At 33.5% G+C, this 121,623-nt stretch overlaps 10 protein-coding genes across 14 annotated transcripts; 6 read left to right on the forward strand and 4 right to left on the reverse strand.

Moving 5' to 3' along the window:
• The first annotated feature begins 14,282 nt into the window (after positions 1–14,282).
• On the forward strand, positions 14,283–16,790 carry LOC135836192 (uncharacterized). Of its 3 annotated transcripts, none has more exons than XM_065350855.1 (8): positions 14,283–14,638; positions 14,748–14,850; positions 14,959–15,083; positions 15,159–15,336; positions 15,411–15,504; positions 15,598–15,806; positions 15,896–15,986; positions 16,064–16,790. In XM_065350855.1, exons 1-8 carry the CDS (start codon positions 14,582–14,584, stop codon positions 16,200–16,202), a joined length of 996 nt encoding a protein of 331 aa, XP_065206927.1. In that variant the 5' UTR covers positions 14,283–14,581; the 3' UTR covers positions 16,203–16,790. The 3 variants fall into 3 exon arrangements, with proteins under 3 accessions (XP_065206927.1, XP_065206928.1, XP_065206925.1); XM_065350856.1 differs by having other exon boundaries at positions 15,679–15,806; XM_065350853.1 differs by having other exon boundaries at positions 15,411–15,806.
• A 626-nt stretch (positions 16,791–17,416) lies between these two features.
• On the reverse strand, positions 17,417–19,789 carry LOC135836188 (zinc finger protein 765-like). Its single transcript, XM_065350850.1, has 6 exons — positions 19,329–19,789; positions 19,098–19,255; positions 18,794–19,030; positions 18,604–18,699; positions 18,331–18,540; positions 17,417–18,253 (listed from the first exon to the last, which is right to left on the reverse strand). The coding sequence occupies exons 1-6, from the start codon at positions 19,561–19,563 to the stop codon at positions 17,717–17,719; spliced, it is 1,473 nt and encodes a 490-aa protein (XP_065206922.1). The 5' UTR covers positions 19,564–19,789; the 3' UTR covers positions 17,417–17,716.
• A 149-nt stretch (positions 19,790–19,938) lies between these two features.
• On the forward strand, positions 19,939–22,411 carry LOC135836190 (uncharacterized). Its single transcript, XM_065350851.1, has 3 exons — positions 19,939–20,188; positions 20,276–21,073; positions 21,153–22,411. Exons 1-3 carry the CDS (start codon positions 20,082–20,084, stop codon positions 21,718–21,720), a joined length of 1,473 nt encoding a protein of 490 aa, XP_065206923.1. The 5' UTR covers positions 19,939–20,081; the 3' UTR covers positions 21,721–22,411.
• Positions 22,252–23,220, reverse strand: RpS11 (ribosomal protein S11). The gene is made up of 4 exons (XM_065350857.1): positions 23,062–23,220; positions 22,810–22,926; positions 22,487–22,692; positions 22,252–22,409 (listed from the first exon to the last, which is right to left on the reverse strand). The coding sequence occupies exons 1-4, from the start codon at positions 23,071–23,073 to the stop codon at positions 22,286–22,288; spliced, it is 459 nt and encodes a 152-aa protein (XP_065206929.1). The 5' UTR covers positions 23,074–23,220; the 3' UTR covers positions 22,252–22,285.
• A 2,176-nt stretch (positions 23,221–25,396) lies between these two features.
• LOC135836191 (acid phosphatase type 7) lies at positions 25,397–28,942 on the forward strand. Its single transcript, XM_065350852.1, has 10 exons — positions 25,397–25,587; positions 25,681–25,788; positions 26,038–26,232; positions 26,305–26,513; positions 26,588–26,685; positions 26,775–26,952; positions 27,829–27,971; positions 28,049–28,220; positions 28,306–28,443; positions 28,520–28,942. Exons 1-10 carry the CDS (start codon positions 25,581–25,583, stop codon positions 28,583–28,585), a joined length of 1,314 nt encoding a protein of 437 aa, XP_065206924.1. The 5' UTR covers positions 25,397–25,580; the 3' UTR covers positions 28,586–28,942.
• Positions 28,943–31,849: 2,907 nt separating this feature from the next.
• On the reverse strand, positions 31,850–55,091 carry LOC135836194 (uncharacterized). Of its 2 annotated transcripts, none has more exons than XM_065350859.1 (13): positions 54,852–55,091; positions 53,415–53,606; positions 53,176–53,301; positions 52,931–53,098; positions 44,826–45,117; positions 39,474–41,796; positions 36,746–36,988; positions 36,573–36,654; positions 36,319–36,484; positions 35,973–36,240; positions 35,647–35,873; positions 35,344–35,564; positions 31,850–32,978 (listed from the first exon to the last, which is right to left on the reverse strand). In XM_065350859.1, the coding sequence occupies exons 2-13, from the start codon at positions 53,601–53,603 to the stop codon at positions 32,166–32,168; spliced, it is 5,118 nt and encodes a 1,705-aa protein (XP_065206931.1). In that variant the 5' UTR covers positions 53,604–53,606; positions 54,852–55,091; the 3' UTR covers positions 31,850–32,165. The 2 variants fall into 2 exon arrangements, with proteins under 2 accessions (XP_065206931.1, XP_065206930.1); XM_065350858.1 differs by lacking the exon at positions 54,852–55,091 and adding an exon at positions 53,891–54,512.
• Positions 55,092–55,244: 153 nt separating this feature from the next.
• Positions 55,245–57,907, forward strand: LOC135836196 (ras-related protein Rab-30-like). Its single transcript, XM_065350861.1, has 6 exons — positions 55,245–55,534; positions 55,631–55,757; positions 55,833–55,916; positions 55,984–56,167; positions 56,244–56,395; positions 56,477–57,907. Exons 2-6 carry the CDS (start codon positions 55,671–55,673, stop codon positions 56,573–56,575), a joined length of 606 nt encoding a protein of 201 aa, XP_065206933.1. The 5' UTR covers positions 55,245–55,534; positions 55,631–55,670; the 3' UTR covers positions 56,576–57,907.
• A 3,192-nt stretch (positions 57,908–61,099) lies between these two features.
• Positions 61,100–69,932, forward strand: LOC135836197 (uncharacterized). Of its 2 annotated transcripts, none has more exons than XM_065350863.1 (3): positions 61,100–61,505; positions 69,150–69,252; positions 69,370–69,932. In XM_065350863.1, the coding sequence occupies exons 1-3, from the start codon at positions 61,501–61,503 to the stop codon at positions 69,580–69,582; spliced, it is 321 nt and encodes a 106-aa protein (XP_065206935.1). In that variant the 5' UTR covers positions 61,100–61,500; the 3' UTR covers positions 69,583–69,932. The 2 variants fall into 2 exon arrangements, with proteins under 2 accessions (XP_065206935.1, XP_065206934.1); XM_065350862.1 differs by lacking the exon at positions 61,100–61,505 and adding an exon at positions 68,167–68,269.
• LOC135836195 (uncharacterized) lies at positions 61,996–65,856 on the reverse strand. Its single transcript, XM_065350860.1, has 2 exons — positions 65,443–65,856; positions 61,996–65,268 (listed from the first exon to the last, which is right to left on the reverse strand). The coding sequence occupies exons 1-2, from the start codon at positions 65,562–65,564 to the stop codon at positions 64,314–64,316; spliced, it is 1,077 nt and encodes a 358-aa protein (XP_065206932.1). The 5' UTR covers positions 65,565–65,856; the 3' UTR covers positions 61,996–64,313.
• Positions 69,933–75,460: 5,528 nt separating the features above from the next.
• Positions 75,461–108,861, forward strand: LOC135836203 (serine protease nudel-like). Its single transcript, XM_065350877.1, has 15 exons — positions 75,461–76,077; positions 96,692–96,851; positions 96,976–97,091; positions 97,177–97,301; positions 97,458–97,576; positions 99,600–101,072; positions 101,309–101,509; positions 105,156–105,323; positions 105,415–105,547; positions 105,690–105,803; positions 105,921–106,037; positions 106,221–106,379; positions 106,471–106,757; positions 106,909–107,078; positions 107,181–108,861. The coding sequence occupies exons 1-15, from the start codon at positions 75,985–75,987 to the stop codon at positions 107,445–107,447; spliced, it is 3,702 nt and encodes a 1,233-aa protein (XP_065206949.1). The 5' UTR covers positions 75,461–75,984; the 3' UTR covers positions 107,448–108,861.
• Positions 108,862–121,623: the final 12,762 nt, after the last annotated feature.

Here is a 121,623-nt window from a genome sequence, read left to right on the forward strand (position 1 = left end):
TCTCAATTATTTCAGGTGTGAAAGTGCATTTTTTGATTTTTGGTGAATTTTTGAAAATCAAATTTGGCTTAAAAATATGAAAAAAATCAACGTTTTAACAAATTCACTAGAAACCTAGAACTTGGAATATAGTTAGGTACCCTATTTTCAATATGTGACGCGGCATACGAAAAGGTTACCCCGACCAAAAAATGGATTTTTTTTCATTTGCTATTTTTATGTAAAATTGACAGTAGAACACTTTAAACGCATTTTTATCGAAAACTATTTTTTTGATTTTTTTGCTTGGGGTAACCTTTTCGTATGCCGCGTCACATATGCCAAATCTAGTGGAAACAATTTCGAACTGTTTTGAAGAGTTCTACTGAGTCCAACGAGATTTTTGAAGCATGAAGTTTCCGCAAAATTTCACTAATAAAATAAAATTGGAAAGTCGAATTTAAATTTCGCATCTTTATTTCAATGCTTAGTCGACTGAAGGTGGTTTCAAGTAGTTTTGGAGCCTTAAGCGACTTTTTGAAAATACATGGAGACTCCGCCTGATTTTTGAAATTTGAAATTTCTATTCAATATTACTAAACGGAGTAGGGAAGCGAAAATTTACTCAGCACTTTAATTTTAACACATCTGCGCTTGTAGTGACGCACTGCATCACCACCAAAGTAATTGTAATTTTTTCAAAGTCTGTGTACACCTAGTTCGGAATCATATTTTTGTCTAGCGATTTTATAATAATTGAAAATTTTAAAAATTCACCTTTCCTCTGTCATTTGACGTGAAAGCTGAAATTCAGTTTACACCTTATTTCTGACATCTCGAGTCCATTACTTATCAATCATTTTGAAGCCTCCAGCAATTTTTTTAGAAATTCCAGTTTTCCATGAAATGCTACGAGTATAAAATCTTTCTCAATCAACTTTAGCAAGCATCTTCTGATTGGTGCTTGTTATTAACGCGCTTGACCAATCACACGTCAAAATAATGGTTCTGAACTAGAACACACCAATTCTATCTGGAAAAAATGACATGTACCGACTTACGTATTCCATCAAGCGGGTCACTAATAAGTACGAATCTCGGCATACTTACGCACCTAAGGTCTTAATTTGAACAGATTTCATGGTCTTTTTTTGGAAAACTGAAATTTCTAAAAAGTTGCTGGAGGGTACAAAACGACTTGAAACCACCTGCAGTCGACAGTATGTATGAGAATATACTGATTAAATTTCGTCTTTTCAACTTCATTTAGTTACATTTTTTCAAGAGCGCAGATCGATTCATGTTTCTCAAATAATGAGATCCTGAAAATTTCAGCTCAAAATTTAGCTTCAACTAGTGCCCCGAGGCCCCAGTTTTTCTTATGGGAATTATAATCGAAAACACAGTAAACGTTTTTTTTTTCTTTATCAGCATTTAATTATAATTTGAAAGAACCGTGTTTTACTTCAAAATCCCAAAATATATGAGTGTTTGTGTAACTTGCTTGCTTCATTAAAATGAGTTTTCGACCCGGAAGAGTTATTAGGGGGGCTGGGATATCCCAAATTAATGCCAAAATGGGGGCAAAAATAAATTATGAATGAATTTTGGTCTTGCCTTTTCTGATCATTAAAGTGGATCAACATCCCTCTAGGGTGAACATCGCAAAGTAATTGTGACTCTGTGAGCCCTATGAGGGGTTCGTTCAGTTTTCAAAAAAAATGCTGTAAACTCGGATTTAACATCTTTGCGAGCGTTATGAATTTAGGCACGTATTATCAGAAGATTTTAGTGTCGGTTCAAATCCAAAATTTCTCCGGTGATTATTTTTGAAGAAATGAAGAAGTCAAAATACGCCGGAGGCCTCTGATTAGTTTGAAACCATCAACAATTGACTGTGGACGTCAAAAACAGGGTGCAAACCAAATGTAAGCTTTTTTTGTTCAATGTTCACACGTTCGCTAACGACGATTTTTGCTTCTTTATTTTTCAAAAACAATGAAAATTTTAAATTCAAAAATTTTTGATAATAGATTCCTACCTAAATTGATCTTAAGAGTCTCAAAGATGTAAAATCCGAGTTTACATAAATGTATTAGTACTTAGGAGCTGAATTTAATTTTCACTCTATACTCAAGTACCTACTTACAGGATTTCTTTGAAAACTGGAGAAACCCAAAATCCGTTGGAGGCTTCAGTTGGCTCGAAAGGTGGAAAATAGGGTATAAACCAAATTTCAGCTGCCCAAATTAATTTGTTAAAATTTGATTTTTTTCTAATTTTGGACCAAATTTGAATTTTTAAAAATTTGCCAAAAATCGTAAAATGAATTTCGGCGCTGAAATTTTGGTTGGTAGTATGTTTTGGGGTCCTCTTTCAATTCTCTTTTGTTCAGTTGAAAAACATTTGTGCCGGTTAAGATACCTACTTCCATTGTCAGAGTTTTTTTGTCATGTTGAAATTCTCAAGAAACAATTCGCATTCTCTTCGAGTTGCATTAATTTTGTGTGAAATTGGAGGAGGACCTCCAGTACAAAACTGGCTGAGCTAATATGGAATCATCTGGGGAACACATTATGAAAATTTTCCCAGACAGCCACGTTGTATGTTACCTTTTCTGATCCCTAATTTTTTTTTCAACATTTTTCTGAATGCCAGAGTTATAGGTATGAGTTGAAAAAAAGTCATATTTGATGAATATTTCTCGTCTACTTTTACTGCATGTTTTGCGATTTTTGGATGAAGTCTGGTCTAAACTCCATAACCAACATTTTAGCCACCCAAATTAATTTTTTGATTTTTGGTGAATTAGGTACACTAGGCTACTTTTTGACTTTTTTTTGTTTGGGTTGGAAATGAGCTTACTCGATAGTTTATACCCTAAAACAAAAAACGGGGTTGATTTTTTAAATTTTAGTTGGTTTTGTGGTCAGCAGAGACTGTCAAAGTTGCGAAAATGGCAGTTTTTGTCCTACTTTACGAGACTTTTTTTGAAAAATGTGTGCCTATTTTTATTTAGTAAAATTATGGAAAATAGTACTGAAATTTGATATCACCTCTCTGGGGTCAAATTTCATTCCTAGCCATTCTGGAGCCTCTGATGCAATTTTTTTTCTCCGTAATTTTAAAATTTCCTCAGAATACTGTGGTCTAAACTTCAGGATCTGATGTATTTTTATTGATATTGATGCACTTAAATACGTAAATCTATGTAGAATTAACCTGTTTTCCTCGATTAAGTCATTTACCTCGTCATACCTAACTTTGAATTTTTAAATTTTTTTTAGGAAGAAAAATGTATTTTTCATTGACCACCACCAGTTCAGGGATGAGAACATACAAAAATCACTTCTTTCAAATGATGGCTTACACCTATCTCCACTGGGAGTACCCATCCTACAAGGAAATATTGAAACAGCCATTAAAATTGGTAATAGTAATAAGAGTAAAAATAATTCTAAAATAGTTTCTAATGAGAGTTCTTCCAAAGAGAGAGCTACCAATACGAAGAATTATTCTCCATTGGTTTCGAATGAGAAATGTCAAGAGCCAACATCTCATAAAACTGTTACTGCTCATAAAAATAAATCAATTTATCCGAGAAAATGTGAAAATGTCAGTTGTGGTCTGATTTTAAAAAATAAAGAATCGTTCTATTATCATAAAAAACACTGCAAGCATCGCTCAGACCATAAAAATACGTCTCACATTCTTCCTAAAGTACCTAATTTCGAAGCTCCTCAAAATTTACAAGAGCAAGTATCTCGTAAAACTGCAACAGTACTTCATAAAAATGCAATTTATCCACGAAAATGTAAAAATTTTGGCTGTAATCAAATTTCGAAGAATAAACAATTATTTTATTACCACAAGAAGCACTGCATGCATACTAAAAAATCTGAAAAGCAAGCATCTCTTAAAAATGCAACTGGGCATAATATGAGTAGGAAGTCAATTTATCCGCGAGAATGTAAAAGTTGTCATAAATTTTTAAAAAACAAAAGTACATACTTTAAACATTTAAAATTGAAAAATTGCAGTAAAGTTGATCGTAATGATACTTGCAGTTATGATCAAGAGAAATTGACATCAATTTTTAATGAACATAACTATGCATATCGTGAAAAGAACAAATATTTCTCTCATACTTGTGTAAAGTGCAATATGACCTATATGAATAAAAAATCATATCTTAGGCATAGGAGATCTTGTCATATTTACTCAAAAAAACATAAAATCAAATGTGCTGACTTAAAATGTACCTCAAAATTTTATCGTTTCTCAGATATGATTCTGCATTTGAGTAGGTACCATTTGCGTACTATAAAAACTCAAACTTTTAATTTCAACTCCCCAGAAGAATTTCAAATTTGGAAAGATGAAAATCAGTTGGACAATTATATGTATTCTATAAATGCAGGCTCGAAAAAGTGTAAATCAGTATCATATTGTAACCAACATGACGATACAAAAAGTAAAAATCATCATTAGATAAATTCATTTATAAAGAAAACATGAAAAGTACATGAAACAAATAGACATTATATAAATTTCGCGAATTCGCGTACATAAAAAAATTATAAGAAAAAGTACATTGACAAACCAACGAATTGAAAAGGAATGGAAAAAAAAGACAAACTTTTAGCGAGTACATAAACAAAAATCAAAAAACCGAGCGCGGCCAAATATTATTGAGAAAATTCGCGAATGCCTCGAAAAATTGGAAAATTTATCGGATAAGTTTGGAATCACAATTTTGGCCGTTGCATATGCCCCCTGGCTAATTCAAATTTCTCAAAGCAAGCTTGGAGAAAATTGAATTGACCATAGATGAAAATAACAAAATTGTGAAATAATAATAAACAATCAAAAATTACCTAAATTAATTTTATCGCGTTGTAAATTAAACAAAACAATAAATTAAAAAAAAAAACAAAAAATATATAGGACAATAATTAAGTATGAGGAAAAAGAGACAAAAATTGGGAGACATCATGGAAAAATAAAAAAATAGGAGAAGAGAGTGACACCAACGTGAGACTTGCGTAGGTGGAAAACAACAAGCCTGCACCATGGTCTGTCACCTTCTCTGGAATGTAAGGCTTGGACAAAAGTCCCTCACCCCATTCCAGAGAGTAGGAAAGGAAAACAAAGGAAAACAAAAAGATAAGTAGGAAAAAATAGGAAGAAAAACTGGAAAGTTGGAAAATTGGATCACAAAGATGTGCATAGAAATGCCACTAAATCAGAAAAAATTTATCATTTTCATTTCGAGAATAAAAATTAATTGATCAGAAAAATCAATATCTTCGAGCAGTTTGAGCGAATAAATTTACAGAGGAAAGCGAACCATAAAGATCTAAAAAACGTTTTTTCCTTTTGCGTTTCAGGGAAATCAAAATAAATTTCAAAATCAATTGATCATCGAACATTTTATTATATCCACAAAAATTATGATCCTGCAAAGGTTTTACAAAAGATACAGACTTGCCCCCTGCATGAGAAAATGCAGTAAAATAAGAGAGATAGGTTTTATCAAAAATCATTTTTAAATAACGTTTTGTTATACTGATGATTATAAATTTTGTATCAAAATTATTGACAAGTTTGAAAAAAGGATTTATAAGTTTGATTTCAACTTCAAGATCTTCAGACACGTTGGATTTGTGAGAGTTCTCACTTATAGTTACATCTAAAACTAGTTTATCATGAACTTTTGGAATTTGTGATCCTAAATTTATCAAGTTTGAAGTTTGTGGTCTAGTAACACTATTTGAAGACGACTCAAACATGATTGGCTCAAAAAATATTTCATTTTCTAGTTTTAACAAATCAAACTCAGAAAAACTTGAACTGAAAACATAGTTTTCTGAATCACAACAAACTTGAGATAAAATTGGGGGTTCAGATACCTCAACTATGTTAATATTTTCAATCTCCGAAAAATTCTCAACTGAATGAGCCTTTTCAGATATTTTGATCTCACGAGTTTCAAACTTTGGTGAAAAATCAGGACAAAAATTATTTGAGTTTTCTGCTTTGGGAAAATCATCAATGATTTTAAATTCCATTTTCAAAGAATTATGAGTGAAATCACATGCGTGATTTTTGTCTGAGTTCAAAATTTCAAGTTGGAAATTATTTGTATTTTCATTCACAAGTTCCAAAGATTTGCTCGAAACTTTTGCCTCACAAAAATCATCCATAAAAGACATATCGATAATTACGTGATCTGGTTTTTTGTGAAAATTAGAAAATCTCGTACCTACATGGCTTAAATCAAGATAATTTCCATAAGTTTGTTCGTAAACTTGAGAAACAGGTACAATTTTTGGTTCAATAAAATCATTAATTTCCTTATTTTCAGAAAGACATCTTTTTGTATCACTGAAATTGAGATAATTTCCATAACTCTGTTCATAAATTTGAATTGAGCTTGTAGAATCATAATTATTGGTTGCATTATTCGAAGACAAATTAACATTACCTTTAAATGTTTCTATAAAATTTGACACAGGTATTTGAGGTAATTGATGAGGAAAAGGCTGACAAAAACCTTTTTCATTGTTTTGGGCTAACAAACCAGAGTAATAAAACCTTTTCAAGAAATTTAACTGATTTGCATTTTGGATATTGTTACCTTCTGATAAATCTAGATGATTATGAAGTCTTATCAGAGTTTTAGTTAATGTAAGGAGACAATTGAACAATTTTGGATTATTTGAAAATTCCTCCATTTCTTACCTTGATCAATCAATTTTTAAAAAAAAAATAGCATAAGATAGGTAATTAATTACAAAATATTGTGGGTTTTAAATATGCGAAAATAAATTGGTGATTTATCGAATAAATCATCACGAATACATAAAAATTACAAAAACGCATTTTTTTTTCAAAACATAAATACCATGTATACTTGAATACCAAATGAAAACAATGATGTGATGACCTGAGTGGTGATGAGCTGAATGAAATAAACGAAAACAGCGAAGTATTATTACCAATCAATTGACACAAGTTGCTGGCAGTTCAGGTTGAGAAAAAACGACATCGATAATTGCAGAAAATTGAACGAATTTGGCAAATTATGCAGACTCATTTGACAGAAATCGGAGGTAGTGACGTAATATCAAGGTCGACGCATTCGGCATATTCAAACTCCGCGGAGAAAACGTACCTAGTTGTAGATAGTAGTCGTAGATACGTACAGACGATACAGATGTTTATATTTTGGTATAAAATTTCAACCAAATCACTTCTTGGATCAAACATTTTTTTTAAACAGTTAAAAACAAAATAATATGTAAAACGAAATTACAAACCGTTTCGTTTCTATCCCGGACGGGCCCCCATTTATGTAACCAACATGACGATATGAAAAGTAAAAATCGTCATTAAACAAAATCATTTATAAAGAAAACATGAAAAGTACATGAAACAAATAGATATTATATGAATTTCGCGAATTCGCGTACATAAAAAAATTATTAGAAAAAGTACATTGACAAACCAGACGAATTGAAAAGGAATGGAAAAAAAAGACAAACTTTTAGCGAGTACATAAACAAAAATCAAAAAACCGAGCGCGGCCAAATATTATTGAGAAAATTCGCGAATGCCTCGAAAAATTGGAAAATTTATCGGATAAGTTTGGAATCACAATTTTGGCCGTTGCAATATTTCTATTATGTGTGCCAGTATGACCGTGCTCGTTCTTACAAAACCCGATTTTTGCGCCCAAAATTGAAAAAAATTCCAAAAAAGTACTGTCCGAGCAGATTATTGGTGAAAATAAATGAAAGTGGCCACCATAAAGTGAAATATATAATGGAGCACTCACATCGTTTGGATTTTTCTGATGTAAAAAATCATAGATTTCCAAAAACAATCACCAAAGACATAAAAAAGGCTTTATCTTTGGGTATTTCATCTGATAAAATATTAAAGCACTACCAAGAAGGTCAGGGTATTGCAGAGGCATATGAAGGCAAAGAAAAACATACTCATTTCCTATCTCAACGTAGAATTAGAGATTTAAATTATGAGGTAAATAAATCGACATTATTGCATCCTAAAGACGAAAAATCTGTACTTTTGTGGGTTAAAAATAATAAGGAACACATTTTAGTATACAAACCCCAAGGACTGTCAACTGAAATTGGCAATAATTTGTTGGATAAATTGTCCAATAGTAATGAATTGTTTGCATTGGGCATCCAAAGAAAGCGTCAGTTAGATAGATTCAAAGAAGGAGCATCTCGTATGGTTTATGTTGATGACACTTTTGATACAAATAGGTATGGATTTTATTTATACAACTTCATTGTGGCTGATGAATATGGGAAGGGTTATCCTGTAGCACATTTCCTTACAAATTTTAAGGACCAAAAAACATTGACGGCCTTATTTTCTAATTTTGAAGCGGAGTTGGTGCCTTTTGTAAAATCTGTAATGACAGATGATGATCGTGCTCTTTCAAACTCATTATTAGAAATTTTCAACCAAGCAAAGCACTACTTGTGTAAGTGGCATATTGTTAGAGCATGGGAAAACAATTTAAAGACCAAAATCAAAGATTCTGAACTGAGAAATGAAATTTCTGATTTTCTTAATGAAATTTTAAATGTTAGAAATATCACAGATTTCCGAGAATTAGAAACTGCATTCATTTACAAGTATAAAAAAAACGAAGAGTCTGCTGAATTTGTGAATTACTATGAAACAAATTACAAAGACAGATCAGAAGAATGGGCTCTCTGTTTTCGTAAAAAGTGGTATTATACATCTGATACAAACATGTATGTTGAATCATATCATAATCGTTTGAAAACATTCACTTTTAAAAGACGTCCAAATCAAAGACTTGATATACTTTTAGAAAAGCTTTTGGGAATTGAAATAACACTATTTCTTGAACGTGAAGGCAAAATTAGAATGAAAGAGCCCAATATCTATGAGATCGGACATTTGATGCAGAAAAAACATGAACTTGGCATGAAAATTAAAGACGAAGATGTAAAAAAAATTGGTACAAGTTGGGAAATTCAATCACAAACGGAGAAGTCTATTACTTACACAATTGTGCAATATCGTGCTCACTGCCTGAATCGTGATCATTGTTTCGCACAATGCTCAGAACAGCCTTGTAATCACCTTTGTGCTCATATGTTTTCTTGTAGTTGCCCAGACCCTTTCCCCCTCTGCAAACATATCCATAAAGTGCATTTTCTCTGTTTAAGTCCTCATAAAAGTTTGGCAAAATTTTCTTCAGAATCTAATACAGATGCAAAATCGTCTCAAAGCAGTGTTAAATTATTCAGTCCAATTTCTAAAGGAAACAAGGCAGTTTCTTTATATGATCGCATTAAGCAACATTACACAAGTATGGCTGATTTATTCCAAGATGACCAAAATGTTGACATGAATGACTCCTGTCTAAAACTACTTTATCAAAATATGAAACAAGCGAGCGAAATTTATTCTTCAATCAAATCGCCGCTTAACATTAGTGCTAGTGTGTCTTTACCTGTAAAACATATTTCACCAAACACCAAAATTACACCTCAAGCGCAGCTATATAGGACCAATAAGCGTCGAAAAACGAAACGTGATACTTCGTCAAGAAAAAAAATCAACTTTTCTTTACAGAACAGTCACCCTTCTCCATATGCTTCATTCACAGTTCCCCTGGAGGATGGGGTAACCCTACGCGATCTTCAAAAAACAGAAATTACAATAGGACAATATGAAAAATCTATAACAGAAAAAAATGATAGATATCCAATTTCTACATTATATTTCAAGTCTTTAGATTATTATATCCCTGCAAAGGATTTCCAACTTATTCACAAATTTGTGCCAACTTTCACTAGAGGTTGGCTGTATGATTTTGTAATTGATGCGTATTTGTACATATTAACTACTAATAATGAGGAACTGTTTGCAATAGAAACAATGGCAGTCCAAATGATTAATCGCGAACCCACTTCTTTGGAAAATGTTAGATTTTTGATGCTTGGTACTGAGGACAATTTAAAATTTTTAGGAGCACAGACCTTCTTTATTCCTCTCAATCTCAATCAAGCCCGCAACCACTGGTTTTTAATGGTCATTGAAATGAAAAATAAAAAAGTTTACATATACAATTCCAACCACCAAAGCACATTTGCACAACATCCACACCAAAATTCCTTAATAAAATTTGCATGTACTATCGTAAATTTTCATGGAAGTTGTGTGGATGCAGGTTGGAAAATAATAATCCCAAAGCATGCGATGCAACAAGATGCTCATAGTTGTGGGGTATTTGTATGTTGGTTCGTAAAACAAATAATAGAAAATGAGTCTGTGGAAGGACCATTTGATGCACATAATTTCCGAAAAGAAATTTATGAAACTTTAACAGCAGATCCTATCCCATTGGATGAATGAAAGGCGAGTAGGATCTGTGATTTTTAAAAATTTTGGCTTTCTTTTTAGGGCACAGCGAGACATTGAGGGATTTGATTTAAAAAATAAGTTCATATTCGTACTCAGCGACCTCAAAAACATACCATTCAATACATCACTCGATTTTTTTCTTGGTTTTTCAAAATTTTGGCCTTCTTTTAGGGTACAGCGGGAAATTAAGGGGTTGGATTCAAAAAATAAGTTAATTTTCATATTCAGCGACATCGAAAATGTACTATTCAATGTATCGCACGTCCATGATTTGTTTTTCAAATACATGATTCAGTTTTGTGTTAGGTACTTGGAAAATCAAGCATTCCCCCCATCCCTGCGGAGGGTTGAAGACCAATCAACGATGGTTTGAATTTTTCCTTCTGAATGTAGTATGGAAGTTTCAAAAAACGAATTTTTTGGTTTAGAAAAGAGATAGAAATTGACCCAAGCAAAGCGAGGGCCACAGCTTTTAAAAATTTGATTTGGATAGATAAAAAACGTTTTTTAAAAATTTGTTCGCTTTTTTAGCTCAAAATTTTAGATTTTGAATGATGGGTTTTTAAAATTTTCTAGTTTGAAAATAAAATGCAAACAGGCCCTAGCGGAGTGAGAGTAAAGAATACCTACCTAATAGATTTTTATAAAAGTTTGATCTCAATTTGGAAAAACATAGAGTCCAAACGAAAGAGGGCAAAAAATGTCAAAACTTTGTATTTTGACAGGTAATAAACAATGTTTTTTATGATAAATTTCTTTTTTTGACAACACAACTTTAGAATTTGAATGTGAGTTGAAAATTTCGATTTTGAAATGAAATAAAATCAAACTGGCCTGAGGGAAGCGAGGCAAAAAATTGTGAAAATTCATGTTTAGAGATAGTAAGAAAAAATAGTACATTTTTAAAATTTAAACAGACTCCGGAGGCTCCGAACAACTAGCGATTGTCAGCTTACATCATAGGTCAGTCCGCCTTTGATTAGAGAAAAAGTTTACCTATTGACATTGATTTATTTCAATTTTTTGATTTTTCCCACTTGAAGGCGTCGGTTGAAGTGAACTAACATTGTTCCAGGAACGGAGGGAGATATTTTTAGGGAGGCGCGAGGGTGGTTAGGTAGATTTTGTCCAAGACAAGATATTGTCAAAAAAATCACAGCTTCATTTTTTGATTTTTTATACATTTTTCCAACATTGGCCATGGGATGGGAGCACGAAAAAATTAAATTTTAAAGCATTGATTTTATACGTAAAAAATCAATGTTTTAAAAGTACGCGTCTCTCTGCGGGGATTACACCATCCTCGATCGTGGATAGGTTCTAGCGCGTAACGCCGTAACGGTCATTCGTATTTGCGAAATAAATTAACGCCGAAGCTACTTTAAAATATAGGTATGTACATACCTACTTATGAGTTATGTTCGTAGCTGTACAGGTAACGACTTAAAATAATGTCTTATAATAGTAAGGAACAGGAGAAAGGAGGAAGGACAGTGTAGGCGATAGAAGAAGATAGAGAGGGACAAGGAGAAAAAAAGCAGGACAGTGAAAAAACTGGTTCAAGGAGAGGAGAGAAGGAAAGATGACAGGAGGTTGCAGAGATCATTATAGATCCCCGCGCCGCATGCCGCATCTTTAACGCCTGTAATATTTGTAGATAAATACCTATTACCTATCTATGTACCTATATTTATGATTGTTTCCATGTAACTGGCTCACAATTGTATGAAATGTACATATTATGTATTATATGTACATAAGTATACGAGTTTTGGTTTTCTAAATAAACTAATGACAGCGTAAAATTTTTGTTTGTGTTTTAATATTCCATAGTTATGTTTTAGAAAAATTCTGATAGCTGAACTGTTTTTGAATAGGTCAAGGTCTTCTTATAGCTTAATTTTTAATTTGAATCTCCCCAAAACATTGTATCTCACGCCTTTACATGGTATTTGAAAATTCATCATTATGCTGGGATTTGTATAGATTACCTATTCACTGTCAATGTCAACGCATCTATGTTGTATTCAAATTCCACCCCTATGCAACGAGAATCTGGCACGTCGTGTTCTTTTTTCTAATCAAATTCAAGTTCATTACAATTGTCCAACAAACAGCCTTTTGTCACAAGATACTTACCTACACATTATTTATAAGCGAAACTCCTTTCATTGAAAAAATTTGCTATTTGCTATTTTGAATTTTGAAGTTCTCCGACGAAGTTCAAATTAAAAGACATGTGAATACCTAGAATAATGCTTCAAATACAATGTTTTTATAACAATCATTCACCCGGGGGGGGGGGGGATACGTAAATGTGAAAAACATCTGGTTAACAATTTTTATTATGCACGCAAAATCACATAGGTAGGTGGTTTATACTTTATAGTCTATCAAGTTGAAGTTACAATAAATCAGGGATGGAAGAGCCGGGAGCGAGCCGGAGCCTGAGTCTGAAAGAGCCGGATTTTTTGAGGAGCTAGAGCCAGAGCCAAGAGCCAAATAAATGAAAGTGCAGAAAAACATCAAGAGCTCTCTTGCAAAAGAGCTCCTTATTTTACTCAAGAGAGCCATCATCATAAGGAGTCTTTAACCTGGAAAGAGCCAGAGCCGAGTGGGAGCCCACAAAATTTTTCAGGCTCTTTGGCTCCTTAAAAGTAGAGAAAAAAGTAAAAAAATGCGCACAATTTTATTAAAAATTTCTACTTTCAACTCACATTTGTGATGAAAATGAAGAATTTCTAAGTTTGTTTCCTCATTCAGAAATGAAATGAAAATAACTGCAGTGTATTTTAATTTTTTTCATCGTTTTTCTTTTTCTTTTTCACGAATTTTGAACTCTAATTTAAAGAGCCAAGAGCCAGAGCTGGAGCTGGAGTGGGAGCCGAGAAATTGGAAAAGGGAGCCGAGAGTCAAAGAGCGGAGTCGGAAAGAATTGAGGAGCGAGCAAGGAGCCAAAGAGCTCATGTAAAGAAAAAGAGCCAAGAGCCAAGAGCGAGCCAGAGCTGAAACTTGCGGGGAGCTGAGCCAGAGCCAAGAGCGGGAGCCCTGAATTCAAGGCTCTTCCATCCCTGCAATAAATAAATAAATAAAATTAATGAAGTAGAATACCTACCACTTTACGCCTTTATTAAGAATCGGTAGGCAACTCATAAGTACAGAGAGTGAGAAGTTATGCGTCCGAGCAGCCTACTGGTGTACCGGCACTACTCGTAGAGTGGATGAAAAAGTAATAGGGCAAAAAAAGGTTTGGTTGAAAAAGTAATAAAAGAGAAAAAGGTATCAGGGTTGGGTACATGTAAATAAAAACAGGTATAGCATAACAATGGTAGGAGATACAAGGTACAACTAACGCAACCATACGCGAGAAACGCCAACAATACACCATTCTTTTTACTTGAAACGAAAGAACGATATTTGTCCATGCGTTCGGTATCACTAATTTTTACTTAGTAGACTATCACCTCGACATTCTTGATTCTCCGACGCGCATTGATTGATCATCATCAATCACAATCATCTGTTCAAAATCAAAATAAAAAAATAAAAGTAAAAAAAAATCAGCTATTCTCCCTACTTTATAAGGCCATTCCGCTTATTAAATTTTATGTGAATAATTATTTTCAAATTTTTACACGAATGTAGAAAATTTATGCATTTAACGAATTTTGATTTGAAAATTCTATTTGATATATATTCTTTTATTTCTTTCCTTCAAAAAACATTCAGAAAATGATATCAAAAGAAAAAAAATTAAAAAAACGAAAAAAAAATTTTTGAAAAAATTTTCATATACTCCACTTACAGCCAAAAAGCTTCTGAAACTGCGCAGAATATTTTCTCATTTTTATGTCAACATCAACACAGCATCCATTTTTGAGAAAAATTTGATAATGAAGAATTTTACTATTTATAGTTTTTGTTTCTGAAATTATTCAATTTTGATGATTAATTGCATCAATTTAATTGACTAAATCCATCAATTGTGACTGTGGTAATCCACGTGAAACGTCTACGTTCAGTTATCGCTGTTTAATTTGAATATCGTATCGATAGACATGTTTGTAGTTACCGGTCTTGACTCTTGAATAGTTCTTACAATTGTTACCTTTTTCAGGATTATCATTCGTATCTTAAATAGTTTTACAACGAGTTTTAGAAAATGTCTTGCAGTGTTATGGGACGTCTCTACAGCGATAGGATTTCAAAAGGATCGGAAGTAAGTACTGTGCAAGTACAATAAGATATTTGATACGAATTTTCTACCGACGACAGTTTTCTATACTCTTGAAACTTTCAAGTAACTCTGATTATTGATATTTTTACAGGAAATCCAGCCTGTATTTGAAGGGTATCAGCTCATTGGTGATAGTCAGTTCTTAAGATTTTCTGAAAAGGTTCTGAAAGAATCTCGTAAACGAGAAAAAGGACGTAAGTATCATTGTACATATAAACTCATTACGTCTCTTCGGCCAATTCGTACCAATTTTTTGTATTAAAACGATGAAAATTATAATAATTCTTATATGATTATTCTAGTTGCATATCTGGGATTATGCGTTAGTGGACAGAAAACAAATGAGTTGTTCGATCGAATCAAAAGTAACTTTCATCCTGTTTACAGTAGAGTAATATTGATGATCGGTACGAATGACTTACTAAAAGTACGTATTAAGTAATATTTCATCGTATAAAAGTATGATATTCATTGAAATCATGTTGGATTTATTATTTTTCAGAACACGAATAGTGTGGAATTACGTTCAAGTTTCCATGAATTGATTACCCATTTGATAGGCAAGAAAGGCGTTCGTGAATTGGTAATATTAACTATTCCTCCAGTTCCTCGACTTGCATCAAGTTCTGAACACTGGAAGACATTGAAACAATATAATGAGCATATATTGACTTTCAGGGGTAAGTATTATTAGAATGCTCGAGTTGAGTTTTTGAGTGAACTTTGAAACTAACAAACTTTTATTTGATTACAGATAAAAATGGGATAAAAGTGATCGATGCGTATGCTAAATTTATTAAAAGTGATGATTTATCTTGTAGTCCTCTTTCATTATCGTCGCGTTCATCGTTAGTATCAAATTCTTCCAGTCCTTCTTTTCGAAAGTCTTATACTTTCCCTTCTTTTAGCTCTAATTTTACCTCTAATTTTGGAAAAATTAGGACAAATTTACGCATTATTGTTGGAGATGAGACAGATAGAACGATTCTTCTTAACGATTCTGATTCGGACGATGATTCCAGAGATGAAAATGACGACGACTGCGGTGATATATCAATAACTACAACTCCTTCTGGTAAAAGAAGTTCGATGGAATATCCCACTCCAAATCCTAAAAGACAGACACTAGCATCCAGATTGTGTAACATAGGTATATTAATGATAGATGGATAACAAAATTATTGTAATCATTTGTATTGAAATGCATTCTAGAGCTTTATTTTTGTTGTTCTTGTTCAGCTCAAGATGACCATAACGACGTTATGTATTACGATGATGATCCAGCACGATCAGATCTATCCGAAAAGATCAACGAACAATATTTCGAAAAGTATGCTTTTTAAGTAAATGGATTATTGTTTATACATCACAAGCCATAACACGCTCTAATGTTACTTTTATTTATAGGTATTTTGACAGCGAGTGTACTCGACAAGATTTGATACATTTGAATATCAAAGGATTAGTATTAATTGAAGATCTAATTCGGGAAAAGCTCAAGATCCCCCGGAGACGCAATTCTGAGAAAGATTGGTGTAATTTATAATTAAGTTAATATTATTCTATCGTTGTTTGTAGCAATGATTTGCTATACAATATTTAATTTTTGATCAAGACAAAAATATTTTACAATAATGTGAAGATTTAATTTTTTGTTCCCATCCTTTACTTACCTATTATATTATTTTTTCTTGTTTTGATGACATTTTTATTATTCAATAGTTTGTGATTTAGAATCGACGAATGACGATTCAATAATTTTTTTGATTTTATCAATATTATAGTATTCAGAATTTATTTCTACGTAGCTCTTATTTCTAAGTATGCAAATTCGTTCTATTTTACTGTAATTTGCATGCTATATGAACTTGAATAGATTACCATTAAATTTTACTGTGCGTTTTATTAGAGGACATAAAATAGAGTTTTCTTAGGCAATTTTTTTGAACGAATAATATGTATATTATATTTATGTTTAATTTTTATTTATTTTCACCTCGTTCGAAAACGAAATGTGAATATCTATTTTGTTGATGATCGAGACGAACAGTGTAAATTGTGTAGGTACATTTTGATATTTTATATACTTTGTACAAGATGGTATTTATTTCGAATAAATTCGTTTATGAAGATTTTCCGTAGTTCCATTTGATTTATGTTGAACTTTTCTACAAGTCTTTAAATCAGCATCCAACTTTTCAGTAAATTGAGAACAAAAAGTTATTTGTTATCTTCAGAGAATTACCGGACAGTTATCAAATTTTCATTTGAATACATTTTTCTCGAAAAATTTTGTTTGCCCAAATTGAAATTTTTTGTCTAGTTACTTTTCCCATAGAGAATGGTCCGAGAAGTCGTTACCTTGAGATTTTTTTTCTCCAGAATGTTCCTCCATTAAATGTTTGTTCTGAAGAATTTTTCGGAAAATTTGAGAATTTTCTGTGGAAAAATTCTTCTTTGCAAAGTTATTTCTCTGAAGAATTCCGTCACGTACTTCGTCGAAGCTCGCATGAACTTTCAGAAATTCACCCAAGATGTTCTTGAAACTCCCTCCTTCTTCTACGAAATTATATCTGTATGTATCAGAGTAGCTTGAATAGCACACGGATATGTAGCAAATTCAACGCATTATGATAGTGAATTGAAATTTGAAATTCGCCCCAAGCAGCATCGACTCATCGAGTACTGACAACGTCGCTTATAAAAGTTGCTCTTTGTTCTCAAGTCGTTTTAAAATTACAAGCAAGATAAAATAATCCATTTATAAGAAACAAACATTCGTTTATTTACTACGAATAACAAAATGATCATTACAAATAAAAAAGAGGAAGAATAAGAAAACTACCACGATCACATAACACATACATGATTTGTATCAACGATACCGCGCATAAAAACGGTTTGTACGTTTAAAAATTGGATGATTAAATCTTAACGGAATATACAATCACATAATAAAAGCGCAGACCACCCAAAAAAAAACACAAGACGGAAACTTGAATATTCATCAGTTCATATTCAAGTTCATAGTTCAGCGTTTCATTTGTATCAAACAATGAATTAATTATCGAACGTGACGAGATCTTCGATACTGCTCAGAAATTGTGTACTTTCAGCAGTAGCTTCGCTAGTTTCGGCGTCTACTTCGGCTATCACGTACTCAGTCACGGATTCGTTTAATTTGTCACTTTCGCTGACATCTTCCTCTTTTAAAATATGTTGCAATTCGACAGCATCGTCGTCGTGTTCAACATCATCAGTCGGATTATCGATAACGATCCGGGCCCAAAATTTGTACAACGCGCTATAGCCTAGGAAACCAGTCCATGGTATATTATTCTGTTTACAGAATCGGAATTTGGTCAAAATTTCCGGCGGTATTTTAGCTTCGATGTAGTCGACGATGCTGAAATCGGGAATACAGTCGCATTTCGGTATATACGAACTGTGCTCGTTTTCATTCAAACAATCCCAGTAGCTGACATCTTCGTCGGAGCTTTCCATATCACTTGGTTCTTGTTTGAGGTCCGCGTTGGCGTATTTACATTTATTTCTGGATTTTGACGACGTAATAGTCGATTTTAGAGGATCGACAGCCTGAAAGAGAAATCAATGAGTAAAAAAATCCAGGTTGAAGTGTTTCGTTGAAGATGACAAATGTACGAATATCTTACCGATGGAGAAAGTGGTGCTTTTTTGACGAGTTTTTGATCGGCGTGACATTTATAGAGATGTAAACGTAATTTATTCAGTTTGGCGAACGTTTGGTGGCATTCTTCACAAGTGAACTGAGTTTGGTTACTTATACAAGGGTGTTTTCTCAAGCTCGCCTTCTTGACGAAAAATTCGGAACAATTTACACATTGGTAGTTTTTACTGCGCGTCTGTAAAATTACCATCAGATTACATAAAGCTGTAAACTAACGAAGAGAATAATAACGTCGTACTTTTTCTTCCTCCGGTTCTTCTTCTTCTTCACCGTTTTTCGATTTTCTGCGCGTATATTTACGTTTTTTCACTTCAGCGAAGACGTATATATCGTCCTACGAAGTGAACATAAATGTTGATTAATTCGTAGCTCTTGAAAAATACGACTAGACGGTAGGTACCTTGGGGTATAATTTACACAATACACACCGTTCTGCGTTTCTCGCGTTTGTGAGTAGGTGAACGTTGAACTGGCTCTCGTTTAGGCCTAACACGTATATCGTGTACGGTTTTTCCGTGTATTCGTAATAAATCCTGTCTGGCGAAACGTTCGTCGCAGTGAGCACAAGCGTACGGTTTCTCTCCGGTGTGCATTAATTTATGTGTCTCGACGTACGCCTGGTTACGAAAATTTTTACCGCAAATGTCACATTTATGAGGTTTCCTCTGTGGCAAAAAATAATCAGAATTAGACTATTGACGTAGTAAGTTGAATGTAAAATGTCGAAGGTACCTTTTTATATTTCCCTTTCGGTTTGTAAGATTTCTTTTTAGTTCTGTTTGCTTGACTGATTGAAATGTGTACCATGTTCAACGAGTTGTTTTTGCCATCGTCTTCGATACAATGTATATCTTCTATACATGGTTCTGATTTCACGTTGACGAATTCATCTATAAAAATAATCAAAGAATGATGTATAAATCGTTCTACAGTATTGATCAATATGAAATATGAACGACTTACTTTCGGTGCAAATACAATAGTAAGTCAGATCACCCCATAGACCCAACGGCGGATAGAATCGATCATCGTCCAAATCAATCTCATGACTGATATCAACCTCGGAGAAATATTTCAAACCGATAGCTCTTGGGAAATATTTTCGTAATATATTTAACGATAAAGCTCCGTCGTCGTTCAAAGGCACATCTTCGTGAGCATCATCATCCTTCGCTGATACTTTGATAAATTTCTCCATCGTTACAAGTTCATATACCTGACTCGTAGAGTGGCACTGAACCTTGCCTATGTATAATACCGCACTAAAAAGCTCACGTTGAGCTCCCACAATCCGATTTTTTTCAAATTTAAACCATTTACGAGGAGTTAATAAATAAAATACGAAAATAATTGCAAAATTACAATGAATTTAAAAAAAAAATTAACAGTTGGAAAACTCAAAACGTAAACACAAACGGGACGGAAGAGGAATGTGAACGATATTCGTAAACTACCAGGTGTGGTACAGGGGCCAAGGGGTGCGAGGCTGATGACGTCAGGAATGCTCGATTCTGATTGGTCGATAGTGCACACCTGGCAAAATGGTTGTTGCTGGAAGTCAATAAAGTTGAAGTGCAGAGTAAGCGCAATTTTTTTTTTGAATCAACAGCTTTGAGTTGAGCTTTGCTTTGCCTTTGGTCCTGTTCCTGTGATGGATGAGTAATTTCACAAAATTTGAAATGTTTAACAGCAAGTTTTTCATTTCCTTTTCTAGATATGATGAGCTCCGAAGATAATGTACAGACCTTCATAGAACGTCTGGATGATCTGCTGCAGAAGTACAATGATCTTCTCAACATGAGTTTCGATAGAGAATGTCTAAGGTAAACACAATTATACTGAAATCTTTCACGATTATTTGATTAGAGTTGTACCTAATGTTATAAACACTTGTGGATATTTTCCTTTAGATCGATAAAACTGCAACAAATGAAGTATAAAGAAAAAATATCAGCTCTCGAAGCGAAGTTGAGAATTGCCAAAATGAAGTTGAAATTTGAAACAGATCTTCGAATGAAATCCGAAGAAGAACACGAAAAAATCGTGGAAACGTTGAAATCAAAATTAGCAGAGAAATCGAGAAAGAAAGACATTTTTTCAGATTGCATTTCGGATGATGATTTCTTCACTGCGACAAATTCGTTTATAATGGCAGAAAACGACTTGAACGAAAGTAACCTTTTGACGAGTAATTTTCGCAAACATCGAGCCCACCTTCAATGCTCGAGTAGTTCCGGTATTAATTCAAACGTGAATTCCTATGGAGTTTTCACCATGCCCAGTAAATCTTCTTACCGAACTACTACTAAAATAAAATCTCCGGATATTTCCTATCCTGGTATCGAAGAATTGAAAGAATGTGAGAAGTCGCCGGAACCATGTGCAGATGAAATTTTCAATTCGTTATCTAAAATTACTCCAGTGAAATACGAATCTGAGAAATTCTTCAAAAGCCGATATGAAACTTTCGCAGTATCTCCTACAAAAAACTCTAGTCCCTCGTATTTTTCTCCACGAAAAGGAAGTACTCCGTTGTCTCGAAAATCTCCGTTTTTGAATGCGTCACTCGATCGTACTCTGTACGAATCAGATAACGAACGTTGTATTTCTAAACTAGCTCCGTTGATTCCTCCTATGATTCCTATGGCTGTTATTCACGGCATTGATGAGATAGAGAAACGTGGACTCAAAGAAATTGGATTATATAGGTAACGAATGCTTCAACTGAACTGTAGTGATGAAATTGTACATTTCACACAATTTTAATACAAATTTTTTGTTTTACAGAATGGTTGGTGATGAAGAAGATATTATGACTTTGCATGAAAAATTTGATAATTCCGAAACAGACATCGATTTATCAGATATCAACGTTCACTCGATTGCAACTTTTCTGAAAAGCTTCTTCTATAACTTTCCTCTCATACCCAAGATGTTTCACGAGACATTTGCTCAAATAATCGTGGAAAAGAATAAGGACGACTTGTATTATGCGATTTCCGAGTTACCTCAAGCTAATCGAGATACTTTAGCTTATTTGATCATTCATCTGCGTCGTGTGTCATTTTCAACCTCTTGCAAAATGTCCGCTTCGAAATTATCGGTCGTCTTCGGGCCGATTGTATTCGGCTTGCATATTGACGATAAAGAAAATCAACTTTCTGACATTCCGACCAGTGTGATAGAAGAATTACTCAAGTTACCGTCGTCTTATTGGAATAGCTTCATAGTTGATCCTACGAGCTCGGAAACTCCAACTAAATTGCGAAATTCGCCTACCACCGAGCAAATTGTTCGTAAAAAAGCGAATAAATTTTTCTCTACGAATGTACGTAAGAAGAAATATTTTACGTAATTTTTACTTTTGATGTGATAAACACTTGTACGTTTAGATTATATTACCGATCTAGGTATTGTATATTAATATTTTTATCAGGAGTTTCGTTTTCGTCATGTTTTTTTTCTCATTAATTTTAGTAAAAGGCAGTATTAGTTAAGTTTTAGAAAGCAGGTTGTTTTCAAGAAATGATACAAGTATTATTTAATCAACGTTTCTATGAGATGTTCGATTTAGGTGCTGGGATCGTTCCTTTTTAATTTAGTACCGTTACTCGATGAACGGTTTTACCTTATTTCTAAGACTATCAATCTTTTCTTTGAATAATAATCAATAAAAGATTTGGATAAATATCGTATCTTCATTTTTTTCTCCTCCTTTACGTTGATTGAAACGATTCATCACTTGATTACAACTTCGATGAACTTTATTACAGTGGTAATCGTGCAGTTGCTGTTCACCTCAACAAAAGGATTATTACGATACCTGTATTCTAGGTAGAATCATTTTAGTTTTCGATAATAATATCCATAAATAATCAAAATCTACTAATTTAAGAAAAGGTTTATTAACTCATTACATATTAAAACTTCTTGAAACTTTTCTTCGATCCTTGGCCTTTAGTAACTTTCAGAACATTGAAACGAACAGTTTTGCTCAACGGTCTGCATTCTCCTATTGTTACGACGTCTCCAATTTCAACATCTCTGTGAAGTCACACATGATAATATACAAATAAAAAATTAAAGACCCATAGAACACACTCGATGTACACGATACGTACCTAAAACACGGTGATAAATGCACAGACATATTTTTATGTCTTTTCTCAAAACGATTATACTTCTTAATATAATGAAGATAGTCCCGTCTGATAACAATGGTTTTCTGCATCTTCATCTTTTGAACGACGCCGGTCAAAATTCTGCCACGGATGGATACGTTGCCGGTGAAAGGGCATTTCTTATCGATATAAGTGCCTTCGATAGCCTGATGGAACCAACGAAGATATTAATATAATCATTCGAAAAGACAAAAATGATATAAAATAATACACGATATCGACGAATGCGGATTTTAAATAATACTAAAGCAATATTGACTCACTTCTCTGGGTGTTTTGAAACCCAAGCCGACATCTTTGTAATACCTCAACTTCTTCTTTTTCGTATTAAATTTGCGGTTCAAGAATACAGTTGGTTGTTTTTGAAAAGCTCTTTCATTCTGCAAAATAAATCATAAACGCGTTAATGGAGAAATCACATGAGGAACTCATTTTCGATCCGGTATGTTGTTGATGATACAACACACTTCACACCACATCTTAGTACGTAAAAAACATAAATTGTGGTACTTTACCTGATCTGCCATGATGATGGGTATGGAATATTTTCGAAATCACTTAATTTTAAGAGATTAAACTCAATTTTCGATCAAAAGTTTGACATAATCGGGAAAGAATTCGCATCCGAAAAGAAAACGTGGATAAGAAATGATCACCACAGATCACAGAAAGTTATCAATCACAAGGTATGCCATTTTTTTCTGTGGCGTTTATTTACCTACTTGTTTCAAACCTACTTGCTTTTTTTAAATTTTTTATTTTTTTTAAAAAATAAAATTTGAAATTTTATTTTTATGTACTAGTACTACACTACTATTTTTTCAGAGAGAATTCACAATTCAATAATGTAGAATTTCGGAAAGACTAGCCCGATTGGATGATTGGGAATTGAACCAATAGTGACTTAACTTAAACAAACTCCGAAAACGCTGAAAAAATCAGTAATTTTTTTGTTGAAAATTTGAAAAATGAAAATGGATGAACCAATGAAAAATTGAAAATTGAAAATGAAAATTGAATTGATACCTATTGAAAATAATTATGAAAATTGAAAAATAATAAATCGGAGATCGCTTCCACCGCGCCGAGTTCACTCTAGTTCCAACTGGCGACGCCGCGACGCGACTTTGAGTTTTGAGCTTTTGATTTGACTCGTCGATCAGTATTCAGTTATTCACTATTCAGTAATTACATACGTATAGGTATACGAGGTCTGTCCGAAAAAAATCCGACCAACGTTCAAATCTTCCGCCACAGGAACTCAAACGCGATCAACTCAACTGAATGTTGACTACTGACATCTAATGAAGCTCCCTGCGTAGTTATATGGTCAGCGGAATCGTTGTTCGTGATCTGTGTGCAATTGTTTGCAATGATGATGTACACGTTCGTCGAATTTTGAAAAAACAGTGAAAATGACCGACAACGTTATTGCGTTCAATTTTGGATTCGAAATGAATTTTCACGAACCATAACATATCAAAATGAAGAGAAAGGTCTTCTGAAAGGAATGAATGGGCATAACTTAAATAAAGTAGTGGTATAGCCAGTTCAATGTGAGTCGAAAGCTTTCCAAGTTCATTGAGTGGAATTTTAAGGAAATTTGAATTTTCAAAAATGTTTCAAAGGCTCCAGAAGCGCTCAAAACGGCTCAAAACTATTTCCAACCAATGTGGGGGAAGAGGAGGGGTCGAAAGTAAGATGCATTCCAAATTTCAGCTTTCTACGTGAATTTGGTGGGAAACAACAACCAAATCTTTGGCACAGTGCTGACTGGCTCCTGCATCATGACAACGCTCCAGCACACTACTCGTATCTTCTACAGCAAATTTTGAAAAAACACAGCGTCTAGCAGCTTCGCCAACCTCCCTACAGTCTAGATGTAGTCCACTGCGACTTCTGACTGTACCCAAAACTTGAATTACCGCTGAAAGTAGGGGGATTTGAGGGTAATCAGCGGATAATCCAAAATGCGACGAACATAAAAATCTCTTTGCAAACAATTGCACACAGATCACGAACAACGATTCCGCTGGCCATATAACTGCGCAGGGAACTTCACAAGATGTCAGTAGTCGACATTAGGTTGGGTAGATCGCGTTCCAGTTCCTGTGGCGGGAGATTTGAACGTAGGTCGGATTTTTTCCGGACAGACCTCGTAGGTATCATTCTTTTGCAAAGTTCTGATTCTGATCTGAATTCTGGTTCATTAAATTTGAGAATGTTTTTATTTTCACCAATTTTCTTCTGAATGCAAATTAGAGTTGCATGTAGGTGGGATGCATTTTAAGATCATGCAGTCGTTGAGTAAAAATAATCAATCAATGAAGATTGAAGAGCTAGACTAGAAGTACATCACAAGTGAACGACCACAAACTGAAACTACAAAGGAAGAGGTACAAAGTACAAAGTACAACTGCAAACAAACGAACCTGGAAAAATAAAACACCATAGGTATATGTACATTGTACCTACAAAGAAAATGCATAATATAGAAAAGTCAAAGAGATAAATAAAAATAAAATAACGTTTATATTTTCATATGACTATTTTAAAATTGGTTCGTGGGATATTTAAATTCAAAAAAATGGAAAAACTATGATATGTAATTAAGTATGACCAAACTGAAGTACTTACGCTCGCTAATTTGAAACAAAATTTTCAATTTAGCGTGAATTTTACATTACACTCATAATATTTTAATAACAACTTTACACATGAAGAAACTACATACAACTAAACAGCTTTTAACGACAAGACCGACGCCGATGATACGGTGACTGCTAATTGATAGTAAACAGCTGATTGGTTACTCGCTCCTTTTGTTTTTAAACGCTGATGCTGATAACATATTTTCTGTACTCATGTATTTTGCCACTTAGATCATTAGTTAGTTCAGTTCACATAAATCACTTATTACCGCATGAACATCGTTGAAGTGTAGTTCGCAGATGTAAGCGATCAAGTATTTGTAATCCAATATTGTACTTTCGTGATTTGTACCTAGTCAAATCGGATATTACTTTATTTAAATATGTTGAGTAAGTGACGCTTTAGAACGCCTTTCTTCTGCTTCATTAACTAATGTTTTCAGACTTTTCAATTTATTTTTTTTTAAATTGTACTTTTTTAAGGTATGCTGTGGATTAAGCTGTCTCTGCTGTGTTTTATTCATTATGCCATCTGCGGCGAAGATTCTCCGTTATATGTGCAACCAGAACAGATACATCTTTCTTTTGGAGGTAAATAAGTACCTAGTCATCATTGCTATTAATTTTTTTTATTGTGTTTTATTTTTATCGCTGGTGATAATCGAAACGCGAAATCCGATTCCTTAATTACTATCCATTGTTTGACCACACGCTGAAAAAACTCAAAACATTAATCATTATGCTCTATGTATTCATATGCAAATTTCTATTCGACGAATTATTTCTACGAAAAATTTTTTTGCAAAACATTTTTACCAATTTGTACCCACATTTTTGCAGAAACTACGTCTGACATTGTTGTAACATGGAGTACGCTAAATCGCACAAGTAGTTACGTTGCGTATGGAACGAATGAAAACCAATTAAGTCCATACCCGGGAAAAATATCCGCTTTCAAAGATGGTGGTGACGAAGAAAGAGTACAATACATACACAAAGTAACATTACAAGGCTTGGATCCCAATACAACCTACTGTAAGGCAACTTTTCCACATAATTGTAACAATTTGCTCTAGAAATGACTGTTGAACGAACGCTTTTTCTCAGACTATCGTTGCGGCAGTAATTTCTCATGGTCTGCGTCATATTCTTTCAAAACGCCGCCAGAGTCAACTAACTGGTCTCCAACGTTAGCTATTTTTGGGGATATGGGAAATTTCAACGCGATTTCTTTACCTGCTTTGCAAGCCGAAGCTCAAATGGGAATGTATAATGCTATGTTACATGTTGGAGATTTTGCCTACGATATGGATACGGTATTACTCTCTTATATTTCAAATTTCAAGTTATAAATTAATGTAACGTGTATTCATCGAGGGATTTTTTTTAGGATAATGCTCGAGTTGGTGATGAGTTCATGAGACAGATTGAGCCAATTGCTGCCTATCTCCCTTATATGACTTGTCCTGGTAATCACGAACAAGCCTAGTACGTATGAAATTTCAAAATATTCACTAAAAAAGATTTCATTCTAATTACTTTTATTTTGGTTTTTAATTCTGAAATATTTTTTACAGCAATTTTAGTAACTATAAAGCTCGATTCGCTCCACCCAATGGACCCGATAATTTATTCTACAGCTTTAATCTTGGACCAGCTCATTTCATCAGCATCAACACCGAATATTATTACTTTTTGAACTACGGTTTGAAATCCGCCATATTCCAATATTATTGGTTGGAAAATGATTTGAAGGTATTATCTTCTTTTTTTTCGGTTTTATCTTACTATGTACTTCATATTAAAAATAACAGGAAAAAAAACTATAAAGAAATTGTCCTCTTCAAGTAGATCTTACGATTGAATTGTGTCAAAACTCGAGAGTCGTAGAGACGTGTGCGTTTTCTTATCTTTCGAAGTACTGCAGTAGTTAATTCATTGCGGTTATTTAAGTTGAAATAAAAAAAAAAGTAATCAACTCATCATTGTAAAAAAATAAAAAAAATGAGTTGTGCGCTTCAGACATAAACAAGTATTTTTCTACAAGGCATTCAAAATAGGACGATAATATGAAAATTTATGGATGATTCACTAAAGTAAATGTATAAAAAACAACCACACAATTTTGACGTTGGCAATTCACATTTTCGAAATTGTGACATTTGAATTTTGAGAGCCATTCCCATTATGCTTATAAAAATTTATTCTGAAGTACCTTGAACTGCCTGAAGAACATTGTAGCTTCATCTTATGTTATCTATAAATTTCATATCCATGAAAGAGCCATCAAAGTCACTCGTGATCGAACTCTAGTAAAGATTAATGACTCAAAGCATTGTTTTTTATTATTTTTTTTATTTGAACATTCCTAAAAAGATAAGAAAATGTGTCAAAGGTGAAGATGTGATCACTGGTCATTTTGTCAAAACAAAAGTCATTTTCAGCGTTTAGGATTTTTTGAAACCACCTTATCTCTGTTCCTATTTGCATTTTACACTTGTACATATATAAAATGATATGAAATGTTCGCATGTGCTATATTATTCTCTTAGACTCGTGTATTGTTTGAATATTGCTTATACACGTGTAGAAATATGTACATAACATATTTATATTTTATCATCGTTTCAGGAAGCTAACAAACCGGAAAATCGAAAAAAACATCCGTGGATTATAACTTTCGGACACAGACCTATGTATTGTTCGAATAATGATGGAGACGATTGCAGATACGAAGATGATCTAGTCCGAACTGGTTTACCTATTATTAAAAAGTACAGAATTTTGAAGTTGATAAGTAATTTTTTTACGACGATGAAATTTACAAAATTGTGCTCCTCCTTGTGTTTAGATTCGGTTTAGAGAAATTATTCTTTGATTACGGGGTTGATTTGGAAATATGGGCCCACGAACATTCGTACGAACGATTATGGCCTGTGTACGATAAGAAAGTATACAATGGAAGTTACGATAAACCATATACCAATCCTGGAGCTCCGGTTCATTTTACCACCGGATCTGCTGTAAGATTATCAATTCGTGGAAATAGAATAATAATCGTGTATGATAGATAGAACGGTGATTCATATGGCGAATCGTATTTTCTAGGGATGTGACGAATTCGTAGACCATTTCGTAGACGATCCAGCGGGTTGGTCTGCATTCCGTAGCAGCGATTACGGATACACCAGAATGAAGATTTTCAATAGTACTCATTTATGGTTCCAACAAGTATCGATGGATAAGGTATTGTTTCATTTTTTCGTCGATTGATTTTGATGAATATTAGTGTACTTTATTTTGTATTTTTTTAATGTTATAGATGGGACAACCTATTGATGAGGTTTGGCTGATAAAAGATAAACATGGACCCTATCCTAAAAAATGAACAAATGTTGACGATTTATTTACTTATTTGAATTCCAATATGTTATAACTGTATTATTGTATGTTGTTCTTGATTATTATCAATTGACGTAATCGATTCTACGTACCCTACTTGATGATATCATGAATTATACGCACGTTATTGGGTGCCATTTGAAATTACGTACTCTAGTTCTTAGATTATTTTTACTTTTAATGATTATTCATCGAACAAGAAAGTTCGAATCGCTTTTACTTTTTGATTTATATACCACCTATTCAAATTTTTAAATTATCTTCGTTGTACGAGTATGTGATATTTGTGATATTATTCGATGTTAAGTTTTATTTAAAATAATATCATGTTTCTGAAAAAGCATTTGGAGACTTTGTTTTCAGTTATTTTATTCGCATTTTTTGAGTAGGTATTGGCTTCAGTTGGTAAATGTGAAATCAGATTTCTCTTTTCTGTTCATCTCACAAAAAATAATTTCTGTGCATACAAAAAGAGCGTCAGAAAAATGTTTTGAAACGAGGTTCATATTGAAACAAATAAATTTAGCTCGTATTCTGTAATCAGGAAACATACTCAAAACTAATTATTATTAATTTTTCTTTCGCCTCCTACCCCGCTCATACAGCCCTCTTCATGCATACTACATCAACGTTTGCAACGAAACCACTTATCGTAGAACTCGTAATAATGAGTTCTACGAAATAATTTCTAGAGAGCATGTTTCCTGATAACAAATTTTTCGTAAAAACGTTGAAAATGCGATTTTGACTTTTTTTGGAATTGGTTTAATGAGAATTTGGGGCCCAAGGGTGGCGCCAAATAAAATTTTGTAAGAACCAAAATGTAGGAAAATGTTCAAGGAACAACTTTTATTTCATGATTATTTTCTCGTGGGAATAATATTCAAGGCGTTAAAAATTCAGAAGAATTGTATGATCATAATTTTCCACCAATGAACTTTGGATCTGAAGAGGTAAGAACGAGGCTACAAATTATTGTTAGGAAAAAAATTCGTTTTCATAGCACAAGACTTTGAAAATGGAAACATTTTGTTGCAAATTGCGATGGTTTTTTTGCCTATAAACCAAGTGTACATAATATTTTATCCACTCTTTTTTCCTAGTACAACTTCTTCGTGGAAAAGCTTTCTCCTCAATAATTTGTATTTACTTAAACATTTCTTTAAATTATCAAGTGAGTACAGTATTTAGTTTAAATAGGTAGGTACTAGGTAACCAAAACTTTGGCGATTAGATAAAATAAATTTTTTCAATGGCACTTTGCTCCTTCACTTACCAACGAATTTCAAATCTAAAAATTTACCTCTAAATTTAAAAAATTTAAATTCAATTCTATTCGAGTTTTTAATTTAAAAAAATTCCTCTCTCAATCGGTGAAAATTTTATTCGGTTCCTTTCACGTTGACAAATTCGTTGATCAAAATTTATTTTGTTTCAAAATTGAAGCAAAAATATGTCCCAAAATTTACTGGGAAAAAATTAAAAAACTCCATTGTTAATTTTTTTATAGCAAACTTTTTTTTGTAACCTGATTATGTTGAAATTTAATTCAATTTCGAGTAGAAATGGAAATCATTCTTGTAATTTATGTTTTCTTTTTTCGAATTTCGATTCAACATCGCTGCCAAATATGTACAATACAAATTAGCCTCGAAATAATTTGGTAAAAAAATCTATTCAAGATGGATTTAAAATTAAACTAAAAATTCGTTTCAAATTTTTTAACTGAAAAATTGAATCTTTTCCATAGAATAAAAATTGGATTTAAATTTGATTCGATTTTCAAGCAAAAATTTTCCACCCAAACTTAGAAGCCCATGTTGGCATTTCGGCTGCTGACTCGGGGCCCTCGTTGGTTCTCGCTTACGTTGGATGCGCGCGTCACCCGCATATATAAATTGCACCTACTTACTCTGCGAGAAAATAATGAAAAATTAAATTCCATTTAACTAGATAAACTTGAAATTAAATTTCTTCCATATTATTCTAAAACTTTCTACTTTATTTGCACATTGAATTGTTTATTTTGTAAAAATTCGATTTAATTAAAAATTTAAATTTGAAATAAAAATCCGCCTTAAATTTTTTTGTAAAAACTTGCAGAAAGTGAATTTTAATTTCAATTTTGAATAAAAATCTGTTTCAAAATTGACGGGAAAATATACATTTGATTTGAATTCTAAATGAAAACGTATTATCGTAAATTAATTGAGCGAAAATTCAAATAGTTTACCCCGAATCCAAACCTTGAAATTTCTCTAGAAGGTATTAGATGTGTTCTTTTTACACGGATTTTGACAAATTTTCGAGAATCTGGATTTTGGACGTTTTTTAAAATCTCTGTTTTTTGAGCAAAATGGGAAAACCTCTTAGACCAAAAGGGATTTGTTTTGGTCCAAATGGGCCCTATTTTTCAATATGAATTTTGAGTTCAAAATTTTTTTCTTTTTTAATGTCAATTTTTGAATTTATCTGTGCTGTTTTATACTCACTTTACAGGAAAACCCAAATAATAAAACCGGGATCCATTTTTTCCTGTTTTGTTTCAGCGGGGCGTAGCCAGAGCACGCTCTGGAGCAAGTGGACCCCAGCGACGAAAATATATCAACTCAAGTACCTACCTACCCACTTCTTTGAGTTCATCGTAAGTTATAACTACTTCTTAGCTCGTTCAAGTAGAAAAAAAAGAAAGAAACTGATGTTTTGAAAATTCTTTCAATGATTCAGCTAGGTACTTTATTTCAATTTTGAACCAAAGTCAAGCAGATGTGTTCATAATTTTGTATGGATGAAATTGATTAAATTTCCATTCATCTACGTACGATACCTAAAGCAGATATTTTTTATACATATTTTTTCATTTCTCAAAATCGACCAAATAATTTCCAAAAGTACGCACAATAATTCACAAGTGACCATATCACCAAGTTTTTCGAGACCATTAACGCAATATCATATCCGATTCCTTGGATTTCATCTCAATACTTAATTACTTACTCAATGTTAAATAATAATAAAATAGAAAATGAAAAAAAAAACACCATTCGATGATTGAAATTTTTTATTCGAATAAATAAAACAACCGATTTATAAGAAACGATACAATTCCTTCACAAATCAATACCACTTAAAAACGGAATAATTTTCCAATAATTTGCAGCTCAATACAAAAAGGATTATTTTTTTCATAAAAATGAAGGGGGGAAAGGTACTATATAAATAGAATTTAAAAGAAAAGTTTCCACGTGAGAACAACAGTAAAAACTTTTTTATTTTCAATTACATCATGAACAAACAAAAGTAAATGAAAATAATACATAACACTATACAAAAAAAATGGATCGAAGACTACTTACAAAATTATTTTACAGTCACAATTCGAGTCGAATAATTTAGATAAAAATCAAAAAAATCAGACAATAAATAGTTATTTCAAAAGAAAAGAAAAAGAAAGGTACATATTTACACGAGTACGTATCACAATAAAAACAATCGATTAATTACAATCGGTTATGAGAAAAAGAGAATTATAACGACACAAAAAATAAAAGAAACACATTAGTTAGTTACATAATAGTACACAAACCTGATTTTTCTGTACCTTTGGTAACAGCCGGATAGATATTCAACTTTGCATCTTGTATTCGCGATTTCACACTAACGGGGACTAGTTTTTCCTCATCACTTGTCGACGACACTATCGAATACGAGTTTTCAGCGACTGTTTCTTCGGCACCGTTATCGTGACCGTTGGTGGTGTTTTTGGGTTCCTCGGGCCGAGGAGAATGAGCTTCGGTGATGTTCTTACTGATATTGATTTTAATCTTAGTAGCGGTGTTGAGAATTTGAACGGGATTATCTAAAAGCTCGATGTTTCCATCCATATTAACAACCCCTTCGGGACCGCTTTTCGTCTGCGGCGAATCGACGACCGTTTCTATATACTCGTCGCAAGAAGAAGGTTCGCCTGCTGGATCACTGATATCTACGATTTTATCATCGTCCGTGTCTTCGATTTTAATAGGTTTAGGAACGTCTTCGGGCAGCTCTTCGACGGCGATTTCCTGTTGAGCGGCGATTATATCCTCGGTATTCAACGTTTCCAAGTTCGGTTCGTCGTAATCGTTTTCGTCGTTGATGATGATCTCTTCGATAGGCTGCTCGATTATGCGTACTTCCTCGACGTCCGAATCATCATCGTCGTCGTAATCCATCGACGATACTGGTATTGCTGATGGTTCGGTAGACGGTTCGTCGGATTTTTCAACCGGTTTCTCGTCTGTCGTCGTCGTCGTATCAGCAGCAAGAGCCGATGCCTCTGCTTCTTCGGCAAGTTTTTCTTTTTCGGCTGCTTCGAGTCTCTCTTGTTCTAGTTTTTGCTGTCGAACAAAGGGATGAAAAAATATATTAGTAATGGCAATACTAGTGGTAGATATGCGAGGTAAAAAAGAAATGAGTCATGAATTTAATAGAAAGACCACTTCAGATGTATGATGCCAATTTTAACGAGAGATGAATGTTCGGAAAATGTTTGTTATAAAATGCACCAACTAACAAGGGAAGTATCCCAACCGGCATAAAAATGTTTGAACCGGACAAAGGGCAATCGATAGACGACCTTGAAATACACCATCAGCCAAAATAAATTTCAGGTGCTGAAATTCATTTTTAAATTTTTTAGAGAATTTTTTAAAATTAAAATTTGAGCCGAAAATGATGAAAATCAAAATTTTACAAAATCGACCTAGAAAACTGAAGTTTATTGAAATATAAATTCAAAATTTCCGAAAAAAATGATTCAAATGAAAACACTTTTCCAAAATCTACCAAAATTGAAAAAAAAAAAAAAAAAAAAAACTTTAAAAATGTTACAAAAATACATAAAAAATCCGTCCAAAAATTTTGTATAAGCCAACGCAAAATACTCGCAAAAAATCCATCAAAATAGAAATACCTAATCTTCAAATTAAAAACCACAATCAAGCTCAAAATTTCATCAAAAACTTCACCAAAATCATAAATAAGTTCATTCAACATTATTAAACTGCTCAAGGAAAAAACAGTAAGTAAAATCGAGAATATTTATACTTTTTTTTTTTGAAATGACAATTTTTGTTAAAAATCACAATTGAGGTCGTTTGGAATCTCAATAAACATTTTACTCAAAAATTCACTTCAAACTGCAATATTTCAAAATTTTGAAAAATTCATAAAAAATAGGAAAAAAGAACAATTTGAAAAAACTTTAAAATTGAATGAAATTTCTGCAAATATCGTAAACATACATCAAAATTTCTTTCAAAAATGTTCAAAAATCAGCATAAAATTGCCAGAGATAAATCCATCAAAATAGAAATAATTTTCAAAAATTCATCAACTCTTCCTCTCGCCCAAATCGTAGATAAATTCGTTCAAAATTACTAAATTTTTAAAAACTTCAATTCCAAAAATCAAAGAAAAATCTACCTATTCAGAATTAAGAAACCTTAAAAATATTGTATATATTCAAGTCGTGTGAATTTTATCTAAAATTTGCTAAAACGAAGAATCTTCGAGGAAAACATCTTCAGGTGAGAGAAAATCAAATTTGCAGCTGCCTTAGTCAATTTTAATGCCTCTTTAAAACATTTTGACGTGAGGGGAAAATCGAAACTCTGCTCGGGGTGCCAAATTGTAAAAAAATGATAAAATTTGGTTTTGAGAGCACGATTAAAAAAGAAATTAAATCCAACACCCATCAATTTTACCAGTCAAGTACATTATTTCAACATCACATTTGGGTTGAAAAATGATTACAAACTTGCCTAATTAAATTTTCACATTTCCAAAAAAAGTAACCTTATTGTAATTTTGTATTTGAAAGCTGTAAAACATCCTCTCTCCACTTCTCGAAAAAATCAAATTTCAAGGTCATGCTCCACACTTCATAGTGAGTCAGTTTATGATATACCCATACAGCAATTCAACAAATTTTGAGCCCGAATCCTTCTCTGTGGGTCATGTTTTGATTTAGAGAGCGAAAGGCTATCAGATTTAGAAACAGGACTCCCGAAAACCTGGATTTTGATACCTATATTGTATTTGTCAAAATTTTTCAACTTCAGCTTTCTATAGGGTGGCTCATTTTGGTTCTGAGAGTCAAACCGGTTTCAGAAGCAGAAAATTCATTAAAATTATAGATTTTTGGGCCGAATATCTGAACAGCAGCAGGAAACCTAATAATTATTTCAACGTCATCTGGAGAAATTCGAAAATTATCGATAAGATGGATATCTTTCTGGAGCCTACAGGCTGGTTGAAAAAGGCAAAGTTCAGATTTAGCTGATCATCAGAGCTAGAGACAAAACTTTCTCATCGCTTCAAAATACGCCTAGGTTCAATATTTTGGTTTTTCTCAAAAATGTTGAAATCCGCTAAAAAAAACGTCATATTTGAAATATTCTACTGGAATTTTCTGGAAGATTAGATTTTCCAGCAGTTCGGTTTTAGAAGATGAAAATTTGCTGCAGATCTAATTTTCATTAATTTTCCTGAAATTGCGTCCGTTGTTACAAAAATACTACATTTTCACTTGAAAAAGTGATTAAATTTTCCATTTGAAAAAATTCAAAAATAAAAATTAAATAAGGCCAATGAAATTTTATTTACAAAAGGTTCGAAGCATACGTCTTCAAAACATCCAACATGTGTTGAAATAAAAATCTGACATCTAAAGTAACTCCCTTCCAAGCATACGAATCTCACCTGATGATCGCTGTAGCACATCGGATGATAAATCAATTCGTCTACTTTGATCGCGTTTCTCAATTGCCATTCGTCGCTTTCATCATTATAGAATTGTTCGAATCGATCTCTGCATAATTCGCAGGCGGCATTTTGATTCGAACCGGCCGGTATACAAGGAACATCTTCTAAAACTTCTTCGGTATATTCGGTAACTGGATGATTATCGAACCAACTGGTTCCTGAAATCATTCATCACACATACGTTTAATCATCACATTATCGTAAACCTCAAAATCAATATCATTGATAATAAATACAAACCTCTATCAGTAGTATCCTCCATTTCTTGAAACTTAATCCAATCGGTTTTGCTGTAGTACCATTTTCTGGAATGAATAGTACGCGCGCCGTCTTTACCTTTTCGGTTCAGTCTAAAATGCCAATCTAGATGCTGACTGTATTTTATCGTTTGTTCGGCCGGGAATCTCAATCCGCAAGACCCGCATTGGATTCCAGAATAGAGCATTTTTATTAAAGCAGGTTGTCTCCTGTAAAATGAATCAATCACACGATATTACAAATTTGATCTTCCATGGTAATCTATTAATTCTGAAATCACCACTTCCCAGCTTCCCCTGGACACTTACTGTTTCAGCGTTTCCGGTTTATCGAAATCTACGTGTTTAACGGTATCACTAGTCTCTTCGCTTTTATTATCTACATTCGGAACAATACCGCTGGCCACCAGTTTTTGAAACAGTTCGTCGATACTGATATTTTCCAAGATACCACCCACTCCCGAAGATGCGCTAGGAACATTATTCGTCACCTGCGGTGGCTGCTCTATAGCCGGAGGAGGTATAGCGGTTGTTAGGACGGGCGGTGGCATCGGTGGCGTAGGCAGACTATCTGAAACTATCGAATACCAATTCGTTAGCTACATATGTATTTGTGTACTTCAAAATAATTCCATCAATAAAGAAACCACCTTACCTGAAAATTGAAACTGCGGAGGTAGCGGTGGAGGCGAAGGTAATTTCGTGACGATCATTTGCGCTAGATTGAGTCCAGGCAAGATGCCTTTTGGTAGAGCCGTGAGTCTGAATTGATATACTTTTCCTAAAAACTTGAACGACTGCGAAGGACCGCCAAAATCCGTCTGAAAAATTCGTCAAATCATAATCATTAGTTTCACAATTCGAGACTTTCTAATCGACTTGAGCACGAGATACAGAAATGTAACTTACTCTAAATGCTACGTTATTAATAAATACTCGTTTCAAGCCATCGATGAACATGAGCGCTACAGGTTTCCTATCGACAAAAAAACTGAAAACAGAGCGAAAAAGCAATAAATTAGCCTCGTAACGAACGACGAATCTGACTGGAAATGAAATTTAATTATTCGATTCGAACTCACTATTGTGGTTTAGCATCCAAGTAAACTGGGTATTGGCATTGATCGTCGATAATGATTTTGATTTTTCCGGCTACTACATCCAGTCTTTTAACCGTACCAATGTTCACTGAAGGCGGAGGTCCTTCTAATCTTATAAAATTCAATTTGCCATGTAACCGAACTCTGATCGGCGATCCTCCAAAATAACAATTGTAGCCCGTGCCATCGATGTAAAGTTCACGAGTAGGTACGCCCAGCCGGAACCTGTAGAATAAATGTACAAACGTGAGTAAAACTTGAACTTGATTTTTCATTTTTCGTAATTCTTACACGAGAAAAAATTGATAAATCGAACGAACGAATGAACACCATTGAAGTGAATTGAAAAATACATAGGTAGTTGAAGGAAAAGTAGAGAAAATCCAAAGGAGAGAATGAAAGAAAATATTTTAGGTTCGAATTTAGGTTACTTTGAGCAGAAAAAATATTTTCTCCCGATTTTGTTTTCAAATTAAACAAAAAATTAATTGCGTCTGAAATTTCAATTTTTTGAGATGATGAAACAAGTTTGGGAAAATGGATCATTTTCAATTAACGATTCTTCTACACAAAATTACAAAAAAAAAAAAAATCTTGAAAAAATCGTGCAATTTCAAGGTCAAAAACACCCACACTAAAATAAATGAATAAAATCTTCAGAATTGTATGGAAAATTCTTACACAAATGAGTTATTTTAGTGAAAATCGTGAAAAATTGGGTAATGAGGAGAAGGCGAGAGGGAGCTCAAAAAATTACATCCAGTAAAAGGAGATCCACTGATACGTTATGTAGTTGTTGAAAATTTTTACTTGATATCGAAAAAAATTATTTTCAAATAACATTGCAAACTTTTTCACCCATAAATGTAATAATTAAATTTTTATCAATTTTTAAAGGCGTTTAATCCATCTTTTGAAAATGTATTAAGGATCAATGAAAAGCGAAAAAAGACGGCTAAAAATCAATTTTCTAATTCCAAACTCATTCTTACGTTCGGTTTTAAAAAAAAATCAAGGAATAAGGAGGGGGGTGTTGAAATTGAGCTCAAAGCTTTTGATTTCCTCCCTTCCGTGAGGTAAAATTTTGCCTTTCAAAAAAAGAAAAAAAATGAAAAATATGTCTTCATTATTTTTTAAACACTTGGCAAAAAAAAATAAATTTCAAAAAACACTGGAGCTGCCAAAATGGGCATTTTATAGATAAGTAGATTTTAAATCAAAATCAATTTGGCTGATTTCTACAAGTTCATTTTATTATTTTTTTTTGTGAGAGAAACGATTTCGTAAGTGAACCAAGACTAGATAAATCAAGAATCATGGGCTCGTAATTTGACATTAAAATCGATTATTTTGAAAATTAGACTTCTACTTCCCCGTTGAAAAAGGTTCTCGGTGTTTTGATGAAAATATAAAATACAAATAAATTTGGTACCTTCAGAATCTTCTGAAAGCAAGTTTGTTATTCCCCCCCCCCCCAAAAAAAAATCACTACTATTCTGTTTTTAATTTTTTTATTAATTGGTCGATTGTATGTAGATTGAGATGCTTTCTTTCGTAGAATTCTGTTAATGGATTGAAAAATTATTCGGTGAAAGATAAGGGATTAGTTTTCTCCCTTCTGGAATGAAAAAAATAAAAAATGCTCCAACCCAGAATTCCAGAAAATAGAATTAATGAATAATTTTAGTTCTTCAATTTTCTAGGCCATCTCCTTTACCGTTGAAAATGAAATCGATTTCGATGTTGAAGAAATTGAATTCAATAAAAAATTTGAGTGGTAATCTAATCTTGGAATCGAAAATGATATTATGTTTTATGAGTTCCAGTACTGCGGAATAGTTGCTTCTTGGAGAGCATTAAAATGAAAAAGATCATTTCGATCAATTAATATTTTCTAATCGCGCAAGAGCCTTCAATTTTTGAAAAATAAATTATTTGAAAAATCATAAAAATCTCCAAAAATGTCTCTAGCAAATTGTAAGCTCTTTTTTTCGTTGATCGGACCAGAAAGTATGACTTTTCTGGAGAAAAATCATTGTTTCGGAATTTAGAGATGCATACGTCAATAAACTATAGCTCATGTGCATAGTCTTGTAAGAAAATTCCGAAACAATGATTTGCTTCTAAAAAGATATCATTTCTGGTCAGAATGAAGAAAAAAAACTTGAAAATTTTGTTCAAGCTATTTTTGACAATTTTAAAAAACATTATTTTTTTCAGTTTTTGCTCGATCAGAAGATAATAATTGACCGAAATGCCGTCTTCATTTTAATATTTTACCTAAGAAGCAGCTTTTTGGTGGCAATGGAACTCGCAACACCGGATTTCGTCATTTCGACCCTCCCTCATGGACAGGTTCAAATCAGATGGAACTCACAAATGGTCTTCAGACCAGTATATATCCCTACATGAAAAGAGGAAAAGAGTTATGGAATAAAAATGATCCATTACAATGTATTACAACTTCGAATCATCATCATCATTATTCGCAGAAATATTGAAGCACATTATGAAACTAACTAACGATTTCACCCCCATCCAAAAATACAAACAGGAGTCAGGATCAAAGACAATTTCAATTCTTCAGAGATTTTGGATCAACAGATTCAACCTTATTCCGATCGTGTCGATGGAAAAGTCACGTTCATTCATTCGCCGGATCGATCATCGTAATCGTGGAAAAAGAAAAGTTGTCCAAATTGATGATTACCTGTGCTTTACGCCATAAACCAGTGTCTCGATTTCAGGCGCATTCAAGGTACACGGAATACCGAATTTATCGTCGACAACGATATTTCTGACTCCGTTGAAGAACGATATATCTCTAGGATCGTCCCAGTTCATGAACACGATGGCGGTCGATCCGTAATGACGAATTTCGCGCGATATACCATCAATATTGATACTTTTAACCGGATCCATGTCGATCTGATCAATGAAACGTAGATCAGTAGGTGGTATCTCCGGCGTCGTGAGTTGAGAATTCATCGTATAATCGTTTCCGACAGGAGCGGAAAAACTGGTACCGAAATTCGATTCGAATTTGGGAAACATGGGCGGCGATTCTGTTTTAGGTCTAGAGCTTTCCGATACTGACATGATGATTAAATTCGACGGCGTAGGTTTTTCGTCATTCGATACGGAGTTTGGCGTGTCGGTTTGCGAATAGAAGCTGTCGTCTGATTTGGCTTTTTTCGGTTCCATTCCCGGACTACGACTGCCTTCTTCTTCTATACCGACTTTAGCCAGCTCGGAAATAGGTCGTTTGTTGTTGCTGATGCCACTGTTGCTGTTGCTGTTACTATTACTGGTTTCGACGCTGTCCACGCTACATCTGGAGGACGCATCGCTATCGTTGCTGCTGACGCTAGTTCGCCTTTTCTTGTGATTACGATAGTTCCTGTTATCTTGACTTTTACGTTTAATCGGTTTGATAGATGACGAGGTAGATACAGGGGTGGTTGTCGGAGACGACGTAACCGACGTTGTTGCGACTTCTTCGGGTTTAGATGGTAAAGCGTCGACGTCGATGACTTCTTCGATTTCTTCGTCTTCCGAATTAACCTCGATCACCATTTTAGATTCGTCTTCGGGAACAACGACAGCCACCGGCGCTGCTGCTGCTGCTGCCGCAGCCGTCGGTACAGGAAGTATCTGGAAACCGAATAACTGTCTGTAATCGACATCCTGAGTTTTACTTTGTTCGGCTGCTGCTGCGGTCGACGATATGATCGGAGCTGGCGGCGGTACAGGTAGTGTAGGAGATAGTTGCGCCGGACTGACTGGTTTGGCCGGAGAAACCGTCGATGGTGTCGGACTCGACGAACATGCTGATGTTGAAGTAGCTGAGGTAGTAACGGAGATCGATTGCAGCGTCGTCGTAGGTATCAGTTTATCGGCCAAGTTGGCGATTGAGGTAGTTGCAGCTAAAATTACCGGGTTCGCGGTCGTACTCGTTGCGACAGGAATACTGGCAGTGATGACAGGCGGAATTGGAATCGGAATCGATGCCATGATCGGCGGCACGGTAATAGCGACAGGAGGAGATGGTTCAACCACCGTCGAGGTAGATATTGCAGCTGGAGTCGAAATCGTAGTCGTCGTCGAAGTGACTGCGTACACCAATGTTGTCGTCGGTGGCAACGGTATATGAGATGTCGTAACTGATGACACAACAGGCGATGTCTTTTTAGTAACCGGAGCTGGAGCCGATGCAGTCTTAGACGCACGTTTTGGACTAGCGGTTTTGTCACGTTTCACGGCGGAATTTTTACTGCTCATCGAAGTGGTTAACGTCGTTTTGCTCTTGGGTTTTTCGACTTTCTTAGATTCTTTGTTTTCGCTAACGGTGGCCGAGACGCCTTTGCATTCCTCCATCATACTGATCAGTATGGGTACAATCTTAGGATAATATTCTGCCATCGAAGCTAAAGTTTTATCACCTTCCGGATCCTCGATCAGAGTTTCGGCGATCACTCGTAATCTGTGGCTGCGTTCTTCTTTTGAAAAATAATTTAATTTCGGACGTTCCATTTGTTTATCTCGGTTCAACAAGTATTTCAACATTTCGCCGATATTTTCAGCGATTTCGTTTCCTTTCTCCTTAACGGGGTTCATAGTCGAAGCGGTAGTTCTTTTCGTCGCAGCGGAGGTCGGTTGCGTCGCAGCGGAGGTCGGTTTCGTCGTAGCGGCGATCGCTTTCGTTGTATCAGCGATCGTTTTTGTTATAGCGGCGGAAGTTTTTGTCGTAGCACCAGCAACACTACCTCCGGCGCTTTTCGCTTTCGTCGACGATTCAACTTTGGATGATTTAGCAACTTTAACGATGCTTCCGTTACTGCTACTACTGCTGCTGTTACTGATGGTGGAATTCGTCCCCGAAGTGGATGGTGTGGCGACGGTGGCTGAATCTGAACTACGTGACGATGATTTCCCAGTAGTTTTGACCACTTTGATGATTTTCTTGACCGGAGCTGCTTTCGGTTCTATCTTCGATGCTGGTACTTGTCTCTTTTCAAGTTGCGCTCTTCTATCTACAATCGGAGAAAAAACTACATAAAATTATTCGTTAAAATATAAATAGTCTATCCGTCTATCGGCTTGTTTGAAAACACGGTTCGTGTAGGAGTCTCGTGTACAACTCCTGCACAAACAGCTGCCGACGTGATCTCCATTCGGGATTATTTTCAAACCTGAACTGCTTGCAACTTTTACCACTTACGTTTACCTGTGCGAACGTGTATTTCTTTTCGGTAGCCGTTTCCGTGCAAACACTCGTGTATTTTTCGATTTTAATTTTTTTTCAACGACACAACCAGATATTATTTTGGCATTATTAGCGTATTACATATCAAAGCTCACTATTACTCGTCCATCTCTCAAATAAGATTTTCAAAACGATTGAGAAAACGGCCGGGAATTTACAGTACACCAAAGAAAAGTAATTTCAAATCGCATTCGACGTCGTCGAATCATATTTCACACAAATCAAATTTCAATTTTTGTTTCGAACGTATAATTTCGTAAAACCGTAAAATTTGAGAACTTCAGAGGCCCCCCTCCCTCTCCCGTATCTTAAGCGAGATCAAAATCGCTTTCAACCGAAATTTTACCATTCCGTTAAAGTATAAGTCTTTCATCTCGTACACGACTTTAGTAGGTAATAATTTAAAGGTAAATCTAAGAACTACAAATTACAAAACTTAGCATTTAAATTGGCCATTATATAAATGGGAAAACTAATAAAAAGTAACACACAATAAAAATGCTTTATTTAACAATCAGGGAAAATTTTTTTCACTAGGTAAAAAAAGAAAATGAAAGATCATATAAGTAACAAAGGTAGATAAATATTTTCAATTCAGTCTATCAGGAAAAAAACCAATAAAATATCACAGTCTTTAATTAAATACTGTAAACCAATCACAGTATCGTTTATCAGGTTTAAATAGCTGGCAGTTGCAGGTTTAGAGAACTAAATTAATAAATCGACACCTTGAACTTGACTAGGTATTTTGACCTATTTTTTTCTCATCTATGTTCCATACGTGAAACGAAAAAAATAAAAAAAAACCAAAACAAAGCCACCGTAAGCGTAATTTGATAATTATCTAGTACGTACGTTTAAATCGAAACCGCAATTTGTCGTACGATACGAAAATTGCTTTTATCAACGAGTATTTAATTTCTGTATCGAAGCAAAACGTGTATAATCGTGATGAAAGAACACTGGTACGAGATTTTGATAGAATTCAAAAATTTACAAACAATTATACGAATAGAGTAGCGGTTAATTATTCACATTTGATAATACATTAAGGTAAGAGTTCGAAAAACTTTCGAGAGGAAGAGAGCAACATAATATTATGATTTTCACACCACTACAATGGGTTATTAACACAGTTATACTAGCATTTTCACGTATGACAAGTTTAATGGGGGGGGGGGGGAATCGGAGACGACCTATCGATATCACATAATTCGGATAAGAGCTATTGTAAAAGATAGACATGGATTTCGATAACAATGCATGACTGTATGTTGATAAGCTATCAGCAAAAAGTCAGATTCTCTATTCTAGCAACGAACTTTGAATTCTACAATAATCGAGATAGAAGAATGAATACCTCGGTGCCTAATTGAGATTATAGAGAGGCAACCATTTCGATTTTTTCGAGATGAAATTCACTCAGACTTATTTTCTCAAGGCAGAAAAGAATAAAAACATTAACAAATTAAGTTATTTTCTTGAAAAAAATTTGCAACGCGGAGGGAGGAGGTCATCTTAAACAAATTTTGAAAAAATTACCAAAAAACGCATGAAAATTGAAACAGGTATTCTTTAAACATGGAAATAATCCATGTAAAAAATCAAAATTACTGGAAAATTTGGCGAAAAAAACAAATTCAAGAAAATGGAAAAAACGACGACTCCGAAAGTGACGTTTTAAAATGTTAAGGAATTGAAGTGTTACTAATATTTGAAGAAGGGGGGGGGGGGTGTTTATCTGTAATCTATCTCAAATTTCAAGAAATCGAAAATTTGCGCACAGAGCTTCAATTTTTTGTGCATTTTCCAAACTTTTGTACATGACAAAAAAAATCGCATCCGAAGATCGCGAAGATGAGAAGTTACAAGTTGAGAAAATAGTAATTACGATCTGCAAGGAGACGAAGGGGAATAGGGCACTCAAATCTTCACCCACCACACGTTCGGACACCTCTACATATAAATTTATCAGGGCACATCAAATAAATTCGCGATATGATCGCTTCGTTCTTCATGATATAATCAGTTATCAGATCACAGCATCTTCGATATAATTTCAATAATTTGCAGGTTTTTCAGTCAGATCACTTTGACAAAAGGGTCGGCGCAACCGAGCAACGCGGATCTTCAAAAAAAAATACGATTTTCCATTTATATTTTATTCTCAATCCGGCTCGCGATTGTTCTAATTGAAATTCAGCATCGTTGAGAAAATCCGATTCAATCCATCCATCATTCACGTTCAATTCAATCAGAAGAAAGGTTGGCTTCGATACAGAAAAAAAATCACTTGATAAAACGTCACATCGTATCGTAGGAGTATTTCCTCAGTTTAAAGCACTTAAGATCCTATACCTTGCTCTTCGAATCGATAAAAAAAAGTGAAAGCCACCGAATCGCAGCGAATTAAAAAAAAAAGAAGTCGGAGTAGACGAACTAAGTATTTAAATTCACTTTCATTTCTACTCCAATCGAGCTACCACTCTCATTTTGATAGAAATGTTGGCGAATTTGAAACTCATTACGTCTACGCAAATTATTACAATAAAAATCTAACTCAGAGGGTAATTTTTCAAAGAAAGAAAAAAAATGTTTAAAAAGAAATTCGTTTCGATCAAGAACATACGACAGGAGCACCGACCAAAAAAAACTTAATCGTGGTGCAAAATACCAGCAAATTAAGTATTAATTCCACTGTACTAAGTATTTTGTATTTTTTTAAACACAATAATAATCTTCTTAAACAGATAACATTTGTGAATATATCAACCCTGAATAGTGCTATATACAAACCATTTTTCTGGTCAATTTTAGCATCGATATGAGGAACAGAGATCGTCGTCGTCGTCGCCGTCGACAAAGCAGGAGGAAGTATTTTTGCTTCTCTAGCGGTTACAGAAGCGGCCGAATTATTAGTATTAACAACAACTGGTCTACTTTGTTCTTGTTGTTCGATTCTACGCAGACGAGGATCGCGTGCGCGTTTTTCTGCGTTAAGTTTAGCTGCGGCGTTAATTAACTCGCTGCTGACAGGCGTAATCCTCGTTGTCGTGACGCCGTTGGCGTTTGTAACATTTGCACCAATCTGTAAAATGCAACCCAATAGTGTAAATAGGATGGGTAAATTGAAAAAGAAAAGAAGTAAACAACATAGTCTAATAAAGAACCAGAATGAAAAAAAAAATGGAAGACCACGCGGAAAGAACCAGATAAGTCAAAAATTTTCAAAAATGATTTTATGGTCGAATTAAATTCACACTGAGAAGTAAAACAATGCAAGCAGTCCATCTAGATTTCGAAAAAAATTGATTTTTTTTGGTTTTAAAAACGGCCTTTAAAAAGTAGATGAGGGGAGAGAAATGAGCCGAGACCAAATACAAGACAAAAGGAAGAAAATTTCAACATTAATACTCGTAAGCATTATTTTAGAATGCGAAAATTTTTCATCGTGTCATCATGATAATCAATGTTCATCAAATTCAAGTTGTTGCAAAACACTAATTTTTCAGTTTTATGCTTGATTTTTTCACTAAAAGAGTAACTTTTCAACTCGTAAGTTGCGTATGTGTTCAGTTTTTTTCTAATATGCCTCGAGATGTGTTTGTGGGATGTTGTGTGATATATTTCCAGTCATTACTAATATGAAATTCAAATTCACTACAAAATTAGAGCATTTTGATACTTAAAAAAACGCCGTAACACAAAAGTTAAAAAGGTGACTTGTCTGGTTCTTTTCAAGTACTCTTCAAATGAGGATGCAAAAAAAGTACAAAGGAAGAGCAGGCGTTGAGAATAGAAAAAGCATATTCGACCCTCGTGAAGAGCCTGTCTGCTTATTGACGAAATTTCGACATTAAAATGAAGAACTTTCACAGAAACGTTGAGCTTTAAGCTGACGGTCACTCATACACCCTCCTCCTCTAACAACATGAAAATGTACGTTCACTTTCAAAGCGAAAATAATACAGCTCAACTTTTTCCTTAGTCTACAAAGGATACTCCAGGTCAAATTTGGCGATGAAAATGCGATTTTGAACATTCAGAAAATATTTTGAAAAAATCGTCAAATTTTCACATGGAAACAGTACCTAATAATATAAAACTAGAAAATTACTAATTTTGAAAAATTCATCAAAAAAAAGACAATGTAGGATCGTTCAAATTATTCTCTAAATCCATAGTACTCAAGTGGACGAACAAACAATATCATTATAACCATGCAATTACTCATCTTCAAAATTGCAGTGACAAATTTGATTTGAAATTTCCAAATTTGGAGTGCCAGATAATTCAAATGACTCCCATAATCCACAGCAACTCGAGTAGAGAAACAAAAAACGCTATTATTACAAATTGCCATCTTTAAAATTGAAGGGGCAAATACAAATTATTTGAGAAATTGGGAAACTCCAAATCTGGACATTTCAAATCAAGTACGAGTATTCAACTTCAATTTCCAAGACGAGCAAGTTGTCATAAAAACATTTTTTTAGTTTATTCGAGTGGTATGGGTTAGGGATATCATGGTAATGATCTAAAGCGAATTCGCTGTTTCAGAGAGCTATCGATTCAGGGAATTAAATTTTATAAAAGTCACAGGCTCCTAAAAATCATACCAAATTTTCGATTCCACTTCTCGTGAGCCAGTTTCATTGCATGAAAATGTCATCGAACAAGCTGAATTCGATTTTTTTTTTAAAAACTGAGTTTTTTTCGTCAAATCTTTTACACGCGAGCTAAATGCAAAAAAAGTACTTTTTTGAAAGGTCTAATCCCCCCTCTCGGATTGAAAAAAATATCCCTAATTTAGACGAAAATTGAAGAGAAAGCTCACTCTCGAGTGTGAAACAACCTAGAAAAATTTCGAGCCCACGAGCCACTCATGGGCCTGAGCCAAGTATCCTCTAATCGTAAGTAGTAGGGTCATTTATTCTGAAAACAAGAGTAAGTTTTTTGCAGCTTTTGGGTTATACTCGTATGTATAACTCGTGCAATATCTCGATCAACTCAACCCCTAAAAATGAGTTTTTGAACATCACTAACTGATTTGAATTCTACGATTTTTTATCAACAATAAAAATTCTTTTTTTTAAAACTAATGCTCTGAATTCGTGTTCAGCCGGTTAAAACAATCCGATTACCACACTTTTCAAGATCTTTATTCAATCAAATTTTTCCATTCTTTCATCAAGTGTTAAACAATTTTCTATCAAAAAACGCGAATTTGGATAGTTCGACCGAAGTGAACATGAAGAATAGAAAAAGTGGGGGGATTACTGGCGTATTTTGACCAGCTGAACAAGTGAACACGAATCCAGCGTTAGTTTAATGGAGAAGAAAAGCTATAAAATTGATAATAAACCGTAATTTTTGAGATCAGCTAATGTTCAAGTGTTTGGTAGTGGTAGAGGGCTAACAGGGCTCTTGAATTTTTGAATTTAATCGGTCAGTTATGTTCGCAAATTTCACCGCGACTTTTTTAAGTGGGGGGGGGGGGGCGATCGAGGTACTGCACAATTATACCATGCGAAGGTGGCAAAAACCCACGTTTTTTTCTCCTTCAAAAATCACCTCAATTTGAGGACTGAAGGGGGATCTGGGAAAAAGTTGCAGAATGACATCCAGACCCCGTACGAATCATGGTCCTTCAACTCGAATATCTTTTTTCAACAAAGTTGAAAATGTTGAAATTTTTTCAAAAATTCGATTCATTTCTCTTGCTTGGTTGAAGATTATTATTAGCATAAGTAATGCTTTTTTCGAGTTTTTTTTTGTTGAAAATTTCGAAGTTTCAAATTTCAGTAGAAAAAAAAATTGAGAGTTCAAATCTGACTCCAAGTTATAACTTGATGACGATGAAAATAGGAACCAAATACCTACTGATATCGAGAAAAAAATCAATTGTGCTCCTCGCTCGATTGTACAATCTCTTTACGCAATATCGACAGATTAACCATTAATTGATTCAATAAAAGAAAGAATCCGCCATTGTTCAAGTTTTTCACTCAAGTAAATAATTTACCCAATGTCGAAATCTACTGAAACGTATAAATGCGGGGATATTTTTAGACATATTTCCGAGAGCACTCGTCGAGAAGAATTTTAATCCTCCGATATATGCAAATGACACGCGTAGGTAACACATCAATGCTACACCTACATTCTCAAGACGCAAAAGCTACCCTTGACAACAAAATGCAGGGAAGTGGAATTGTGAAGGTACAACAAAATACATATAATTTGAATCTAAATGGGGGTATAATCGTTCATTTGAATTAGTAGACTCTAGGTCAATGAACAAAAAGGTTCCATAATCTGATCAACAAGAATCTGGCGGGAGGGGGGAGGCGCGGCGGGGAGGTAAGGAATTTTGCTCGTAACTGTCAAAAATTGTCCATGACTATTTTATAAGAAGTACTTTAGACAGTTTCGATAAAAAAAAGTGCACAAAATAATTTGTACATTAATAGCAAATGCTGAAATCATTTTTTCTCAAATCTGATGATTGCCGGAACTATACAAATGGGAAGTTAATCAAGTCAGAAATAAAAACAATATCGATAAGTAATAACGGAAGAAAAAATTGTCCGACAATAATAACGCGTTTTTTTTGATAATATTATCTGATTCTAAAATCATCAAACAGAAGATAGGCCATCGATAAAAACAAATTAAAAATTCGCTAATAAAAATCAATGGCGAAACATTGCTTGGAGAGAAATACAGTAGCTAGCTACGTGGTAAAGATAAAACATGACTAATATAGGCTATCTTATCGATTTACATCGCAACATTCTTCGATTTAATTTTAATTTAGTACGATCGAATTGAATCACGTAGCAGTTTATTCACTGAAAAGCACATAACATAGTACGTAGAAACTAGAAATATCGTTCAGATAATACAGAAAGAGTTTGTGCATACGTCAGATCTGGAAGAGAAAAATAATGAATTTTGAACTCGGGAATTCCAAGCGAAAATTTTACAATTGGTATTTTAATGTGGTGACCAAAATAACAGTCGATTCCAACGAAAAATCAAACGCAATTTATTGGACTACACAGTAAAATGTTTATTGACAGTAGCCACAGCCAGTAATCACACAATTGAAAAAATCACTACTTTCTCACTAACATTTTTCAACCAATTTTCAGGAAGCTATCGACTTGACCCCCCCCCCCACACACAAAAATGAACAAATTCAAATTTTTCGCCGACAATTTTTCAATTTCAATCAAAATTATTTTTAAAAAACAAGAAGTACAAAAATGAACGCATTACATACGTTATAAGACAGGGTGTCTAACTGTCTAACAAAATTTCAAAATAAAAAAGCAGCACTTTAGCACGACTTTTAGCAGGACATTGTTTAAACACTTGAGATTTTATAAGGAAAGGGAGCCGGGGGGGGGGGGGGCGAAGAAAAATTTTACATTAGAATTTTTCGCTTTTCCAGTGTCTTTAAATATCCCAAGATTTTCTTCAAGCAAGCGAATGTCGAAATTGATTTTATTTTTACATGCAAGGTACTCGCTAATGTAATGAAATTGGGTAAAAAATGAAAAACTTCTTTCAGCATGATCAATTCTTAAAAAATAATTGGAAAATTCCAACAACATTTGGGAAAAAAATTATACCAATATTTCGAAATAAATCGGCGAGTTTTAAAGTAAAATAAGTTCCAAGATATAAAACAACAACTTTGTCATTTGAAATGCACAATTTTGCCTAATATTTTTCATACAACGTATACAAATTTTGATTTCTCCCTCAAGTCTGAAATTTTTAAGAGAAACAAAGTGGCCCTGGCGATGCGAGGGCAAAAGTTCTTGAAAATCAGCATTTCGAGAGGTATGAAAAACGATGTTTTTTTTTGTGTGATGAGTTAATTATAAAAAGTTTATTACTTTGCTTCCAAATTCGGAAATTCAGATGATTTTTTTTTTTGAAAAATTCAAAATTTAAAAAAAAGCAAACGAGTTTTAGCGAATTGGGGCCAAAAGCTTTCAAAAATTTATGTTTTGAGAAGCAAAAAAAAGGTTTCTTCGTGCAGAGAGGAGTTTATTTTTCTGATTCAAACTTTGAATATTTCTTGAATTTGAACATGAAGGTTGTTACGTGTAAAAAGAGGAAATAGCTCAAGCGAAGCGAGGGCAAAAGCTCTCAAAAATGCGCAATTCAAGCTGTAAAAAAGTCGACAAATGAGCTCTTTTCTGCAGAATGAAGATCGAGAAGAAGGAACGCATTTAAATTTTTCAATTTTTTCACTAGTTACGTTTTCTACCCATTTTTAAAATCACTAACTTTTCACTACCTGTAAAATACCCTGGTTTATAATCAATGATCGAAATTTCTGTGATTTTTCATTGAAAAGTTGGAATATTTCAACTTTTCAATTACTTTTGATTATTTTTCAATTACCATTATAAAGGAGCCTTATGAAAAAAATGTATTCGGAAGATTTGTTCAATTTTGTTTTGGAACATTCGTTGAAAAAAAACAATAATTTAATTCGTAGAATTAATAATTTTAGTGCAATAATCAAAATTTTTGAAATAATTATATAATGTACCAACTAGCTATTCAATTCATAAATTAATCGAAATTATTTAAAATAAAGTACGAATCACTATGCTGAAATTTAGGGGAAGGGGAGACTTTCATTTTTCATCACAAAGTTTGTTTTTCGATAATATTTTCGAATTTCGACATAATTTTAGAAAATCCACGTTAAAAAAAGTCTGACAGAAAAAAATACTCGAGATTCCAAAAATAGGGCAATATTTCAAACAGAACATTACGCAAAACAAAACAAAAGCAAAAAATTTCATTCGACCAAATCGTAAACCATTTTTTTCACAATGCCACGAGCGACGATTTCTCAACATTATCTTCCAATTACACACACTATTGTTTTATTTGTCATTTCGAAAAAAAAACTAACACCAGTTTCGCCATAAAATCGTAATGCATAAAATTCGATAACTTATATACATACGTATTTTTAAGGATTTTCCTGGAAATTCTCGGAATGTAATCATTTCAACTTTTTAAATGGAATTTCGAAACTAAATTTCACTAGATTAGGATATTACGTTACCTAAGTTAAAAATTACGATAGATTCGAAAACGAAATGCAAAAGCTTCATACCGAATTAATTTTCTTACCAAAATTAATGTCAAGTTAAAAATTACGATAGATTCGAAAACGAAAGGCAGAAGCCTCATACCGAATTAATTTTCTTACCAAAATTAATGTCATCGATTACACTCAAAATCAATCGAACGCCGCTTCAATTCAAAGGAGAAAAAATAATTCGCGTAATCGCAGAGATAAAACAGAAAAAACGATGACTATACTCAAATACTAGTTTACAAATGATTCAGAAGACCTTCTGGAAATTCATCTGCATCCTCAAAACTTTTCCATACACTGCACACGTCATCGACAGCAAATTTATTACGTTTGAGTAACGAATCCATTTCATTTACCCCCAATTACACAATTTGGAAAATGAAATATTTTTCGAACATAATGACAGAAGGTACCCAGATGAACATAATCTCCTACAGGTAATGCTCACTCGAGTTGAATTTTTGATCATCCAGTCGAGCATACTTCCCAACAATGAATTGATTTTTGTATAATTTTATATATTTAAGACGCTGTTTTCCAATAAAAAATATGTACTGTACAAAAATAAGACAAAAAAAAATAATGATAAAAACTTTCGCAGGAATAAACAACAGGGGACAAACAAAACACGACTTTCATAAAATATTTAAACAATATTTCAAGTTCGAAACGAGTAAACAAAAGATACCGAAGAAATGAAACTCATTTCACCGACAAGACTACAATTTAATATCGATTTTACCTAAAAGTCTGTTAATGACGGATTTGATTAGACAAGACCTCGAAGTAAAATAATAAATTGTAATTAGAAAAACCGATCGAATTTAGATTGGTCACGAAATTGAAAATTTTATAAAATATACCAGGTACCTGGTAGGCGAATGTCAAAGTTGAATAGAATGTCCTACATAATTTAAAAAATAGGATTTCCAAAACAAAAGTTTACCAATAGTTTTTAGGTGCAGAGAAGGGTAAATTTGAGACTGAATCTCTTTTTTTTTCAAACTCAATTCCACTTTTGTGAATAAAATTGCTCAACTAAATCAAAATGTTGTCTTTTTGACACCAGATACCTACAGTTCCCAGAAAAAAAAAAAAAAACATTTCCCGTTAACGCCTCATAATGCATTTTCAGTACTGAAACGTTAATCACGTAATTTTTCGCGATTTCTTCGAAAATTGTCGAGTTCTCATTAAAAAATCTATTCCTATTTGAAATACCCCGAGTTTCTAACTATTCAGGTATTCACAATACATTTACCAGAGCAAGCAAACTCACTGGTAATCAACTTAGCACCGAATGTTTGTTCAAGTAATACAAGTACTATGTTCAAATATTGACTCTTCTTCAAAATGAACGAGCTAATTATCACTGAAATATAGTGCGTGGTTTCCAGAGATTTGAAAAAATCTTTCGACAAGTAAATATTTCAAATTACAGAATTAAATTTGAAACAACGATAATTAAAACACTGAGAAAATTCATCGTACAATCAATATAACAAAACTGACTCAATAATTTTTGGAATTGAAAATATACGAATGGAAATGTAATTTCCGCAAATCATCTACGAACTATAATCATCGCTGGTAACGGTAACTTGTTATCAGCGTAACAGGTATATCAATAAGGAAATTACAATTAAGTATTCGTGATAATAAATGAAAATGAAACGATCGCAAATCAAACAACCTTTGAAGCGATGATTTCTCAAATACTACGTAAATAAAATCATTTCATAGAAATATGTGCATTACTCACAGCAAAGAATTTCGGATTCACATGTATCGATGTTGAAGATTGAGAAAACGACCACGTAGAATCTATAGCCTGGACCATTCTATCTAATTGCGATAAAACGGGTGCTGGAACTAGAATACCCCAACAACCTCTTAATTTTGATAATTTTTGACGAATCGTTTCATCGCCCTGTAACAAGAAAATATGGATTAATACACATATCAGGTACAATATTAATCATTATCATGAAAAATGTCGATCATTACCTGTTTATATACTAAAGCAAACAGTCTAGGAATATGTTTGCAGAATAATTCTGAATATTCACTTCCAACACGTTTAATAATGGAGTCTATTAAATACAAAACTGGTAACTTTAACGGATCTGCAACCTGTTTCGAAACAAAAACAACAACAACACCGTCAGAACACATCATTAATCACACGTAAAAGAAGGATTTAGTCTGGACTGTGGGCGACTCTATTGTAAATGCAAAAACCATACCTTTTCTAGTCGCTCGACAATACAGCTCACTACAACATGAGCATATTCTTTCGACTCATCGGCTATGTCGGTTAAAACCTCAATCAAAAGTTTACTATTATGAAAACTCAAGTCTTGTAAAGATGTTGAATATGCTTCCCTTATTTCTGCTTCTTTTTCACTAGTACTCGATCTGGATGGCGTTTCCATTCTCTAAAAACAATTCAAAGAATTCGTATTATTTACAACGATTTTTACAAAAACGAAAAACAACTAAACGACAAAACTCTCTAATTTAGACGCGACGACCTCGAAACAGCAGTAAACTATCAATTATTTTCGGAACATATTATGTACTAATGGTTTTTGCATAGTAGCTGAACTTGATAGCGTAAATATGACCGTATTCTAATCGAGAATACAATCTCTCATTAGAATATAGTGTTCGAAAATCATGACAATTTACAAATATAACAATAGGGTAAAAATCATCGAACCGTTTTAATTTTCTCCGTGATTTTCAAGCGTTTTAATGTCTGATTTTTATACATATTTATCCTCGAATGATTCGTTTTGCTACTAGAACCACATACAGTTGAATTGTAAAAATAAATTATCAATTTGAGAGCTAAAATTATTAGGTATAACTCGGATTTTTTAGATCTACGTTACTCGGATAGTATTTACACGATCGGAGCACAATTATTCGGTCAAAACGATATGAAAATTCAACCACAAATTCTACACTTGAAAAGAAAAAACTCAAGTTTTTTACGATGCCAAATTTCAACTCGAATGCTAACGTAGCGCCAAACAAAATTGGTTACCAACGTCAGCAAGTGAAGTACCAGCACTGCGAATTACCCTTATCAGAAAAATTCATTTACTACTTTAGTTTTTGTTCAACTGCAAGATAATTTAAAATTTAAGACTTCCGACGAGAAACCTCGACTCGCACAAAATTTACATATTTTAATCAGACCTAACGTGTTAAATACGATAACACGTAAATGACGTTCTTAACGGATAAACTGGTGACTTGAGTAATACTTTTCGATACACAATGGAATGACGTTCGCGACTTTCTACAATCAAATTTCACAGTTTAGAGCATAACTAATTGCAGTCGTGATAAAAACGAATCGATATGTTAACTTACGCAATTCATTACAATGTAACTGTTTACATTTTTGCATTTAAACGTCACATTTTTTTAAAGGTAAATAGAGATCAATAATAATTATTGCGAATACTGAAAAGTGAAATCAAAAATATCTGTATACGATTCTCTTTACGAAGAATAATTTGGAAAAATTAATGAAAAACTGTGCAAACAAAACGCGGCGTTTCTCTTTTAATATATTCAAAATTTAAAAATAAACATGTGCAATGTGGAAAACCCAACGTAAAACCCATACTAATTATCAATAAAACGTTATGAAAAACATGGTGACTTACTTTCACACAGGATTACGACGACATACGATGATATTGAATTCCATATAATAGTTGATTTTCACGTAAAAATTACAGATTATAAACCAAATACATTACATTTTCTTATTTGCAGCGAATACGAATTATCGTAACGATTTAATAAAATTAACAAAAGTGGAAAACAAAAACGAAAATGCGAAGTTGACGAACATCAATGATCAATTCCACATGACAATGCGCAGATAGTGTCTACTAGATGATTCAACAAAATGGCTGCTCGAGGTGATCCCTAGCCTGGCGCATGCGCAAAAGTGTAATGCTGCTAAAAACGTAAGGCGAGAAAAGCCAAAATTTAGGTAATTTTTACGAAAGCAGACGAAGATACCCGAATCGTAACGGAAAATAACGTTGCTCATTTTTCATGCAAAACAAAATAATTAAATAGTGATGATAAGTAAGTTTGATACTGATTGATTACTTGGTTAAAATTTGATTTTCCGAAGGGATTATCCCTCATTTTTTCAATATCAATATTAAACGGTAATTTGGAGTTGAAAGTTCATGACGATGAAGATTATTGGATCAGTGAATCGTTACTCGAAGTTGTTCAAAATGAGTATCTAGTGAAGCAGAACATCTCGTCCGAATTATTCTTACAAGTGATATTGGATCTTAAATGAATAAACAATATGTTCTAAATTCAAGTAAATTTTCATATATCATTCAATTTCAAGCAATAGTTACCGTTTAAAATACTGTATACACAATTGCAATAATCTTCTCATGTGTGTTGGTTACAGCTTTAGAAGATTCGAGGATTACGTCGTATTCATTAACATAATGGAAGATTATAAATTCCTTTTCAAAGTAGTTCTCGTAGGAAATGCTGGTGTAGGAAAAACATGTCTAGTTCGCAGATTCACACAGGTTCGTTTGAAATCATTGCTGTATTGATAAAATGATACGAATTGATGGTGTAATGTTTCGAAATGTGTTTTACAGGGTTTATTTCCACCAGGTCAAGGTGCCACGATTGGCGTTGATTTTATGATTAAAACCATAGATATCGATAACGAAAAAATTAAAGTAAGGGATCTCTTTACAGTTTAGATGTATTTTATGCAACATGTATTAAAAATAATTGCGTCGACAGTTACAAATTTGGGACACTGCTGGTCAAGAAAGATTTCGTTCCATAACTCAGAGTTATTATCGTTCAGCTCATGCCTTAATATTAGTCTATGATATAAGTTGTCAGCCAACTTTCGACTGCTTGCCAGATTGGCTTCGAGAAATCGAAGAATATGCTAACAGCAAAGTGCTTCGTGTTCTTGTTGGTTCGTATCATTGTTCCACCGCTATATGCTGTGTTCACTTACCGATTTGTATTATTTACGATGTATTTTATTTCAGGTAACAAGCTCGACATCGAAGATCGTGAAATCCCTACCGAAGTTGGAGAACAATTTGCTCAAAGGCATAACATGTATTATCTAGAAACATCAGCTAAAGAAGCAGAAAACGTGGAAAAACTTTTTATACAAATTGCTGCCGAATTAATGGAGGTAAAATTGAACTTCATCCAACAACACCGTCTCTAATTAGTAATTAAATCTTACTTAAAAGTCATCTATTTATTTTTACAGCAAGCTCGTTGTAAAGAATTGCCTAGGTACGATAATGGTAGCGAATCTATCGATCCTAAAGCTACAACTATACGAACGAATCCGTGCTGTAGTAACTGAAGCTTATGTTTTCGAAATGTGTTAGCAAAATATAATTACGTTATTTTTTATATTATTGCCATGACACAGCGAAATTCCGAAAAAAATCTGTACTTAATATATTTACGAATGTTTTGTAAGAACGTTTTCGTGTTATCTTAAGTAGGTCTCTCTTTTTTTTATCGTAGCACCTCCATTTCAGTATTATTTTTTGAACGATTCCTACGTTTATTTTTTAAGTCGATTTTAATTGTTTTAAGAACATTTCGCATCTTTCTTTTTATTTACGGGGTGAAGTCTTTCATGTTTTTTTCCCCTTCACGTTCAACTATTACATTACCCGGTGCGCTTGCTTTAATGAATTTTGATTCTGAATCCATTCCAAACCATGTGGTAGTATCGTCATTTTTCTACATTTTTAATATCAAATTGATAATATTTCGGATTACATTCATGATTGGCGATTTTTGCGGACCAATATTCTATCTCGTTCTAAATGAACTCAAAAAATTAAGTTTTCGATGATGGCAGCTCATGGTTAATTTTGTTGTTGATTTTTTTTTATTAGTGTTTGTGTTTAAAAAACCTCGATTAGGTTTTTGTTTTCGTTAATTTTGAAAAATTATAGTTTTATTTTCGCATTTTCATCACGAAATGGGCTTTATTAAATATCGAAATTGATTTTTCGTTTCAACTTAATAGGTTTAAGTGATTTTTTTAATATGTTCCTACTGCGGTACTACATAAAATCCAGGTTACCTAAATGTGTATGATATAATTCACTTTAACGATTAAGATTTACAACGCGTATATACTTAATATTTAATTGTATTTTGTATTGTAAAAAATCGTTCGTTTTCAAAACCACGTTTTTTTATATACATTATTCGCATTTTTAATTCTTTAACTGTACGAAAAGACTGTAATTTTTCTCGGAAAAATTCATGCTTCTGTTTTCGTAAGTACATTGCATACTTAATATTTGAATTTGTTGCTGTGCTTCGGCGTATTTTATTTTATAAATTATTTTCAGCAAGCTATGACAAAGTGTTGATAAAGTTAACGCAGTGTGATTTTTTTTCTCTCTTATCAAACTTACACGTTATGTTTTTTTTTTTAAATTGCGTCCTTGTATGTACATAGTTTTAACGACAATCTTAGTTCTTAGTAGTTTTTAATAATGTAATTGTAACTTATGATTAGTTGTAAACATATGCGATGTTACCAGTGTTTAGAGATGCTAATTTTTGTTAATGTTTATTAGTTAACATATCACGTTCAGCTTTATTTCAACTAGTGCAATATATTCACATTCCAAAGTTTCGACTTTAATTATATGTATTCGATGTTCTATACGATTTTTTTGATTGCTAATTTATCTTTTTTTATCGTAAATTACGATTATGGAGAAATTGAAAAATTGAAAAAAAAATGCTCAATAGATAAAATAATGTATGTTAAGTATACAATTTTTACAAATATTTCAAACTGTGTTGGTATGCATCTAAAATTATAAAAACTATCACCGAACCGATAAATATAATACTAAAATAAAGCGGTATAAACAATAAATTTTTTCTAATATTGTAATACCTGGCTTGTTTTTGAGTCACGTTCGCTTCCTTGTCTACTCTATTTTTATAAATATGGCCAACTAATCGATTTAATAAATGGATGATCATTTGTGACATCTCGACATACCTAATGGCAAACAATAAGGTTGAAAATATAATTTTACTGGTGTAATAAGGACTGTTGTAATCCTGTAGGGAAATTGAATAACCTTTGAGCTATAGTTCGCATCAATAGGAAACCTACGTATATTACGAAAATAAAGCTATAAGAGAGAGGAAAGTACCAAAACTTAGTGCCTAGTTGGTAATACATGTGAAATGGTTGTAATGTGGTAGAAGTTACGATATCATCATTTCTTAATAACGAAGGCAAAGTTTCTAAACGATCCAAAACTGTTTGGATATTATCAATATCATTTTCAACTCTATTTGAATGGTAGCTTGGGATGAGAAATTTTAAATTTGTATCGTTCATTTTTCGCAGTTTGATTAATTCTTCGAGAAATCGACGGTTAATTGGTCTAGAAAATAAAAGTAAAAAAGTGTAAGATATTCTACAAATTGAATTGAATTTTATTACAAAATTATAGCGATGTACATTCCTATAGCTTATACATTTATCAATACCTAACATTGTATATTTCTGCAACTTCATCTATAGATTGTAAAATATTTGCACATAAATCTGCCAAGTCATCATTACTCATTTTACGATAATACAATGGGTAACTTATTCTTCGTCGAACAATACCTTCAATGATAATATACCCGAAAAGTACCACAAAAGCGAATCCAAAATATAGGGATATGTACCATAATTTATTTCCTGGGTAATAATGAGTATACGGACCTTCTTCATTGACTTTACTCGGCGGTTCTGCTGATGGTTCGGTTGTAGTAAAAAATACAGGTTTCAGACTAACGTAACTAGGATTCGGATATCCTGGATGTTGATCATACGATGATTCCTGATTTGTGAATAATACAGGTTGATCTACAACTTGATCAAATGAGATGGCCTCTACTGGTGGAGATATCACGTTAAAATCAGGTGGTTCTATGATTTGACTGACTAAAATGCTTTCTGCTGGTTTAGGCGATGCGTGGACGATTTCTTTGTGACCGGAAGGTCTTTTCACCGGCGGATGGAATCTTTGTAAAATTGGTTGAGCTTTGGTGACTCCATTGGATTGATATTTGTACGACGAATATGGAAATGGTTGAGCTTTGGTAATCCCACTGGATTCATATTTGTAGGATGAATGTAGAATTGGTTGAGCTTTAGTGGTTCCACTGAACTGATATTTATACGGCGAATATTGATCTTCCTTGATGAAAGGCTGTTTATTTATCTGTTTTTGTGGATAACGAAAAGTCGTAGGAGTAGTATAATAATTATGCTCGTACGATAAAGTTGCAGTGTATTTTGGTAAATCCGAAGGCTTATACTGATCGTATTTCGATTCATTTTGATATGTTTTCGTTAAATTTTTAACATTTATGGGAAACTGCCACAGTGAATTAGAAGTATTTGTAGTTCCATAAATAGCCGCGCTTGGATAACGAAGATTAGCATTTTGATTCGTAATTCTGTCGCATAAAGAAATATTCCAAGTTAGGTAGGTCGGAAAAACAGCGTTTACCTACTCAGCGTTAAATTAGGTACATCTTCAAAGCTACGAGCAAATAGCATGAAATTTTCAGACGCAGTTGCGGGGATTTTAATCTTATGTCTGGCGATGACTTTTAATATCAAATAGCCTATATAAATTGAAAAATAAATGCCGAAATACAAAGGCACGTAATATACTTTTTGACTGAGCCATCGCCGAGCTTGGCTTATTCCGCGGTTAGTAGTTTTGAAAGGTACAAGGCTACTGTTGTCAAATTCAAGGTAGCAGTCTCGAGGTTTTACGTTGATGACGAAGTATTGTTCGAAATTACACGAGTAATATCTTAAAATTATCGTAAATCCTTTTCGTAGAAATCGCAATAGATATCCTTCGAGTAATGGTGTTGTGTTAGAATTGGTGATTGTTTCTCGGCGAATCAACGAGTCTTCTTTTCCATGACTGATCGACGATTGTAGAGCTGTTATCCTAATAATTATCACAATGATGTTAAAAATTTGCTCGAATGTCATGGATAAGCATTGTATAAGCATAGGTTGGTACTTGACAATAACGAACTGAACGAATTTAGATTACCTTTGTGACTTCGTGACTAACAAAAAAAAAAAAAAAAATCTATCAAAATCAAAGAGGTGCGTGCAGATAAAATATTCAAAAAAAAAATAAAATAAAATACTTAATAATAAAATAAAAGTTTATTAATCGACTCCTTTGATCCCAAAAATGAGTGATTTTATCTCGAACTTTCTTTCCACGTAGATTCCAAAAATTAGACCAAAATATGATCTTAGTCTTGAAATGTTTTTTCCTCTATACCTATTTCAAAAATGCATACCTATAGGTAGGTAAGACAGATACAAGGTTTCCCGACACTAAATTCAAAGTACGAGTACCTAACCAATTATGTATGGATATGCCTTACTAAGCATAATGCTCCATAAATAAATCCCTTATTTAGAAATCAGATTACACCCCCCTACGTACATAGATGATGATTGCAATTTTAAAATTATTTTACAACAATGAATACCTAGCTGCTCTTAATAAGATTTTAAAAATTGACACGATTTCACGTACTTTGGCTATAAAAACGTGCTTAATTGGGTAATTCTACCAATTTTACACTTTTTGTGTCCATGTAAAATTTTACTTACAGTATGCACATGAAAAGTAATGGTGAATGGTTTTGTCAATAAAAGTTGTCCCCATCTAATATTTTCAGGCACTACAATGAATTTAACCCCCTCCCCCCGGGCCACAGACCCCCTTATATGATCAAAAGTTCCATCGTCATGGCTGTCTCACATCTCGTTTTTAAATAGTTACATCGCTGGTTAGCAAAGAGTGGTGATGTTCTGCAATTTTGACATTCGTTTTTTTATTCCTGAAAACTACACGCAAATTACAGTATGAACACAATTCACTTCAGTGACACCTATATGCTGTGGAGTGACCTCACACCTCTGTCTTCGAGTTTTTGTTCCCTCGGCGTGGTTAATTTTCAATGCATTCCCAACGGCTCACTATTTACAAATTTTGGTGTTTGAAAATGGCAAAACTGTTTAGGCAGTTAACCAAATCTTGTCCCCTGATAAAATACCGAATCCGAACACCGCTATCCAATATAAAAACGTGATTCCATGAAAATGTGGTTATTTATCTTTTGCCGATTCTTTCGTCATGGTTTCTCAGCTCCGCCATACACAAACAGAGAAAAACTGAGAAATGTTGAAAAATTATTATGTGGTGAGTACTGATACTAGTTACACTAAAAAACACGAATTTAAACAATTTTACATTTATATTATCCCTACTTAATAAAGTTTTATCCACCGTCATGGGGAATGGCGTTTTTTCCTTCGTCATGGAATTTATACTTTTTTGACCAAGCCCGAGAAAATTTCACCTAGAAATCCTTAAAATTCGTGATATATTCTCAATTTTAAAATTATTTGAATTACTGAAACACTTTTCTTAATTTTGTAGGTGATCGGTTCTCTCAAAAAATACCAGTTTTGATTCGAAATTTGCAGAAAAGTCCCACATTTTCAAACGGCTCTCCCCCCTCCCCTGAGTGATATGAATTGGGCACAACACTATTAATGAAGTCTCGAGTGTGTATATGTATTAACCATTCCAACCAAAAAAAAATTCTCAAAACAATTTTTTTTTGGCCAGGAGACATACTGCAAAATTGTGTAAAATTGATAGAACTACCCTACTTTTTATCCAATCTGTAATTTGTAGGTATGATTATCAATAGAAAATAATAATTTTGTTCACCAACAAAAACAGAATAGGTATAATAAAAATAAAGAAATATGCATTTTTCGTCAATACAGGAAGTAAATAAGTCACGATCGGTAGATACATGAATTTTATTAGAAAATGAAATTAAAATTAGGAGGTACATAGCATTTCTATCTAAAATACACAAATAGTACATACATAGTTTGATTAAATGTAAGAAGGAATACCTATAGTTGTGAAATGGATGGGGGGGGGGTGATTTACACAGACTTGATCGGTTGGAATGAAAAAATCTTTTTTCCCCTTTTTTTTTAAATTGAAGTTTCGCTAAAATAATATTTTACAAGTTTACTTGATGTGAATGAAAAGAAATTTATTTTTTGTTATCTAGCTCTGCGAACAAAATGGGTTAAGGTCAAGAATCACATTAGGTTCATGTTCTTTTCAGATAAAAATACCTATTTAGATTATATGTATATCCGTTCGATTTCCTTACATTTCTTCCTACTTTAAAAACAAAAATATAAATATATTTTGACGAGGTGGTGGACGAGGAAAAGGGGGTCATTGTATGGCATCAGTCATGATATTGTTCTATGTACCTAGTTCGACTAAAATACCAAAGAATTCATCAGCAATAGTTGAAAAAAATTGAGAAAAATTTTGCAAGAACGGAATAATTGTATTGGAAAATGAAAATGTTGGAGATTCTCAACAAGAAGTCTCCCTATCATTAAACATTGAAAATTTAATAAAGCGTGAAAAAAGTTTGAAACGAAGCTTGCTTTTCAGTATTTAAGAGCAGTAGGTACTTCTTGAAAATTGGGTTACTGGGTTTGAAAAATTATTTTTGAAGAAGTGGAAAACATTAGTTTTTATATGGAATAAAAATTGAAAAAAAAAGTTCAGTCTGAGAGTGTCATTCTTAATTCTATAGAAAAATTGAAAAGTTTTGAAAATAAGAAAGAAAATGAGGTTCTTTTGATAAAAATAAGAAAACACATTGAGAAAAAATTGATGTCATTCAAAAAGTTGGGTAAGTATGGTGAAAGAATTTAAAGAAATTCAAGTTGGTACATTGAAACTTTCCAAAATTAAGATAGATCAATCAAGGATTTTGTAAATTACCATCTTGAAAAGTGGAAAAAAAGAAAAAATGTATTATTTAAAAAGTGTTTTTAAAAGAACAAAAAAGATCTTTTGGCCCTTGGAAATTGACACTGGGTGATTTTTTTAAAATTAAAAATTAAATAAATGAAAAAAAAACTGAAACATTGGAAATGTGGGATTTTTTTTTTAATATAGGTACCTAATGAAAAATGAAATTTAAAAAAATGAGACTATTCACTTAGGTAACCTAAAAGTGTGTGTTTTATCGATGAATTCTCGCATAAGATATTTTTCCATTGTTTACGTTCTAATTAAAATTGCTTATTCCAAGGTAAGTCAAAGTGTAGGTACTTTTAAAGGTAGGTAGATGCTGACGTTTTGTGTTCAATCCCATTTTGATGCATGCTCAAGATTAAAATCTTTTTAGCTTGAACCTTTTTTTTAAATTATACATTTTTGCAACATTTTGATGTTGGAGAAGAGATTAAAAATGACGATAAGGAACATGCTTAATGTTACTTTGATGCTTTCTTGGGTTACCCATTTCTCTTTCCTTCCCCCTCTTCTTTACCCTCCACTTAATTTCTCCAAGAGTGAAATTTTAGAGCACTTACATCAATGTCTTGTTTATCCATTTACATGTTGAGTGAACAAATATTAGACAAATTTTCAAACATCTTTGCTAATATAAGGCAATTTAATTTTATGTCGAGCGACAGATTTAATGACTAAGTAACTCATATAGATAATGAAATAAATATTAAAATACAACGGTATATTCCATGTCATCAATGTGAAAAGTCGACGACCAGTAAATTCAATCGAAATTTTATCATTATTCTGAAATATTTTCCAAATTTGGCGAAACGTACTTTTCAAAAGAAGCAGGAATAATTTCATTTTTGAGTTTGTATCGAAGCTGATAACGTTATCTTGAATAAGCTCCGTAAAAATTTCTTCTCCTCGAGGAATCCTGCAGTCATTTAATTTTTTTTAGGACTTTTAAATAGGCTAATTATTTACCTATTACGTAGGTGTTTTGAACAAATGTTAAGTAAAAAAAATTTCAAGTTCCTCGTATCCATCAAATTCAGCTTTCTTCCAATAAAATAACTACCTACTCAAAAGAACCCCGCCCCCTCATTCACCTCTTCCTATGAAATGATTTTTAATAATTTTGAAGCGACAAACGAATTACGAATTTGCTATTGCAGCATGCAAAGCTGCAGGAAATTTAGAATAATGTTTTACCAAAGTTACCAGATAAAAATATCCCATCATTATCGTATGGTAAATGGCAAACACGACGAAAGCGTACCAGAATTTATATCCAATATAATAATGGGCGAACAAATCTTGTTGTTTTACTTTAACCACTTCGGTATCATTACTGATAAAATTATTATTACTGAATTCTTGCAAAATGACTCCATTTTCCACAGGAGGTAAATACGTAGGAGCGTGATAAAAGTATCCATTAAAATGATCCGATTGTTCGGTAGTAGTCGAGGAGGTTAATTGGTGCGATTCTGGGTACCCGGTAAAATTATCATCGTGTTGATCGTCAAATTGATAGGACTCGGGAAAATAAGACGAATCGTTGGATGGAAATGAATAAATTTCATTTTCGTTTATGGTATAATATTCTTGTTTTAACGATTCGTCTACTTGATAGGTATTATCATTGGTTTCACTGTTTGCCAGCAAGTCTTGAACAACAGCATTGTTCAAAAATACTTCACCTTCTCTGGTATCTTCTTCAATTTCCGGTAAAATAAACTGATCTCCGGTTAAATTAAGTTTAAACGGTTTGGTTAGCTGGACATGATTGGAATCAGGATTTGATCCAAATATCGCTAAAGTATGACTGGGATATTTTTCCTTCGATGCTTCGGCATATGGTTTAATCAAGGCTAACGTATGACTGGGGAATTTATTCTTTGATTTTTCATCTTTAAAAATAGCCAACGTGTATGGCGAGTTTTTCTTACGAATTTGATAACGATTCAAATACTTTAGCAATTGACTGGGATCTCGAATGTGGGTTTTATTATCTAAGTTGTTCAACTGCAGCATCTTGATCGAGTTTCGAAGTGATTTCCCGACGTTATCTTGATTTTGTAGGTTAGATTGGTATTCGTTTAATTTCCTTTTAAAATACATATCGTTTTAGACCTCTAATAAAGACACCCTTGATGAATGTATAGCTATCTTATACTCAACTTGAATAGGTACCTCATTTTCTAAAACTAACACTTAAACTAAAGATACGATTAGGCTACCTATACTCGTATTTAGGCACAAAATAAAAAAAAATGCTTACCGTGTTTGATTATTTTGAATTTTATGGTTGTCATAACCTACATTATTGTACGTCACAGTTCTACATCGGCCAATTGTCAAATTGCTAATTATGATTAAAATTGTAAAATGACAGAAATTCATTTTACGTTATTTTACATCGACAAACAACATAATTCGAACCAACAGTTCAGTGTGCTGACGAATAAACTTGTCATCTTTTGTCATTCGACTCTTCCGGAACACGTCTTTAACTTATTACCATATTGAGTGAAATATTTTAAATAAACAAACAATTTTATTTGTTTGAATATCCAATAAGGAGCTATACCTACGTAGTTGATCATCATCGCGCGTATGAGTAAATGATGCGAAAAATCGAAAAAAATAGATTCACACATGTACCATAAATATATAGCATCTGCGACAATGTTGACCTATAATGTAAATTTACCTACCTACGCAATGTTTGATGCATTTTTGAATGCAAATGTGCACAGTTGAACTTCTTAAAGGGAAGGGAAAGGGGAGAGGAACTATACTATGTATCGTGTACCTACTTGAAGCGTTTCACATATGGTAGGTACTCAACGTTCAATGACATACTGAGCTAAGGTTGGTCCTAATGCCCCTTTATCAAGCTTCTAAAAATTTGTGAGGATTGAGGAAATTACATTTTTAAAACGTATTTTGTGAATTAAAAGCTGCCACAATGCGGACGACCCAAATAATTTGGAAAATAGGCCTAATTCGTATATTAACGATCACAAATAACTTCCTTTTATTTCTTTTCTTTTCCATCGTGGAAATATGAAAAAGAAAAGAAAACCAAAAAACGTCCGAATTGATTTTTTAATTTTTTCTTTCAAGTTTTGAATTATGTAGGTAGTAGGTACCTATCGACGATTTTGGTTTTATATTCATTCCAGTGAAGTGTCAAACAGAGAAATATAGCCAGCTCAACATTGCTTCAAAAAAAAATTTTGGTGAATTTTTAAAATAAATTTTGAATTTTTTTTGTCAAAATTATGCAAATACAAAATTTATTAAGGTTGCCACATTAAAGTTTTTAAATTATGGAATATTATTAGGTACCTTGAAGAGCAAAAAAAGTGATCAAAAACAAGCATCAAAAACCAGTAGGTAAACTGTAATTTTTGAGGAAGTAATTTTTAAAGATTTTGTGAATCCACACAGAAGACTGCCGAAAATGGTTTCAAACTCGTTCCAATTGAGGGGGTAAAAAGGGAGGGTGTCAACTAAATCATAAATTTGCAAGTCAATTTAGTTGCAATTTTCATTTTTCTCTATTTTTTAATCAAATTTGATCTTCAAAAATTCGCCAGAAATTACCTGTAATTTACCAGAAATTACCTGTAATTTACCAGAAATTACCTGTAATTTACCAGTAGTTTATCAGTAATTTACCGGACATTACCGCTGATTTACCAGAAGCTACCGATAATTTACCAAGAATTACTGGTAATTACCAGAAGTTACTAGTAATTTGCCCGGAAAATGCTGAAAATTCAAAAATTGTCTTCTTTTTTGCCGGGAAATTCCGGAAAAAATGCTCACTTTTTTCTCAAAAACTGCCTAAAAATCTCGTTTCTTTATAAATAGTTGTGAAGAAGTCTCGCTTTTTTGACAAAAATGTCACTCATTCATCATTCCCAAAGAGTTCTGCTTTTTGCAAAAAATTGAAAAAATTTGCAAACTTTTACAAAAATTAAGCGGTCAGGAAAACATTTTGAAGCAGAATAAAACATAATTTATGCATTGTCGAAAATTTTTGCAAGTCCATTTTTTTACCAGGCTTGCTGAAAACTTTTGTCTTTCGCTATTTATTTGAAATTGAGAAAATTTTTATTTTCTTCTGTAAATTGCCAATGTCTGTTTTTCATTTAAAAATATTTGACATTTCACCAAAACTTGCTTTCGCTAAAATCTTAAAGCAGAAAATTGAAAACTGAACTTCCAGTTTTCAGTTTTTGCAGACTTGTTCAAGTTACCTATGTATGCATCCATCCGAGTTAAATAAATTGCATATCACTTCGCCGTAAATCCGTTTCCTATGCGAGCTCCCATATAATATGTAGGTAGTTTAAAATAACGAAAACATTTCGCTGAATAATTATAAATACCCAGTGCAGTTATTACCAAACACGCCAAACTTGCTGTTATGTTCGATTCGAGAAGAAAATTTATCATCAATTTCATTTTCAAACCACGTCATAGCTGTCCAGGTTCATTCACATTATACCGATTGATTTCGCAATTGAATCACGTAAAGTCGCAAAAAAAACTATGCAATCTTGGCAAAATTATCGATAACTCGGTAATATTTGGCTCTTATCCATGTACAAAATGAAAATTAATTATATAATAGATATGGTGTAATACCTCCGCGATGCATCATATGGAACATGAAATTAATAATATAGGTACCTAATCCAAATTTCGCCAGTTTCTTGAATACTTAGTAAATCTAGCCCTAAATAATTTTTACCTCGAGATTATTAACCGACAAAACAAAATTCTATTCCAACGAACCTTCCTCTTTTTACCCATTTGACCCCGTTTAAAGCGAATTTTTGGTAAATTATAAATTACAAGGTAATTATCAACTAGGTGAAAATTCTTCTCAAGCTTATTACAGTTTGTCACCAAAAGAAAACCATTTGAAATGCGTTATTCATAATATTCACCATCTGTCGTTGCAAAAGTGTCATTCCGTTAATAAGTTTATTTGTGAAGTATTTTTCTATGCTTTTAAGAGTTGTAATATTCGGTTTGATGTTTCCGTTAGTGCATTGGAAACACACTGGTGCCGAAGACACCTCGTCAATGTAAAGTAAAATTACTCTCATGTTGTAACTTATAACTTAATTCATTTCAAAGTTATTTTTATTTTTATTCTTTCTGTTCCCTTTTTTTTTCTTTTTCGAACGCTTTTATTTTTTAATAACGGGATCGATTTTGATCGTTAATTAAGTGTTCTTCGGGCTCGTAATATTGTTAATTCGTATTCCCACTTCCCACTGGTGGTGTTCTGCGTAACACGAGTATAGAATTCGAGCAAGTTCATTAAATTTTTAAGCTCGGAAAATATGTACATAATCCCACCTGTCGTTTATTTTGCTATTTTTCACATTATTATTATTATTATTACTCGTATTATTACAATTGCAAATTGTTATAATTAGTTAACATATGCCCTAGACATGTGACGAGTGATTTTTTTTTTCGTGGGAGGTGTTTAATTCGTGTGGATTTAATACTCGTGAGAGCGATTAATTGGACCTTTGAATGGATATTCACACGCGAGATTACGTGTTTTAAGATTTGTGATCAAGTTTCTGTAGTCTCAGATTTTTTTTGATTGGGGGGGGGGAGGGTAAATGGAATATTGAAAAAAATCTACAAAGAAATTTTTAAAATTAAGAACAAAATAATGCAATTGAAAAATTACCACTAAGGCGTTGCTTCTTATTGTGCATGAAATTCGTGACGAAATAGGAGTCATTGCTCTGCTTTGTACCCCCTCCCTCTTTCTTTGCTACCTACCTATACCTATACGTGACCAGTTTTATTCTAGATCATGGTAAAATTTTATTTTTTCGAGTTGAAACTTTTAATGCCAGATGGATTTGTATTAGTCAACCTCAAATTATTCCTAGTTCTACATTTAGTTAGCCTAATTAAACTACAACTTTTTGAATTTTTCAGCAGAACAAATGAGGTGAGCAGTGTACCCAGAGCATCAGCTGGAGTCAGTTACCACGAATTTTTAATAAACGAAGCATCGTACAAATTTTGGGCCATTTTTCAAGTACGTACTTCTAGTTAATTTTAAACGATACCTGTACCTACCTATGAAATAAGTCCAGCGCATTGCAATCTCATTGTCAGGTTACCTAACGTAAATCTCGTCTTTACTTTTTTGCAGTTAGTAACAGTGGCTGTATTACTGTATTCGACATTCGCTGCCATTTATTACGCTAGATATAATTATCTGATGAATCTAGAGAATGGCGATTACGATGATCTTCTTTTCGCCAGATCTTTATCGAACATTTACTTGCCAAGATTAGACGTTCAAACGTTTCAGCGAATCGTTGAGGCAGTTTTCAGGCCGAATGATCAACCCGATCGAGGTTAGCGAGATTAAGTACATGTTTCCGTTTTCATCGTCGCTCTCGTCGATGTATAAGTATGTATTTTAAGATGGCCAGATAAGACTGCACATTTTGGTTTTTTTTTTTTTTGTCAAGTGTGGACCAATAATGGCAACATTTTGTGAAGTCTTTTTCTTTTTCGTTTATTTGAAATTAGGTCTAAGATTTTTGAAGTTTGAAATATCGCCTGAAAGAATGGCGCTGGCTCGCTCGCTTATATTACTTTAATTAATTGGTGATTGAACCAATTACTTTTATAGGTTGTTAGATTTTTTAATCGTTGTTCCTAATGTTAATACGTACAAATCTACAATAAAGTTTATTTATTTTTTAATGATTACCTACCTATATCTTAATGGCCTGCATCTCATCGTCGTTATTTTCAAAACCCAAGTGTCAGTTTACTCGTAGCGTTCAGGTATTTTTAATTACATAGGTACCTACTTATTAGATTTCTCATCGTTTGTGTTTAGGTAAGAGGCAGTGTTGTCAGTTTAAAACAGTGCCGTGTGTTTAAAACGTTTAAAACAGTGTTTTAAACGTCGAGAAAAAAACGGACCATGTTTAAAACAAAATTCTGTTTAAAATGGTTTTTTTTGTTTTAAACAAGTTTTTTTTTTCAACTGTAATTTCCTAAAAAAAAACACGTTTTTTTTTCAATTTCTCGTTAAAAAAGTAGTGAAATTGAAGGAATTGAATTTTTAGATTTTCATTTTTCTTCTTATACTTTTTTTGAAGGCAAATTTTGTGTTTTGATTTCAATTTTTTAATATTTCTTGAGCCTTATAGCTATTTTATGACGTCGCATCTTAAAAGTTGATGACTGGATGACGTATATTTGAAAAACTGAATCCAAAACAAATGAATTTGTGTTAAAAACGTGTTTAAAACACATTTTAAACATGTTTAAAACACGTTTAAAACACATGAGAATCCGGCAGTTTAAAACTCTGTTTAAAACAAAAAAAACGTTTTAAACAAAAAAAACCGTTTGTTTTGTCTTTTTTAAAAAAAACCGTTTTTTTTCCAACACTGGTAAGAGGTAAAAAAGTCATTTCTAAAAATAGGCTAAGATACTTTGAGCAGATACAGGTAATTCAACAAAGTAGAGACCAAACTATTTATTTAAAAAAAAACAAAAAAAAAACAAGTACATATGTGTACCGATATTTCACCAAATGGGTCCTTTTGAAATATCGGTACACATATGTAAGTAGGTATATGTGGTGTGCACTTGAACTATCAATATTTTCTACATGGAAGGTTGAAACCTGCAAAAGGCAAGCAAGGGGAACTCTCTCATTGTATGCTGAAAAGTTGGACCCCCTAGATTAATTTTAGGGTTGAAGGAGTCAAAAATTGAGATCAAATGTGGTTTTTCCCACCTTACATGGGGTGGGGATGACTTAGGAAGCTGAAATTCAGATATGTTGTTTACAATGGCAATACTCACCAATGGTATGAATTTGGACTATTTTTATTAATTTAGGGCCAAATTATGCTTCTCCAAAAAAATGACCTTTCTGTAATTCTCAACTTTGACCCTCCAAACTGTAGGAGTCAATTCTAGCTCTTGAGAGAACCCCATTCGTCGAGTTTGACTTTATTTGATCAATTAGAACAGGCTCCAGGTCATAAAACGTGAAAATCACCATATTGGACTGAAACTTATAATATACGAGGTATAAATAAATAAATAAATAAAATGACTGGCCTACCGCAAATACTCCCATTTTTTTACAAAAATTTGGCTAAAAAAAACAAATCGAATTGTGGGTTATTATTCTCTCCTGAAAAATAGGTAAACTTATTTTAGAATGAATTTGTTAAATTTTGATAGGTAGATTTTTTTTGAGTTAAGAAATCATTTTAAAAATCAATAGGTAAGTAATGAAAAGATTTACTTGATTTGAACAAAAAAAATGACCACATTATTATTTTGACAGACGACTTTTTGATGATCAAGAATGTCATCACAAACCACCTAATTAGTCAACGTGTATACAAGAGACAGGTAATAAATTTCAGTGGCGTTTATTATCTGCTAATTTTCATTTGACGAGAGTGATTGAAGCATTTCACCTGATAATTGGGATCATCTTTCATACGTACCTACCTTTACTCATTTTTGTAAGACATTTGAGAATTCCTTGAAATGGGATGATATAAATAAAATACTGGCAATGATACCCTTCGATTTAAATGAAACCATGCAAGATGGACACCGGAAAGAACACGTCCAAAAACACCGTAGCCAAACATTTTTGCAGTCAGATTCGCATTTTTGTATTTTTGACAAATTTTTGAAAATTTAAAAATTAAAAAAAAATTATTTACGTGCCTATTTGAATTTTTTATTTTTTTTTTTAATTTTCATTTTCAAACAAATCAAGTCAGTCCGAATTATCACTTCAATTCAACTCCTCACTCCTTCGTGTTTCGAATGCACCAGTTTTGGGCCATTTCGGAGTGCCATGCGAATTTTCAATTTTCTCCAGAAACTTAGAATTGTTCTGGAAGTGCGAAAAGTGAACTATGGCATGGCACCTTTTAATTTTGATGTGGTTTTTTTGGCACGGTAAATTCATTTTCACTCATGCTCAAAATTAAAGCGAAACTTATTTTATGAAGTACTTACTTACCAAAGAATGTTTTGAGGTTTTCATGAAAAAGTTCTCAATTACCCATAGGTTAATCTGTCTTTAGTTCTGATTTAGAAAATTGTCACAGGGTATCTTTGGTAGATTCAAAAAGAATTTTACAGCCAAAAAATTTCTCCCAAATCTCCCTTCCCTTACCACAGATGCGGAAAAATGTGTTTTTTACGAGAAAAATTATTTTTTATCACCATGTGGACCAACAATTTTGAAATTTAGGTGGTGTTTAGTAGGAATCGAGGGCCACTCCATGGAATTTTAATTTTTTTTCTTGGGCATATTCCAGCCAAAAAGCCCAAAAGAAAATTCCAAACTGCTATTACTCCGAATCTAACAGCTGTACAGACTAAATTTTTTCGCCAGAATTTCGACCTCAAGTCATTGTGTTTTTGGTATTTTTTTTTTCAAAATTTTCAAAATGGTAAGCTCAGGTTAAAAATTTTAAAAACCAACTTTTTAAGGAGGTTTGTATTCGCTTTCAAGCACATAAAATATGGGTACTTGGGAAATATTTAACAACAGTTTTGAGATTTGAGTAGGAAACATCCAGAAAAATTTTGAACCCCTCAGCCCTACCTATAGACTATTTACTCAAGATAAAAATGAAAATTTATTGCGCAAATTAGAAGACATTTCTCCATGAAATAACAAAATAGGTAAGTATAATCCTACCTATAGCTTAATATCATTTTTTTTTGCAACGAGGGAGGTTTCTTGGATTCAGAGATTAGGACTCACGATGCTCCAATTGCTGAATGGATGCCTGGGGTACATTTTCTATAGAATAATATTAATAGTAATATTTTTTCCCGAGAACATAGTTGAAGATCAAAGAACATAAAAATTCCCTGCAGTGAAATAATTATCGTTTAACGGTAAAAATGCAACGAAGTGCGATTATGCATTTCAGATAAGTAAACTATTTACCATTTCATTCTAATTAGATAGGTAGGTATTAGTGGTACGAGTATTCGTGCAACTATCCCATTTTTCGCTCTTCGCAGAATTTTAGTCTAAATTTACATACATTCATATTCATCATTCGTGGTTTTGCTTATATCTACCTGCTTATTGGATGTCCCTATCCCAATAGGGATCCCAACTGTGGCAGAAAACATTTTGAACCAGACAAAGCTATTAAATCGAAAACTAAAACACATCACCAATTAAAGCACATTTTTTGATTTTTGGTAAATTTTTGAAAATCATTTAGATTTTGGGCTTAAAAAATGAAAATTTTACTTAATAGATCTAGAAAGCTGAATTTGGTAGGTATCCTATTTTTGACTCACCAAATCGATTGGAAATGGTTTTGAACCGGTTTGAATTGTACTTCTGAAGCCTGCAGCAAATTTTTCAAAGTTGAAATTTCTACAAAATTCTACCCGATAAAATTGGTAAGCTTAAATATATTTTACATTTTACCCTAATTTCAACAAACTTATTCGACTGCTGGTAATTTCAAGCCATTCATGGAGCTTTCAGTTATCTACTTTTCAAAAATTCTAGTTTTCGAAAAAAACGTCCGGTTACAACGTTCTACGATCCCTGGACTCCTCAGTTAAGCACTAATTTTCCAAAATCGTTTACTGTCGGTTTAGAACCTTACCTTTTTCAAATTTTCAATAAAATTTCATGGAAAAATGTACCTACGTTTATTGGGCAATTTTTACGAGCCTTTTTGAAAATTTAGAGTTTTTAGAATACGACTAGAGGCTTCCGGACAGCTTGAAACTACATTCCAATCGACTCAGCATGTTGAAATTGGAATACCTATAAAGTAAATTTTAGCTTTCATAGCTTTATTGAGCAAACTTTTGTGGAAATTTCAACTTTGAAAAATCTGCTGCAGACTCCAGAACTACTCAAAAAAAAGGACGAAACCGTTTCCAATCGTTTGGGGAGGGAGAGAAGGGGGTCGAAAATAGATTACATGCCAAATTTAAACTTTTGTACTTTTCTTAGGTCAATTTTATGAAAATTTTTATTTTTTTTTTAAATTTTCGGCCCAAATCTGATTTTTAAAAATTCATCAAAAAATTTAGCTCCTGAAATTTCGGCCACTGAAGTATTTTTTTGCATGCTCTTTCAATTTATTTTAATGTGGGGCAAGAATTCATCTTCAGTTTTTATGGCCAATTTTTTTACTTTTCCTCTAGACACACTTCAGTATCAAGGAAGGTGCCTTCCCACTTTCGATGGGACACCTTGTATATGTAGGTAGGTATCTCAATATTTTTTTCATTTCATTCTAAGGCATCACAATTATCACAGTAAGGGAGGTGCAGCTGTATAATGGCCATCTTGATAACCTCAAAAAAAAAGGAAAGATCTAGGATACAGTTTGACGATTCGTAATGTTTCGTATTAATGATCATCTTCCCTGCCCCTCAGGCTCTTTATCAGCATCATAAACCTTTATATGCACCAGGCAGTACCCCTAACTATAAAGAAACTACACCTTTTTCACATGAATGAATCTCAGCTTAACTCATTTTTATCAGTAGGTGTTAAATTTTGTTCATAAGTATAATTTACGTTGCTGAAAATCTGCGAGACTGCTCGCTTATTCATTACAAAACTGCACGTAGATGATACATTATCACGATGCGGTTCGAGTCTACGAGTAGATAAAGGACCCTGTTAATTAGATGCTAGGCTATCGTACTACCTATACCTACATAAATGTTGCACTATAAACAAATGGCTATATAAAATGTAATAATAAACATAAACGAGTTTATAATTTTCTTTAGATAAAATATAAAATAATAATATCTTCGTATAGGTAATAGGTATATGGAGAAGTGCATATCGAGCTATATTGTGGTCATTTCAAGGAACCTATAATACTTCCCAGACATTATACACGTGATCTTTGCACTGCGACCATTAAGATTGCGGTTTCGTACTTCATCTTATACGAAGTTTCAGCAGCGGTTAGCTTGATCAATGTGTAGGAATCTCGATAGCGCAAAAAAATTCATATTAGTGGCTAAAATCATTACCGAATGAAGCGAAAACCACAGGTGAATTTTTTTATTCGCTATAGATTTTCGTATCATTTATAAGGTATCACGCTGATAGCGATACACACTACACAGCCAGCGAAGATCTGGGCTGAGAAAACGTGCTGCTGTATGATTTATCATGCGCGCAGCGCAGAGTCGTCGATATTGTAAATATTTAAAACTCTTAACGATCAGTCATTATTCATGCAAACACCACGACTGTAATTAAATATCGAACCATAACCTAAGGTATGAATTGTTGTTGAAAAAAGACAGACAACGAGCCGAGCCGAGCAGAAAAACTCCACCGAAAGCGGCCAATAAAGATGTTATCAAGAGGCGCACGATACTGCCAAGTGAACTGGCAAGTACGCTACAAACTTATACATATAAAATAACGGGTGCATCATTTTTTGTAATGCCATCATCACGTTCGATTGTGTATGTGCAAGAAGTAGGTACAGGTACCCGGCGTCGCGTCTATGGCTATGGCTATGGCAATGAACTAGAGGGATCGAAATCCACGCACAAAGAGGATCACACGCTTCATCATTTCAGTTTCGTAGTTGTTCGGGCTACTCGCTGATCATCGCATTATTCTTGTGAAGGTGTTGTTATTGTTGTTGTTGTTGTTGGTGCTTTTTCACGTGTTTTTTCTATACATCGCCGCGAATAGCGATTTTTATTTTTTTTGTTATGTTGCAACGAAATTGGTGAAATGGCCACTGGTGATACGACTTTCATGTATAATATCCCACCGTGGCACCCTTTAAGTCATCAATCGTCTATTCCGAATTGTCATCAGTTTCAGGTAAAGCTATTTTCAGATTTTTTTTGTTTTTTTGGAGTTGACCGGTTTACGAGTGTTGACTGTAAGTTATTGTAGCGTTGAATTTTAAAAAGTAAGCAAAAAACATTATTTTAAATTTTTGTAGAGATTTGCCGAAACAAAATCCAAAAAGTTTGAAATAAGAAAATTGGCATGAAAAATACTTGGGATTTTGAGCTTTTGAAATTTCTAAAATTTTAATAGTGAAATTTTGAAATTTTCTTCAAATATTTGTTCAAATTTGAATTTTTCTCCCTTATGTCTAGGAGGAAATGGGAGGGGGGAGGGATGGAGCAATCTTATGTGGTGAATTCCCTGAAAATTGTTCAGATTTCAACTGTTGGTTCGTCTCAAATTTTTTTTATCAGAAATGTTCTTCAAGCACATGGCATTATGTACCATTGTACCTACAATTTTTTTATTGAAACTCTTCAGTTATCTCTGTAAAAAAGTTTTTATATCAAAGTATCTATTCTTTTGATTTGACTTTTTAACAAAAAATTACAAAATTCTTTGTTTGTTCGGTATTTTATTTTCAAGTTTTTCGCTCAATTCTATTTTTTTTTTTTTTTTTTTTTATCAAGGAGTTTGTTTACTTTTAACTTTGTTTATTCATTATATGTATGTACCTATTACTATTCGCCTACCTAATGATTTTTTTTCATGAAATCAAAAGCGAAATTATTTTTTTAAATCAGTAAATTTTCTGCAATATTCCTTATTTTGGAGTTGAAAATTTCATTTTTTTATGTTCTTAAATTCTTTTAATACCTAATTATGTTTTTTTTTCACATTAAAAATCATTTTTCATTTTTTTTACCAAAAAAATCCCCGATGATAGGTACAGAACTCGAACTCATTTATAGGTCAAGATGACTTTTTACTTGAGTAAATTCGCTGAAATTATTTCAATCGAAGTTTCCTCAAAGGCCAAAATATCTTGGTATAAGTAGTGGTAGGTACAGAGTCTCAGAAAAACTTGAATTATGTTTTGTTTATGTTTGTTTGTATTTTTAAATACCTATTCAAAGGCAAAAGAGACATTTTGACATTACCTAACCTATACCTACTGGGTAAGTATTTAAGTAAACTGTATCGAAACCGGTTCGACTGTTTTTATCCAGTTCCCTATAATTTCATGCCCAGGAAATGAGCAGGTATCCCAAGAACCAAACAAGGAGTCTCCTATTATACCTGAGCTGATGTGACCCTAGTTATGGATCTTGTCTCTCTCCCCCAAGTGTGCACGTAAGCTTTTGATCGACATTTCGCCAAAACACATAATATTCATCCTGGTGCAGAGATATAGTTCGAGGAAGTATCAATCTTCTCTTAAATAAAATAATTTTCAATCTTCAGAGGAGGAGGGGGAGGGGATTGTAATTGAACTTGTTGAGTATTTTTGAGAGCACTTTTTTCCCAATGAATAGGTAATGCTTCGAGGCTCAAATTAACCCATGTTTTTCTTTCCTTCTCTTTCCTGTCTCATAAAGTAGGTAATTTGAAACTTGGAAAATACGAATAAGAAGGGTTGTACGTGTCAGGTGCTAAGTTTGGCTTAACAGTTAACACTACTTGCTGGGGGAGTAATGGGCCTTTGATACTTGACTTGAGCAATTTGATTTACATTTTTTTAAAATTTTGTTGTTTTCCGTACGAGTCTGAAAAGAAAACTAGAATTATTGAGCAACAAAATTTCAAATAATTTCCTTCTTTTTTTTTGGATAGAATTCTAAAAAATGCAAGTTTCAGCCATTTAAATTCATTTCGATTTTTTCCTCCAAAAAAATCGAAATGGGTATCTCAAACTGGCGGAATTTTTCTTAGATCGAATCAAAAAAACATAAGTGCATTCAAAAGTGCAAAACTAGATGAAAATTTTAGAGGTCTTGGCCCAGCATCCTCTATGAAAAATTCAAAATTTGATTAAATTGATGCAGAGAAAACTGAAACTTAGTTTATATCTTATTTTCAACTTTTTAAAACGATTGGTGGTGGATTCGAACCGGTTTGGAGTTCTCAGCAAGTTTTTGGATATTTTTGTTTTAGAAAATTTTTTATAAATAAAACTCAAAATGAAATTCAGTGTCAATAAACTCAGGTAGTCGTGGTGGCTGTTTTAATCAATTCAAGCTATACAATTTTCAAAATCCGCTTCTGTGGGTTTCAAATCCAAAACTATGTAGGTACATATATTGTATTTCTCCAGAGTTGCTTTTGAAAAAATGCTCGTTTTTGGACGCGTTGCTCTGAAAATCTGAAATTTGATTCTAATACCCTATTTTGAACCTCCTACATCGATTGGTTGTAGTTTCCAGCAGTTTTGAATTTTCAAACGAATTTTTGGATTTTCCAGTTCCGGGGAAATTAGGTATATCAACTACACAAGGAACCAAAACGAAATTTAGTATAGCCACTCGGATACATCTACCTTCTTCGTCACTCTTTTGGGGCTATTTCAAAACAGATTTTCAAAATCTACTTCATCGATTTAAAAATACAAAATTTTCTCCAGCAATTTTTCTGAAAAAAAAAAAAACAATGAAAACATGTACGTGCTGAACGCAATTAGTACAGAAAAAGCTAAAATTTTGATTCTAACCTAATTTCTGACTTCAAAAATCAATTGTGATGGGGGAGTGGGGGGGGGTCTTCTGGTGATATCCTGGAGTCTCCAATGGAAGTTTGAAGAATTTTTCAAATAAACAAACAAAAAAGATGAAAATATTTTTTTATTTGGGGGGGGATAGGTGTAAGATTTGAACTGGCAGATATGACTTTTGAAAATTTGTGCCAAAATTGATCAAAAAGGTCACAGAGGCAGTATTTTAAATCCGAGTTGATCGGTGAAAAATTCCATTTTGGGTCTATTCGTGGCAATTTTTCCCAATTGGGAAAATTCAAAAATCTGCTAGAGGCTCCAGAGCACCACCAAACTACCTTAAATCGATTCAGGTGGTTGAAAACAGGAAACTAACCAATATTTCTAATCTCTACCTCGTCAGTTTAGTAAGATTCTTGTGTTTTCTTGTAAAATAAACCAAATTTTGACAATACTCTAAACATGAAATTCCCAACGATTTTTTTTTATCCAATCCAATAATTTATTTGCCAAGTAATTAGGGTAGCTGCCCTCCTTGTGAGTCTTTCACTCTGATTGAACTGAAGAACTGAAACTTTCGGAACATGAGAGGTCGAGAGCTACCCCAAAATTTACATTTGTCTTCCTACCACTTATTTTTCCTGCTCGTAGCTCACCAAAGTAATGCATTTATGCGCATCTTTACGCTAATTTAGATACCTAATGAGTAAATAGGTATGTCGAAAAACTGCATTCTGTGAACGTTATAATTCTAATATCCTTTCAGCTCCATTGCTAATGGTAAATTCCACGTAAACCAGGTCATTAAATAGTACACTGCAGTGAGTATTTTGTTTTAATTCGAACAAATAGGCGTATAATGAAAAACAGAGTAACATGAACCGTTACCACTATGTAAACTGGTCAACTCGTATTAAAAGTCATGTACACTTATCGTTTACATATTTTTAACAAGCATGTAAGTACCTAACAAAATAAGAATCTATTATACGGTACATGAGGCAATAAACTGACCAAGTGATCACGAATATACGGTACAACATCATCACGAATTTATCCGCTTTGTGTAAATTATATTCGGTATCTAGTGCTTGTCTTGGCCCGTTAAATATTGCACATGTGCTGCGTATCTGTATCTACGAGTATCTTCCATATGTATACCCTACCTTCTACCTATTCTTCTTCCAGCATCCAGCAGTAGCATTGGCGTTAAGAAACGAACAAACAACATCGTGTAGGTATTGTACTCTCTAGCGTTAACTTCTACACAGTCACGTGTTATTCAAAAAATTCACAAAACAGTGCATTGCACTCGAATTGTTTTTGAAAAATAAATATACGAATACCTACCTATAGTTGCCAGCTGGGTATACTTGGGAATAGATTTCGATCGATTTCATTGCTTTATAAATAGATATACGTATGTACAAAGGAGTGAACAAAATACCTACCTAATACGAGTAAAGGATTTGCTGGTACATGCACCAAAAGGTACTCGTTTTACCACAAATCATGCGGAAATTGCAAAATGAATGTCGTATTTTATTTTCGATGTTGAAAAACAAGTATTTATAACCTTGACAATCACAATAATATGTACATATTGCAAATCACATCTTTCTTCTCACGAGCCTGCTACCTGCTGCATGCTGCATGTTGCATGTCGTCTGCAACTCTGCATATTGATGATTTACGAATATACCCAAACGTAATTCCACATCTTCATCCGAAGATGAAATACTTTTTACAACTTATTACTGAGTAGGTATTTTAATTTCATTGACAAAAAAATGAAATAAAAAACGAATCAATTGTTTACATACCTACATGAAATTTCATTCATAAAACACCGCCAACTTGAGTTTTTCGGTGACAATAAACAGTTAATTTTTCTTAATTAGGTTAATCAAGAGTTTAAAACTCATCCACCTATAAAATTTAAACCCATCACTGAAACCTCGAAGACTCGTGGACCTGCGGATAAAATTGACGGTTTTGGTTTGAAGAACCGCACAGTATAAAGGGAAGCTTAGCTCTGAAATGTGAGTCTAGGAAAGCGACAGTTTTAACTGGAACTAGCTAATTAACTTAGCTGGTTTAATGTGTATGCAGTGCACTTACCTGCAATTACTTCCAGTAATAAAAATACCGTTTAGATTCTGCCATGGAGTTTAGCTTAATTACTTCATAGACGATAGATTAATTTTTCTGTCTTATGGTTATGTTTATGGTTTATGTAAGTAAAGGTCGTGATAAATGCGATAGAAAAAAAATGTATTTGGTCACAGTCGCAGGCAGTGAGAAGGTCAAGATGCAGGTAACGCGTTGTTGTGTTGTCTGCGTGTCTAGAGTGTTGTCAGTTTATGGGCAGTGGTGTCTTTCAGAGAATTTTTCAACAACTTTTTTCTTCAAGCAAAAGAGTCACATACTTACTTGAAGGAATTAACTGAAAATGATTTGAGGGTTTCCATTTTTTTTACCCCTCCCACCAATATTTCATACGGAAGTATGGAAGGGTTGACATGAGAGACTATTTCAACCTTTAGATATCAGTTTCGTCCATTTTCTTAGCTGCGCTGATCGCTGAAGCGTTGAAACCTTTAAGGTAGGTACATGTACCTCAACTTGCAACAATGTTTTTGGGCAAGCCAGTGAAGTTTTGAAAGAGAACCAAAAAAACATCCTCAAGCAAGTTTCAGATTTGCATTTCCTTCTTCAATTCTTGTTTTATGAATTTTCAATGATTCAAATTATTGGTGCTAAAAATATCCACTAACCAAACCTAACCGAATTGGAAATTCCTCCCAAGTATGTACTTTAAACCCAAATATTCTCACCGAGTGAAAATTTTTTAATTTTTCCTGTTTTACACTATGTACTTGAACACGCAATATAGCGGCCCAAAGAGAGTGACTTTAGACATTTTTGTGGGACCTTTTCCTCAATTTCTTTCCTCTTCTCACAAATTGAGGCCACCACTCGAAGTTCCGCCTGCGATTTGAACGAGACCGCAATTTTTTTTAAAAAACACGGTATATGAATCCTCCATAACCAATATTCCTGTTACCCAAATCAATTTTCGATTTTTGACGAATATTTGAAAATTCAGAATTGACCATTTTTGGATTTGTGTTTTTAAAAATATTCAATAATAAAGATGAAAATTATTCCTGAAATGAACATCAACTCGCCCGAAGCAAATTTTACCATTTCCAGTCATTTTGGAGAAATTTAAGAACTATAGAGAAATCAAAAATTGCGCTGGAGGCTCCAGAATGACCCAAGGCGAACTTTGGATACGGGGAGAAAAGACTGATTTTGGATAAGTAAGATAAAAAACATTTTTTATGCAAATTTCAAAAATTTCCCAAAGATCAGAAGATTTTTGATTCTTTGCCTTATGAAATATACTGGTCAAAAAAACACGCTCGAGGTGTCCACCTAGAAATTGTTCCAGACGTGAAAACTTGTTAATCAGGTCGAAAATGTCAAGAATAAGCCATAATTTGATTTTCATCTGCCCAAATCAATTTTCACGCTTTCTGGAAGAATTAAAAAATTCCGGAAAATGCTGGAAGATTCACAATATTAGTTTCAGGATCGAATAATTTTTACCACTTTTATTAAAGGTAAAAATCGTTGAAAATGGTTAATTTTGAATTTTCAAAAATTTACCAAAAATCGAAAAATCAATTTAGGCAGCCAAAATTTTGATTATAAGAGTTTCAGCCACGTTATTTTCAAAAATCGCTGTCTCATTCAAATCGAAGGCGATCCCCCAGAAACTTTGAAAGGTCGCACAAAAACCAATAAATATAAAAATCAAAAGTAAGGAAATGCAACTGTCGATCTCTTTTTGTAGGTCCCATTTTTTTTAAACCTAATAATTCAAAACTTATCTCAAAACATTGAAAAAAATATAAATGCAAATTACCATTTCATTCCTAACGAGAAACCATTCCTAATCACCCCCGCCCCCTCAAAAATTATCTCAAAAAATTGAAAAAAAAAATGCAAATAACCATTTTATTTCTAACAGAAACCAAATATTCCAAATCACTCTCCCCCTCACTTAGTCTTATTGCTATTTTTTTCTGTAAATAATTTTCAAAATTTGGTCAATCTTTGAAGTAATCAGAATTTTCTAATATTTTAGTAAAAATATGATTTACTTATACGAGTATGTAGCTCATTTTTTACCTCGCGAATTGATTAGTGATGGTTTCGAACCGTTTTGGAGCCTCCAGCAAATATTTTGCCCCTTCTAATATTGAAAAGATTAAAAAGGTCAAAATGAAATTCAGCTCCCATATACCTACTTGGATTTACCATCTTTATGATCCACTCAATCAAGGGACAATAATGGCTAAAAAAAACTTTCAAAAATAAATATATAAATATATCCGATGTAAATTTTGATTTAATTTTTGAAAATGATCTATACAAAAAATTTTCTATGAAACCGGTCTAATTATCTTCAAAATCGAAAGAGTCATAATGACATAAAAAAGTTTCAAATTTTCAAGAAAGTCACAATAAGTAGGCTTATCAATGACCTCATTTCAAGGTCATTTTTGTTTTAGAGCTTTTTTTCGTTTTCTAAGGTAACATTGAAATTGATGTTCAAATCAGAAAAAATTCGATTACATTTTTTTTTTTTTTGAAAATTTGCAAGTTTCTCTATAATTTTCAATTATTTGTAACTCCCTTTATCTTAGAAATGGGCTGTTTTTTTGTTTTTCTTTAAAAGTTACGTTACTTACTTAGGCTTTATTTTGGAAATTTTCATTTTTGAGTAATTTGAATTTGAAATAGCAACCTCTCAGCTTCCGATTAGGCAAATATTCTGTACAACAGCTATAGCACATATTGGAATATCCAAAAATCTGCGAGAGGCTCCAGAAGAACTTGAAACCACCACAATCAATAATTAGAAAGGTCTAGAATCGGTATTAAATTTCCATTTTTTTCGAAAAAAATTAGGTAGGTGCCTAAGTAAACTTTTTTATAAATTTGCCAAAAATCGGAAAATAAACACCTGAAATGCTTGATTGTGCTCTCTTGACGTAAGTAATGCACTTCTTGATTTTTTTAAAAACGATTCCAGTCCTTCCCCCTTCCTCCTCCTCCTTGTTAATTTTTTTCTGAGTGATTTATCAGTGTGAAAATAAACTCAAGTAGAAATCGATCAGTCTACGGTCTCTTCCTGATCTCTTGAACTTCAAATGAACTTGGACCTGGTTTTGCACTCTGTAGGTATTTAATATTTATACGATGAAACTTTCCATTTTTGTGAATTTTTCTACGCCACCAGGAATCATTTCAATGCTGCATTCTTGTTGTTAAATTACAACTTATATTTTCAATACCTACTTGTACAATTGTACATATTCCATTTGGCTCACCATCATTAATGATTTAATGATTCGAAGCAATAAAGTATATTCAAACTCGTGCTACTATACCAAGTATCAAGTCAGTTTTCCGCTCTAACGAACGCAATTAAATTTTGGTTAGAGGACTGGCCGGTCAGATATAGTGAGGTACAGACGAGTGAATACTTATTCTTTAAAAGGAATAGGTACATAGATAATTACATACAACTGTGGACTGCTGAGATTCTGTATGCACTGCAGTTGAGACCTTATAGAAATAATCATTTTCCGCAATTTGTCTCGGGTTACCTACCTTCTTCAGCATGTATTGCTATCACCGTCCGCGTCATCATCATCATTATCATTGCATATCGTTCTATAATAATTATTTCAACATATCTCATCCGTATTAGCGTGACCATTGCACGTTGGATAGGATAAAAGAGGAGAAATATAATATCCACTCTATTGAATACACGTTAACCTCAAATAGGCACTCGTACTTCTTTTCAGTCTTTAGGTGTATATGCCTAACATATTGTAGGAGATCATCTCTAAGCTAGACTGCACATTCATTGCTAATAAAAATTCTGAAATGTGTACGCAGACGTAGGTAAAAAAAAAAGATCCGGACGCGTACGCGTGAACAAACAGCTCAAGAGTAAATCTAGCTTGGTAGGTCTGCGCCTGTAAAGTCATCCATCACCATGGCAGAAGGACAGCTCTGACAAGTTTTCCATTCGTTTGGACTTCGACCTACTACCGAATACCGAATGCTTTTTTTTAAAAAAAACCTACTTACTGCCTATAGGACGTCATATATGGCAGATATGGCAGATGGGAAAAATCTAATTTAGCTTGTCTACAATTATCCGTAGCCGCATCTAGCCAGTCTTTGGAATATCACAGTTCGTTGGCCATTATGGAACATTAAATAGGTCTGTCAGGTGTCGTATAGCATGGTCAGTGTACTTGTACGTCATGGCTTCTCGTTACCTTGCCAATGCCGGTCTCCCGGTACGAGTATATCTCCGGCGCAGCAGAGACACGAATCTTCGGTACGAATGTCGGTCCTCGCTCGTCGTAAGTATATATGCAATGGAAATGGGAACAGTGTATACCGCCCAAATACCGGAAACTGTGCGAGTTTGAGTTGCTCTAACTATGGGTATGAGTATGGGCATCGTATTGCGTACGATACGAATATATATGTACTTACTTATGCTTACTTACGAGTACGACCGTTTTAATTATACCTACGCGTATAGGTACCTGGCGTGATGGCGCGCGTCTGTATACAAAAATCTTCCAAACAAGCCGCATTAATTAGTCAATGAACCGCTATAATTCTTAATGACCAATTCGTTCTCATCGTGTAAGTCGTGTAGGTAATTCTGATGCAACGTTTTCAATGCGTAGCTATGTAGTATGTACATAGACATACATAAGTGTGAGTGTTATAAGGTTAAGTTTATTCCGGCCTATTGTTACGAAAGTAGACCTTTACATGAGATAACAAGTGCACGTACTCTGGGTGTTTAAAGTTGCCAACATGTGAAGATGCATTTCACATACGTACTTACTTATTGGTATGTTAGTGACAAGGTATTTGTCTCAATTGGCAGCATTTTTTTTTCGACTGATCAATGCGAAATTGGAAGCGAAAAGCGTTCAAAAATACATCAACGAGCCGAATTTCTAGAGCTAAATTCAAGTTTACGATTTTTAACGAATTTTTGAACATTCAAATATCAGTAAGATAATTCTCGCGAAAAACTCAAAATTTGATCAACTTAAAGTAGGGAAAATTGAATTTTTGTTCATATCTAATATCTTAACTTTGAACATCTCTAATCGATTGACGGTGATGATTTCAAGTAGATTTGAGTTTGGGCCTCCAGCAGATTTCCGGGTTTTTCAGTTTCGGAAAAATTACCCCACCTAGATCCAAAATGAAATTCAGTATCTATAAACTGGAATATACCTACCGATTTTGTTACTCTTTTTATCGACTTATTGGAAAGCAAATTTTTATATCGGACAAGGCTATACTTATTTCCAAGAAACATGCAAAAGTGCAGGTGCTGAAGTGGATTTTTCAAATTTTGGGGAATTTTTGGAAATCAAAAGGCCAGATGCGAAAAAAATCAAAATTTCACCTAATTGACCTCGAAAGCTGAAATTTGGTATGTATGTACCTACTTATCTATTCTTCTACTTTGAGTTCCTCAAATTGATGTATGGGAATGTTTTTGCACCGTTTTGAGCAGTTTTAGAGCCTCCACCAGATTTTTGAAAGTTGAAATTTCCATATAATTCTATCCAACGCAATGATGTTAGACTATTCCGAAATTTTAACGTGTTGAGTTGATTGGAGGTGGTTTCAAATGCATCTGGAGGGCTTCCAGCAATACATTGAAAATTCTAAATTTTCATAAAAATTGTCCGAACACGTACTCAAGTTGAATGAGAAGATTTTGGTCGGTTGTTTCATAAATTGGAATTAGGGAAGAAAGTAAGGGAGGGGGAGGGGGGCCAACAAAAAATGTTTCGACTGATATGAGAAAAAAATACCAATTTTTCCCGAATAAAATGTGAGTTTTTTAGGTAATGTGAAATAATAGATGAGAAGACAATTTTGCTAATTGATAAAATATGTAGGTAATTAATTTCAAAAATGTACTAGGTATTCAAGTTTTTAAAAAGTGGACAAATAAGACTTTTTATTAAGGCTAGAAATTTTCAAAATTTATTGACTTCGTCGAGTACAGGCAAATTTTCAAGATTTTACAACTTTGGGGGTCGGTTCACCCTAAAAAGTATTAAAAATCTTAAATTTTTTCCTTCTCATTCCAATCAAATGTAATTATAGGTACCTATTTTCAAATTTGATAAAATGAACACTTCATTGGAAATTAATGTTTTATTTTTCTGAAATTGAAATAAACACTAACATTATACGCGAATAATCATTAATCCACTTTGCTTAGGTAAGTACGTGTTTTTGTTACCCTTTCATTTGATGCATAGTAGGTATTTTTCAAAAAATCGTTTTGGCTGGTTAAAACTTCATATTTCAGTTGATTTTTTAAGAACTGAAAAATTCAAAAAAGTACCTACTTACTATGAGTATAGAGACTCTAAAATAGCACTAAGAAGGGCATCAACAGCTTTTAGAGTATCTACATATAAAAATGGAGTACCTACTTACCTATGAATTAAATATCAGCCTTTTGTGTTGTGTTTTAAAGGGCAGATTTTTCATTTTTTTTTCAAAAAAAATCACTGAAGAAAATTTTGGATTTGAACTTGCAAAAACTGATTTTGTAAATTTGCCCATAAATCAATCGAAAGGGTTACAAATATGGTAAATCCTACGGTAGTTTATGGCTTGTAGTAAATTTCATTTTGGCCTATTCTATGTCAATCTTTCCAACCATCAGCAATCAATTTTGGACGCCAAAATTAAAATTCAACTTTGCCACCGCAATTTTACCAATTTTACCAACTTTATAAAATTTTTTCTTTGAAAATGTGTCGGAGAAGTTGAAAAAATGGAACTTACAATTACTCGTAGTTCACTCAACTGTCAAAAACGACAGAAAATTTCATTTTATGAACTAAAACTGTATCTTTTTCTCTTTTCAGTAAATAACTTTTTTGATTTTTTTTTTTAATACAAAAAAATATATTTGAAGAAGATTTTTCAACATTAAAAAACACACTTTTTGGAGCTTTCAGCGTAAGTTCAATCATCTTGAAAAATGTTCAAAATTCTATCGAAGACAGCGAAGTTGATAAGGGCACTATGGACATTCCGGCTGATGATGATTTTCCATTGATTTTGAGGAAACCCCCATTCATAAAATGTAGCGTTTCAGCGAATTCTGGATGTTCAGTATGAAATTCTTGACCCGATTTTGGCTCACTGAAAAACCATGTCATCCAGAACTTAGAACCAAATTCAGAGCTGGTGAGGTTGATTTTTCAATTTTTGGAAAATCTTTGAGCTTCCAACGAAAGTGTGACTTTTTATCAGAAATTTCAAATTGCAGCTGAAAATTCAATTCGCCATGATCGAAAATAGTGGAATTCGATTCGGGGAGTGTAGTCGACTTTAGGAGGTACCTAGAAGAAGTTTTGAATAATTTGTTGTAGAAATTGACGATTTTCTATTTTTTTAAACAAGAAATATGAAATCTACAGCTTGTAACGACAACTTGTGAAGCTGGAATTTGCAATAATACGCATAAAATACGCATATCTACTAATATGCTTTTCCGCCATTTTCAAAAATTCGTCAAAAATCGAAAAATTAACTTCAGCAGTTCTAAATTTGGTTCTCAAGTGCATGTTTCTTTCAGTGAGCTAAATTTCAGATCAGTCGACATTGACGGAATTTTGAATTGGAAAAATTGAGGTACGAGTACCTACCTACTTAAGTATTCACTTGACCCTAAAAACCAGGCAATAGCACTCATTCATTAGAAGTCACCCTGTGGCTAGTGCCGAGTAGTGAGTACTTGAAATTAAAAATCTTTAAGCTTAAAATTACGATTTGATTTCATTTATAATTAGGTACCTCAATTAAGTCTCGTTTTCCTGCAGAGTTGAAGAAATATCTACCAAATGAATCTTTAATGTGAACTTGCAGTTCGTTTCGATCCAAATTAAATTTTAATTTTCACAACATTACACGACATCGCTCAAAGCCCCATACATGAGACCATAAATTTATCGCTAAGTTGCATCAATCAATCAATCAATCAATCAACCAGATGCGGTGAAAACAAAGTTAAAATTATTATGGTGTTGTTCAATTATAACAGCGGCGCCTTACCACCGTATACCATTCACGCTGTTTTTCCAGTTCTATTGATATTCGCAGATTCGACACCGCGCAAAGAAAAACCAGCATCTATACAACAAGACCATCAATTTTCTACGTTTTTCCAGCCATTTAAATATTTACACGATAGGTGGATGGGTTAGATAGGAGGTACGTTGGCTAATTAGAAACGTATGTCTAAATTACGATAGATGAAAATCCAACAAGCGTGACTGAACTGAATGAAGGTGTCGGCAATTATGTCGTGTTGAGCATCTTTGATGAATGTGATGGTCGTTGAATTAGGCTATAGGTACTCCTAGAGATCTCAGTGTATAAAAATCACTCTATAGAATTTTGGTGACTGGCTATTATTTGGTAATTATTATACCAGCGTGTAGAAAATTATTTCCAATGCCTATTTCAAATTTATAGCACATACGGGTACTACGTGCGGTCATTATTCTATACCTACCTATAGATATAGGTGCCTTTTTTGAGTAAAGTATAAATAGTAGAGAGTGAATTTTTTCGGTACAATACAGCACAACAGGGAGATCGGAGTAAGGCACTTTATTAGGTTAAACTATGGCGAAGATATTAATTTATTCCGCAGCATAGGTTCCTACAACACTGTACCTATACCTACACCTATATCAGAACAAATTCATATCGAACGGCGGCGGCATTTACCGCTAGACGACCCGGTAGAGGTGCGGATATCGGTCATTGAAATATGATACTTTGATTTCTTCAACCCATACCTACCATAGATAGGTCTAGATACATTAGCAATGCTATTTTTTTCCATTTCGAGACAAATATCAACATTATTTATTACCATTTAGTCACGAATCATGGCACGATTCACCCAATCAGTCAACAAATTTTGAAAAGGAAATCGTGATGCGGTTAATGGACGTTCACTATCATTTATTTTTTGGCTACGTATCCAGATCTGTTACTCGTACGAATGCACCTTAAAACCCTGCCTTAGTATTGGTACCTACATAATGGTATGATATAGGAAGAAAAAAATGATCAATATTTTATTATTTTCCGCTCGAACGATGGTGGACGTAGTCTGCAGGTCTGCACTTTCGTACGTATAGGTATATAGGTAGTAGGTACCTACTAGTCGATTATTTGTATACAATTTCACGAGTAATTTGATATTCATCGTGTACAGTTATTTTTCTCCACGATGAATATCAATATTTCGAGGGTATTTTCGTAATATTTGAATTAAATTTTGCGGCTATTCGTATACCAAGGTACTCGATCGTATTTTCCTGGAAACCGGAATAGGTATGGTCATTGGTCAGACTACGAAAATTCGATTTGGTTACCTAGGTCTGGGTATATTATTGACAACTATCAACGATAATGCAGGCGATGAGGCGACTACGGAAATATGGTTCGCGGGTGTACCGTTAAGGTCGAATAATAAATTGGGGTATTTTCAAGACGTCTATATCTATGTAGCTCATACTTGGGAGTCGGTATTTCCTCCTTTGAACAGCGCTAACGGAATCTATGTCTGGTGAGTTTTGGCGCCTTTAATTTTTCACTGGCTGAATTTATACCACAGTGACAAAATTTAGACCGCTATTTCACACCTGCCTTCTCCCTTCAAGTCTCATTTTAAGCCGATAAAATTTTGAGAATTTATTGAGATGATTGGCATTTTGTCAATGGCTTGAAAAAGTTTAACAAATTATTCTTGAAGTGAAATTTCGCATCCATAAAAATACTTAAGACAGTGAATTTTTTACATCCTTGAAAAGTGAAATGGATAAAAATGGTCCAACTTGACCAGTAGAGATTCAACAAGATGGGTAAAGTCCTCGAAAAATGAGAGTTGAAAATTCGTTAAAGTTGATAAAATTAAAATTCTCATTTATGATATTTTTTCTTCTTACGAAAGAGGTACCTATTCCCTGTCCACTGGCTCAAAAGTTTTTGAACCAGGCACAGGTAGATCAAAATATCATACAATTAATATATGTCACCAGACAAAATTTTCGGTGCTAAAGAGCATTTTTCGAGCAAAAAATGACGAAAAAAATCAACATTTCACCAAATTAACCTAGGTAGCTGCAATTTTATCTGCGTCCTATTTTCGACCCACCAAATCGATTGGAAATGGCTTCGAACCTTTTTCAAGCAAATCTAGAGCCTCAAGTAGATTTTTGAAACATGAAATTTAAAATTCTCAATCATGAAATCGCTAGACAAAAATATGGTTTCGAACTGGAGCACACTGATTTTGGAAAAATGAAAAATGGAGTGTAATCGGTTAGGCGAAGGTCACCAACAAGCACCAATCGCAAGCATACAATGCTAAAGTTAATTTGTACAGATTTTATAACGTTTTTTGGGAAACTGGAATTTTTAAAAAGTCGCTGAAGGCTTCAAAATGAATTGAAATCACCTCCAGTAGTCTCAGAATTTTTAAATTAGGGTAAAATTCATTTTTGGCCCTTTCAGAGTAGGGCCTTATTTGAAAAAAAAAAGTTTGAAAACTTGGTTGTTCCTTTTCAATTGAGGAAAGCTAATATCAAAAATTTAACTTAAGCACTAAAATTTTCAATTCATCTGACTTGATTTTGATAAGATTGAAGTTTTCAAAACTCTTGAGAAATGGATTAGATTTTTTTGTTCATTTTCAGCAATAATTTCGATAAGTTTTCAGTTTAGATCTAGCAAAGAAAATATCCCAACTCGGACAAAAATTTTCTGAAGTGGAAAAAACTGGATCAAAAAAGCACGCAGAAAACATATCACCGTCCAAAATTTCAAAAGCTGAATTGCGTTTTCCAATTCAAGGTGAATTTTTGATGATCAAATTTAAGTAAAAAAGTGAAAAAAAAAACGAAATTTTACCATAATAATCTAGAACGCTGAAATTTGAGCTATGCCCTATTTTCGACTCGCCAAATCGATTGTAAATGATTTTAAAACGTTTTGAGTAGTTTAGAAGCCTCCAGCAGATTTTTGAAACTAGGAAATATTTACAATTTTTACTAAATACAGTTGGAAATCTTACCTTGCAGCAGCTCGACCTTTTTACACTGTTTCCGCAAAATTAATGTGTTTTGGTTCGAATGTGAATTTTTTTATTTAATGGAATTATCCAGCCACGTTTTACGTGTTCGGAGTGATTAGAAATTACTGAAGAGAGCTAAAAACTTGCTGAAAACTTCAGAATGACTCAAGATTTATTGTTTGGATTTTTATTTTTTCATGGGAAATGGCTGAAATTTTAATTCCTAAACATTCATTAAAATCGAAAAGTAAAATTTAAACTCTGGAATTTTTTCTGGTACTATATTTTAGAATATAGATACCTAGTACTTTTAATTTTATCTGATCACATCCTTGTTTTAATTATTCTACGTGTGCCGAGAGTTTCTTGACTGTTGAATTTTAAGACATTTCAATTTCACTATCCAAGTCACCTTCATTGAACTCATCTCCCCTTTCAGTCTCATATCAATAAAATATCGATTAAACACCATAAACCTACTCCGCAGTCAACGATTCAGTCTATTTACCCGTTTCCTCTATCAATCCGGAAAAATGTATATAAACCAGAGCAACGATATCTCGTTACATTATCTCTACCCATCAAACATCAAGCACACAACATACAAGTTTACTTTTCACCGATCATTACCATCAATTCGTAAAATGTAAACAATGTTTTCGCGATGACAAAGCAAAATCAAGATAATCACCTACAAAACGATTAAGCTATGGTAGTATCTTCCATCATACAGCGAGAGAACCTTGACTTTGAAAATTTCACCATCTTAACCGTGACAAAATTTCCTACTGCGCGGGGACAGGCACACAGGATAGGTTTACTAAACCGTCAAGCCAAATAGTCGAATTTTCAACTTCCTATCGAGGAAATGATAGAGAAAAACAGTTACTCAAGACTTACACAGGTCGTATGATGTCGAAGTATAATAATTTATAGGGAACAGTGATGACGGGAACTGTGCATGATGGATAGGGTTTTTGGTAACATTATCTTCAACAATCGGAGATAGGCTACTATGAGAGATACGATCAAGATAAAAACGAATTCGTTTAGGTGTAATTTTCTTCACTTCCATATTGTTATCTAGTTACACCTCATAATGTACCGTGAAATTCGTGCATCAAATAATAGCATTTTAGACATCCAAGTCCAAGTACAATTTTCATCCGATGCAACATAAAGTTTTCAAATCGAAGTGTAAGATGTTCTATCTCTGTCAAAGGTCATTTCCAAGTCTAAATCCAAGAGTAAGGTACACTACCTTTTTTGATATTTTTGGGAAATGAGATCAAGAATAATAAATAAATTGTAATGAAAACCACATCAATGATCGACTTGAGGAAATGAAATCAGCCAAGTTCCAGCAAAAAATTATTACGTATCCCTCCATAAATGGTTTCTTCTAGGTCTAGGTTACATTTAATAAAGTTGAACAACATTCCATGCGATGAGATACACTCGTGTTTTGCTTTCGTTCATTTTTTTTTCTGCAATACATCTTTATACATTCTCATTCCATTTGGTGCACGCGGCACGCCGCTAAATAAATACCCACGTTGGTAATTTCATGCACCTTCGTACGTATAAATACGCTATTGTTTAAGGTAGCGTCGCGAATGTAAAAACATCATTTTGCAGATGCGATTAAGAGACGTGATCATCCAACTAACGTGTGTAGTCCAATGAAGGCCATAAAATTGGAGCATCGTGTCAATAGTTTTTTTAAACGATTTTTTGCATTTTTTTCCTTCTAAATTCAATTCTTTTGTGGGTGCTTACGTAAGTAAAATTCAATTCGTTGAAATGGGTGAAAAAAATTTCATAATCAGAGCATTAAATTGAGCTTTGACAAGAGACGATGATTGTTACTCTTTTTTTGTAAGTACCTACCTACTTGAATGCGTTAGGTAGGTAATGGGAAAACCTAGGTAGATGACATAGTGAATTTTCGACATAAAATTCACCGAAAAGCCTTGGCTTGTTGTCTTTTTAGTAGATTTTTCAAAAGGAAATGCTGCATATGTTGTATCTTCTTATTCTTCTTGGAATTAGAGATTTCATTTTTAGTTGATAAAAATTATACCCAAATGACAAATTCTGGAATCAACTTTTTCATAAAATACACCAGCAGGTCAAAATAAGACAACTGAATAAATTCAACTTTTTTTGATGTTTGGAATTGAAAATTGAATTTTTTCGAATTTTGATTGTTTTTGTGATGAGTTCATTTCATCGAGTGAAAGGGGTTTTTCAACCTTTTCAACGGATAAGTAAAAATAGAGATCAAATGGGCCAACTTCACTGGTCAAAACTTTTTTTCATGCTTTAAATCAAAAAATCACATTTTTTTCGCAAAATTTCATTTTTTTAAAATCGACTTTACGAGATAATACCAACTTAATTGTTTAATATGTTTCTCAGCATAAAAAGTTGTCCATAATATATTTTTTTCAGAATTTTTGAGAGTCGGAACAATATGAAAACTACGTTTTAAAACTTTTCAAGCTAATTTTTTGTACAAAAAAAAGTGGCAACACTGATTTTTATGATATCAACAAAAAGCCTTCTAAAACTCCTAACTATTGGGAAAAGTTCCATTTTGGTAGGTACCGCGTTTATCGAGTAATCTGCTGCTGAAATGGATGATATTTCAAGTTCTTTGAAAACTTTGACACCCCCTAGCAGCCTTTAAAAAAGGGCAAGAGGGCTGCGATTTGCGCCATTGGTCATCCCTTCGGAAGGTCTTTCCACAGGAAAAATTTCAAAAAAATCGCCGACCCCCCTTACCACTTCTTGGTCGAATTAACGTGAAATGACCCATCTGGTAATAAAATTTACAATTATTTTGAATATCACACTCAGAAAAGGTTCTGTTATAAAAGAAAAATGTTTAAAATTGGTAAAATTTTAATTTCGATGTAAATTGCGAGGTGAGAGAACGAGAGGAGAGAAGGGAAATCAGACTTCAAAAATACATCGTTAAGTATGATGAACTCAAAAACACTCAAACATATACATTCACAAACTAGGAAGCGAGACGAAAAAATTAATTTTTCAAATTTTATGATAGATTACACTTTAAGAATAATTTCCTCCCCTTCGAGATTTTTTTCAGGTGTGTAGTTAGAACCCCTCCCCAACCTAATTTCAGCTGTCAAAATGAATGTTTAAATTCCCAACAAATTTTTGAAAAGTTGACCATTTTTGAAGATTTACGTTAAAAAAAATATAGACCTAATCCATTTTAAAGCCTCTATGACTAGTTTGTCAAGTTCTCTACAATTTTTGAATTTCTCCAAAAGATGAAGAAATTAATTTGGGCTGCTAAAAATCGAATTGTGTGGGTTCATTCTTGATTTTTTAAACCTATCTACCCACAATTAATCAAATTTCCACCTGAACATCTCGAGTGTGACATTTAGTCAGCATATTTATTTGGATGCATTTCGAAAAAAAGTCACAGGATTTCGATCAAACTCAGCGAAAACCTTCATTTTTGAGTTGAAAGTCACCCAGAAAATTTTTTAGTTCCGGAGTTGTCTCTGGAGGAGAGATATGGGTTCTCAAAGAGGGGCCTTTTTTGAAAAAATTATGGTTTTTTCGCTCTAGCCCCTACACAACCTGTTTTGGAAAAAATGACTCAGTTCCGAAGGGTAGTATTTGAAATTCTGCGTCACCTAGGCCAATGCCATAAAAATCCAAGATCATATTTTTTAGGTTAAGCTTCTACTGAGTGTTTGAAAATTTACAATTGCTTATTTTTGGGTAAATTCGTGTATTTTAGACATTTTTTATTTTCAAATAGATATTTCGCATTAATTATGCCAAAACATCAAAAGGTGCAATTTTCGAAACTAGAAAAATATTTTGGAATGCAGTTGTGTCAATTTTTTGGCCTTTGTTGCCAGTTTCAAAGAATCGAAAAAATTAGCCAAAAACTAATCAAAGGGTGTTTTTAAATTGGCAATAACCTAATGGCCAAAAAGTTGGTATCACTGCGTCCCAAAATATTTCTCCAAGTTTCAAAAGTGATCCTTTCGATGTAATTAGCTCCCCTCCTTCTCAAGACATATCTACCTATTTTGTGAAAATTACCCTCCCTCCTCTCCAAAATGAGAAGATTTCAAGGCCTCTATTTCTATTTTATTATGACACATCACAATTTTTGATATTATTCGGCCATTGTACACGCAAAATATCAAACCACACAAACTGCTGGTAAAATATTTGTCCACATCGTTTCATACGAAACGAATGCGATGACAATCGGTATACCTACATACGTTGTATCTATCGTTCAATTTATACGAGTATATGTGCTTCAGTTACATAAATATCACTATTCGATAGAATTGCGGTCATGAATCGTGGAAATTTCACGCCGATTCATATCGTAATTGATGCACACATCGTAGAAATGTCAAAAAAAAACATGCACATGGCGATATCTAATTTTACGCGCATTACGGTAAATCTCATCGCTGGAAAAAAATCATCACAGAGTGATGAATTTACACGCACGTATTGATCCTACTAAAGAAATCGGCGAGTCATAGAAAATATATCATTTTGGTCCAACTCCAAGATGCGATCGTCACCTAGAGTAATTTACATTAGATTAATGTACCGTTTGTTATAGGTGTAAAAATGACTGTATGATTTTTAATTTAGGTACCTATCTGCACTTTTATACACTTACTTCGTCCCTGTTCACCAAATTGGTTTTTCTGTTTTGTTTACAGAGACATGGAAAAAAATACAGAAAAAGAAGGAAAAAAGCGTGTTACTGCTATACGTCGGATTTAGGCAATAAATCCGCGTGTAATGCCATCATTGGCATGTCACTTTTTTTAATACTCATAGTTGTTATATCTATCGCAGTGTTGGCTATTTATATTGGAAGTAAGTATCGATATTGAATACCTATTTTTTTTACATTTACTGCATGCATTTTTATTTAATTCAAAAAACTCGTGTTTATTTAAATTATAAAATTAAAATTTGATATATTTTTTTGTTACTTTAGTGGAAGTAATATTAGATGGAAGTTTAAGAGTAACCTATGGTGATAATTATACCGCAGAACTTTACAATAAAACTAGTCATTTATTTGTAACAAAAGCTCATACTTATAAACTTATGGTAAGTTTAAGCATCCTATACATACATTGACATTCTCGAAGACATTTGTCATCACATTACTTACCTTGATTTTTTTTTTTTACAGATAGAAAAAGTATTTGCAAAAAGTATTTTAGGTCCTGCTATTAAGCAATGTATTATAATGGGGTTTAAAAATGGCAGTATTATCGTATTTTACAGACTGATTCTCGACCGAAGGAAAATTCCTAGGTAAGCGTTCAAGTTTTAATATACTTACCCACGAGTCTCAACTCGACTCACTATTTTGTAATCACAGCAATTTATGAATTTTAATCTTACAAGCTGAGTACACCTATCAAAGTATGCTCACAATATAATGTACCAATCTGTTTTCTGTTCTTTCAGTCGAATATTTGCAAATCTTGAAGAAACTGCAAAAAAAATTCTATTTGATGAAATAACTACATTGAAACCAAGTGCTTTCAACACCATCAGACTCGATCCTAAACAGATCGTTGTGAGAAGTAAGTTTTATTTCAATTTTGTTGATACATATCAATTTCTGCCATTTTTAGTAAGGTATAAGTTAATAATTTTGGAGCTCTGTGACAAAAAAAAATTATTTTAAAAATTAAAAAAAGTAGATACTTATAGCCCAATCTGAAAAGATGGGTACATTGAGCACCTATTTTGGTTTTCTGTCAAAAGATGAAAAAATTCAGAATTATTAAAATAACTCTCCAACCCCCTTCCTCCTTCCCCCCAAAAATTGAAACATTTTATTTAAATAATGTTTGAAAAATTATGATTTAAAATTTTTTTTGAGATTGAAGATTTTTCTGATGCTAATTTCAAAACATGTGTAGGTAGGTTTAAACTGACAAATGTCTGCGTGTTTTAAACATTAAAATGGAAATTCACAAAAACTTCAGATTTTAACTTAATTTTATTTCAGTTTTGATTTGAAGTAAGGCTCAAAGTCAAAAGTTCGAATCAAGTTTCATTAGGTTTTTTCATTTGCTTGAGTTTGAGTAGGTACTTACCTATAGAACAATTTAGCTAACAATGAATGGATTCCTTTTTCAGTCTTTTCTCCAAGTTGAAAAAGACTTCAAAAAGCTTAAAATTTATCCCCTCCCCCTAAAAATAGGAAGAAAGCACTGAAAATGTATTTAGTTTTGATTTGAAGAATCCTTTTTTTTTTTTTTTTTTTCAAGAGCTATAAAACAATTTTTTAGAATAGCTATCGAAGTACATAGAAAAAAACACGTTTAAAACAAAACTTTTGAGCACCGACTGTGATGTTTAAAGCAGCAAACTGCAAACTCTTCAAAAAATTATGATACCCTCCCCTTTTTTTGGAAAAGTTTAAATTTTCAATTGAAAATACTATTCCTAAAACAATGAATATCGAACTACAACATTAGGACCTTGGAGAAGGGAGGAAGCACTCAGCCTGTGCTGCAATTTGCTGGAGAAGTAAAGTTATGAAATAAAGATCCTGAATTTCAATTCTTTTTAAAAGAAAGATTAATCAAATAAAAATTACGGTTTATCATTTTTTTTATGACTGAAGGGGAGGGTGCAAAATGACACTTTTGCCTTATTAAGCTTATATTTTTATAGTTCTTGGCGGGTTTTCCTACGACTTGTGTTTTTTCATTAGAATTTTTAATAGGGAGAGGTTTTTGTCCTCGCTCCAGGTCGTGGAATTCAAATTTGATGCTTCCCAACTCATACAAAACTTTTTGAAGTGTACAAAGTTATCGTAAGAGAAGATTTTTGGTGAATTTTGTTGGGCTAAAAATTAGGAAAAAATCAAAATTTTATCAAATTGACCTAGAATTCTGAAATTTGGAATATACCTACCTACTTCATTTTCAATCCGCTAAATTTATTGGAAACAGTTTCGAACTGTTTTGAGTAAGTAATTCTGAATGCTCCAGCTGATTTTTGAAACTTGAAATTTCCATAAAACTTCACCAAATGGAATTAAAATACCGAAATTCACTCGGAACCTTGATTTCAAAATTCTGAATTGACTGGAGGTGCTTTCGAGTCGTTTTAAAGACTCCAGCGTTTTTTTGAAAATCCCAATTTTTCAAAAAATTTGAACAATTATAATCTAATTAAACTTTGATCTGACCAGTGACCACGTCTCAGGTCAAATTGGTTTCATGAAATGCCTGGTAGAAAAAATATCCAGAAAAAATTTATGAAAAAAAATTTGCTCCCTCTTTCCTTGAATCAATTTCCAAGAAAATCACTACAAATCAATAAACACACTTCAGAGTTTGGAAATTTGTTTGTTTGAAAAAGAAGAAGAAAAAACTCGAATGCCCCAAATAGTTCTTGCATTAACCTCAAATACTTACATAATTATTCATCTCCATCGTGCAATCAGTCTCATTAAAATCAAAGGTCACGTAATCTTCGCCTTCCATAAATTCTTCTCCTAATATCCCATACCTTTATCCCTTTTGATTTTTCCAATTCAACCTTATTTAGGTATTATACTAACGCAATCACACATTACTCTGTTTTCAGAGCACATTTCAAACCCAGACACGCAAACCGAAAGTGTTTTAGAATCTGCCGAAGAAGCCTCGATCAGCAACATGAACCCGAACGGTGTTCTGAAACGAGTCACCCATACGACACCTTCATTAGTCCGCAAACGTCCAGCAGCTCCGATCATCTCACCGGTAACTTCTACTTTACCAACACGTTCGAAAAACATGAAAAAACACCGCCCACCTACGATAGAAAAAACCAGCCGAATAAAATTGCAATTAGACAAAACGACCACTAAACCAGACACAACCACTACATCAAAATCATCGAGAAAAAACATCGACATCAACGTTAGCGCCAATAGATTTTCATTCGTATCGGACGATCGACAAAAACCACTGAATAATTTCAGCGTATCCGGTAACAGTTCATCGGTATTAATCGGCGAAGCCGAAGTAATTACGATACCTTCGACGGCGGTAGGAGATTACTCGGCCGTGGTCGAAGAGGTGACCAGCCAAAGGTCTAAGGTAAAACACGTCGATACTGCCACCGCCACCGCCGGCAGCGTAAGCATCAACATAGTAGATGAAATATTATCTCGTAATAACGGCAAAGTTAGCAGTACGAGTACGAGTGAATCTAATGAACGTAAAATTATCCGGCACGAGATCGATGGCGATGCGTCGATAAACGACGACGACGACGAATCGCAAAACCTAAAACCAATTATCGGCGACGATAATGCGGCTAATTTTTCGCTAAATGTGCCAACGAGGTCAAATATCGCATTAAATAAACCTAGACCGAAACCAGTACTGGTGGCCAAAACCGATAATCAAACTGTTACTACGAATACGACAAAAGATTCGTCGTCTTCGGAAATTAAATCGCATCGAACGAGTACAACAGTGGCTGCGGCTGCGACTGCGGCTCCGGCATCGCCGGAAATCGATCAAACCACCGAAGATAGCGTCATAGTGTTGAATACCGAAGTCGTCACGTCGACCAGTATGCAGGTGTCGTATGGTAATAACGTGTTGGTGGAGGATACGATGCCGGAGCAGACTCAATCTAAATTCGACCCGCTCGAAGACACCGGAGATAATATCACGCACAATGTACCATCGCCGATCGAACTTAACGGCGCTATGAAAACAACGCAACAAAAATACAAGACCATATTTCCCAGAAGTATACGAGAAGAAGACGATCAAAGCGATCCCGGCAAATCGCCCAAGATCAGTACGCATTTGAGTCTGATAATTGAAAAATACAAGAAGCAGCCTTCCAACGAAACGTTACACTTGATCATCGAACAATTCGCCGCCATGTATACGAAAACAACGACGGCGACGCCGGCAGCCCTGACGACAAAATTAAACCTACTCGTCAAGACGAATTACAATAACGGAATGATGTTAAATAAACCACTACTACATAAGATACATCATAATACGACTACTTCTTCAACTACCACCACACCTGCGCCCACCTTAGAGCCTGGTAAGTAGCCGGATTCGGTACCATTGTTAACTGGATAGTTATAGATAGGTACCTATACTTACGTATTGTATGTGTATAGGTATACGTACTTTACTTATACTATTAAATGAAGTCCCCTCCGCCTCACCATCCGCCCACCCCATTAGGTTCTATAGCCATACTTGTATACAGATGAGATGACTTCTGACGAATCTAATGTAGGTACTAATTTTCTTCGTACTTACTTGTGTATGTAGCATGTTCGAATTCGACGAAACAATGCAAGAATGGACAATGCATTTCGGAACATCTATGGTGTAACCAGTTCGCCGACTGTAACGATGGCTCGGATGAAAAAAACTGCACTTGCGCCGACTATTTGAGAGCTCAATTCGCATACAAAAAAATATGCGACGGAATTGTGGATTGTTGGGATTTTTCCGACGAAAATCTATGCGGTTAGTTGATAACCTAGATTACGTACTTATTATACGAATTCTAAGCTAATAATAACAAGAGGGTGCGAAAAACTTCAGATGAATGGGTCGCCAGGGATGGGCTCTGAGCCCGAAATTCGAAAAGCTCTGACAAATATTTGGAAAGTCTTCAAAAGCGAGACCCTGAGCTTGAGCCCTAAAACCGAAATTCGAGGCTTTGAGCCTGCTGAATTTTCCATTAGGCTCCAAAACTATGGATCCTGAACATGAGAGTGGATTGCGAGAAAATAATGTTGGAGGATGTTTTCAGCTCCGGTGGTGTCCCTGAACTCTAAAGCGAATAATTATATGAGACTTCAAAGAGGGAGTATATTTGATAAAAAATCGTAATATTTTTCGCTCCAATTTCTATACAACCTGTTATATGGAAAATGGCTCAGTTTTAAGAATGGTGTTGGAGATTCTGCGTCGATCTAAGCCATTGCCATCAAAATCCAAGACCACTTTCAAAGTTCTGCTAAGTGGTTGGAAATTGCAAATTGCGTTATTTTCGGGCAAATTCTTGTTTCGATCTTGAAAATGTTTTCTTCTCAAATCATTCCTGAAACCGGGGAAAGATTTCGGAGAACAGTGGTGCCAATTTTTTCGTCTTTATTGCGCATTTCAAAGAATCGAAAAAAATATCCAAAAACGTATCAAATTTTGGTATTTTTAATTGGCAACAATAAGCAAAAAATTGGCATCACTGCGTTCCAAAATGTAGGTATTATGTTTTGGCACAATTATTAATGCGAAATGTTGGATAAAAAAAATTTCAAACACAAATTTACCCAAAAACAAGAACATAAATGGAAATTTTCAATCGCTCAGTAGAACCCTGAAACTTGAAAGTGGTCTTAGATTTTGATGGCAATAGCCTACGTCGACGCAGAATCTCAAATACAATTTGGAACTGGAACGTTTCTTCCGAAACAGGTCAAGTGGGAGCTAAAGCGAAAAAACCAACAAATATTTCAAAAATTTCCCCATTTTGAGGGTCCATATGACTCTTCCAAGAGTGCTTCCGAAGCTCAATTTTTTTTTGAGTGACTTTTAACTCAAAATGAAGGTCCTTGCTGAATTTCATCAAAATCTTCCAAAATTTTCCACTACGTACTGAACATACGAGTAAATGATTGGAGTAGCTATTGAGGTGGCTCTTTATACATTTGTGAGATTTTTTCGGATCTTTCTTGTTCCTACTCTCTCCTAAATTGTTTGTTTTTTGGTTTTTATGAAAAAAAATCTTGTAAGTTTTAGCTTTTCATCCAAAGTTATATAAAAAAAGAAAAGAAGAAAAAATCCAGTTTGTCCGAAAGTTTTCCAGTTTTGTACCAGAATTCTTCTGAATTATCCCTTTTTCAAGAAAATACCTCCATACACTCACTTCCACCTCCACCTCCCAAATTATAATAAATGTTTGAAAAATTAAAAAATTGGAGATTTGTGAACAAATTTTTGACAATTTTCATTTTGGTCGGAATCTTTCTGAATGATTTCATTCTAAATAAAAACTAGAGACTCCCTCCCCCTTCAAATGAAATGAAGAAAAATTAAAGAAATTTTTTGAAAATGATTTATAAAAGTTAATATCATTAATTGTTGAATTTTACTCAACTTTGGGAGCTCTATATAAGAGAACAAAAGTTTGGGGGGGGAGGAGGGAGATTTTCTACTCGAAAATGGTAGATACCTACCTACTTATTTCAAAAGATTTTGACCATTAATCAAAAATTATTGTTACTTTTACCAACTTGGATTCATGAATTCAATTTTGATTGATTTTTACAACTTTTTGGGAACTTCCTACTTAGGAAATCAAAATAACTTGATTGATGGTGGCGGTTTTTATTATGGAAAGAAAATTATTCAGAAGAACTCTGACACAAAAATGGTCATTTTTTGGAAAAATATGGATTTTTTATTTTATTTTTTTGTTTTTATAACTAATGAGGAGAGTGGGCTATCATCAGAACTTATTTGGGAGTAATGGGTGGCTGCACTGAAGCAAAAGAAAAAGTGTATTTTCCATTAGTTTAGCTTCTTTGATTTTGGAAATACCTCAAACGCGCAGGGGATCTTTTTTGTAGGAAATTTAATTTCGTTCAAATGGAGAGATAAAAATCTTAAAAGAAAAAAAAATCTTTGAATTTTTTGAATTTTCTTGAACAAAAACTAATGATGACCTTCATTGGAGGAAATTGAATTTACTATAAATGAAATAATATACTTTCATCTTTTTAAAATTATTTCGAAAGTTAAGCCCGTAACATCAACTTGAAAAAAAATAACGTTTTTGGGGAGGTGTTACGATAATTTTCGTGGTTCGGCCACAGAGATGATTGGACAGGTTTATATGGCACTATTTAAAATTCTGGAATTTCCAAAATATGGATGCAGGCTCCAAAATGGCTTAAAACAATCTCCAATCGACTCAAGTTGAAATCAGAGTAGAGTATAGTTACATTAAATTTGAACTTTTCAACTTCATTGGGTAAAATTTTGTGGAAATCTCAACTTTCAAAAATCTGCTGGAGACTCCAAAACCATTTCCAGTAGATTTGCAGTGTAGGGTCAAAAATAGATCACCTACCAAATTTCAGTTTACAGGTCAGTTTGGTAAAATTTTGAATTTTCCCCCATTTTTGAGCCAAATTTGATTTTCAAAAATTCGCCAAAAATCGAAAAATGAGCCTTGACGCCTGAATTTTTGGAAATTTTTCTTCCGATTTAAATCTCTGGAAGGAAAGGGAAAACGAAAGGAGGGGTAGAGGGAGGAAAATCAAATTTTTAAATGGAGGGCTTTTATGTACATCAGAAGCAACTTTTTAGGTCATTTTCGACTCAATTCGAATCGAAGGTCGATTTTATCATCTTATCTTTTAGAGGGAGGACTTTTCAATTGGCGAAATTAGTTTCTACAAATTTTGGAAAAACTTGAAATTTTTGGCTGTGGGAATTTTTTGAATGGTGTCCATTTCGACGAGAATGTCTTTGTGAAGAATGTCCATAATTTTTATTCGGGAACAGAAATTTTGTTTACAGATACATATGAAAAAAAATTCTCGCGTGTACTTACGAGTCATTACATATCATGTACTTCGTCGCTGACATACTAATTCCACGTAAGTCCAAAAAGTGAAATTTTTCAGGAGACACAAAAAACTGTTTAAAACGTTCATTTTATAAAAATTCCAGCAACTTTTCAATTTTATGTTTTATGGCAATACCTGGATGGTATTCGTCACACATATCATTACTTCAACATCAGTTAATTCAATTTTATTTAATGAAATGTGGACATACGAGGTTTTCTTGTAACAAAAACCTCGTATGTCCATGGTAATTCATGGCAAAAACCTCGTAAGTCCTCTGACTTACGAGGTTTTTGTCCTAAAAAATTTGGACATACGAGGTTTTGTTTCTTTGAAATTTTAAAACGGTCCGGTAGGAGCGCTTGTGGGTTGTTTGGACTTACGAGGTTTTTTCCATTCGATTCCTCGTGTTTTTTCCTATAAGAATATACAAAAAAGTGATTTTCGGTAAAAGCTGGACTTACGAGGAATTAGTATGTCAACGACGACTTTTAAGTATTACTCTATTACTTATTGATAAATTCAATTTTCAGAGTGGTGTTCTCCTCAAATGTATGTTTGCGAGAATGCCAAACTTTGTATCGAACAAAAAATGTTGTGCGATGGGAATCGAGACTGTCCTTTGGGTGACGATGAAAAAAACTGTATCACTATAACACCATTTTCGCAGAAAAATAACGATATCACGTATCAATCTAATGGTAAATATTTAATACCTATCAATTTTCATATTGATTAAGTAGGTAATGCATTCAGTTATAGTAATGACTAGCCTCTACATTTTTTTCAAAGGTATCATAACTGTTCGAAGAGGTGGCGTGTGGGGAAAACTATGCTATAAAAAAGAAGCTAACGATTCAGTTTTTGATACTACGAGTAGATTAGCTGAACTTGGAAAAGCTGTTTGTAAAACGATGACTTTCAGGTACGTTCATCTTATTCTAGTATTAGGTAATCAATTTGCTTTCGCTAATGAGGCGAATTATTTCAAGAATTCGTCAATCGTACGTTCATTCATGCATAGAAACTATAATTTGAAATGTCTATATTTTTGTTATTCTGTATAGGAATTTTATAGGAATTAAAATAATTAACGATCAGGAAGATTCGAACGTTAATGATTCATCCATCTATTATCATTTGGTTAATATACAGAAGAATTCGACAAATTCATTTCGAAGGTAAGGAAAAGAAAATGCGAATGAAGCTGCATATCTTATTATTTTGCAGGAGTTACTTTTTTAAAAGAATCATTTGATGTACCTGAATGTAATTGTGAGTAATACGACTCGTTTCAGGAAAAACTTCAAATTCACCAAAATCGATTGTCATAATAAACAAGTAGTGGAGGTAATTTGCGACGATTTAGAATGTGGAATCCAAACCCAAATAGGAAAATCACGAGTCCATGGAAAGTAAGTACCTACCTACGCAGAAAATGATACCTATATAAATACGTAAGAAAAAAATCTTTAAAAACTATAACGATGAAGAAGATTCACCAAATCTCACACTTGAAAAGATATTTCCTCCAAACCGCGAAATTAAATCTTTAACAAGCGTTAATCAACACATAAAGCGTGAAATTATTATCGCAGGTATCGTGGCGAGCGTAGATCTCGAATTGTCGGAGGTGGAAGTGCAGCTCTAGGCGCTTGGCCATGGCAAGCGGCACTCTACAAAGAAGGAGAATTTCAATGCGGCGCCACATTAATTTCTAACAAATGGCTTCTTTCCGCTGGCCACTGTTTCAATAAGTACGAGTAATTTTCGAAAAAAAAAAAAATGGAAAAATTTTCTTGCATAATGTTAGGTTATTTATGAACGTACTTGTATCGTTTATTTCAGCGCATTGCACGACTACTGGGTGGCGAGATTAGGTATATTGAGAAGAAGTTCAACGCTACCGTCTCCTCACGAACAGATTAGACCAATTCGTCGTATAATTGTGCATCCAAATTACGCGGATGCTGGCTTCGTTAATGATATATCGTTGTTGGAAATGAACTCGGAGGTGCAGTTTACCAATTTCGTCAGACCTATTTGTTTACCAAATCCGAATAGAATTTTGCTAGATGGAACATTGTGTACGGTTATCGGATGGGGCCAGTTGATGGAAACTGGAAGTGTTTATCGTAAGTTTGAAGATTCAAACATCATCTCTCACCTATTCCTTACCCCAGCTGTCTCGTTTTTAGTAAATTTGAAATTCAATAATTCTGATCAGCCCTCTCAATTTCATTGAAATTTAATTCCCTATTTACACGAATAATTTTTTTTCCACAGCTGATACCTTACAAGAAGTACAGTTACCAGTAATATCACCCGGCGAATGCCACAAAAGGACACTATTCTCACCATTGTACAAAATCACAGACGGTATGTTATGTGCTGGATTCGATCGCGGAGGTCGCGACGCTTGCTTAGGGGATTCCGGCGGCCCACTCATGTGCCAAGTAAATATTTTCTTCCTCTTCAATATTTGTTTGTTTTATGTAATCCCCATATGATTTGTTAATAAAACCGATCATTATATGTATTATGTGGATAATTTTCAGGATAATGGAAATGCGTGGCATTTATACGGAATAACGAGCAACGGAAACGGATGCGCGAGAGCGCACCGACCGGGCGTCTATACTAAAGTGGTTAATTACGTGAACTGGATCGATAACAGTGTTGAAAACACAACGAGAGCGATTATGCCCAAAATTCAAGCCACTTGCAATGGTCATAGATGCCCATTGGGCGAATGTTTACCCAAAGCTAGAGTCTGCAATGGATACATGGAATGTAGTAATGGAAGCGATGAGATGAATTGTTGACGTGTTTTAATTTGTTGGAGAACCAACAAAGCTGTTGAGCCAGAAATTTTTCGAGAGTATTGTGAAAGTGAATTTGAAAGACGAGGTTTTCACAGAAAATGTTCAATGTATGTAATGCATTTATTTATAATGTAAGTCTGTGGAATGAATTTACCGATGGTGAAAAATCAAATATGAATCACACAAATGTCTTGAAAGATTTTAAGCTTTTGTTAGGTATTTTTATATTTTATGAATTTTAAAACACCCACCTACATCTTCAAACTGAATTTCCAATCACGTGTACCTGTGGCCTCATTTCCTTTTCTTTTTTATATAGTTAGGTAGGTACCTATTTATATCTATGTAGCATAGGAAATCCAGAAAGTGAATCCCCAAAACCGAACCGATAACAATTCGGAAATAATGTACCTAGACCTACTTAAGTACCTCTACCTACACATCACTGAAAAAACTTCGTTAAATGTGTAGTCTATCTTGAAGAATGTAGGAGTAAACTTTTCTTAAATGAAACAAGATCAAACAAATTTTCACCACGAGATTAAGAGAGGATAGGCACAAAAAAATGTCCAATTGGAAAAGTTTCTGCATAATTTGCAAATTGAAGGAGCTCCGAATCAACTTTTAAAAAAGCTCCCGGTACCTAATTCAAAAGTTGTCCGATTGGCCAAAAATAAGTACATTTATGGAGAATAGGAAGTAAAAAAAAAAAAAAAATGAAATTCACAAAAAAAGTTTTTACTGTTTGAAGTTGATTTCGAAACAAATTCAAAAAATTCAAAAAATGTGACCACTTTCATCCCTTTACATACCTCAAAATGACCGACTGGGAGAAATATTCGTAGACTTGACTTTTTGACGTACAGGGTGCCCAGAAATATCGTGAATCCCAAAGAAAGTTTTTTTTATTAAAAATATAGGTTGGCAACGTGAAATAGATGAATATGATTGGTGCAATGTTATCACCTTAGTCTAACAACCAATCATGTGCTATCATTATTATAGTTCAGTGTGATCAACCGAAACATTTAGCAGAAAACTTTTTTAGGGGTTCACGATATTTCTGGGCACCCTGTACTGTGAATCGTTTTTCAAATCCTGATATCTGTTTGGAAAATCTGTAGGTGGGGCAAAAACTAATCCGATCTGTCTGCTTTTATTGCCAAGAATTCCTTTTTCTTCTTTCAACGAAATTCCTCCTTCAATTTGGAAACAGGCAACTTGTTCAACCGCGATCTTTAGAATGAAAAATAAATAAATAAAAATAGGACTGGAATATGTTGGAATTTTCATTTATTCGTAACAAATATAAATCAACTTTTAAGTTTTTTTTTTAATGATCAAATTTGAAATAATTTTGTTCGCAAAAGTTTTGAAACGAGAAATATTTTCAATTTTTTTTTTTTTTTTTTTTGAATCAAATAATTTATTTGATGATATTTTATCATACAATATGTGAATGAATACCTACAAATTATCACATCTTTCAAAAACATTAGACTGAATTTTAAGGTGCCTATGTGTTATCTGTTTCATTTTGATGCTTCTATAGGTAACTTTTATTTATTTTTAATGACAAATCCCTGCTTTATAATTTTTGTTTTTAATTTTTTTTTGTGATTTGCATTTATTTTAATAATTTATTATCGTTTATAAAATACAAAAATTGAATAATTGTTCCGCTTGTTTCTTCAAGATCGTAATGATGTACATTTTCAATTTTCAATACCTATAAACTTTTAGGAAAAGAAATGCGTGCTCTACCTACTCACAAGTAAAATTTTAGTAAAACGTGTGAAAAGAAGACGTTCAACGTTCAGGCGCAACTTTTCAAGATTCTCTTGCAAAATAGGTTCAAAATGTTTAAGGAACTAATTTTTAAAAAATCTATGTACCTATTCTCAGAATTGAATTGTTTATACTTAACTCATTCAGTTTTAAAGAATTCTCAAAAATTATGCAGGAGTTGATGGAGTCTCGATGATCGGGATTTTCGAGTTATGTAAATTTAGGCTCGTAAGTTTCACATTAATTTTCAGGTTAGGTATAACTTACACGTCAGTATCAGATGAATTGAACATCAGGTCATTCAGGTGCATGTGCATGTTACCTGTTCTCCTCCTTTTTGATCAAGCATTATCAATTCAGACTGTTTTCTTCTTTCTTACTAGTTACTAGTCATCGCTGATCGATCCATTATGGCGAAAATGCTGCATCCACATCGGATGGCCGGTCATCGGTTCAACATTTTAACGTGGCAAACATTCAAATTTTCCAACATTTTATGACAATTTTCGACTACTTTTACTAGGTACACTAATTAGAGTAGGTACCTCTAACTATGTACTTACCAATTACCATACAAGACGACCACAACCATTTCTTTTTTAATTTTACCCGTTACCAAGTACGAATAAAAAAGGTACATCCTGTGCAAGTGTGCATACAACACGTTTGCCTCATTCATCCTGTAATTTAATTTCTCTTCTATTCGTGAGCATTTAACAGTTTACAGTACTAAAGTAAAAAATTATTGAATTTTTTCGAGTTTTTCTTTTGTTTCTATTTCAGATTCAGATAATTAAAATTATCTATCATATATTCAGATTGGACATTTCAAAAAAAAAAAAAAAAAAAAAAAGTAGTTTCTATTGAATAGGCAACCAGATAGGTATTTTCTCAAGTGCCAGTAGGCAGCTAACGCCCTCTACTAGCAGCGTTTAAACCAACACCTTCCAGATGTTTCTCTGTTTGAACTGGTTTTAGTTCATACTCATAGTTGTGTTAGTGAGCAAGTCATTTCATTCGATACGAGTCGATACGTTACGTTATGAATCGTATTCTACAAAGTCTCTCAATATTTATTCAATATAACCGGCGAAATAATGTACAGTGTCAATATTCTCAATAATAATTCAATTTTTCAAGTTCAATTGTTCGTTGAATCATATTGGGCATATTAACGTAAATAAATAATTCCATCCCAGTATTTGATATACTTATGTATGTAAAGGTATTCACTACAGTTCAACTTTTTCCTCTTCCGAGAGAACCGCCTGCCTGTGAAGAAATACCACACTTTAGAAAATCCGTTACATATCCAACAATATTCGTCATGGAAGAAAATCTAAAAATAATTCTCAACTTCTTCAAACGTATAAGTCCTCCGGAATCTGAATCAGACACTGAAGACGGCGACGCTCAACTTATACAGCCGCACTCTCAGGATCAGGATCAACCGGAATCACGAGCATTCAACGACGTCAACGTAATTAATGGTAATGCTTCCAATTTTACTGACATACCTTCAAACAGAAGGAATATAACCGGTGAAATGTCCGATCTTCGTATCAATGAAGTAAATATTGGAGTGGACGAAGTAGACGGTGAATCGACTGAGTCGACCACAACCTTCATTGGAACTATACTGCGGCACGATGAAAATGGAATCGATGCATTTGTGCGATGCTATGGACTTGATACAGTCGTAAATATCTTTAATTCTATAACTAGTTACCCGCCAGAAAATATGATGACACTTCTGCATAGCTTCCAACAAGATCAAAAAATTACGTCGATAAAAACACACAAGAGCATTCTTAAAATTGAAATAAGTAAATTGCAAGATCAAATTCATCTCAGAGAAAAGGATCATAAAGAACACTTGCTCAGGATAATGTTGTTATCGCCTCATGACGATCAAATGCCAGTTCAGAAAAGACGTTTATCAAATTATTTAACTGTAAGCCAATTAACCTATGTGGTTTTAGAAATGGAAGGTCATTCTGACATTATAGAAGAATTAGACATATTTAAAGATATAGAAGAGAAGAGTAAGGAAAAAACCGAGGATTTTATGGATTATTGTAATAAAAGATTGAAGGAGATGACATGGTCGTACATCGAAAAATTACTCATGAATGTTAAGCCTATTAGGAGCGAATGTCGTATTTGTTCCATGTTACCAATCGAATTTGCGATAGTTGACTGCGGTCACTATCGTCTATGCGAAGAATGCATAAATACAATTTTAAAAGAATGTGAACCAAAGTGTCCGTTTTGTAGAACCACTATCACAGAAATTAAAAAAATTTATGAGTGATCATCACAGATAAGTAGCGTTGTCGAATATCCGGATTAAACTCGGATGTATGCCAAAAAGATGAGGTTGTGAAAAATCCACAGATTGAATTTTTTCAAAATTTAAAAATCACTCATCACTTCATCACAAGAGAAAACTCGGAATGATGGCGACAATTCGACAACGCTACAGATAAGTAAATATTGTACCATAAAGACTCATTATGCTTTCTCGTTTGGCATAACGTTTTGAGGAACTGGTTTATGAAGGCTCGTCAACCTGTAGTGGCGTTTTGTTTCTATAGGCCTATAAGAGCTTCCAATTTGCACCAGAATCCTTCAACTGATTTAAACGACGTACTTACCCAGGAGTTTATTTTACTACATGAAAATATGTCAATGTGATATTAGTGAACTTTCTGAAGCCTTGTTTGTAATGCATTTAGCCGTAACCATAAACTTATAACTGAACTTGGACAATTGCATTGAAAGCAACGCTAACGCATTCTACTCTTCTAAGTTATAAGTATAAGGAATAAGTTCAGTGAAAATTAAAAAAGACTGTACAGGGCTGGGAATGAGGACGAAGGACCCCCAACAAACTGGATGGTGTGACTTGTGGCAACGCTGCGCCCGGAGAAACGAGAATCATAATAGAACGGTGAATGCGCAAACGTGTATTGAACTACGAACGGTCAGTTGAATGTAATGTTACCAACCTACGTTAGTTCAGAGCTGGAATTTATTTTTATTTTCATTTTTTTTTAAAGAACGCGAATTAAAAACTCGTATTAACTTATTCATTATTCAATCGCTCAAGAGATTAAAATACGAGTTTCCTTCCAACGATTAGATAAAATAGGTACCTATATTATTTAACTGGTGAAGTAAAACGATTTTCTCGCGAAATACACCTCAAAAGTCGAAAATCTCATTACTTTCCTAGTTAAATAATGTGCTATTTGATGCGAGGAATTCTATGAGCTGGTTAATTTTATTATCCTCAGTTTTTCACTTCCTTAAAATAAAGCAAAAAACTGACTCCAAAACCAAAATTTGATACTTAAGGATGGAATATTGAATCAAAACCGAAAATTTTACAACTTCGTTGGTATAGAAATCCATTTCTGGGATAATTTCAACTCAGAATCATGAATCCTATTTGTATTTTGATTTTGCATAAACTTCTACCACCACCACCCCTCCCCGTTTTGTTTACTACGTAAACGACTTAAAATTTGAAGCTTTTAGTTTTTTTTCCTTTCGTACAACTCTTTTTTTGACTTCTAAAAAAAATTTCTCCTTGAGAAGAATAAAAAAAATTATAAAAATCCTATTCATGATCTCCACTGTCTTTCAAAAATAATTTTTGCATTTTTGCCAAGATTTACGAGTTTTCCATCGTGTTTTTTTTTACGAAATATGATTGTAATGAAAGAGTAGGTAGGTACTTCTATTTTAATTTTTATCCTTCATGTTTGGGGCTCACTCAGCCAATAAAAGTCTACCGGGAACTTCCTGCATGGTAACCTCTTATGGGCAGTCCACCTCTGCCCTCTCCCCATCACCCCTCAAATTCTCACAAGTACCCAGTGAACGTTAAAATTGTTGCAAAATACGATTTTCTTTTAATTTCGAATAAAATATTAAAATTTAAAAAATTAATAATAAGAAAATAAAATGTTTTCCAAAAATTGATAATGACAAATTTTGGGCCACAAAAATATAAATTGATAATAGTCGTTTTCCCCCTAAATCGAGGTCATCGAGTAAGAATTTAGAGTCCATTTCATTCTAAGGATTCACCCCTTCCTAACTTGCGTTTTTTGGCCCTTGTCATTTTCAATTTTTGGAAAACATTTCCGGCATTTACTATGTATTAGTGACGTATTTCCCTATAATTGAGCGCTAAATTTTCAGCGGCACTGGGGCAGTAATTTATTAATTTTAAGGAAAAAAAAACAATCTCTGTTTGAAACTTCAGTAAATTCAAAAATAAAAATAACAATTTTTCAATGAACTTTAGATACATTTATTAACTGGAAAAATTGATATTTTTTTCTAATACCAGTCAGAAAATTTTCAGTCAACACCTCCCCCCTTCCCTAAACAAAACTCAATTCTTTTCTTGTCAGATTGATTTATTTTCACTAAATTAAACAAAAAATTAAAAAAAAACTATTGTAAAACTCGAATTCAAGTATCCTAACATGAGAAAAAAACAGGAGGAGAAAGATTTTGATGGAACGAGGGTAAACAGTAAACTTGTGAAGGAACCATTCGATGCAGACCCCAAATTTCAGTTCAGCGAACTCTAATTGGGGGGGGGGAGGAAATCATCTCTATCGAACTGTTATGTAGAATTTTGCCCTGAATTTGTGAATTTTGATTTTTTCAAAATTTGTATTTGCTCTATTATAAGCAAAAGACTACTTTTATTGAAAAATAAGGTAATCTCGAAAGTTCTTCAGTTTGTCAAGAAGAATCGGAATATTGTTGTTTCAAATATCAATTACCTACTCATTCATCCTACCTAACCTGATTTGAAGTAGGAATAAGTAGGTAGGTAATTCACATTTTAAACCTCAATGCCCCTTTGGTACGCGACACGCTGAACAACTTTTATTATTACACATTTTTCGATTCAATCAACGGTTGACTCAAAATAGAGCAACAAATAATTTTGAAAAATCCAAAATTGATCTGTTCTGGGCAAGATATTACAAAATAATCAAAACTAAGATGGGTTTCCTACCAAATTGAGGCTCCTGAACTCGAATTTGGACTCTATTCCAGCTCAAATATGACCCAAAGACCCCCATCAATTTCGTTGATAAATCAATCCCCCTCCCCCTAAAATTAATTTTTTGTAAAAACATTTCACAGCTGTATCAATAATGCATAAACACATGCGTGCACAAAATTTCAGCTCATTATAATGGTTTGAGCCCAAAAAACACATTTTTTATCAGTTTTTTGGCTGAGCGAGAAATATCCAGATGCCGTGTATGAACTATACTGGGTTTTATTTCAAGACGTAAAAATGTAGAGAAAACTGTGAAAAAACAATTTTCTTGGGTTATTATCGTCAGATCAAACTGAAATTTGGTATGTAAATGTGTCAATGCACTATTGACGCAGCCCTGAAAGTTTTTTTCAAAAAAATTGCTTTCAGACGGATAGGGGTTGAATTAACGATGAGCATGATGAGGGGGGCACTTTGGTCATAGTTAGGCTGGAATAGAGTCCAAATTCCAGTTCAGGAGCCTCGATTTAGTAGGAAACCTATCTTATTTTTGTTTATTTCGTAATATTTCGCTCAAAACTGATCAATTTTGGATTTTTCAAAATTATTTTTTGCTCTATTTTGAGTCAACCATTGATTGAATCGAAAAATGTGTAATAATAAAAGTTGTTCAGCGTGTCGAGTACTAAAGGGGCATTGAGGTTTAAAATGTGAATTACCTACCTACTTATTCCTACTTCAAATCAAGTTGGGCAGGATGAAAGAGTAGATAATTGATATTTGAAAGTACATTATTCTGATTCTGCTCGACAAACTGAACAACTTTTATTATTACACATTTTTCAATTCAATCAATGGTTGATTCAAAATAGAGCAAACAAAATTTTGAAAAATCCAAAATTGATCAGTTTGGAGCGAAATATTACGAAATAAACAAAAATAAGATAGGTTTCCTACTAAATTGAGGCTCCGGAACTCGAATTTGGACTCTATTCCAGCCTAACTATGACCAAAGTGCCCCCCTCATCATGCTCATCGTTAATTCAACCCCTATCCGTCTGAAAGCAATTTTTTTGAAAAAAACTTTCAGGGCTGCGTCAATAGTGCATTGACACATTTACATACCAAATTTCAGTTTGATCTGACGATAATAACCCAAGAAAATTGATTTTTCATACTTTACTCTACATTTTTACGTCACGAAATAAAACCCAGTACAGTTCATATACAGCACCTGAATATTTCTCGCTTTAGCCGAAAAACTTACAAAAAAATGTGTTTTTGAGTGTATTTTGGCCGAAAACCATACGAAAGAGCTGAATTTCGGTATATGACCGAATTAAAACACCATTGATAGGCCTGTAGGTAATTTTTTTGAAAAAAAAAGAAAATTGTTGGGAGTGGGAGTGGATTTTTTAATAAAATGCGCTTGAGGGGGCTGGGTTTACAATTGCATAAAAATGGAATCAGAATACAAGTTCAGCCTCAGCGACCTCGAATTAGTGGGTAGACCTGTTTCACATTAATTTTCTGGTTGTATTCAGTCATATCCGGCCCAAAGGAAAGAATTTTGTTTTTTTTTCAAAATTCTGTTTTGCATTAATTCAAGAAAACAGCTGGTTGAATCGAGAAAACTATGATGACCGAAGTTGTTCAGCATGAAAAGTACTAGAGAAACAAATTAATTTCGAATGTGAACTATGTACTTCCTAATTCCTGCTTCCAGCTTACTTGTGTCGAATCAGAAAGATAGGCTGGTGATTGACATATGAAAAACCAATACCTATTCTGCTCGTACTGGACTGGACAGTTTTCTTGAATTAAAGCAAATAATTTTTTTAAAAAGAATCAAAATTCATTAGTTTTGGAAAAAACTACAATTAAAATGTTTAACTGAAAACATATATCTTTCCGGTACTATGTAATTCGAGGCTGTTGAACTAGAATTTGAAACCAATTCTAATTCAATATGAATTTAACACCTCCATGATCAAGTTTAGGTACCCTAGGAACTGCCCCTCTCTTCCATATGTTTTTTGATAAAATAGTCTAGATACATACAACACTCATCAACGATCTAATATGACACAACTTGGTTTTTAACTGCTTAAATTAATTTCCAATACCTACTTGTACAGGAATTGAAATTCTGGAGAGGTTAAAAATCTCACCGGAGTCACTTCAATGACCAAAAATGGTCAAATTCAGTTTGAGAGAGTTTAGTATTTGATAAAGTGGAAGAAGCTGTGCCTATTGCAAATCATAATTTACAATATTTCAACATGAAGTAGGCACATTCATATGCCTTATGCCCTATCCAAATCTAACAGACCTAAGTTCTTTTTTCCTGTAGGTACCTACTTCAAAAACTGAAAGAACTTGGTGAATTAAACAGCAGAGAAATAAATACCTACTTAACATCTCTGGATTCGCTTATTCATTTAGCGCCAAACAGCACATGGTTACGAGAACGTTTTCTTTATTAAGCCGATATCCTGTTGTAAATTTAGCGGTCAACTGCCTTGAAGGACATTAACTTAATCAGCTGGTCAAGGGAATTCGTCACACATGGGTATTTTTTACTCGCCTACTGTAACACCCGGGTAGAATGTTGAATAACAAAGAGCACTCTGTCGAATAGTGGTACTTTTAGACTGCAGGGAGATTGACACTTTTATACCTACAAGATTTACAACCTATGATGTTAACGTTCTTGTTTCTTGTTTTTTTTTTTTTTTTTTTTTTTTTTTTTTTTCAGAGAATTATTGACGGGTGAAAACTACGATCTTTTGTGTTCTTGCACTGACAATACTATACCATACAAACATACGTTTTAGTGCCCATGTTTGGGATCGTATTCTTGAGCTCAAATATTTAGGAGTATGTAACCTAGTTGGATGATTATCACTGAAAAAAAAAAATGTGAAGAATAAACCGAGATGATATCATCCCTGCATATTTGTTATGTGATGTCGGCAGAGTTGTTATCCTGGGCTCAACCTGATCATGGTGTATTTTAAAATGAACAATGAAAACTTTCGCTCAATTTTATTCAAAATAACTAAAGGTCATTTCTTGAAATCTTCAGCTATTAAAAAGGCTGAACATGATATTCATAAATTTGAGAGTTTGGCACAAAAAACATGGTTTTCAAGATGGTATAAAAAATAGGGCAAGTCATCAGTTCTAAGTGAACAAAAATTTGCCTCCTATCTACTTTTTTCAGCTTGGTAAATTGCCATTTTCCTCTCGAAGACTTCTGCGGATTTCAAAAATTTGATTGTCATTGGTACAATCAAAAGTTCTCTTTTTCACCTCGTAAAATCGTAATTTTCTAAAGGAACACTTTTGCAGATTTCAAAAAATTTGGCACTAATAGAAAGCGGATAAAATTCTCTATAAAATGGATGGTACCATAATAAAAGAGTGTCTTTAATATGCTTCAAAAGTTCTGAACATTGTCAAAGTTCAAAGTTCCCAGAATTCTGTTTCAAAAAATATGCACTCTGGTTGGAATGGTTCTTAAAACAAGAAACAATCGAATTTTTTGTACATGTGGTAGTTTATAAATGCCATTGAAACATTTGAAAACCCAGTAAAATCAGCTCATCTAATGAACTTCAGGGACTCAAATTTTAGTCAAACAGTCTGTGCTGAATACTAAATCGACTCATACCACCACCGGCCGGATTCGGCCGTCCGGTCAAAAAACATAATTTTTTACTGTTTTTTCTCATTTTTTATGAATATGGAAAATGTGTTTTTCTCCCCATCACATGAACTTTAGCAGCTGAAATTTTGGCCGAAGGGTCTATGCTTGATACCTAATTGATTAATTACTACCATCGGCCGTATCTGGAATAATCATCAGAAATCGAATTTTCTGTCCATCTGGTTGCTAATTCAAGATTTTGAAAAACTTGAAAAACCAATAAAATATAAATGAGCTCATCAAATGAACTTCAGGAGCTCAGATTTTGGGTCAAACAGTCTCTGCTGAATATCAAATAAACTCACACCATCATCGTTCAAATCAGACTGTCCGTTCAAAAAAACCAGATAATAGACCCTTCGGCCAAAATTTCAGCTGCTGAAGTCCATATTATAATGAGGAGAAACGGACTTTTTCGTATTCACAGAAATCATCATCGAGTCGTATAACCGCTCGTATATGAGAAAAAATAGTGAAAAATTATTTTTTCTGGCCGAACGGATTGATCCGGTCAATGATGGTATGGGTCGATCATGAAGACTGCCTTTGGCCAAAATTTGAGCTCTGGAATTTGATATGATGAAGAGATGGATATTTCAGATATTTGTAATTTTTCCCCGTTTTCTGAGTTGAACAGCTTTACCTGTGGCCACAAAACTACAAATGCTCGCCAAAAATCGAAAAATCAACTTCATCAGCTGAAAATTGGGGGATGGGGGTTTTTCGAGGACCTCTTTCCACCAGTCCAAGTTTCATTCCAATCGCAGATTATCATGTGGTAGACTTCCCTGTAAAGTACAAGTAAACATTTTTCAATTCTTTTTTTTTTATGGAAGAACACTATTTATGTAAAAATTGGAAAAACAAAAAAAGGTGACTAAGACCGCTTTTCCAAGGAATCCCTTAATTTTGGGCCATAAACGAATATAATTGTCAAGGATGTCAAGGTGATTTATATTGTTTAATCGTTATTGAGTGTTAAAATTCAGTGTATCCACAATTTTGCTCCAAATATGAGTATGAAATAATTTCTTACTGTTGCTGGAATAATTCTCAAAAATGGGCTACATTTTCTAAATTACCCATTATAATGCAGTGAAAAACTGAAAAATATTGTTTAAATAATATGTTATTCAACGAGTCAAATAAAGTGATTTTCGACGATTTCTAATTACTTCCCTCGCTTTGCTCCGGAAATAAACCTCAGAAATCGTCTAAAATAACTTCATTTTTATAGTAGGATAAAACACCATTCCCATGTTTTTTGAGAGACTCAGTAAAAATAAACCAAGGTAAATTAAAAAAAAAAACGAATTGGATGAGTAAATTGTACGTTTCATCATGCCTACATAAATCACATCGGCAACTCCTATAACAAATGCACAATGCGTAATGGAACGGGTAAAATTGGCCGCTTCACATGGGTATCCCTGACGGCTGAAACGTTGAACGAGTAAAATAACGAGAATAAGAAAGAACGATACTGCAGTATCCAGTTTCTATATACGTTCGCCCACCAGCCTACATTCTTCTACTTTCACAACATACTAGTATTTGTTGGGGGTCCTTCATCCTGTGTGCCTACAGGGCTTACGATATTTTTTTTTCACGGAGCGAAAAAAAATTCATGAACTTTCATTTTCATTTCATCAATTTCTAGCCAATCAGCGAGCACTGTTTATGAACAGATTTTTGGCTTTCTCATAATGGTGCGGTGCAAACAGTTTGTAGTAGAGTTATTTCTCTCTATGATTGGTTCGTTTTCAACTTTGGTAGGTTTAGGACGTCTAGGTACATACAGGGTGGACAGAAATATCGGGTACCCCTAAGAAAGTTTTTCATTAAAAATATAGGTTGGCAACGTGAAATAGATGCATATGATTGGTGAAATGTTATCTCTCCAGTCTAACAACCAATCATGTGCTACCATTATTATCATTCACTGTGACCAACCCAAGTATTTAGCAGAAAACTTTTTTAGGGGTACCCGATATTTCTGTCCACCCTGTACTTGTAAAATGTAGGCGTACCATGTAAATAAATGCGGATATTGAATTTTGATTTTCAATTTAAAATTTTTTTTTTAGCCCCCCATTTTTCTTGGTACTGAGAGTCGGTTTGGGAAAATATTTGTCGGTACATAAGACATAAATGAGGAGTTCCATGGAAAAGGGGCCTTAGTCATTTTTTGTTTTACAATTTTGAATGTATTAAAATTAAAAAAAAAATTATTTCACCATAAATTCAGCGATATCGAAGTGTTCTTCCATGAAAAAAAAACAAATTGGAAAATGTTTGCTTGTACATAGAAAAAGTTTCAATTCAAGTCCGTTTGAAGTTGAACGTGTAAAAATCAGTGAAAAAAATAAAAAAATAAACTAAGGTCCCATTTCTATGAAGCTTCTCAAATTGAAGAGGATGAAATTTCCTATTGATTAGTACATTACCTAAATTTTTTCAATATCATACAGAAAATATGGGGATTTTCAGTTTATCATTCTTTTTATGGACAAATTTTTTTGTATGCCAGTTAATTATTTTAAATTGAAATTACGCAAAATTTTGAGGGAACACAATACATATGTGTATAGGTACCTACTACCTAGCCTAGTGTAACTTTACATACAGTGTGTACAAAAATGTTGTGAATCCCTAAGAAAGTTTTTTATTAAAAATAGGTATAGGTTGGCAACATAAAATAGATGCATATTATGATTGGTGGAATGTTATCACCTCAGTCTAACAATCAATCATGTGCTATCATTATTATCATTCACTGTGATCAATCGAAACATTTCGGCAGAAAACTTTTTTAGGGGTTCACGATATGTCTGTCCACCCTGTATCTCGTTTTTTTCAGCTCTCACAAGGAGTAAAGTAGAAAAACTGTAAAGAGTAAAAAGAGCTAAAAAAAAAACTCGAAAAAAGGGAGAAATTTCTGCTCATAAAAAAAAATTAAAAAACGCAAAACGCAAAAACTATCTTGGGATCAGCGATTGCTTGTTTTTTTTTAAATTTGAATCAAGTAAATCCAAGTATTTTAGGTAGGTACTTATACTTAAAGTTCGATTTGAGATCATCCAGGTATCAAGTTCTATCACCAATTCACCATCAGTCTGATGCTCAATGTTTATTTCTGTACGGCATGTTTTGCCTTTGTAGGCTTTTCCTAAATTGAAATCTCAGGGTTCCTAGCCTAGCTTCCTACCCATATTATCACATGGGTCATGGGACATCTGATTTGTTAATACATAAATGTGACCCTCTGAGCTATACCATACCATATGTCAGAATTTTTTTTGATTAGAAAATCGTGCTTTTGTTATTTTGTGAGAAAAATGACAAAAATGATCGAAATTGCTGTTTTGTCAATAATTCATATACTATGAAGCCTATAAGGTACATAGTGTACGAAAATAGGTTTTTGAGAAAAACGCCTTCAAAGTTCTATTCGTCGTCGTCGTCGTCAGGGTTCCATATCCTTTACATGACATAAATCACATTAAGTGGTAACCTAACAGAGACTGTTAATTCATCTCGCTCAAAACTTTTAAAGCTTTCTGCAAAGTCGAGAAAATTTGTAGAGAAGTAAAATTCCAGTCGACGTAATGTTGTTAGTTTTTTTCTAGTAGGCTTAG

This window comes from Planococcus citri, chromosome 2 (genome assembly GCF_950023065.1).
Source record: "Planococcus citri chromosome 2, ihPlaCitr1.1, whole genome shotgun sequence".
Taxonomy (NCBI): domain Eukaryota; kingdom Metazoa; phylum Arthropoda; class Insecta; order Hemiptera; family Pseudococcidae; genus Planococcus; species Planococcus citri.

Coding starts and splice junctions, on each gene's coding strand:
- LOC135836192 (XM_065350853.1), top strand. CDS start 14,582: ATGTCTTGCAGTGTTATGGGACGTCTCTACAGCGATAGGATTTCAAAA. Junction 15,084..15,158: donor GTACGAATGACTTACTAAAA/GTACGTATTAAG, acceptor ATTATTTTTCAG/AACACGAATAGTGTGGAATT. Junction 15,987..16,063: donor AACGAACAATATTTCGAAAA/GTATGCTTTTTA, acceptor TTTTATTTATAG/GTATTTTGACAGCGAGTGTA.
- LOC135836188 (XM_065350850.1), bottom strand. CDS start 19,563: ATGGAGAAATTTATCAAAGTATCAGCGAAGGATGATGATGCTCACGAA. Junction 18,700..18,793: donor AACGCGAGAAACGCAGAACG/GTGTGTATTGTG, acceptor TTCACTTCGTAG/GACGATATATACGTCTTCGC. Junction 18,541..18,603: donor AAGAACCGGAGGAAGAAAAA/GTACGACGTTAT, acceptor GTAATTTTACAG/ACGCGCAGTAAAAACTACCA.
- LOC135836190 (XM_065350851.1), top strand. CDS start 20,082: ATGATGAGCTCCGAAGATAATGTACAGACCTTCATAGAACGTCTGGAT. Junction 20,189..20,275: donor TTCGATAGAGAATGTCTAAG/GTAAACACAATT, acceptor ATTTTCCTTTAG/ATCGATAAAACTGCAACAAA. Junction 21,074..21,152: donor AAAGAAATTGGATTATATAG/GTAACGAATGCT, acceptor TTTGTTTTACAG/AATGGTTGGTGATGAAGAAG.
- RpS11 (XM_065350857.1), bottom strand. Junction 22,693..22,809: donor GTTTCAAAACACCCAGAGAA/GTGAGTCAATAT, acceptor TGGTTCCATCAG/GCTATCGAAGGCACTTATAT. Junction 22,410..22,486: donor CATTTATCACCGTGTTTTAG/GTACGTATCGTG, acceptor GTGACTTCACAG/AGATGTTGAAATTGGAGACG.
- LOC135836191 (XM_065350852.1), top strand. Junction 27,972..28,048: donor GGTTTACCTATTATTAAAAA/GTACAGAATTTT, acceptor CCTTGTGTTTAG/ATTCGGTTTAGAGAAATTAT. Junction 28,221..28,305: donor ATTTTACCACCGGATCTGCT/GTAAGATTATCA, acceptor CGTATTTTCTAG/GGATGTGACGAATTCGTAGA.
- LOC135836194 (XM_065350858.1), bottom strand. CDS start 53,944: ATGTATAAAAATCAGACATTAAAACGCTTGAAAATCACGGAGAAAATT. Junction 36,989..39,473: donor GTTTATGGCGTAAAGCACAG/GTAATCATCAAT, acceptor TTTATTCTACAG/GTTCCGGCTGGGCGTACCTA. Junction 32,979..35,343: donor TGTGCTACAGCGATCATCAG/GTGAGATTCGTA, acceptor TTTGTTCGACAG/CAAAAACTAGAACAAGAGAG.
- LOC135836196 (XM_065350861.1), top strand. CDS start 55,671: ATGGAAGATTATAAATTCCTTTTCAAAGTAGTTCTCGTAGGAAATGCT. Junction 55,758..55,832: donor TAGTTCGCAGATTCACACAG/GTTCGTTTGAAA, acceptor TGTGTTTTACAG/GGTTTATTTCCACCAGGTCA. Junction 56,396..56,476: donor TTGCTGCCGAATTAATGGAG/GTAAAATTGAAC, acceptor TTATTTTTACAG/CAAGCTCGTTGTAAAGAATT.
- LOC135836195 (XM_065350860.1), bottom strand. CDS start 65,564: ATGAATTTCTGTCATTTTACAATTTTAATCATAATTAGCAATTTGACA. Junction 65,269..65,442: donor ATTCAAAATAATCAAACACG/GTAAGCATTTTT, acceptor GTATTTTAAAAG/GAAATTAAACGAATACCAAT.
- LOC135836197 (XM_065350862.1), top strand. CDS start 68,187: ATGCTTTTAAGAGTTGTAATATTCGGTTTGATGTTTCCGTTAGTGCAT. Junction 68,270..69,149: donor GCCGAAGACACCTCGTCAAT/GTAAAGTAAAAT, acceptor TGAATTTTTCAG/CAGAACAAATGAGGTGAGCA. Junction 69,253..69,369: donor AATTTTGGGCCATTTTTCAA/GTACGTACTTCT, acceptor ACTTTTTTGCAG/TTAGTAACAGTGGCTGTATT.
- LOC135836203 (XM_065350877.1), top strand. CDS start 75,985: ATGGCCACTGGTGATACGACTTTCATGTATAATATCCCACCGTGGCAC. Junction 101,073..101,308: donor TGCGCCCACCTTAGAGCCTG/GTAAGTAGCCGG, acceptor TTGTGTATGTAG/CATGTTCGAATTCGACGAAA. Junction 106,758..106,908: donor GGAAACTGGAAGTGTTTATC/GTAAGTTTGAAG, acceptor TTTTTTCCACAG/CTGATACCTTACAAGAAGTA.